Genomic DNA, 144,179 nt, shown 5'->3' with positions numbered 1-144,179 from the left:
TCCGGAGATCCCTCATGCATTGGTGTTGCATGCAGGGCTTGGTATTGGGATGGGTGGGTTGTGATGGTAAGGTGTGTGGGAAAGGGTGGAGGGATGGTAGTGAGGGTAAGGGTAGGGATATGTGATGGCATGCAGGTAGGGGGGTGATAGTAATAGTGATTTGATTTACCAGAGACCAGTCCTCTTCCTACTCCTGCCAGGCCCTCAGGATGCATCATTGCCAAGACTTGCTCCTCCCATGTTGTTAGTTGTGGGGGAGGAGGTGGGGGTCCACTGGCAGTCCTCTGTACAGCTATTTGGTGTCTTGCTGCTGTGGAACGCACCTTCCCCCCGTAGGTCATTCCACCTCTTCCTGATGTCATCCCTTGTTCTGGGACGCTGCCTCACTGCGTTGACCCTGTCAACGATTCTCCATAGCTCCATCTTCCTTGCAATGTATGTCTGCTGCACCTGTGATCCGAATAGCTGTGGCTCTACCCGGATGATTTCCTCCACCATGACCCTTAGCTCCTTCTCTGAGAACCTGGGGTGTTGTTGTGGTGCCATGGGTGTAGTGTGAGTGGTGTGGGTGAGGGTGTGTGGGGTGATGTTTTGAGGTGTGTGATGTAAGGTGCGTGGATGCTGTATAGCTGATGGTGGTGTGTGGCTGTGGTCTTGTCTGTGGTCTTGCTATCTCTCTTGTGGCAATTGTTTTTAATCATAAAGGGTTGTGGGTAATGCAGGTGTGTGTTTTATAGTGGTGTGTGTGTGGCTGTGGTGTGTGTATGTGTGTCACGTGTGTAGTTTCAGTTGTCCAGTGTGGTGGTGTTTTGTTAGGTTGTGTGTATTTTGAGCGCAGTGGTATGTACTGCCAATGGTTTAGCGCCATTGAATGTCCGCCGTGGTGATTCGTGGGTCATAATGCTGTGGACGTTGTTCTGTTGGCGTAACGGTGTGGGTTTTGCTACCACCAGTTTATCACTGATCTTTGGGCTTAGAAAACAGTGCAACTAGTGCAAATCACAATAGTTGGAAATGGGCCTAGGGGGAACACAAACCATATACTAAGAAAGTGGAATGCGAAAGTCAGTTTCCCACCTAGGCAAGTGTAGTGTGTAGACGGGCACTGGGAGATTTAGAAAACACCAAAGGTAAGTAATAGAATCCACCCCAGAGCCCAGGAAAGCAGGAGTAAATCACAGTAGGTTTCCTAGAACACACAAGAACGTGATAGATTTTGCAGGAACCAGAAGAGACTGCAAGACACCAATGATGGATTCCTGGACCTGAACATCTGTGGAAGAAGGGGGCCAAGTCCAAAGAGCACTGAAGAGTCCAGGGAGAAAAGGAGCCCCTGCTGAGCTGGATAGAAGTGCAAAAGAAAAACCATCAGTGAGGAACAACAGTCAGTATTGCTCCCAAGAAGACAGATGCGGGTTCCTGGTTGTTGCAGAAGAAGTCCCACGCCGGATGGATAAATGCAGTCCGGTTTGTGTTGCTGGATTCCACCAGCAAGCCTTGGCACACGCAAAGCACACGGTTAGAGGAAAATAGCACTGCCTGGGACCAGGAGGGACCTGGTGGACTCTACCCAGGAGGGGGAGTCAGAGAGGGCTCTCAGCAACTCAGAGAGCTCTCAGAAGACCAGGCAGCATGGACAGGAGTCCCACATCATGGGGATAAGGAAGGTGCAAAAGGAGGTCCACGCAGCACTACACAAGGGGATCCCACGCTGCCGGAGAACCATTCAGGAAGCTGTGCATCACAGAAAGGAGTGCTGGGGGCTGGAGCTGCAAGCTGCATGAAGAACTTTGTGGAAGGATGCCAACAAGCTTTCGCAACTGCAAAACATGCACTGCGCAGGGATACTGTCTTGCGTGGGGAAGGCAAGCTCTTACTTCCACCCAAGTTGACAGTTGGACATCAGGACTGTCGGGACCACTTCAGTACACCCCCTGTGTTGCTCGATCCATGCACTTCATCAGGAGAGGGGACCCACGCCACCGGTTGTCACTGCAGAAGGGAGCCTCACTTCAAGGGAGATTCCTTCGTTCTTCTGGTACAGACTGAAGACAGGCAGTCCTCGGAGGATGCACGACCTGAAAACAGTTGCAGTTGCTGGCAGGAGCTGAAGATACAATGTTGTAGAAGTCTTCTTTGCTTCTTTGTTGCAGTTGTAGAGTTCAGTAAGAAGGGGAAGTATAGGATGCAGAGGATTCCTGCTGGAGTCTTGGAATCTGAATCTGAAGAACCACCCAAGAGAGAGACCCTAAGTAGCCCTGAAGGGGGGATTGGTCAGCTAAACATGTAGGCAACTATCAGAGGAGGGCTCTGATGTCAGCTGCTGGCACTGGCCACTCAGATACTCCCAGAGTGCTCTGCCAACTTGGAATCCAAGAGGGCAAAACCCAGGGACCCTCTGTAGGAGCTCTGAGCACCACACTCGGGTGGCGTTGGACAGGGGAGTGGTCACTCCCCTTTCCTTTGTCCAGTTTCGTGCCAGAGCAGGGACTGGGGGTCCCTGAACCGGTGTAGACTGGATTATGCAAGGAAGGCACCATCTGTGCCCTTCAAAGCATTTCCAGAGGCTCTGGGAGGCTACCCCTCCCATGCCTGTAACACCTATTTCCAAAGGGAGAGGGTGTAACACCCCTCTCCCGAAGGAAATCCTTTGTTCTGCCTTCCTGGGATTGAGCTGCTCAAGCAACAGGAGGGCAGAAACCTGTCTGTGAGGTGGCAGCAGCTGGGGCTGCCTGGAAAACCTCAGAAGGCTCTAATGGCAGTACTGGAGGTCCTCAAAGGAGCCCCCGCAGTGCATGGAATCATACAACCAATGCTTGCAAAAGCATTGGGGTATGATTCCAACATGTTTTATACCAAACATGGCCATATTCTGAGTTACCATTGTAGAGCTGGACATAGGTAGTATGGCAGAGTATTTGTGTACTTTTCGTATGCAATGTATGTGTGTACTTTTTATATGGCAGGGCAAGTGTGTACTTGTATGCCACTGTACATGTGTACTTTTCATATGGCAGTGTATGTGTGTAGTTTCTGTATGACAGTATATGTGTGTACTTTTAGCTTGGCAGTGTCTACGTGTATTTTTCAAATGGCAGTATATATGTGTACTTTTCTTAAGGCAGTTTATGTGGGTGCTTTTTGTATGGCAGTGTATCTGTGTGTGTTTTGTATGGCGGTCTATATGTGTACTTTTCGTATGCCAGTGTATGTGTGTACTTTTCGTAGGGTAGTGTATGTGTGTGCTTTTCGTATGGCAGTGTATATGTGTACTTTTTGTTTGGCAGTGTATGGGTGTGCTTTTTGTATGGCAGTGTATGTGTGTTCTTTTTGTATGGGAGTGTATGTGTGTAATTTTTGTTTGGCAGTGTATGAGTGTACATTTCATGTGGCGGTGTATGTGTGTACTTTGTTTTTGGCAGTGTATGTGTGTACTTTTTGTTTCGCTGTGTATGTGTGCACTTTGTGTATGGCAGTGTATGTGTGTATGTTAGAAATGGGGTTTTTGGTTGACTGTCTGTTTGCAGTGTGTCCCCCTTGGTAGCTTGGCACAACCAGTCAGGCTTATCTCAGAGTCAATGTGTAAAGTATTTGTACAAACACACACAGTAACACAGTGGAAACACCACAAAAGCACCGAACACCAGTTTAGAAAAATAGCCAATATTTATCTAAGTAAAACAAGACCAAAATGAAAAAATATCCAACATACACAAGCAAAGTTATGAATTTTCAAAGATTAAACTTCAGTATAGCACTTACAAACACAAATGCTTCAATTTAGTGCTATCATGGCATCATTCCCAACAATCCGATGCCACGGAGTCGCATGGACCCCCAGGTACAGTACCTTTAATAATGAGGAAACTAGCCGGTGCACGGAGTCGGAGATGTGAGGCGTTGCGGGGATTGTGTGGCGTCAGTTCCTTACTGCAGAGCAGGGGAGACAATGCAGCGTGGGAGCAAAGTGTTGCTTCTTTACACTCCGGTGGGGTCGATGGTTCTGATGGGTCAAGATGCAATGGGATGACCTCTCATGGTCGCGGTCACACCATGGGGCTGCAGACGCCGGGGGGAGTCGAGTCTCACGAACCTTGATGACAAGGCACTCTGGACTCACAAAGTCATGGGATGTCAGCAAGGCTGCAGTGGCGTCAAGCCTGTGGAGTCAGTCACAGTCAGAGTCAGTACTCCTCTTCCAGCTCTCCAGCTGTTCTCCTTTGCAGAGGTTCCTCTTGATCCAGAAGTGTTCTAAAAATATGGGGTTTGGGTCCACTACTTATACTCATTTCTGCCTTTGAAGTAGGCAAACTTCAAAGGAAAGTCTCTGCTGTTCCCAAGATCCGCCTTTGCCAGGCCTGGCCTCAGACACACACCAGGCCCCAAACTCCATATCTCTATCTGCTCCCAATTGGAAACTGCACTTCAAATACTTTTAAAGGCAGCCCAATGTTAACCTATGGGAGAGATGTTCCTTTCAGTAGTGAAAACTGAATTTGGCAGTACCTCACTATCAAGACATGAAAAACACACCCTGCCCCTGGGGCTACCCAGGGACTACCTTAGGGGTAACTTACATGTAGTAAAAGGGAAGGTTTGGGCCTGGCAAGTGGGTTCACTTGCCAGGTCGAATTGGCAGTGCAAGACTGCACACACAGACACTGCAGTGGGAGGTCTGAGATACATTTACGAGGCTACTCATGTGGGTGGCACAATTAGTGCTGCAGGCCCATAAGAAGCATTTGATTTACAGGCCCTGTGCACCTCTGGATCACTTTACTAGGGACGTACTATTAAATCAAATATACCAATCCTAGATAAAACAAACAGCAATACAATTTAGTACTGGTTGGTAGTGAAGAAGTGCCTAGAGCCCTAAAGCCAACACAAACTGGTCAGAAAAAGTAGGAGGAAGGAGGCAAACAGTTTGGGGATGACCCTGCAAAAACGGCCAGGTCCAACAGTGTAATGTTTGTATGGCAGTGTATGTGTGTACTTTTAGTATGGCAGTGTATGTGTGTGTACTTTCTGTTTGGCAGTGTACTTGTGGACTTTTCGAATGGCTGTATATGTGTGTACATTTTGTATGGCAGTGTATGTGTGTATTTTTTGTATGACTGTGTATGTGAGTACTTTCTGTTTGGTCGTGTATGTGTGTACTTTTCCTGTGGCACTGTATATGTGTATACTTTTTCTATGGCAGGGTATGTGTGTACATTTTGCTTGGCAGTGTATGCTGTATTTTTCATATGGCAGAGTGTGTGTGTCCTTTTTGTATGGTAGTCTATATGCGTACTTTTCATATGGCAGTGTATGTGTGTACTTTTTGTATGGCAGTGTATGTGTGTACTTTTTGCTTGGTAGTGTATGCATGTACTTTTCATGTGGCAGTTTATGTGTGGATGTTTCGTATGCCATTGTATATGTGTACTTTACGTATGACAGTGTATGTGCGTACTTTTCATATGACAATGTACATGTGTACTTTTTGAATGGCCGTGGTTATGTGTATTTTTCATATGGCAGTGTATGTGTGTGTACTTTTCATATGGCAGTGTATGTGTGTACTTTCTGTTTGGCAGTGTATGCGTTTACTTTTAGTATGGCAGTGTATGTGTGTACTTTTTGTATGGCAGTGTATGTATGTACTTTCTGTTTGGCAGTGTATATATGTGCTTTTCATATGGCAGTGTATGTGTGTACTTTTTGTATGGCAGTGTATGTGTGTACTTTTCGGATGGCATTTCGTAAGGAGCAACTCACACTGTAGGAGGCTGGCCCTCTATGTAGTGTGCAAAGCTAGGCATACTGTGCAAGGGATCCAGGCAACCACACGTTGGTTTACAGAAGTAAAAACTAGAACACCTAATGCTGTAATTTTTAAGGTGGCTTGTCGAGCAGTCAGCCCAGTCTTGGAGAAGTGTAAAGCATGTGTTGTACTCACAGCATCGATCTTGCAACTCACACACTTAAAAAAATAACTTGAGACCAATTTATGAAAATACTTTTAGATTTTTATGTAAGTTCTAAGACCAAGATTATCAAAATTGATTAAGTACTTTTTGAGATATGAATTTTTTAAGTTTAATTAAAAAAGCCTTTTTGTGTGTAATTATTCACCATTGGAATCAATGGAAGATCAACATTAAAAATACATATAAAATCGTACAGTTGGTTTACCAAGTTCTTCTTTTGCAGGTTGGGCGAGGTTGTTGGTGGGCACACTGTGCCAGCTGGAGAAGTTTGGGGGCTCCTGGTCCCAGCTGGAGTAGCGATGAAAGGTCTCTGGAGTTGGTGCATGGCCACTGAAGGGGAATACTTGGAAAAGCCCTTGGAGTGTCAGGTTTTCAAGGGGAGGGGGACCCTTAGGGCACAGCAGGATCTTCGCTGCAGGGCACAGGGCGACCGTGTGCAGAGCAAATCGGTGAGCCAGCAGCTGTGCGCAAGAATGCCCTCTGAAGCAAGAGGTTCAAGGGTTGTTTGCAGGACAACGGGGGTACTCTGGCGGGAGGTACAGGCTGTTCCTAAAGTCCCTTAACTGGGGATTCCACCTGGTTGTTTTTCAGCCCCGGGCAGGCTGGTTTTCTTAGTCTCCGATGTTAGCTGACCAATACCCAGGGTATTGGTACAGTTTGACCACCGGAGTGTGCAGTGCCACCAAGCTTGGCACACTTGCAGGATTTGTCCTCACTGTCCTTGATGCGTTGTCTGGTCCGGATGTGACTTCAGTTTCAGGAGTTAGTGGCTGGTCAGTGAAGTGACCCTCACTGGCTATCTGGTTTCTTGCTGTTGTAGAGTGGTATCTCCACTCTGGGGGGAGTTCTACGGCAATTTATGAAGCCTGGAGGTCTTCTGGGATTCTTTAGAGTTTCTCCAGTTGTCCAGCAGCTTCTCAGTGGCGATTGTAGGGTCCTGGGTGTAAAAAATGTACACACAATTAAACTGGAGTATTTCACATGACTGTGTAAATAAGAGCCGTGTATTCCAGAGAGCTGTAGTTTAATTTAAAAAATCTTTCATTGTAACACTTTCTCTAAGTTTTTTGAGCAGTTATTTCAGATTCACTCATGTTTTTAGGGTCGAGCGCAAGCGCTCCGTCCCTGGTGTCATCTCTCAGTGGGCTTTTAACTACGCCCATGTCAAGCCCATCTATTTGGTTGGTTTGTGGGCTTGCCTTTTAAAATGAGTTGATTTCATTAGTGGAAAGCATGTATACATAATGCCTCTTCCAGTGTTTAGCCCCCTGCGAGTGCACCGGCCAACTACTGAAAACATACAAGGCTCCATGTTTTCCCTATGGTTTCTGCACTACTTTTTCTCTTTATTTCATAGGCAGCGCGATCTCGCAGGGCAGAAGGCTAGTGCTTTGCATGACATAGACCCTGTTACATAAATATTTGCACTTTTGCCGGTTATGTGGGTAATTGCACTTTTGACGATCGATTTCACTGTGAGCGGACTTCTGTTTCCTTTTGTGTGTTTGCTTTGCGCTCATGATGGTGGTCAGTTCATTTATGTGAAATTGTTTTACTTTTCAGTTTATGTGGCAAGAAAAGTCCAGTTAAGAGTTTACAACGCTAACAGCTTTAACTCGAATAAAAGTGAGACCATTGCACTGCAAATATTTGTGAAATAGATTCAATCCGAGTCCCATTGTTTTATAAGGTCCTAGTCTGCTGAGTAAAAACTAAATGAATGAAGATGTTTACCTTTAGATGAGGATGGTGCCCCTCAGGAAGGACCAAACAAAATGAGTTTAACTAGTGTAATAATCGAACAATTATATAGCCCAACAGAACAGTAAATAAGCAGTATATACAAATATTTACAGCAAGTACACTGTCCCATTAAATGTCCGTGGACCAGTGGTCCCAAAAAGCATGGGCGAAGCCCACACATGACACCTGCCTCAAAACGGAGAGAACACTGCAGGGGCAGCAGGTCGGTAAAAAAAACAGGCACCTCATGGAGGAGGGGAGGGGGGCACCTCAGCCGGATGATGGGACGACGCCACTGCTACTCGAGGGGGCTCCATGCCCACTGCTTGGTCCTGGGGAGTGCAAGACCACAGTCTCTCAAGTGGGTGGTTTGCCCACTGCTTGGTCCTGGGGAGTGCAAAGCCACAGTCTCTCAAGTGGGTGGTTTGCCCACTGCCTGTTCCTGGAGAGTGCAAGGCCACAGTCTCTAGCGGGTGGTTTGCCCACTCCTTGCTCCTGGGGAGTACAAAGCCACAGTCTCTCAAGTGGATGGTTTGCCCACTGCTTGCTCCTGGGGAGTGCAAAGCCACAGTCTCTCAAGTGGGTGGTTTGCCCACTGCTTGCTCCTGGGGGGGTACAAAGCCACAGTCTCTCAAGTGGGTGGTTTGGACACTGCTTGGTCCTGGGGAGTACAAAGTCACAGTCTCAAGTGGGTGGTTTGCCCACTGATGGCTCCTGGGGAGTACAAAGCCACAGTCTCCCAAGTGGGTGACGTTCCACTGGTTCTGGAGGGGGCTGTGTGCCCAGAGTGCTTTATCCTGCCAAGGACTGTGTTAGTGGTTGCTTTTCTCCACTGGTTCTGGTGGGGGCTTTGTGCCCAGAGTGCTTCATCCTGCCAATGACTGTGCTAGTGGATGCTTTTCTCCACTGGTTCTGGAGGGGGCTTGGTGCCCAGAGTGCTTCATCCTGCCAAAGTATGTGTTAGTGGATGCTTTTCTCCACTGGTTCTGGAGGGGGCTTGGTGCCCAGAGTGCTTCATCCTGCCAAGGTCTGTGCTAGTGGATGCTTTTCCCCACGGGTTCTGGAGGGGGCTTTGTGCCCAGAGTGGTTCATCCTGCCAAGGACTGTGCTAGTGGATGCTTTTCTCCACTGGTTCTGGAGGGGGTTTTGTGCCCAGAGTGGTTCATCCTGCCAAGGACTGAGGTAGGGGATGTCTTTCTCCACTGGTTCTGGAGGGGGACTGATACCCAGAGTGCTTCATCCTGCCAAGGACTGTGCTAGTTGTTGCTTTTCTCCACTGTTCTGGAGGGGGCTTGGTGCCTAGAGTGCCTCATTCTGCCAAGGACTGTGCTAGTGGATGCTTTTCTACACTGGTTCTGGAGGGGGCTTTGTGCCCAGAGTGCTTCATCCTGCCAAAGACTGTGTTAGTGGATGCTTTTCTCCACTGGTTCTGGAGGGGGTTTGGTGTCCAGTGATGCTGCACCTGGGGTGTGGCAGTTCCCATTCCCTCACCTGGGTGTCTGAGCCACGGGATTTTCAGGGAGCAGGTGTCGTAGTTTGGACTCTTGCTCTAGGCAAGACTGCTGGTTTAAGGACAACAGTACTTATGTTGGTAGGCGACTATGCCTGTCCTACAACAAGTCGCAACTGTCGTCCCAACCTTACCGGCTCACTAGCAAAACCTCACCAAAAACCCAAATAGTAAAAGATGATTTGTGGCAGCCTTTACACATGGACTCGAGAGTAAGACATCTCAGGGAGTGTTGTGGTTAAATGGAGATTGCCCCTTTCTCACAGATATGTCATGTCTCATCCAAACACAAGCAATAACGAAGATGCAGTAAAGTTTCAATTGTTTTTATTTAACACAACTGCAATTTGCGATAAGTTGCATGGGCTGCAATGGTTAGGATATTGAACAGTGCAAGAAACAGAATTATAAAGACAAGAGTGTAGGAAGGTAGCCTCTTCCTAGCCTTGTTACCCCCACTTTTGGCCTGTTTGTGAGTATATGTCAGGGTGTTTTTACTGTCTCACTGGGATCCTGCTAGCCAGGGCCCCAGTGCTCATAGTGGAAACCCTATTTTGTCAGTGTGTTTGATATGTGTAACTGGGATCCTGCTAGCCAATACCCCAGTGCTCATAAGTTTGTGGCCTATATGTGTTCCCTGTGTGGTGCCTAACTGTATCACTGAAGCTCTGCTAACCAGAACCTCAGTGTTTATGCTCTTTCTGCTTTTAAAATTGTCACTGCAGGCTAGTGACTAATTTTACCAATTCTGATTGGCACACTGGAACACCCTTATAATTCCCTAGCATGTGGTACCTAGGTACCCAGGGTATTGGGGTTCCAGGAGATCCCTATGGGCTGCAGCATTTCTTTTGCCACCCATAGGGAGCTTAGACAATTCTTACACTGGACTGCCACTGCGGCCTGAGTGAAATATCGTACACGTTATTTCACAGCCATTTTACACTGCACTTAAGTAACTTATAAGGCACCTATATGTCTAACCTCAATTGGTGAAGGTTTGGTGCAAAGTTACTAAGTGTGAGGGCACCCTGGCACTAGCCAAGGTGCCCCCACATTGTTCAGGCAATTTCCCTGGACTTTGTGAGTACGGGGACACCATTACACGCGTGCACTACATATAGGTCAATACCTACGTGTAGCATCACAATGGTAACTCCAGACATGGCCATGTAACATGTCTAGGATCATGGAATTGTCCCCTTAATACTATTCTGGTATTGGGGGGGCAATCCCATGCATCCCCAGGGCTCTAGCACAGAACCCGGGGAACTGCCAAACTAACTATCTGGGGTTTTCCTGGCAGCTACAGCTGCTGCCAACCCTCAGACAGGTTGCTGCCCCCCTGGGGCCTGGGCAGCCCAGTCCCAGGAACGCAGAACAAAGGATTTCCTCTGAGAGAGGGTGTTACACCCTCTCCCTTTGGAAATAGGTGTTAAGGGCCTGAGAGGAGTAGCCTCTCCCGGCCTCTGGAAATGCTTTGAAGGGCACAGATGGTGCCCTCCTTGCATACGCCAGTCTACATCAGTTCAGGGATCCCCCCCAGCCCTGCTCTGGTGCGAAACTGGACAAAGGAAAGGGGAGTGACCACTCCCCTGACCAGCACCTCCCCAGGAGAAGTGCCAAGAGCTCTTGCAGTGTGTCCCAGACCTCTGCCATCTTGGATGCAGAGGTGTGAGGGCACAATGGAGACCTCTGAGTGGCCAGTGCCAGCAGGTGACGTCAGAGACCCCTCCTGATAGGTGCTTACCTCTCTCTGTAGCCAATCCTCCTTTGAGGGCTATTTAGGGTCTCTCCTGTGAGTTTTTCTTCAGATAACGAATTCAAGAGCTCACCAGAGTTCCTCTGCATCTCCGTCTTTGACTTTTGCCAAGGATCGACCGCTGCCTGCTCCAGGACACCTGCAGAATTGCAACAAAGTAGCAAGAAGACTACCAGTGACATTGTAGCACCTAATCCTGCCGGCTTTCTCGACTGCTTCCTGGTGGTGCATGCTCTGAGGGCTGTCTGCCTTCACCCTGCTCGGGAAATCCTGAAGAAATCTCCTGTGGGTTGACGGAGTCTTCCCCCTGCTACCGCAGGCACCAAACTTCTGCTTCACCGGTCCTCTGGTTCCACCCTCAGCTCGACGAGCGTGGTCCCTGGAACACAGGAGCTGGATCCAAGTAACCCCCACAGTCCAGTGGTCCTTCTGTCCAAGTTTGGTGGAGGTAAGTCCTTGCCTCCCCACGCCAGACAGTAATCCTGTGTACTGCGTGAACTGCAGTTGCTAGGGCTTCTGTGCACAGCACAGCCCAGGTCCCCAGCACTCCGTCCTGCATTGCCCAACTCGCTGAGTTGACCTTCGGCTTCGTGGGACCCGCTTTTGTGTTGCTGAGTCGACCCTCGTGCTCAGATTTCTTGAACGCCTGTTCAAGTGCTTCTGCTGGTGCTGCCTGCTTCTGCATGGGCTCCCTGTGTTGCTGGGCGCCCCCTCTGTCTCCTCTTCCAAGTGGCGACCTCCTGGTCCTTCCAGGGCCCGGGCAGCACCCTTTATCCTCAACCACGACTCTTGCAGCTACCAAGGCTTGTTTGCGGTCTGTCTGCGTGGAAACAACTCTGCATCCTCCAGCACGCCGTTGGACATCTTCTGACCAAAGGAGAAGTTCCTGCCACCTTTCGTCGTAGCAGAATCTTTGGCTTCTTCTACCTGGAGGCAGCCATTTTGCACCTTCATCCGGGGTTTAGTGGGCTCCTGCCCCCCTCTGGACACTTTTGTGACTCTTGGACTTGGTCCCCTTCCTTTACAGGCCCTCAGGTCCAGGAATCCGTCTTCGGTGCTTTGCAGTAAATTGTTGCCTTTGCAGAATCCCCTATCTCGACTTTACTGTCTTTGATGGGCACAGATGCTTCCCATCTCTGCATAAGCCAGTTTACACCAGTTCAGGGATCCCCCAGCCCTGCTCTGGCGCGAAACTGGACAAAGGAAAGGGGAGTGACCACTCCCCTGACCTGCACCTCCCAGGGGAGGTGCCCAGAGCTACTCCAGTGTGTCCCAGACCTCTGCCATCTTGGAAACAGAGGTGTCTGTGGCCCACAGGACTGCTCTGAGTGGCCAGTGCCAGCAGGTGACGTCGGAGGCTCCTTCTGATAGGCTCTTACCTCTCTTGGTAGCCAATCCCCCTTCCTGGGTAGCCACCCCTCCTTTTCTGGCTATTTAGGGTCTCTGCTTTGGGGATCTCACCAGATAACGAATGCAAGAGCTCACCAGAGTTCCTCTGCATCTCCCTCTTCACCTTCTGCCAAAGGATCGACCACTGACTGCTCAAGACACCTGCCAAAGTGCAACAAAGTATAAAGACGATTACTAGCAACCTTGTATCGCTTCATCCTGCCGGCTTTCTTGACTGTTTCCAGGTGGTGCATGCTCTGGGGGTAGCCTGCCTCCTCTCTGCACCAGGAGCTCTGAAGAAATCTCCATTGGGTCGACGGAATCTTCCCCCTGCAACCGCAGGCAACAAAAGACTGCATCACCGGTCCTCTGGGTCCCCTCTCAGCACAACGAGGGTGGTCCCTGGAACTCAGCAACTCTGTCCAATTGACTCCCACAGTACAGTGACTCTTCAGTCCAAGTTTGGTGGAGGTAAGTCCTTGCCTCCCAAGCTAGACTGCATTGCTGGGTACCGCATGATTTGCAGCTGCTCCGGCTCCTGTGCACTCTTCCAGGATTTCCTTCGTGCACAACCAAGCCTGGGTCCCAGACACTCTAACCTGCAGTGCACATCCTTCTGAGTTGTCCTCCGGCGTCGCGGGACTCCCTTTTGTGACTTCGGGTGGACTCCGGTTCACTTTTCTTCTAAGTGCCTGTTCAGGTACTTCTACGGGTGCTGCCTGCTTCTGTGAGGGCTCCCTACGTTGCTGGGTGCCCCCTCTGTCTCCTCATCCAAGTGGCGACATCGTGGTCCCTCCTGGGCCATAGCAGCACCCAAAAACCTCTACCGCGACCCTTGCAGATAGCAAGGCTTGTTTGCGGTCTTTCTGCATGGGAACACCTCTGCAAGCTTCATCGCGACGTGGGACATCCATCCTCCAAAGGAGAAGTTCCTAGTCCTCTTCTTTCTTGCAGAACTCCAAGCTTCTTCCAACAGGTGGCAGCTTCCTTGCACCCTCAGCTGGCATTTCCTGGGCTCTTGCCCACTCTCGACACTGTCGCGACTATTGGACTTGGTCCCCTTGTCTTATAGGTACTCAGGTCCAGATATCCACTGTTGTTGCATTGCTGGTGTTTGTTCTTCCTGCAGAATCCCACTATCACTACTTCTGTGCTCTCTGGGGGTAGTAGGTGCATTTTACTTCTACTTTTCAGGGTCTTGGGGTGGGCTATTTTTCTAACCCTCACTGTTTTTTTACAGGCCCAGTGACCCTCTACAAGCTCACATAGGTTTGGGGTCCATTCGTGGTTCACATTCCACTTTAGGAGCATATGGTTTGTGTTGCCCCTATGCCTATGTGCTCCTGTTGCAACCTATTGTAAATCTACACTGTTTGCATTACTTTTCTTGCTATTACTTACCTAATTGTGGTTTGTGTACATATATCTTGTGTATATAACTTATCCTCATACTGAGGGTACTCACTGAGATACTTTTGGCATATTGGCATAAAACTAAAGTACATTTATTTTTAGTAACTGTGTATTGTTTTCTGAAATCTCAGGGCCAAAAAGACTTAATCTCATTAGGAAACTCCTTGTGTGTTGAAACTTGACTCACCGCCTGCCGAAATCGACTGCGAAGCCTGCATTGCAACCGAGAAATTGTCGCACAACCGACCAGAACAAAGCAGCCCTGACTTCCCAACTGGAAATTCAATGCAGCGTCTGCCTTACAATGGAAAATGTGACACATTACCTACCGGATCGACGCAGCGCTGTGCCTTCTTCCAGCACGTCAAGGATTTTCCCATCATCGTCCCTGGGCATCAAAATATCCGCGCACCACAGTGAGGAACCAAGACTGCACACCGAAAAATGACATATACCCTTTGCAGGATGGAAAGAAACAACACATCATCTGTGTCTCACCGGAAAATTCAACACAACATCCTATTTTTCCATGCATCTACTCCTCTGTGGTCTCCGTGCATCGTTATTTTTTAAGCATACCAGGTACTATGTGTAACAAGGAGACAACTGTTGATTTCTAAGGATTAAGGCCCTCATTCCAACCCTGGCGGTCTCTGACCGCCAGGGCGGAGGGCAGCGGAAGCACCGCCAACAGGCTGGCAGTGCTTCCAGGGCTATTCTGACCGCGGCGGTAAAGCCCCGGTCAGAAAAGGGGAACCGGCGGTTTCCCGCCGGTTTTCCCCTGGCCCAGGGAATCCTCAAGCAGCGCCGCCATGGGGATTCCGACCCCCTTCCCGCCAGCCTGTTTCTGGCGGTTTTCACCGCCAGAACCAGGATGGCAGGAACGGGTGTCGTGGGGCCCCTGGGGGCCCCTGCACTGCCCATGCCACTGGCATGGGCAGTGCAGGGGCCCCCTAACAGGGCCCCACAAAGATTTTCACTGTCTGCTTAGCAGACAGTGAAAATTGCGACGGGTGCCACTGCACCCTTCGCACCCCTGCAACACCGCCGGCTCCATTCAGAGCCGGCTACATTGTTGCAGGGGCTTTCCCGCTGGGCCGGCGGGCGCTCTTTTGGAGGGCGTCTGCCGGCCCAGCAGGAAAGTTGGAATGGCCGCCGCGGTCTTTTGACCGCGGGGCGGTCATTCGGCGGGGGAACTTTGGCGGGCGGCATCCGCCGCCCCCCAAAGTTGGAATGACCCCCTAAGACTCTTTTAAAACTTTTAAAAGTGATATACCAACTTGTGCTTATTGGATCTTGGTTGTTTTGACCTTATTTTATTTTATTGATATAAATATTATCTATTTTTCTAAATTTGTGTGGTGTATTTGTATGGTGTTTTCACTGTGTTACATAATGATTTATTGCACAAATACTTTATACTTTGCCTTCCTAATTAAGCCTGACTGCTAAGTGCCAAGCTACCAGAGGGTGGGCACAGGATAATTTGGATTGTGTGTGACTTACCCTGACTAGGATTGTGGTCCCTTCTTGGACAAGGGTGTATACCTCTGGAGACCCCATTTGTAACACCAACCAATTTTGGAATAGCAGATTTAAGAAACACAATTATATAAGAACCTTCTACTCCTTCTGAAATACTCTATATGCCTAGATCATTACGCCTATTTTGATTTTCTAGATTTATGGTTTTATTTTTTGAGAAGAATGATTTTGCCATGGAGTCAACCTACATCTTGTGCATCATTAATGCGTTGTTCAACTTCTAACACTCTAGACTGCAGACTACATAATTTCTCTTCAGTTCATTGTAAATTTGTTTGAACTATGAAAGGTTTTAGATTATTGATTTCCTCCATAACGTCCTCCAAAGTGAGCAGAGGTGTTGATTTAAATTGAGAGACTGGGGCTTTTCTTCTGTCTTCACCTGGACTTTCTTCGCAAGTATGAGCAGCTGAAGCCTGAAATGTGAAGGGTTTAGGGATGGATGTTGCAGATGAATCCATCTTCAGTGGTGTGGATTTAAACACAATGGAAGAACCACAATGTGGGCTGTGAGGAAATGTTTTAATGTGAAGTAGTGTTTTGCTACTATGCTTTTTAGATGTAGATCTTCCCATCCAAGTCTAAAAAGGCTACAAAATGACAACAACCTTCTCAAGATACCAATGAAGTTAAACGGGGTGCATGACTAGTCATTGTAAATATATAAAGCAGCCTCTACCCCATAATGGAGGAAATAGATTGAAGAGAAAAAACAAAGAAGTCCTGTTAGAAATTGGGGTCTCTAGTTGGCAGGGTATGCACCCTATCCAAGTAGGGACCACAATCTTAGTTAGGGTAAGGCAGATACACAACCTAAATTAACCTGTGCTCACCCCCTGGTGACTTGACACAGAGCGGGTAGGCTTAACTTAGAAGGTGGGGGTGGCTTAGAGCATCAAGATGGTGATCGCACTTTAAGAGTGCTCCAGACCCCTCCATCATCCGCCGCCATTCACGCTACATGGGGACCTCTCGAACCGATACAAAAGGTTTTGTCCTGATGTGAGGAGAGCCGTGGGCCGAGCAGACGGCCTCGCAGGAACCCCCCCTGGCCGTGGGGCCCAGCTTCAGCGGGACCCGGACAGCGGGCGAAACAAGATGGCAGACTCTCACTAGACCCCAGCTGGCGCTGGGCGGCGCAGCCCTGAGACCCTGTACTTGCGGGTCAGACTCTGAAGCTGTGGGACCCTGTCATCGGTCCAGCTCCCCAAGCTGGGCCGACTTCGGATGCAGTCCGGAGCAGCGGCAAAAGTGTCCCATCCTGCCTGGAGGAGGCCAAGTCACACATGAGGCCCTGAAGGCATAAGCCTGGCCTCAGGCCGCAACAAAGGCCCGCAACATAAGACTAGGCCTGTGTCCTCCATACGGGCCTTTCCTGGGTCGGAGGCATTGAGAGAGACAAAGCACCTGAGGCGGGGACCCCCACAAACATCGGCCAAAGGTGAATTGCTTGCTGGGGACCCTGGAACACATGCAGACAGCGCTGGGGCTGTGGGGCCTCCAGGTCCAGTGGTAGAGGATACACCAAACCCACGGTCTGAGGGGATTCTTGGGGAGAACTGCAGGGCTTGCCTACTGGTCCTCACTCACTGGCGATCCGCTCCCCAGCTATTGTTAGCAGCACCGCCTTAATGGCCCATCCACCACAGGACTGAACCCCACGGAGGCCCCGACGGGGCTCTATGAAACACACTGCACCTGCCACTAATCTTCCCGGCACCACGGGGAAGGACAAGTAGACAAAGCCATCTTCCTCCCAAACCTGCATCTACAAGTTTACGACTCCGGTGGGAGCCCAGGGGGGAGACGCCTCAGGGGCCCCTGCCCAGGCAAAAGAGAACAATGGGGACACCAACAAGATACGATGAGCCATACAGTTCCCCCAGACAGTTGTTGAAAACAAAATTGAAGGGGTGAGGGTAGACATGGCGCTGCTGCGACAGGACCTTAAAAATGTCCTTGCACAACTCACTGAGGCAGAAACACGCATATTTACAGTGGAAAATGAGGTTTACAACCTGAAGACTAAAGTGTCCTGCATCCTCGCCCCCACCCACGAACCGCAACAGCATGTAGATGATGCAGAAAAACGTTCACAGCGGAATAACCTTCACTTTGTGGGATTCCCGGAGACGACCGAAGGCCCTGGCGAGTTTCTGAAGGCGTGGCTTAAATAATGGATGCCCCCTGACAGACTGTCCCCATGGTCCGCCATCGAGCGCGCACACAGGGCTGTCTCTGCTAGGCTCCCACCTGGGGCACCACAGAGGGGATTCATTGCTCGCTTCCTCAACAACTGAGATTGGGACGCCAGCCAGCCCGAGGGGGCCCAAAGTGGCCGGGCTTCCCCGTAGCCATCATGGATGTACTGACTGGCGCTCGCTCGGCGGAAAGAGGGACCCCAACGCATCCCCCCGGAGTGGTTGCTCCTCTGTGGCCCATTCCCAGGCCACCTCTGGCAAGGCTCACTCGGAGCACTAATATCAAAATGTGAAGATTTTGGTCTTTCCAGACTATGCTCGGGAGGTCCAGATCAAACGGCACTCCTACGAACAGGTCAAACAAAAACTGAGGGTGCTGCATCTGAAATACATGTTCCTCTTCCCGGCTCGCCTTAAGGTATTGCATGCTGGTAAGACACACTTTTTTGATATGCCAGAGGTGGCCTGGGAATGGGCCACAGAGGAGCAACCACTCCGGGGGGATGCGTTGGGGTCCCTCTTTCCCCAGAGCGAGCGCCAGTCAGTACATCCATGATGGCTACGGGGAAGCCCGGCCACTTTGGGCCCCCTCGGGCTGGCTCCCATCACAGAAGGCACTGGTCCCGGAGGGCTGCAGGATCCCTCGGGGTGGGACCTCCCTCACCCCTGTGGCAGAGGGACACCTCTCATGAATCAGCATCTCGGGGGCGGATGCCTCCGGAAGACAGCGAAAGACTGAGCCAAAACCCACCTATTTGGCAATATAACTTGCAAGATGACAACGGGCTCTGCATGGGTCCATCAGTAATGTGCACATGAGATCCGACCCACTGGAGGGGTCCACCACTCCACGCCAACAGAGACTCACCTTACCCTTCTTTTGGTTTTGTTGGGGGGGCGGTTTCAGGGCGACAGATGCTTCTTCAAGTTGGGAGGGGAAGTATAAGGAAGGGGGAGTTGGGAGGGATTTACCAATGTATGACTGAATTGTTATAATATTGTTTGGTCTTGTACCCTTTATGCCTTGATGTCACAAGTGGGAAGATATTCTCAGGTTTGTCGGGCACTACGCACACGCAGGATCCACCATCGCAATGGTCCACCCAGGTAAATGTTTTGTGTCCTCAGCACCACGAGTGGCGGAGGGAAGCACCTCTCTCCTCAACGCGACATGGCACCCACTAATGTAATCTCATGGAACGTCAATGAACTCCTTGACAAAATTAAAAGGACAGCTGTACTGTGCCATGCGCAGCACCTCCGCCCCTCAGTCCTATTTCTCCAGGAGACACATTTGATGGGGTCCTAATGCCCGTTCCTGGCCCGATATGGTTTTGACCGAGTATATCATTCGGGGTACACGAAGGGAGCCAGAGGGGTGGCGATGCTCTTACACCGTGACTACCCCTTGAGCTGCAGCATACATGGTTGGACCCACAGGGGAGGTTCGTAGCCCTGAGGGGTAGGGTAGACGGCCATAATATCAATCTACTCAGTATATTTGCCCCCCCTATGGAACTCAACAAGTTTCTCCACACTCTTACCATGCTATTAACCCAGGTGCCCATTGGCCTTACTGTCATAGGTGGAGATATGAATGCAGTCTTAGACCCGACCCTTGACATCACGGGCGTTCTCTATCCCTTAATAGTTGGATGGCGGGTACTGGCTTTTGTGACACATGGGGGACATGCCACCTGCACTGTCGGCAATACACCCACACCTCAGCTGCACGTCATGCACACGCCCCCATAGACATGATTCTCACCCCGCTACTGACTTTTCCCTGGTCACCCAGGTCCAGATACTCGCCAGTGGCCTCTCCAACCACACTCCAATCTCTTTGACCATTGGCCACCCTGATCAGAGCCGAAGGCCCATGTGGCGTATGAGTGCCTGGTTTTTACAAGACAAGGCCTACTGTACTGACCTCCATAATGAGATCGAACACTACTTCCGAGATACCGAGGGGACGGTTCAATCTAGTGTCACACTCTGGGCTGCGGGCAAAGCCACAATTTGGGGACACTCCAAGGGCCTTTTGTGGCAGCAGGAACAGGAGAGACAGGCCCACGTCACGTCTCTTGAGGCCTGGGCACTCTATTTGGAACGCAAAGTGCTAGGGAGAGTGTGGGAGGAACACCAGCGTGCCCTAGAGATGGCGAGACATGAAATCAGATCCCACTCCCTAGGCGAGGCAAAGCAGATCTGGCAGGCATCCCAGGCCCGGATCTATGGCTGGGGAGACAAAAACACCAAACTACTTTATTGGTTGGAAGCTAGACTGAGGGCGGGACGAATAATCCCAGAAATAATAGATGACCTGGGGACAGCCTATATGGCCCTACAGGACATGGCGGACAGGTTTGCACAGTATTATGCCGTCCTATAAACGGCAGCGCCCAGGCCCATTAATGAACACCAAATGCCACTGCTAAATGAAATAGATATGTGGACCCTTCCGGCCCCAGTAAGAAAAGGGCCTTGATGACCCCATAATTCTAGAGGAAATCGAGGAAGCCATCACAAAACTGAGACCAGGGAAAACTCCCAGCCTGGACGGGTACCCTGGTGAATATTATTCTGAATTCTGGGACATTTTATTGCCTCAGCACCATAGTCTCCACACAGAGGCACTGGAGAGGGGAGCCTTCCCCCATGACTTGGACCAGGCAACGATAGTGGTACTTCTGAAGTCCCAGTCCCCCTCTGCGTCCTGTATCGACTACCGACCGATATCGCTAATCAACAGCAAAATCAAGATTTTCGCGAACATACTGGCCACTCGCCTCTAGACAGTTTTAGGACACCTGATCCATCCCGACCAATATGGCTTCATGCCCGCCCACAGCACCAGACACTGCCTGTGGAGGCTACACATTGCCCTGGCACACAGACATATGCTCCAGTCCCCAATGGCCCTCATTCTCATCGACTTTCAAAAAGCATTCCAAACGGTGGACGTGGGTTACCTGGACTTCGTCCTTCGTAAGGCAGGCTTGGTAAGCCCTTTTCGGCGCATTGGTCTGACTCATACCAGACGCTGACAGCCCATGTTCTAGTGAATGGGAAGCTCTTGGGAGTCTTTCCAGTCGGGAAGGGCACAAGGCAGGGCTGCCCCTTGTCCTCTCTCCTCTTCTCTCTAGCCATAGAGCCACTCCACAGATGGCCCACAGAGATGCCTTCATAGAGGGCTGGCACTGGGTGGGAGGGGGGAAGGACCGCATCCCGCTTTGCATCGATTATGTCTTGCTCTATCTATACCAGCCAGAGTTGAGTGTACCCAGATGTCTCCAACTGCGGCACATATTCAGAGAAGCCTCAAGCCTTAAGATGAATTCTAAGAAATCTCTCCTGGTCCCGCTTTCGGAGTCTTGAGCCAACTGGCAAATGACCTTTCCCATCTGATGCCTAAGCTTTACCTACCTCGGCATGAAAGTAGCACTCAACCCGACTATGACTTGGGCCCTTAACCTCACCCCTCTTAACCAGAGGGTGAAAGCTGAACTGGGACAGTGACAGGTGCTGCCGCTAAATGTAATGGGTCTCATTGCACTATATAAAATGCTTACCCTGCCCCGACTCCTTTACATCCTTCAAAACCTTCCCCTCTGGCTCCCTCACCACCGGTTTCGGGAGATGGACACTATGGCATGCTCCTTTGGGTGGCGCAGTGGCCGGCGGTGTTTATCATGGGAGACATGCCAATGCGGCATGTACGATGGTGGTCTAGCCATGTCCAGTTTATACTGTTACTACTTGGCCACCTGTGTCCACACCATTAACAACTGGCACACTGGAGGCAGGAACGATCCAGCCTATTGCCTTGACCTGTTCAAAATGGGGTTCTCACATCTTATGAACATGCTCTATGGAAGCCCCATTCCCAAGACCATGCCCGAAATCACTAGCCAGGTCTTATATGACTGGCAGGCAGCACAAAGTCTGACGGGTTGGTGGGGTCTGATCTCACAGCACACCCCCTTGTGGTATAGACAATGGTTACGGGAGGTTGCAACCCTAGAGGGCTTTCAAGATGGGATGCCATAGGTATAACAATGGAGGGAAACATCTGGGAATGCACACACATGATGTCCTTTCAACAGCTCGAAGAAACATATACACTTCCCAAGACACAGTTCCACAAATACCTACAACTGAGAGATGCACTGAGAACACATATTGGTAATGACATCCCCATACCTGAATTTAGCTCTATGGAAGTCAAAGTGATCATGGGAGCACTGGGAAATGGAGGACTATAACAGGTCTACTGCTCTCTTGCATTGCATGCCTCCCCACCCCTCCAACCCCTGCAGACCCGATGGGAATCCTGGATTGGTCCACTATATGACGAAGACTAGTGAGATGCAATGATGGCGCTGTGAGTCCTTACAATCTCAGCCAGACTGCTCCTGGTGCAGATGTATTACTTACACTGTGCCTACTTGACCCCGGCTAGGCTTTTCTTGGCAGGGATCAGGCCGGACCCTCGATGTAATAGGTGCACCTATTCACCAGTGGACTTCTTTCATGTAGCGTGGCCCTGCCCCAAGATTCAACTATATTGGACACAAATCCTGCACATACTCTCCATACTGTTGGACCTCCCCCTGGTTCCCTCCCCTAAGATGGCCCTGCTAGGGGTGATGGAGGACATTGGAAACTCACGAGCGACTCAAACACTTGTGGGTACAGCCCTATTAATTGCAAAAAGAAACATTGCTGGGCACTGGGCGTCCAAGACCTACCCCTTGGTGCAATTATGGATTTGTGCACCCAAATGGAAAGACCCGTCTACCAGGCAAGGGGATGTGAGGGTAAATATGATAAGATTTGGCACGTATGGCTGGGTCCTTCCTGAACGCAATCAATAGCTTGTTTCCTATATTACCTGGACATGTTCATCCATGTAGCTGCACCTCATTGTGATATTGAGGCACTGGGGCCTGTCTTCCTTTCTATGACACGTTGTTATGAATATAAATCAATAAAAGTTGGTTATCAAGAAAAACTTAGGAGGCAATGTGTAAAGTATTTGTGCAGCATTTACTCATAGCAATACAGTGAAAAGACACCACAAAAAGACTCAGTACTGCTCTCAGAAAAATAGTTATTTATCTGCTTAAATTAAGACTAAACCGATACAAAAAAAAATCCAATAAATTATTCATATGCGCAAGTAACTGAAAATAAGCCTCCCAAGCGATGAATGGTGTATCCCTTGAGCAGATGGGGACTCCCCTTTGCCTGGTCAGAGCGGGAAGTCTTTGTGATACCAGAATCCTTACAGTAATGAAGTAGAGGATTTCCCCTCCTTTTGAGCATCAAGTTCTTTAGTAGAATGGTGCAGGAATGAAAAATTTGCTAGCATTCGCGCAATAATTTTCAATTCTATTAAGGACACGGAGGCGAGGATTATGCTTCTCTCTCTTTACTACTCAACATTTCAGCAGCCAATCAAAACACGAAAAAAACATAAACTACATTTCCCAATAGTCATTGCACAAAATGTCCACCAATCAACAGCTCCTTACCGCCATCCACACCCAGCTAGCGCCATTTTTGGTGACGCTAGGCCAAGCTTAGAGCCAGCTTGTGCCATTCCATAAATATGGCACCCGGCTGGCGCTCAGGAATGGCGCAAGCCGGTGCTACACTTTTTGGTGCAAAATTGCGTTAATGCAGTTTTGCACCAAAAAGTTTCAATATGCCCCTTAGTCTTTTAACATTGGATTCACTGTCCTGTCACTTTCCAAGATATTGGTTAGGCCGCTGTTCATCTGCCTCCAGGTACTGTCACATTACAAGGTGAGACGTTTACTTCACTGTTGGTAATGTTGGTTGCTTGTTGCGCAGAAATGACATTAGGGTCATCGGTGGCATTTTCATGTACGTTTGGTTGAACCAACATGGTTCTCACAGTTCAGTCATCAGAGCGAACAGGACCCACATCTCTGGCAAGAGGTTTACCTTTTAGGTATACATACAGGCACACTAGAATTCTTCAAGAGTACAACATATGTACTTCCTACTCCTTGACATCATAGCTCCCCTGCCTCTGGCCTTTTCCCTGGATGGTGCACTCACATCTTCTTTCCAGTGCTTGCAGATCCTCTCTCCCCCATTAGGTGGTAACTAGGTGTCCAGCTCTCTCCTCTGCATGTTGTATTTGTGTTTTCTCACAGATCAGCTGTGCAATTCTGTTGTGTATTTGATATGGTACAGCAATACCCCCTTGTTATGCAGCACTACATTGATTTATCCTCCGTAATCTGGATCAATAACTCCTCCTAGCACTGATAGTCTTTTAATGGCTAGACTGGACCATTGGGCAATCTTGCCATAATGTTCCAGCTGGTACTTTCAATCATTCCTAAGGGTATCTCTGCTGTCTTCCACATTTCTGTTTGGAAAAGAAGTGCACATACAGTGGCGTGAGTGCGCACTAATAGAATATGATATGCAGGAATACTATTGTAATGACATATGAATAGTGTTTTTGCTTCTTTATTTCAATGTTATAGTCATGATATGTAGTCGGCCTTGAGAAAGTCCAGTTTTGGACAAAACATGTGTTGTCTGAATCACCTGTATTCTGTACGGCTGAATCATCTGTATTCTATATGGTGGCAAGAGATTAATTAAAGAAATCACTCACAACCTCCTATGAGTTTTGAGATTCTGGAGAAGTAAATAAGTACTATTCTTCACTGCTGAAAAAAATATGTTAACAAGCCATAATACTATATGTCTCTACATGTATGACAGTGCTGCAATATTTATGTTTGATGGATTCTAGCAGTGGGTGCCATATTTAGTATGGTACCCTGCTTACAGACATTGTGGCAACAGATGTCTGTTTTGTATGAACACCAATATTTGATCAATCAGGACAATACTTAACATGTGGGGATGTGCAACATTATTACCAGAGTTACCTTGTTCTTTTTTGTATGACTGTTTTATAATGCAATAAACAAGACTACAAGTCTCAGAATTCAAGGAAAAATCCCAGAAAGGATCTGAACGTCACACAGTGACCTGGGAAGCCTGGCAGGGTTCGGAGGGCACAGGAGGAGTGCACATGAGCCTGAAAAGCAGTAAGACACTATACAGTACTAAACCACACATGTGCTCCTGTCCTATGTTCTATGCATGCAGACAGAAGGCACAGGAGAGAAGGGCACAGGAGGGAGGGTGCAGCAGGAAGGGGCACATGAGGCAGGGCACAGGTGGGGCACTGGTGGGAGGAGCACAGAGGAAGAGGACACAGGAACCTCACATGAAGAAAAACACTGTACAGTGCCAGTGCAGAATCTAATTTTAAAATCCAAATAATGGAATGCGCCAATGACTACGACCCGGAGTGGTGTAGTCTTGATATGGACTTTGGTGCTCCCCGACGTTAGCCATCAGTTTGGTAAAGCAATATATGAAGCTCAGTAGTAGGTGATAAACATCATAAGTACAGGGATCTGTTTGCAACTGTAAGTAAAATCCGGCATAGATTTGCATTCTAAGGTGCGGAATAGGGTCTCTGTACTTAGAAGCCCTTTAAAAGTACGTGTGGATTTCTAACAAAGACAGCCATACATTCTACATGTATACAAAGTTCTCAAAATGTGCACCAATAAGGAATAAGCAAGAAGAAACAGTTAATTAGAGTATACATTCAAGGTTTCTCCCAAGGTACTAATACATTGGATGTGCTAGCATTCTCATATTCTCTCTGGTACATTGTATAACGTTAGCCTGGGACAGACAAAAGTGTCCTTAATGAAGTACAGTGATAGAAAATCTCTGTGAGCATTCTCCTGTAAGTTGTGTGATTCTTACAACTCTTTATTTAGAATGAGGAGACAGCAATAGTCATCACGTGGTGTGTTGTGACATTGATGCTGAGATGTTTGCATCTGTGGCGTGAGGAGGTGGTGACTTGCTGAGGGTGTTGGTGAGCTGTTCCACGGTGCGCCGGCTGCATTTGCTGTGTGAGGAGCAGGGTGTGCGGAGGTGGACGGTAGGTGTGATGATAGAGAAATTAATGCAGTGGTGGTCCGTCCAGTGTAGCGTCGAGGTGTTGTTGACAGTGATGTTGTTGCTGGCAGAAAAAATGGGGTTGAGTGCATGTCCAGCGGTGTGTGTAGGCAAGGTGACCAGTTGCCTGAGGCAGATTGTGGCAAGGTTCTTGAGCAGGGAAGCAGTGTTGTGGTTGTTGCGGATGTCGGTTTGATAGTTGAGGTCGCCGAGGAGAAGGTAGTACATGGAAACGAGTGCGTGGGGCGCTATAATGTCTACAATGGAGTCGCTGAAGGCTGGGTGGGGCCGGGTGGTCTGTAGATGAGGGTACCACAGAAGGTGGACTTAGGTGTGACATGGATCTAGAAATGGAAGTGCGCCTCTGTGTTGGTTGTCAGGTGGAGGATGATTTTGTGTGCCCATGTCCAGTCTGCTGCATAGTCGCAAGGGCCAGTCTTTGCGGAGCAGTTTGTAGTCGCTGCGGATGACGATATCTGTAGGCATAAGGGCTCTAAAGTAGGATTCACTGTTACATGAGGGATAACTCCTCCCATTAAATAGACATCTATCAGCGATCCAAACATAGAATAAGAAATGGCAACTGCCAAGCTTACAAAAAGAATTTGCAGTGTTGCTGCGCCATGTTAAATCATATCAAGGAAACCATACAAACAGATGTTAGTCCCCAAAATATTATATTGTCTCTACCCTATCTTGAAAAGCCACTGGGATTTTTATTCTGCATCAGCAGGAGGCCTATAGGAAATATCATTCTCTGACCGTTACCCTAACTCTCTAATCGTGCTTCCACTTTTCATCAATAGTCAAGGTGAACAGAATCCCTTTGCTGTATCGACTTGTCTCAAGGGGGTTTGTCAATGTCCGTCAGGGAATTATCAGTGTCAAACCAGATCTTGGCAAAGTAAGTCCTGTCTGCACCAGAATACTTCAGTTTGATCGTTCTTTCCCCTTTTGGGTCCTTTAATGCTGATGAAGTCCAGCTATTAAACTGCAATGTCAGTCAGATCACCCTGCTCTTGTTCCTCTAGCTCACTGTCCTCCCTAATTGTCTCTGGTCTCTTCTTTCTTATCAAAAGTTTTTCCTGGGTGACTGGAGTCTTTGGCCAACTGTCTTCGGCCAGACCTCAGCCCTTGGAAGTATTCAATATCTTTGGCTTTGATGAGGCTGAATTGCTGTCTGAGGTCAGGCTCCCTTGCCTCGCGTCTGCCTCTGTTACAAGTGAGGTCTGCTGTGACACATTAGCTTCAGCCCTTGTGAATTCTCAACCCAGGGGTCAGTATTACAGCAGTTGTTGGAATGACAACAGCACTTTCATCATTCTCTTGTCCCAAATGATGCACAATCGGGAGAGACTGTGAACCTTCAGTCTGATCTTCCTCTTCTGATGCTTCAGACATGTCAAACATGGGGTGACTCAAGGAATTAGTGCAGTAGTGGCTCCACTTCTTCCTCTTCATGCCTTGCCCTCTTGGTATGGAAGGTGTTATACAGTTGGGGAGACCAGTTTTTTTTACAGCGGTGTGTGTAAACAGGATTTCCAGCTCTCCTACAAACAGGACTTGCAGACATGTTTCTTGACATAGATAAAATTATCAGAGTTCTCGACATGCCCTGGAGACCCTCAGATAGCTGGAGTAGCGACGTCAACCTGTTGAGAGATAAAGCGCATCACATCAGAGAGTCTCTTGCAGTACTCGAGGACTAGGTCATCACATATGATATACACAAGGGCAGCTGCCAGAACAGAAGGAATTTGCATACCTTTCCTCATTAGCACCTCGTGCGGGGTCAATCCGGTTCTCTTGCGGGGGATACTTCAAATGCACATGAACAGCAAGAGAAGGGCGTCAAGCCATTACAGTGACGTGGAGGCACAGGCTTTGGCCAGATTGGCTTTGATCATTCTGTTTAGTCTCTGTACAACCCCTGATGCCCTGATGCTTCTGGCCTGTAGCTACAGTGGAATCTTTGGTCAATCCCTAGTACTGAACACAGTAACTGCATGATTTCGCTTTTGAAATGGGTTCCTTCATCCGATTCAAGTTGAACTGGCATTCCAAATCGCGGTATCAATTCCAGCAACAATAGTTTGGCAACTGCTAGGCTGTCACATCGGTGGAAAATGCCTCGACCCATCATGAGAATAGACACACAATGATGACGATACACCTCCATTGATTACATCAGGGCATCTCCGCAAAGTCAATTTGGAGACAATTGAAGGGACCATCAGACTTTCCAATGTGGTTCATGGTCACCGCAACTTTCTTACTTATGTTCTGCATTAGCAGATCATGCAGGGCTGACACAAACTCTCTGCCCCATTGCCTTAAAATAAGGATTATACTAATGCAATTGGATTGTGGATACCATTCCGTCTTTACCTACATGAATTGGAACATGCATATGCCGCACCATTGCAGTCAGGAGGGAATCAAGAAGAACTGGTTTGCTTTCACTAGACATCCAGATGTCACTTGCAACTTTCACACATCTCATCCTTTCCCACTTGACCTTCTCTGGTTTGAGGGCAGTATGCTGCAATTCCTTCAGCTCACTGAAAGTGTGTATAGTAACATATTGGAAATTGTCTCTCCTTCTGTTACATTTTTCTTCCAGGTGGAAGGTGCTGCAATTTTGGGCAATGTCATCTGCACAATGATTACCTCTGGTGACAAAATCATTCCTTCTGTTGTGTGCAGCCACTTCACCACAGCAATCCCCCTAGGCATTTGCAAAGCATCCAATGGATTTGAAACAGTGCCGGCTGATCTCAAAAACCCGTGCTGTAACCACAACCGGCCTAAATCATGCACAACTCCAAACATATACTGGCTGTCAGTGTAAATCATGACTCATGAGCCTTCCGAGGTACAGAAGGCTCGAATGAGGGCAGACAGCTCAGCACCTTGTGCGAACGTTACATGGCACAAGTTAGATGCCTCTACAACTCCACTCAGCATACATATTACATAGGCGGCTTTCAAAAACCACCCATCGACAACTCATTAACACTGATAGAGTTGTGGTCAAAATCACCAACATCATCTCCCTCAGGGGTGGGCATCAGAGAAGTAGGTTTTAGTATGTTAGACCTCCAGATGGAAATGTTCTTTGCTGCTAAAATTGTTCTCTCATAGTGGGTTAGGTGACTATTTGTCAAGTGCTGCATTGTTGGGTGGGTCAGGAGAATTTCGATAGAGTGGGGTACCATGACAATTTGGGGTAACCCATCACTATTCCCTCAGTCTGCTGAATGCTAACTGCTGAAAACCTCTTTGAGGCAACCAGGCAATCCTGCTGCCACTGACTCAAGAGTAGCTGAACAATAGCTGATTGGGCGCTTGATCTCCCCATGAGCTTGTGTTAGTTCAGACAGAACACACCCATCTCTTTCCTGACAAAACAGCAAAAAATCTTTCTTATATTCTTGCATTTCAAGAGCAGGTGTGCTGCAAAGCATGTTTTTGTGCTCCTGGAAGGCTTCCATGCAAAGATCATCCTTTGGTACCGTGTCACTGATATCAGTGTGCATCAGCCTAATTAAAGGCTTTGCCACAAAGTAAAAGTTCAGAATCCATTGTCGACAGTAGCCAACTGTGCCCAAGGACAACCTCATCTCTCTCTGAGTAGTTGGGAACTTCATTTTAAGTACTGTCTCTATGCGTTCATGGGACATTTGCCATGCTCCTTTCTATATTTGATGTCTCAGATACATAACTTCTCTCTGACAATACTGGAATTTCTTTTGTCCCGTTCTCAGCCAAATGGTTGACACAGGTGAAGAAAGAATAGGAGGTAGATCACAGCATGGAGAGGGCTGCATTTTTAAAGTCCTGATGAGACCCTTTTACCTTTTTCAGGGGTCGTAACGTCGTTGACCAGTTATTGTAACAGACAAATAAATAGTTGTTGTTTTCACATCCCCATGAGACTTATCAAAAGATTCTTGGAGTTGTCTGAACAAAAGCCTCATGCATTTTTTTGATTTCATGTATGTTATTCAAGTTGAGGTTTTGACGCTGGGGACACATTGCACTTTTTCTTTTTTAAATTATTGTGTTTTACGTAAGATACCTATGTGAACCATTGTTTCTTGATATAACTTTCTAAAAGTGTCATTTCCAAAATAATAATTTAAAAACTGACTTTACTATTAAAGAAGATTTTAAATTATAATTAAAATGTGTGGAAGGAATATTTTTCTAGCTGTTCCCAAACTGCAATGAAACAATACAGAATAAATAATGCAAACATTAAAAATCAAATTCTGAAAATGCTGGAGCAGATGTCTTCTGATGTTCACCATCAAAGTTTGTCTCACAGTATTAATTATGAAAGTGAAGTGGAACCCATTTTGGATGACTCTAGTTGTGGGATAGCACAAGATGGGGGTAAGGATAACTTCCCAGCCAGTGGAAGTGTATTGCCTATATTCCTGTGGGTGGGAGGTGGAGACCCAAATAACAAAGTGCAGAGGATGTAGGCTCAGCTACTTTTAGCAATTCTGTGAGCTTTGCTAGCAAGCGGTGCTGGTACGTTTTCCCTTAGCGCTGCTATTTGGCAGATGGTAGGGGTGAAGTGTGGAACTGTAGATTCTGTTGTTCAAGGTGACAAAGCTTCTAGGCCAGTTCTGCCCTTTGTCAGCCCCTAATTGGACCTGGAGCTGTATTTCATGTGGAATTCTGCCGTGGTAGAACGTTCAGAGATACCTTATCATTGTGCTTGTAGCTACATCACAGCACCTTCAACAGATTACCCCTCTGGATACTTATGGTTTGTGCCATTCAAAGAATCAGTGGACTGCTATACATCAGGAGTCAGGCGGTCCAGAAATAACAACCAAAACGTCCTGCATGATTACTTCAATTTTCTATGGATCAGGTATCAGAGGCCCTAATTCTCCACTGTTTTGTTCCTGTTCCATTCAACTTCTCCAACAATAGCCATTGTTTAATGTCAGACTAAAACCTAACTTGCTTCCCAACTCTCACAAGATGTTGTCTCTGAAGCGAAGCTGTTCTGCCTTGAGAGAGTAATTGAATATGTTTCAAAATGCGAAGGTAAAATGGCATTGGTTAGTGCCATGCCTTCTAGCCACAGGGCTTAACTTCTAAGGAATAGTTAAATTAAAATGAGATGTGCAGAATGTTTTGTAAGACTGTCTGCTGCAAATAGTTTTCTCTTCAACTTCATGCAAATTGTTTTTACTTCACACATGAAACAATGCTGTAGTGTAATTGTGACGGGCTGGATTACGATTGCCCGCACACATCCCTGACTTGTGCTGACTCTGCCCCTGGTGCTCGTAGTCTGACCCGCCTCCCGTCCCGTGATTGGTGGGATGGTCATGAATGGCGGGCCACTGAGAGGTCAAAACTGCCACTGGCAGCACTTGCGGATGTCGGCGGTTCGGAAGACACAAACGAACAACCACGGAAGGAGGAGGAAGAAACTCGACCACGAGAGGAGAAGGAAAACGCTCATCAGCAGGACGAAGGAGAGGGAGAGTGGTGGCGCCTCGAGGCACGAGAAACAGCGACTCTTGTCTTCGACTCGGGAAGACCACCGGAGGCATCTGACGGGTTCAGTTGAGACAGGCAACCGGGAGGACGGAACGCTACCGCCCGCCACGCTTCTGGAGAAGCGTGGCAACTCCAGGTGCGTGGGATCACATACCTGTGAGAAAACAAGAGAGAGAGAGTGTGAGAGACCTGTATGTAAGGGGGGGGGGGGAAGAAGGGGATAACGGAAAAGGGAACAAACGGACACTGAAAAGGAGGAGGGGGGGAAACAAGACACCCCACCAATTGAGCACCATAAAGCACTTTTAGTAGACTATTGCACTTTAAAGGCACTGCGCACCAAAGGCAAAGGCACCTAAGAAAAGGAAAAGAGGCACTGAGCAATATAATAAGACCAAGCGGACCATTCCAGGACAGCGCATAGAAAAGACCGAAAACAGAAGAAAGACAGATAAAGATAAACCCTGTTGAGAGAGAGAAAGACAGGAAGGAAACAGAATAAAAAGACCTGAACTAAGGCAACCTGACCACTTACCTTATTTCCTCTGTTCTCTCCACATGTACTTCCCGGGGACACCTGTACGCCAAGAAAACAAAGAAAGAGACGAGTGAAGAATATACCACAACTGAAACAGCCATTCCACCCACCGCCCAAGAAGAAAGATCTTAAACATACCTGTACCTTAACTCACCAATTACCACCTTAATCCAATAAAACACTGGTACACCGGAACAGCGCGTTCTGAGTATTCCTTCCACGCAGGCCCCGGTCACAGTAATATATTTCAATGTATGGTTTCAGTTTCTGCTCTAAGTTTATTTAGGAACATGTTTTATATCAATAGGTTTTATGTATTTCCAACATAAGCTTTGAAATTCAAAACTTCTGTTGTCTGAAAATGCAGCATTGTTTGCTTGAATGTCTAATTTCTAGTCGGGTTTCACAGACGTGTTTAACCGTTCAATTCGAGGAGTAGAAGCGCTGCGGTGTGGCTGCGGTCTAGAAGTGATCGGATGTCGTCGGTGGTGGGGAGAAGAGCTGCCACCGTACTGCGGTTGCTGCGGAACCCGGACTGGGCGTCGTCCAGCGAGTGCACACGAAGGGGTCATTCGTTCACTTATATTGACAGGAACTCCTGGCCGCTGTGGGTACTCAGTGCCTTTGAACTCCCCCCTTTGACTTTTGTTCCGTCTGGGGGGAGTAGTGTTTCGGGGTTCGGCCGGCTGTGTTTTGGGGTGCTCTTGCCTCGGGTGATGCTCAGAATAGGAGGCAGTGCTAGTGAAGAGCATGTGGCAGAAGGGCAGGAGCTGGGGAACCTGGTGCGAGTCTCGGCGCTGGCTCAACGTCGCATGATCCGGTGCAAACCAGTTAACTTGGCGCTATTGAAAACTGCAGAAAAAGTGTAATTTACAGGAGAGTAGATCTGTCTGCGCATGCGCCGAGGTCAAGTCACTAGTGTGTTTTTATTGATTTTTTAGAGATTTGCGCATGCGCAGAGTGAGGACGCTTTGCCCCCCCCTCCCCGCACACATACAGCCTAAGAAAATTGTCAGCGCATGCGCAGCTTTATAGCGAATCTGCTCTACGCATGCGCGCGGTGACTGCGGGTGCGCCGGACGAAGGGTTGACTCCGCGCATGCGCAGGGTCAGGAAGGCGAGCCACCTGCACAGCTGACACCTGACCCGGGATTTGCTTCAGTGGTGAAGAGCAGGGAGTGAGCTCCGTGTCCGAGTGAGTACAGGCCTTGTCTTTGTGTTTTATGGGGTTTCAGGTACACTGCTTAGTCTTGGATTAGACACATTTTGTACTGAGTCAGTGCTTATCTCGAACCTGTTAAATAGAAAAAATAAACAGGAGGGAGAGGCGGGGGGTGAAGCTGTGCATGGGGTCCTGGAGGGTGGGGGGCTCAGGGGATGGTCGGGGGGGGGGGGGGTACAGAGGTGAAGCTGTGCATGGGGTCCTGGAGGGTGGGGGGCTCAGGGGGTGGTCTGGGGAGGGGGGTGCAGAGGTGAAGCTGTGTACGGGGTCCTGGAGGGTGGGGGGCTCAGGGGATGGTCTGGGGAGGGGGGTGCAGAGGTGAAGCTGTGCATGGGGCCTGGAGGGTGGGGGGCTCAGGGGATGGTCGGGGGGGGGGGGTACAGAGGTGAAGCTGTGCATGGGGTCCTGGAGGGTGGGGGGCTCGGGGATGGTCTGGGGAGGGGGGTGCAGAGGTGAAGCTGTGCATGGGGGCCTGGAGGGTGGGGGGCTCAGGGGGTGGTCTGGGGAGGGGGGTGCAGAGGTGAAGCTGTGCATGGGGTCCTGGAGGGTGGGGGGCTCAGGGGATGGTCGGGGAGGGGGGTGCAGAGGTGAAGCTGTGCATGGGGTCCTGGAGGGTGGGGGGCTCAGGGGATGGTCTGGGGAGGGGGGTGCAGAGGTGAAGCTGTGCATGGGGTCCTGGAGGGTGGGGGGCTCATGGGGTGGTCTGGGGAGGGGGGTGCAGAGGTGAAGCTGTGTACGGGGTCCTGGAGGGTGGGGGGCTCGGGGATGGTCTGGGGAGGGGGTTCAGAGGTGAAGCTGTGCTTGGGGGCCTGGAGGGTGGGGGGCTCGGGGATGGTCTGGGGAGGGGGGTGCAGAGGTGAAGCTGTGCATGGGGTCGTGGAGGGTGGGGGGCTCGGGGATGGTCTGGGGAGGGGGGTGCAGAGGTGAAGCTGTGCATGGGGTCGTGGAGGGTGGGGGGCTCGGGGATGGTCTGGGGAGGGGTGGTGCAGAGGTGAAGCTGTGTACGGGGTCCTGGAGGGTGGGGGCTCAGGGGATGGTCTGGGGAGCAGGCAGGGGTGGTGCAGAGGTGAAGCTGTGTACGGGGTCCTGGAGGGTGGGAGGCTCAGGGGATGGTCTGGGGAGGGGGGTGCAGAGGTGAAGCTGTGCATGGGGGCCTGGAGGGTGGGGGGCTCAGGGGGTGGTCTGGGGAGGGGGGTGCAGAGGTGAAGCTGTGCATGGGGGCCTGGAGGGTGGGGGGCTCAGGGGATGGTCTGGGGAGGGGGTTGCAGAGGTGAAGCTGTGCATGGGGTCCTGGAGGGTGGGGGGCTCAGGGGATGGTCTGGGGAGGGGGGTGCAGAGGTGAAGCTGTGCATGGGGTCCTGGAGGGTGGGAGGCTCAGGGGATGGTCTGGGGAGGGGGGTGCAGAGGTGAAGCTGTGCATGGGGGCCTGGAGGGTGGGGGGCTCAGGGGGTGGTCTGGGGAGGGGGGTGCAGAGGTGAAGCTGTGCATGGGGGCCTGGAGGGTGGGGGGCTCAGGGGATGGTCTGGGGAGGGGGTTGCAGAGGTGAAGCTGTGCATGGGGTCCTGGAGGGTGGGGGGCTCAGGGGATGGTCTGGGGAGGGGGGTGCAGAGGTGAAGCTGTGCATGGGGGCCTGGAGGGTGGGGGGCTCAGGGGATGGTCTGGGGAGGGGGGTGCAGAGGTGAAGCTGTGCATGGGGTCCTGGAGGGTGGGAGGCTCAGGGGATGGTCTGGGGAGGGGGGTGCAGAGGTGAAGCTGTGCATGGGGGCCTGGAGGGTGGGGGGCTCAGGGGGTGGTCTGGGGAGGGGGGTGCAGAGGTGAAGCTGTGTACGGGGTCCTGGAGGGTGGGGGGCTCAGGGGATGGTCTGGGGAGGGGGGTGCAGAGGTGAAGCTGTGCATGGGGGCCTGGAGGGTGGGGGGCTCGGGGATGGTCTGGGGAGGGGGTTCAGAGGTAAAGCTGTGCATGGCGTCCTGGAGGGTGGGGGGCTCGGGGATGGTCTGGGGAGGGGGGTGCAGAGGTGAAGCTGTGCATGGGGTCCTGGAGGGTGGGGGCTCAGGGGATGGTCTGGGGAGGGGGGTGCAGAGGTGAAGCTGTGCATGAGGTCCTGGAGGGTGGGGGCTCAGGGGATGGTCTGGGGAGGGGGGTGCAGAGGTGAAGCTGCATGGGGGCCTGGAGGGTGGGGGGCTCAGGGGATGGTCGGGGGGGGGGTACAGAGGTGAAGCTGTGCATGGGGGCCTGGAGGGTGGGGGGCTCAGGGGATGGTCTGGGGAGGGGGGTGCAGAGGTGAAGCTGTATATGGGGTCCTGGAGGGTGGGGGGCTCAGGGGATGGTCGGGGGGGGGGGTACAGAGGTGAAGCTGTGCATGGGGGCCTGGAGGGTGGGGGGCTCAGGGGATGGTCTGGGGAGGGGGGTGCAGAGGTGAAGCTGTGCATGGGGGCCTGGAGGGTGGGGGGCTCGGGGATGGTCTGGGGAGGGGGGTGCAGAGGTATAGCTGTGTACGGGGTCCTGGAGGGTGGGGGGCTCAGGGGATGGTCTGGGGAGGGGGGTGCAGAGGTGAAGCTGTGCATGGGGTCCTGGAGGGTGGGGGGCTCAGGGGATGGTCTGGGGAGGGGGGTGCAGAGGTGAAGCTGTGCATGGGGTCCTGGAGGGTGGGGGGCTCAGGGGATGGTCTGCGGAGGGGGGTGCAGAGGTGAAGCTGTGCATGGGGTCCTGGAGGGTGGGGGGCTCAGGGGATGGTCGGGGGGGGGTACAGAGGTGAAGCTGTGCATGGGGTCCTGGAGGGTGGGGGGCTCAGGGGATGGTCTGGGGATGGGGGTGCAGAGGTGAAGCTGTGTACGGGGTCCTGGAGGGTGGGGGGCTCAGGGGATGGTCTGGGGAGGGGGTTGCAGAGGTGAAGCTGTGCATGGGGTCCTGGAGGGTGGGGGGCTCAGGGGGTGGTCTGGGGAGCAGTGGGGGGTGGTGCACAGGTGAAGCTGCATGGGGTCCTGGGGGTGGGGGGCTCATGGGGTGGTCTGGGGAGCAGTGGGGAGTGGTGCAGAGGTGAAGCTGTGCATGGGGTCCTGGAGGGTGGGGGGCTCAGGGGATGGTCTGGGGAGGGGGGTGCAGAGGTGAAGCTGTGTACGGGGTCCTGGAGGGTGGGGGGCTCAGGGGATGGTCTGGGGAGGGGGGTGCAGAGGTGAAGCTGTGCATGGGGTCCTGGAGGGTGGCGGGCTCAGGGGGTGGCCTGGAGAGGGGGGTGCAGAGGTGAAGCTGTGCATGGGGTCCTGGAGGGTGGGGGGCTCAGGGGATGGTCTGGGGAGGGTGGTGCAGAGGTGAAGCTGTGCATGGGGTCCTGGAGGGTGGGGGGCTCAGGGGATGGTCTGCGGAGGGGGGTGCAGAGGTGAAGCTGTGCATGGGGTCCTGGAGGGTGGGGGGCTCAAGGGATGGTCGGGGGGGGGGTACAGAGGTGAAGCTGTGCATGGGGGCCTGGAGGGTGGGGGGCTCGGGGATGGTCTGGGGAGGGGGGTGCAGAGGTGAAGCTGTGTACGGGGTCCTGGAGGGTGGGGGGCTCAGGGGATGGTCTGGGGAGGGGGTTGCAGAGTTGAAGCTGTGCATGGGGTCCTGGAGGGTGGGGGGCTCAGGGGATGGTCGGGGGGGGTACAGAGGTGAAGCTGTGCATAGGGGCCTGGAGGGTGGGGGGCTCGGGGATGGTCTCGGGAGGGGGGTGCAGAGGTGAAGCTGTGCATGGGGTCCTGGAGGGTGGGGGGCTCAGGGGGTGGCCTGGAGAGGGGGGTGCAGAGGTGAAGCTGTGCATGGGGTCCTGGAGGGTGGGGGGCTCAGGGGGTGGCCTGGAGAGGGGGGTGCAGAGTTGAAGCTGTGCATGGGGTCCTGGAGGGTGGGGGGCTCAGGGGATGGTCGGGGGGGGTACAGAGGTGAAGCTGTGCATGGGGGCCTGGAGGGTGGGGGGCTCGGGGATGGTCTGGGGAGGGGGGGTGCAGAGGTGAAGCTGTGCATGGGGTCCTGGAGGGTGGGAGGCTCAGGGGATGGTCTGGGGAGGGGGGTGCAGAGGTGAAGCTGTGCATGGGGTCCTGGGTGTAGTGGGGGGCAGGATGAGATCTGGGGAGCAGTGGGGCGTGGGCGATGCAGTGGTAAAGCTGTGCATGGGGGCCTGGAGGGTAGGGGGCTCAGGGGGTGGTCTGGGGAGGGGGGTGCAGAGGTGAAGCTGTGTACGGGGTCCTGGAGGGTGGGGGGCTCAGGGGATGGTCTGGGGAGCAGTGGGGCGGGGGGTGCAGAGGCAAAGCTGTGCATGGGGGCCTGGAGGGTGGGGGGCTCGGGGATGGTCTGGGGAGGGGGGTGCAGAGGTGAAGCTGTGTACGGGGTCCTGGAGGGTGGGGGGCTCAGGGGATGGTCTGGGGAGCAGGCAGGGGTGGTGCAGAGGTGAAGCTGTGTACGGGGTCCTGGAGGGTGGGGGGCTCAGGGGATGGTCTGGGGAGGGGGGTGCAGAGGTGAAGCTGTGCATGGGGGCCTGGAGGGTGGGGGGCTCGGGGATGGTCTGGGGAGGGGGGTGCAGAGGTGAAGCTGTGCATGGGGGCCTGGAGGGTGGGGGGCTCAGGGGGTGGTCTGGGGAGCAGTGGGGCGGGGGTGCAGAGGTAAAGCTGTGCATGGGGGCCTGGAGGGTGGGGGGCTCGGGGATGGTCTGGGGAGGGGGGTGCAGAGGTGAAGCTGTGTACGGGGTCCTGGAGGGTGGGGGGCTCAGGTGATGGTCTGGGGAGCAGGCAGGGGTGGTGCAGAGGTGAAGCTGTGTACGGGGTCCTGGAGGGTGGGGGGCTCAGGGGATGGTCTGGGGAGGGGGGTGCAGAGGTGAAGCTGTGCATGGGGGCCTGGAGGGTGGGGGGCTCGGGGATGGTCTGGGGAGGGGGGTGCAGAGGTGAAGCTGTGCATGGGGGCCTGGAGGGTGGGGGGCTCGGGGATGGTCTGGGGAGGGGGGTGCAGAGGTGAAGCTGCATGGGGTCCTGGAGGGTGGGGGGCTCAGGGGATGGTCGGGGGGGGGGTACAGAGGTGAAGCTGTGCATGGGGTCCTGGAGGGTGGGGGGCTCAGGGGATGGTCTGGGGAGGGGGGTGCAGAGGTGAAGCTGTGTACGGGGTCCTGGAGGGTGGGGGGCTCAGGGGATGGTCTGGGGAGGGGGGTGCAGAGGTGAAGCTGTGCATGGGGTCCTGGAGGGTAGGGGGCTCAGGGGGTGGTCTGGGGAGCAGTGGGGGGTGGTGCACAGGTGAAGCTGCATGGGGTCCTGGGGGTGGGGGGCTCAGGGGGTGGTCTGGGGAGCAGTGGGGAGTGGTGCAGAGATGAAGCTGTGCATGGGGTCCTGGAGGGTGGGGGGCTCAGGGGATGGTCTGGGGAGGGGGTTGCAGAGGTGAAGCTGTGCATGGGGTCCTGGAGGGTGGGGGGCTCAGGGGATGGTCTGGGGAGGGGGGTGCAGAGGTGAAGCTGTGCATGGGGTCCTGGAGGGTGGGGGGCTCAGGGGATGGTCGGGGGGGTACAGAGGTGAAGCTGTGCATGGGGTCCTGGATGGTGGGGGCTCAGGGGATGGTCTGGGGAGGGTGGTGCAGAGGTGAAGCTGTGCATGGGGTCCTGGAGGGTGGGGGGCTCAGGGGATGGTCTGGGGAGGGGGGTACAGAGGTGAAGCTGTGCATGGGGTCCTGGAGGGTAGGGGGGCTCAGGGGATGGTCTGGGGAGGGTGGTGAAGAGGTGAAGCTGTGCATGGGGTCCTGGGGTGGTGGGGGGCAGGAGGAGATCTAGGGAGCAGGCGGGGTGTTGAAGAGGTGAAGTTCTCTGTGGGGTCCTCGGAGGCTCATGAGGAGCTGCCAGAGCTACAAAAGAGTCTCTACTGGTGGCTGGAAGGCTGCAGCTTCAGGAGTGTGTTTAGCGACAGACAGTTGGAAGTCCAGCCACCTGCCACTAAACAGCTGGGGCCATGTCATGACTATATGCCCTCTATGTTTTTATTGCTTCTGTGAAGCCTTTTCCAAAGTTCTGATGTACTGTTAGATCTGTGAACAGAGGCTCAGAAAGGGTATGAGTTGCCCATAATCACACAGTTTCTTAAATCAAAGCTCTTCAACCACTCATCCGGGGTAGAAAGTGCCAGGATTTTGTAAGGTGAACTGTCTTGACCTATGTGATATGAAAGCATAGGATTTAATGAGAAGCCCTGAGGGACTGCACTGTTCAATGAAAACATGTCTGAGGTCCAGCAAACCTCAAAAACCTGAAAGGACCTATTACTAAGAATGGATTGGAACCAGGTAAGGGCACCCCGTGCCCTTTTTGTTTTTCATCCTGTTAAAATATTTTTTTCATTATACAGAAGAACAAAAAATGGTCTTTCAAAGCTACTGAAATATTAGTTGAAATATTTGTAAAGTTGACTTATATGAATTTTGTGTGTTAGAAAGAAGACAGTGACTTTTGACCTCTGTCTCTGAACACAGCAAATGTGACAAGAATAAGATTTAAAGGCATCTTAATTGCTAATTCAGTTTCTGACTGAACAGAACACCTGTTGTTTGTCCACTGCCAGAAGGGGCGAGTAGGATCTAAAACAGCTCCATCTCTCCAGCAGATTTTTCTAGCCCTGCCTAAGGTAACTAAAGCATACTGTTACGATGCCACTTACACATCTAGGTTTGGTAGGAAGCGGTTTATTGAAGAGCCACCAACCGAACAGGCCAAAAGTCTCCAGGTCTCCACCAACTGCCACAGAACATTATCTCCGAGTTCCCATCACATTCTGAAGAGCCTAGCAACTGGCAGAGTTCTTAGTGGAACACCAAGGACTCTGTCAGCTTATTGCAAAGTAAGACATAACACATCCCTCTTAACCCATACTATTACAACAACAGGAACTTGGAATAAACAGAAAAAAATAAGAAAAGCAAATGCTAAGGTTTCAACTAGGTATCACAGAGAAATTGCAAAGCTCAAAAGTTTAAGTCACATAGTCCTTCATCCATCGTGGCTTGCAACGAGCTCTAGATTTTCTCTAAAACCCAGTTGGAACCTTGGACTTGTCATAAAACTTGTTGGACCCATGCATGGACCCATTAAGTCCATTAGAAGTTGAAATATCAGATTGATGCATTGTCGCATTGGGTCCATTTCGCAATTGATGCATTGTCCCATCGGGTCTATTAGGCCATTGAGGTGAATTCAGTTTCTTCCATTTCACAATCCGGGACATGCTCCACACATCATTGTTGTCCAAGACCACCACATTCTTTCTTATTTCTTTGATGCAGAAAGGGCCCATGAATCCTGATCTCCCTTTCCTCCCAAAACCAGATTCTTCACCAACACCATATCACCCACTACCCATTGAACTTCAGAAACACCGTTTTTAGAATCATATCTAGATTAATATTTTTGCTGATAGATTCTTCTACGTTCATACTCCTTGTTCAGCTTTTCACTCAATTGTTCTGACTGCAACCACATCCCCCTCATCCATGCTGGATTCATTTTGGTACACCGAACTCTGCCCTTTAAATACTCAAAAGGGAAAATCGCAGTGACAGTATTAGGAGTATTACGATGTGCCCACCACATCTCTCTAAGTAGGCCAGACAATGGTGTCCTTGTTTCTACAGCTTCCTGAACACAAAACTTCACCAGCCTATTCATCCTTTCAGCAAGGCCATTAGCTTGGGTAAGTACAGGGCCGTCCTCGTATGAACCACAGCTAACGACTTCAAAAAGTCCAGCATCTCTTGAGATGTCAATTGCACTCCATTGCCAGTCACCAAATGACTAGGTATACCCTCACGAGAAAACTCCTCTGTTAGGAATTCAATTACAGTCTTGGTGTCCAATGAACCCACACACTTTGTCACTACCCATTTCGAGGTATAATCAACTAGAAGCATAACATAATGTTCATTGGCAGGTAACAAATGGAACGGGCCCATAAAATCTAGTCCCAACTTCATCCAGGGTTTTTCTGGAACCTCAACAGGAGAAAGTGGAGCCTTGACCACAGATTTGCACTTATCGCTGCACGCAAAGGACACACAGTCCTTCACCACACCCTCCACATCACAATCCAGGCCTGGCCACCAGTACAACTCTCGCAACCTTGGCTTGGTTAAATTCTGGCCCATGTGACCTTCATGAGCCAAATTGACCGTCTTTTCTCTCACGCCTACTGGAGGGATAGACTTGGATCCTCTGAATAACTCATCCTTGCTTCAGCAAAGTTTGTCACGCACAGTCCAAAATCTCTTCAAAGAATCAGGGACATCTTTAAAATCTGGCCATCCCTTTACAATAAACTCCACAAGGATCCTCCTGTCGGCATCCTGCTCTTTCGCACACCTCCACTCCTCCTCAGAAATGGCCAACTGATCATACCAACAACATCTTCCCCTTCATCTTCACAATCAATGGAAGCACGTGATAAAAAGTCCGCCACACTATTTCTCGTGCCAGGTATATATTCCACTCAAAAATTATACTCCATCAAACCTTCTACCCACCTTTTTATTCTGGATGTTAAATCTTCACCTTTCCTTGAAGAAAAAATCTGAATGATGGGCTTATGATCTGTTCTCACAACAAAAGGCAAGCCCCACAAGTAGAACTTGAAGTGCCTGATTGCCCATGAGCAGGCAAGAGCTTCTCTTTCAATAACAGAATAGTTATGTTCTGCACCTTTAAGAGAGCGAGAAGCAAAAGCAATTACCTTCTCCTCATCCTTCACCTTCTGGGTCAAAACAGCTCCTAACCCACTAATGCTCGCATCCGTGTACAATATGGTCTTAGCAAACACATCAAAATGTCCCAGAGTGGGCATTTTGCCAATACTGTCTTTAATAAAGACAAATGCAGATTTGCATTCACAAGTCCAATTTAATTCAATTCCTTTCTTTAAAAGAGATCTCAGGGGTTGAACCATGCTAGAGAAGTTAGCAATGAATTTAGAGTAATACTCAGCCAGGTCTAAAAAGGATCTGACACCATCCTTGTCCCTTGGTTTGGGTGCTTGGATAATAGAATCAACTAGTTCTAATTTGGGCTTGATATCCTCACCTGAAATGGTATGGCCTAGATAGGTCACAGCTGTAACTCGCAATTTGCACTTTTCTTTCTTCACAGTCAACCCTGACAAAGCCAATTTGTTCAACACTTCCCTTAAGATCCAGTCACGGTCACCCAATGTCTTCCCATGCACCAATATGTCATCCCCCTAATACTCTCTTCATTATACGTTGGAAACAAGCAGCTGCTGAGGCTAGTCCAAATGGCATTCTAGAAAACTGGTACACTCCCAACAGCGTCACAAACGAAGTTAGATGTCTGGAACGGGGATGAAGAACAACCTGGTGGTAAGCTGATGACAGATCTAAAACACTAAAAAATGTTGAACCTCCTAACCCAGATAGCTCTTCCGAAATATTTGGCAAGGGTTGGCGATCCACCCATATGTGTCTGTTGAGGTCTCTAAGGTCCACACACATACAAATTTGTTTCCCACCCTCCTTGAGTGCTAAAACTATTGGGGCCAACCATTCCGAAGATTCAATTTCTTCAATTACTTTCAATTCCAGCATTCGATTGAGCTCTTTTCTAAGGGGTTCCAACATCAGTTTAGGAACTTTCTTTACTTTGTGTACAGAAGGAACAGCATTACCTTTGAGAATAATCTTGTGCTCAAAGTTATTCAAACACCCCAGTTTATCAGTAAAAACCTGGGGGAAATTCCTCAAAAATATCCAGATTAGCATCACAATCACTCACTACCAAGACCTGACAGGTGGAGTTGGGATCCAACTTGATGCCCATGTCCCGCTGATGTCGCCAACCCAAAAGATTATCTCCTCGCTTTGCTACATAAACCTTGCCTACAGTTGTCCTGTCTTGAAACTGGATCTTCATAACTTTATATCCCACTATATCAATTTTGGTCCCACCATAGCTCACTGGGTTAATGTCAGGCTCCACTAAAGGGCCATACTCATTGCCAAATACCATTTCCCAATTTTTATCACGCATCATGGTGTAGGAAGATCCTGAGTCCGCTAACACCTTGACAACCTTGTTGTCTAATTTAACAGCACACTCAGGCATAACAATCGGTCCCTCATCCACCACCTTAACATTGCCCACAATCCGGTTATCGTCTGACTTCACACAGAACACCATTTTGTTTACACCCTCCGTAACAGAATCAACATTCCATTTCTTGTTACCCTTGCAAACTCTGGCATAATGGCCCCTTTTTCCACACTTCCTACATATAGGCCCTCATTCCAACCCTGGCGGATTGCATCCGCCAGGGTGGAGGGCCGCGAATGCACCGCCAACAGGCTGGCGGTGCATTCATGGGCATTCCGACCGCGGCGGTAACGCCGCGGTCAGAAACGGGAAACCAGCGGTCTCCCGCCGGTTTCCCGCTGCCCATGGGAATCCTCCATGGCGGCGCAGCAAGCTGCGCCACCATGGGGATTCCGACCCCCTTCCCGCCAGCCTGGCTCTGGCGGTATACACCGCCAGAACCTGGCTGGTGGGAACGGGTGTCGTGGGGCCCTTGGGGGCCCCTGCAGGGGCCCACATTGCTTTTCAGTGTCTGCATAGCAGACACTGAAAAGCGCGACGGGTGCCACTGCACCCGTCGCACACCTTCCACTCCGCCGGCTCCATTCGGAGCCGGCATCCTCATGGAAGGTGGTTTCCCGCTGGGCGGGCGGGCGGCCTTATGGCAGTCGCCCGCCCAGCGGGAAACTCAGAATACCCGCGGCGGTCTCTTGACCGCGCAGCGGTATTCTGGAGGGGGAACTTTGGCGGGCGGCCTCTGCCGCCCGCCAAAGTTGGAATGACCCCCATAGTGTTTTTGGCATAGCAGTTTGGACTATTTGCAGTATGTCCTGGGTTGGCTACTTGTGAATATTTCATGCTTACCCATAGATTGAAAAAATTCCTTGGGAGGCCTTACTTGTGTGAGCCGCAGTTTTAGGTACTTTTTCTTGTTGGCGAGGTTGGTTGTTTAGGCTGGCACATAGTTCATTCAAACAAGAAGCGTGTCCAGTTATATTTTGCATCATATTTATTTGTTAAAACGCACCATTTTTGCCTTGATTTTCAAGTTATAGTTGTGAGAGAAAATCAATGGAACGTTTCTGAGATACATGCAGCAGTTTATTTCACAGTGTTACAGGATGTTGTTATTTACATCTGTTGTATTATTTTTCAGGTAAAACCTGAAGAGAATAAGGGGGTCATTCCAAGTCTGGCGGGCGGCGGAGGCCGCCCGCCAGACTTCCCCCCTCCGAAATACCACTCCGCGGTCGAAAGACCGCGGAGGGTATTCTAAGTTTTCCCCTGGGCTGGCGGGCGGCCGCCAAAAGGCCGCCCGCCAGCCCAGGGGAAAACGACCTTCCCACGATGACGCCGGCTCGTAATCGAGCCGGCGGAGTGGGAAGGTGCGACGGGTGCTGTTGCATCCGTCGCGTATTTCACTGTCTGCAAGGCAGACAGTGAAATACATTTTGGGGCCCTCTTACGGGGGCCCCTGCAGTGCCCATGCCGTTGGCATGGGCACTGCAGGGGCCCCCAGGGGCCCCACGACAATCCCTACTGCCATCCTGTTCCTGGCAGCCGAGACAGGATGGCGGTAGGGATTGTCAGAATCCCCTCGGCGGCGCAGCGAGCTGCGCCGCCTTGGAGGATTCTAGGGGGCAGTGGAAAACCGGCGGGAGACCGCCGGTTTTCCCTTTCTGACCGCGGCCAAAGCGCCGCGGTCAGAATGCCCCGCGGGGCACCGCCAGGCTGTCGGCGGTGCTGCCGCCTACAGCGGCCCTGGCGGTGTTACACCGCCAGGGTCGTAATGAGGGCCTAAGTGTTGTTGAAGTATGATGTGTTAAAGTAATTAGCTGAAGCACAATCACTTTTTAATATTCTTTATAAGTCTGATCTTGCAAAACCAGGGGGGTGCCAGGCACTGTTCTGGTGGGAGTAGATTATTCTGATTGGTGTCAAAACTAGTGCATGAAACTCTGGCGTGAACTTGTGTTTTGGGCTATTGAACTTTAAACTAAGCTATTCCAGACTCAAAGGTCATTTTCAAAGTGATGAGAGAAATCAGACCTTTACCTAATTCTGTAGGCTTCCTAACATCTTGGCATCTCTGAAAGGATGAAGTGAATGATGGAGAGTCAGTAGAATGCGATTAACACTACTTCAGGTTTATTGAAGCACCAGCATAGAATCTCAGAATTTCTTTGTGGGCCACTTGGTCTCTGTCCATGTCTGACAAATGTATATATTTATTGACAGATTATATATGGCACCCTCATATCCGTATTATGTTCCTAGTAGACATGGTGACTTGTGGGACCTCAGTCCAGCGATGTATAAGGGGTAATAGCACAGAATACCTTTTGCCTGGCGACGTGGCTTTGAAATTTGCTGTATGCCATTGGGGACAGTGGATGTTTTTTGGAGATACTTTAAAATATGCCGGACAGTTTTTTTCTACTTGATATTTTGGTGTTTTTCTGAGACAAAATAAGTTACAGTGCTTAAGATGATGTGCAATAAGATGATCATCTCTTCTCCCCGTGGTGGATATCTGGTGTTGGTGCCATTTATCTCTCATTGAGCTGAAAGGGCACCTAGACCCTGTATCTGTTTCACAGTATATTGGACAGCAGCTGTCGCTCTCCAGTGTAGCAAAGTTACTTTTTTTTAATGTAGGCGCTTCCTTGCTTGTATTCCTATAATTGCCACTACTTAGAATGTTGCCGGTTTGTGATTGCCTAATATCCCCATCTTGCCATGGCTCCTGAGATACAACTTTTAACTTTATGTCTATTAGCCACCAGATCATTTAAACTCTACAGTAGTTTCCTGCTTGCCAAGAGTCACCAAACAGAAATGGCTTTGGTTTGTTGGATGCCGGTTACTAGAGTTGCTCACTGGTTGAATTTAGTTCGTATTGAGATCCATGTGCAAAATGAAGACCTTGGTTGATCACTTGTACCCCTGTTGAATCAACCTTTCACTTTTTTAATTCTATAAAATTAAACCTGTTGGCTCGTGTAATCCTGTCTTACCAGCATGTACAAATAATTTAGTAAGCAGCATGTGTACTGCAGTTCAGATCATCTTCTATATTAGAAAGTGTGGTAGTCCAATGGTTTATGTACTTACAGCAGCTCTGTGTAAGTTCTGGGCTCAGTGGGTCTGCATCATGATGGGTAAACTCAGTATTTACAAGATTGTGTGATTAATTTCCATATTTTCATTTCCATCCTTTCTCAGTCATCTCTGGGTCCCCACACTAGGTTAGTGGAGAATCCAAAAAAGTAACTGCTCCCACCATTCAGTGTCTTTTTAAGTTTTCTCATGGCTAAAACTTGTGATTTACAGCTGGGAGTAGTTTGTGTTTTGAATGCCTTGTTTATATTAATATTCCAATAGGTCTGCTAGGCCTGAACACTGCACCCTCCGTGGGCTAAATATGTAGTTACACTGCATTACTTTCTGCCATTCTGTTTTGATGTGGTAATGCCCTCTAGGGACTGACTGTATGGCTACATGACCATGCTTCTTCTAAATGCTATTTTTGTTGTGGTGCCCTCTAGGGCTGTTTTCAGCATTACAGTCTAATGCCAAAGGTTTATTGGGCTTACATGATGATTGTATATGTTTTATTAATCTCTCCTTATTGTAGTTATGACCATCATTCAGACCAACGGAACATCCTCATTACTCTATAGCTGTTTGAGCACTCTTGATATGTTTGGGTGACCCTTTTAGTTTATTTCTCTTGTTACACCTCTGTGACTGTCTTGTGACTTTTTTGGGGGAATAGTGTTAGCCAGCCAGCAACTCTGATTGGCGGGGGGGTGAAAGGACTATTCTATTGGAATTAGCATTTTTTTTCTGCAGATAGAGGCAGAAGGCAAAATGAAGTGCTTTAGTTATATACAGGGCAACTAGAAATATATGGCAGGAAAGGACCAAATTATGATGCAGGGTTGGGCAATTTATGTGGCAAGAAAAGTCCAAATAGGCATTTACAATGTCCATAGCTCTGACTCTCACAAATGCGAGACCTATTGCATTGCAAATGCTTGCTTGCACTTTGTACCCCAGTCCCTGCTCTATGGGGAACAGGGACTCTGAGCTAGGCAGCATTGGCTCTCTAGTGGCTGCACAGGGATAGTGCAGTCATGAAGGGAGCATTTAATACCAGTATGCATTGCAGGCCTCGAGAAATCTACATCCATGCTTGTTGCGGCGAGTCAAATTTTTTCAGGACAAGCTATTTTTAGGGTTGACTCGCCTGTTCTGGCGAGCTGACAAATGACAGCTGTTCTGTTCACTCGCAAAGTGAACAAGCAATAAAGATGCTTTTAAATCTTGTTTTTATCTTGTCACATTTGCTCTGCATTCAGAGATAGAGGTCAAAAGTAATTTTGTCTTGCAACATTTAATTTTCTTTTTCTGACTGTGAAGTTATAGGTTTTTCCAAAGCGGACTGTGAAAATCGTGCTGTGCAAAGAGTGTGAACTGATAGGCTGTAAGATGTCAGGCTATTTTTTCTAACACAGCATTGAAATAGCTGTTAAGTGAATTGTACTTACATTTCAAAAAGTATTTTAGTAGTTATGAAAGCATTTTTATAATTCTGTGTGGTAAAGAAAATATTTTTATAGAATGAAAACAGATCAGTACACTTTACTTGATGATGAGCGCATGATAAATATTTTTGCTGAAACCCAATTTCCAAATATGGTTTATGTGCTACTTAGTTTTATCAGTAAAACTGCATGTTAGTGGGAAAGCTTGTGGACAATGTGCTGTCTTTAAATGACAGTGCACTACCACATCTTGCTTTAGTAATATATTTATTAAAAGTTAGTTTTTAAACATGAACTGAGAAATATTCCTGCCCCCGGTGACAATGCTATTAGTGAACTGAGAGGCAAATCAGGGGTCACGTGTACCCTATAAGTGGTCTTGTTGCTTGATTGTTGTTATCCTTATAGCAAACGTTTAGTCGATTAAATCAAGAAGTAGTTTTTTGTTCAGTTGAAATGCTAAACGTGCATAGTTGAAGGTGCTCTTGTATGTGATAATGAAGAAAAAGGCATCTCCATAAAATATTTGCTTAGGCTCACACGATTTGACACTAGCTTATGGATCAAGTGCATTACAGTTAGGTTGAGTAAATTATTCATGTTACTAGACCTGCTGGTCTAGCAACATTTTTGTGATTTTTCGAGGCCTGCGTGGCACATGGCCTGCATGCCAGAAAAGCAGAAAGACTAGTGGCCCAACCAGGCCTTCTACCCACAGTCTGTAACATTATACTGTAGTTAGTCTGTCTGAACCATGTGGGTGCCTTTATTCACTGCACGGCCTGTGCTGAATGCAACAGGTATTCAGATTCAGTGTCAGGATACTTCAATTCGATTTCTTCAGAAGCAGAAGATAACTCCTCAGTCCCGACCCGAGCCACTCACAACGAATATTAATCCTTTGTGCTGAGTACCCCGGAGGGGGAAAGGGGAATGGGATGGTAGAGAGACTGCCACAGAGATGATGAACGCCAGTACTCAGTCTGCCTCTTCACATCTAAGATTGGATACAGCACCTGCAAGAGTCACAGTCGCAATTACTAGGGACATACAACATCAGTTTTTTACTTTTTACTCTCAACACTTAATTCTCTTTAATTCTATTATTTCTTCACTCACCCTGAGTTCTCTGTAGCCTTGCTTCTCTCTATAAATGATAGCTCTTCTTAAAAAAATGCTTATTACTGATTCTGGAAGAACTTCTCAACCTTTGTTAGAGATTGGTTTTATGTTGAGATATATATATATATATATATATATATATATATATATATATATATATATATATAGTTGGTGATAATGCGCTCTTCAAATCAGCTGATGTTATTTAATTTCTCCTGTCTTATTGTGACTTCTGTCAATACTTGTATTTGTAAATGCTTGTTTAAGTTCGTTTCTCCTTTCTTACTTCGACATTTGTTGATAACTTGTATTTGTAAATGCTTGTTTATTACAGTTAGTTTCTCCTTTTTTACTTCGACATCTGTCGATAACTTGTAGTTGTAAATGCTTGTTTATTTAAGTTCGTTTCTCTTTTAAACTCTATTTTGGTTTATTACCATTGAATTTGTAAATGCTTATTTGTTAACAGTTCGTTTCTCCTTTAAACTTGGCCTTTGTTCATAACCTTGACATTTGTAGATACTTGCTCTTTTAAAGTTCATTTTTTCTTTGACTTTTATATCTTAAACAAGAACCTTGTAAACATAAGGTTAATTCATACATTAACTCTGTAGCCTTGCCGACTTCCACGGGAACGGTCTACTATCAAACTCTTCGAATAAACCTTGACAATATTTATCTGTTTTCTGTAATATAATCTTGAAATGTAATTTTACCTCACAGGAGTTTCTGTTCTGAAGCGCGCTCTCTCTCCACACAGCTGATTCCTGTCAGACCTCAGTTGTAGTGAAAGGCTTCCAGCTGGAGAGCTCGTAACCATCAACCAACCGATTGCAAGACTAGAACTGTAACTAACCTTCAGGACTCACAGCGGCCATCTTGGATCTTCTCTTCTTGATTCTTCCTTTGAAATAAGCGCAAGATTACTCTGCAAACCTTCTTCCAGTTTGGGCTTTGCTGTCTCCACTGAGGATATCTCTTTGCTTTTCTCATGCACTTCTTTGATTTGACTTGGCAAGTTTGTGTGGTCATGACAGTACTCCCCCTCAAGGAACAGTTCTCCAATTTAGGTTTGCTTGGGTAGGTTCTATGAAAGTTTCTCACTAATCTTGAAGCATGTACATACTCGTGCGGCTCCCAGGATCGTTCCTCTGGACCATAACCTTTCCAATCAATTAGATAATAAAGCTGGCCATTACGGATTTTGGAATCTAAGATTTGATTGACCTCGTACTCTTCTGCAGAGCTAATCTGGATAGGAATTGGAGGGGAGTTTTGACGTAAATTTGGAGGACTGTTCTTTAACAAGGAGACATGGAAAACAGGATGTATCTTTAGATGAGCTGGCAACTGCAATTTAACTGCCACTGGATTGATCATCTTGTCAACTTTGAATGGGCCTATAAATCGTGGCTGAAATTTGCGATTTCCTTTGAGACGTAAATGACGAGTGGATAACCAAACTTTGTCTCCTTTCGAATAAATGGGGCTCTCTCTTCTTTTTCTATCAACCTGAGTCTTATATGAGTCTTTTGCTTGAATTATGTTTTTTCTAGCCCTAACTAACGTGGTCTGCAAATCCCTTACCATCTCTTCTACTGCAGGCACTGAATCATCTTCTTTACCCAACATTACATTAGGATGTCCACCATGGTTCAGATAAAAGGGGGTGAACCCAGTGGTGGAATGAACAGCATTATTGTAAGCAAATTCAGCTGCCCACATTAACTCGGGCCATTCCTTCTCTTTATCGAATAAATTGAGTCTTAAATACTGTTCTAACTCTTGATTCACTCTCTCTGTTTGCCCATCTGTTTCAGGATGGTAACTGGTAGAGTAACGAGAATCAATTCCTAATCTTTTCCTAAAGGCCTTCCAAAAGCGAGAAACAAATTGGGACCCCCTGTCTGAAACTAGAAGTTTTGGGATACCATGGGCGCGTACTATGTGTTGTGTAAACAACTGTGCAACCTGTGGGGCTCGAGGGATTTCTTTCAAAGGAATGAAATGCGCCATTTTAGTGAAAGTGTCTACAAAAACTAGGATAGTGTTAAAACCTTGGCTACTAGGGAGGTCCACTATAAGATCCATAGTAACAGTATGCCAGGCATGGGGTGCAGTGGGCAAAGGTCTTAACAGACCTTGTGAAGCTGTTCTATTTGATTTCCCTCTTTGACATTTGTCACAAGTTGACACATAGGCCCTCATTACGACCCTAGCGGTTTGTAACCGCCAGGGCCGCTGGACGCGGAGGCACCGCAGACAGGCCGGCAGTGCCCCGCAGGGCATTCTGACCGCGGCGGTTTGGCCGCGGTCAGAAGGGGGAAACTGGCGGTCTCCCGCCAGTTTCCCGCTGCCCACAAGAATCCTCCAAGGCGGCGCAGCTTGCTGCGCCGCCGAGGGGATTCTGACACCCCCTACCGCCATCCTGTTCCTGGCGGTTCGCCCGCCAGGAACAGGATGGCGGTAGGGGGTGTCGCGGGGCCCCCGTAAGAGGGGCCCCGCTTTGTATTTCACTGTCTGCATTGCAGACAGTGAAACACGCGACGGGTGCCACTGCACCCGTCGCACCTTCCCACTCCGCCGGCTCGATTACGAGCCGGCGTCCTCGTGGGAAGGTAGTTTTCTCCTGGGCTGGCGGGCGGCCTTTTGGCGGCCGCCCGCCAGCCCAGGGGAAAACTCTGAATACCTGCTGCGGTCTTACGACCGCGGTGCGGTATTCTGGAGGTGGGACTTTGGCGGGCGGCCTCCGCCGCCCGTCAAAGTCAGAATGAGGGCCATATTGTCTTATCTGAGTTTTCATTTTTGGCCACCAAAATTCTCGTTGTATTAGATTTTGAGTCTTTTGAATTCCTTTGTGTCCAGCCAATTGATCGTCATGATAAGCCTGAAGAATTGTTTCTTGCAGCTCCACAGTCGGAACATACAGTGCACCTTTAAAGTATGGCAAACCTTTTTTGATTTCTCTTCCTTGGCCTTCTTTGGACCACTTCAGCATTCCTTCGAATGTTAAGTTTTCTTGAATTTCGTTGGTTAAATTTTCATACAATATGGCAGACATGAAATTCTCTTGTGGAATAATCAATTCTTTTTCTGGAAGCTCTTTAACTGCACCGGTATCAATTCGAGATAGAGCATCTGCCTTCCCATTTACTTTTGCTGGTCTGAAAGTGATAACAAAATCAAAGTCTGCAAAATAAAGGGACCAACGCAGTTGTCTAGCTGTTAGAGTTCGAGCTGATTTTAAAAACTGTAAATTTCGGTGGTCCGTGTAAACGGTCACTTTATGCTTAGCTCCCAAAATGGAATGCCTCCACTCACGAAAAGTTGCTTTGACTGCCAATAGCTCCTTATCCGCAATTGAATAATTTATCTCTGGTGGTGTTTATTTTCGAGAGAAATAGGCCACTGGATGTAATTGACCTGTATCTTTATGACGCTGGGAAAGGATACCTCCTATGGCAACATCTGAAGCATCTGCCTCCACATAATATGGCTCACCTGGATTGGGGTGGAGCAAGATTGGAGCTGAGACGAAGGAATTCTTCAAAAATTAAAAGCATTTTCAGCTTCTTTTGTCCACTCAAACTTCACTCCTTTCTTCAACAATCGAGTAATGGGTGTAACTGTTTGAGAAAAATTGAATATGAATCTTCGATAAAAATTAGCGAACCCCAAGAAACTCTGGATCTCTTTGACATTGCAAGGAGAAGGTCAATGTTGCACTGTCTTTATCTTGGCAGGATCCATACTAACTCCTTCTGGTGACAAAATGAATCCTAAGAACTCAACTCGTTCCACATGAAATGCACACTTGTCCAATTTTACATAGAGATGGTTTTCTTGCAACCTTGTGAGGATGGATCGAACATGGGAAATGTGCTCCTGTAGATTGTCGGAAAAGATTAAAATGTCATCTATATAAACCACGGCAATCCGGTCGAGGAATTCTCGTAATATATCATTAACGAAATGCTGGAAGGCAGCGGGAGCATTGCATAACCCATAAGGCATCACTTGATATTCAAATAATCCGTATCGAGTCCGAAAAGCGGTTTTCCATTCATCCCCTTAAGCCACTCGAATCAAATGATATGCTCCTCGCAGGTCCAATTTGGTGTAGATTCTAGCATTCTTTACTTGATCTAATAAAACTGACACTAAAGGCAGTGGGTATCGATTCTTGATGGTAACCTGATTGAGGGCTCGATAATCAATGCAAGATCGAAGACTCCCATCCTTCTTTGGTATGAAGAATAGTGGGGATGACACTGGAGATTCAGAAGGACGAATAAAACCATTAGCAAGATATTGATCCAAATACTCCTTTAAATGTTGATTCTCTGCTTCGGTCAATGTGTATATTCTGCTACATGGCAATATCGCACCTGTCTCCAGTTCAATTTTGCAGTCGTAGGGTCGATGTGGTGGCAATTTCTCAGCCTCCTTTTCATCAAAAACTGCGACTAAATCCTCCTATTCTTTTGGGATTTCTGCTGTCTTTAGTGCACAGATCATTGAAGAGTGTGATGATAAACAGGCCGCTTGGGACTTGGTGGACACTTCCACTCCATCATGAAAGCAATTCTCTTTGCAGTAAGAGGAATTCATCTTGATCGTTCTTTTGCTCCAATCAATTTGTGGATTATGTTCTGTAAGCCAGGGCAGACCCAAAATGAGTTGAAATTGTGGAGCATCTATCAAATTAAAGATTATCTGCTCCTGATGTCCACCAAAACCTTGAATCTGAATTGGTTCGGTCTCATGGGAAATGGGTCCTGAAGAAAGATTGGTTCCATCCACAGCTCTTACTACTTCCAAAGTAGATTTCTTGATAAATCGAATACCCATTTTACGAGCGTATTTGATATCACAGAAGTTGCCCGTAGCTCCAGAGTCTATCATAACTGAGATCCCTTGAATTTCCTTCTCAAGGGTCTTAACTGATACTGTTTGTACCAAATGTGGCGCTGCGGTTTGTAAGGTATTCGCCACTCGTTGATCTAAAGGGGTTGTCTTGGGTTCTGCTTTCATCAGGGCAACTCCCTCTACTGATGAAGCTGGCCTTTTCCCGACTGAAGAGCTTTGAGTTTCTTGGGACAGTTTTTAACAAAATGCCCAGAAGCACCGCAATATAAACATAGTTGATTCACTCTTCTTTTCTCTTTTTCTTCCTTAGATAAAGGACCTCGGATGGAACCAATTTGCATTGGTTCTTCTATCGTTATCCCTTCTCCGGCTCTCGTATGATCATTTCTTATACGATCAATTCTCAGGGGAAATGGTCGATACTCTCTTCTCTTTTCTGCTCTTCGTTCAGTTAACCGGTGGTCAATCTGTAACACAAGATCAATTAACTCCGAAATTTCGGTGGGTCTATTTGGAACTTGTGCTAAGGCATCTTTCAATTCATCTCTCAGTCCACGATAAAATATGGCGGCTCTTTTTGACTCCGGCCAGGCAGTCTCTACAATGAGTTTATTGAAATGAGCCAGATAAGCTACTAGATCTTTATTACCTTGCCTGATTTCCAGTAGTTCATTGTCAGTGGCTTGAGCTGCAGTTCGCTGATCAAATATTCTTAAGAACTCTTCCTTGAAATTTTGGAAATTATATAAAACAGGATCATTTCTGGAAATTATTGGCATGGACCATGCGGCCGCATCTCCTGTCAGATAAGACAATATAAATGCCACTTTGGACTGGTCTTCGGAAAAAATGACTGGTCTACATAAAAAATGCAATGAGCATTGGGTCAGAAAAATCTGCGCCTTATTTGGATCCCCACCGAAGCGCTCGGGTTGAGCCAAAGGAATAATAGGGGAAACCGCATGAATTACTTGAGTGGATATACCTGCAGACTGTGAAGGGCTAGGGATTTGTGAAAACACAGATTCATTTGATTTAGCGGTGTTCCCCGACTCATTTATTCGCTGTTTTATTTGGACTGTTTCTTCTATGGTGTTATTTAATTGTTTCTGTAACCCTTCCAAAATGGTGGCTAATGCTTTTATATCAATTCCTTCTGCCATTCTGCTCAGGAGGAAATCTGTTTTTTCCCTAAAATTAGGGTGATGGCACTTCAATCTGTCAGGATACTTCAATTCGATTTCCTCAGAAGCAGAAGATAACTCCTCAGTCCCGACCGAGCCACTCACAACGAATATTAATCCTTCGTGCTGAGTACCCCGGAGGGGGAAAGGGGAATGGGATGGTAGAGAGACTGCCACAGAGATGATGAACACCAGTACTCAGTCTGCCTCTTCACATCTAAGATTGGATACAGCACCTGCAATAGTCACAGTCGCAATTACTAGGGACATACAACATCAGTTTTTTACTTTCTACTCTCAACACTTAATTCTCTTTAATTCTATTATTTCTTCACTCACCCTGAGTTCTCTGTAGCCTTGCTTCTCTCTATAAATGATAGCGCTTCTTAAATAAATGCTTATTACTGATTCTGGAAGAACTTCTCAACCTTTGTTAGAGATTGGTTTTATGTTGCTATATATATATATATATAGTTGGTGATAATGCGTTCTTCAAATCAGCTGATGTTATTTAATTTCTCCTGTCTTATTGTGACTTCTGTCAATACTTGTATTTGTAAATGCTTGTTTATTTAAGTTTGTTTCTCCTTTCTTACTTCGACATTTGTTGATAACTTGTATTTGTAAATGCTTGTTTATTACAGTTAGTTTCTCCTTTCTTACTTCGACATCTGTCGATAACTTGTAGTTGTAAATGCTTGTTTATTTAAGTTCGTTTCTCTTTTAAACTCTATTTTGGTTTATTACCATTGAATTTGTAAATGCTTATTTGTTAACAGTTCGTTTCTCCTTTAAACTTGGCCTTTGTTTATAACCTTGACATTTGTAGATACTTGCTCTTTTAAAGTTTGTTTTTTCTTTGACTTTTATATCTTAAACAAGAACCTTGTAAACATAAGGTTAATTCATACATTAACTCTGTAGCCTTGCCGACTTCCACGGGAACGGTCTACTATCAAACTCTTCGAATAAACCTTGACAATATTTATCAGTTTTCTGTAATATAATCTTCAAATGTAATTTTACCTCACAGGAGTTTCTGTTCAGAAGCGCGCTCTCTCTCCACACAGCTGATTCCTGTCAGACCTCAGTTGAAGTGCAAGGCTTCCAGCCGGAGAGCTCGTAACCTAGCAACCAATCGATTGCAAGACTAGAACTGTAACTAACCTTCAGGACTCACAGCGGCCATCTTGGATCTTCTCTTCTTGATTCTTCCTTTGAAATAAGCGCAAGATTACTCTGCAAACCTTCTTCCAGTTTGGGCTTTGCTGTTTCCACTGAGGATATCTCTTTGCTTTTCTCATGCACTTCTTTGATTTGACAAGTTTGTGTGGTCATGACATTCAGTAGGCACTAGGCTGTGATTGCACCACCTGGCAGCAGCTCCACGAAGACAATGCCGTGACCGCGGGACCACGCCATGGCAATATTTATTGCACAGTAAGTAACACATGCTGAACAAAGACAAGTCCTTGTGCAGCTGGGTTTGACCTGTGCACTATAAAAGGCTAATATGCCTGCTGATTCTAACCAGAACAAGATAGATATTTTCTTTGAACTCTCTCTCTTTCAGGGGTCATGCTGGCCAGAAAGCCTGGGCAGGTGTAGGAAAGTACCATCTTGCCTGGCATGTTACCCCCATATTTCACTGTATATATGTTGTTTTAGTTGTATGTGTCACTGGGACCCTGCCAGCCAGGGCCCCAGTGCTCATAAGTGTGCCCTGTATGTGATATCTGTGTTATGACTAACTGTCTCACTGAGGCTCTGCTAATCAGAACCTTAGTGGTTATGCTCTCTCATTTCTTTCCAAATTGTCACTAACAGGCTAGTGACCAATTTCACCAATTTACATTGGCATACTGGAACACCCTTATAATTCCCTAGTATATGGTACTAAGGTACCCAGGGTATTGGGGGTTCCAGGAGATCCCTATGGGCTACAGCATTTCTTTTGCCACCCATAGGGAGCTCTGACAATTCTTACACAGGCCTGCCACTGCAGCCTGAGTGAAATAACGTCCACGTTATTTCACAGCCATTTCCCACTGCACTTAAGTAACTTATAAGTCACCTATATGTCTAACCTTTACCTAGTAAAGGCTGGGTGCTAAGTTACTTAGTGTGTGGGCACCCTGGCACTAGCCAAGGTGCCCCCACATTGTTCAGGGCTAATTCCCTGGACTTTGTGAGTGCGGGGACACCATTACACACGTGCACTACATATAGGTCACTACCTATATGTAGCTTCACAATGGTAACTCCGAATATGGCCATGTAACATGTCTATGCTCATGGAATTGCCCCCTCAATGCCATCCTGGCATTGTTGGCACAATCCCATGATCCCACGGGTCTCTAGCACAGACCCGGGTACTGCCAAACTGCCTTTTCTGGGGTTTCACTGCAGCTGCTGCTGCCAACCCCTCAGACAGGTTTCTGCCCTCCTGGGGTCCAGCCAGGCTTGGTCCAGGAAGGCAGAACAAAGGACTTCCTGAGAGAGAGGGTGTTACACCCTCTCCCTTTTTGAAAAAGGTGTTAAGGCAGGGGAGGAGTAGCCTCCCCCAGCCTCTGGAAATGCTTTCATGGGCACAGATGGTGCCCATTTTTGCATAAGCCAGTCTACACCAGTTCAGGGACCCCTCAGCCCTGCTCTGGCGCGAAACTGGACAAAGGAAAGGGTAGTGACCACTCCCCTGACCTGCACCTCCCCTGGGAGGTGCCCAGAGCTCCTCCAGTGTGCTCCAGACCTCTGCCATCTTGGAAACAGAGGTGCTGCTGGCACACTGGACTGCTCTGAGTGGCCAGGGCCAGCAGGTGATGTCAGAGACTCCTTCTGATAGGCTCCTTCAGGTGTTGCTAGCCTATCCTCTCTCCTAAGTAGCCAAACCCTCTTTTCTGGCTATTTAGGGTCTCTGCTTTGGGGAATTCCTTAGATAACGAATGCAAGAGCTCATCAGAGTTCCTCTGCATCTCTCTCTTCACCTTCTGCCAAGGAATCGACTGCTGACTGCGCTGGAAGCCTGCAAAACTGCAACAAAGTAGCAAAGACGACTACTGCAACCTTGTAACGCTGATCCTGCCGCCTTCTCGACTGTTTTCCTGGTGGTGCATGCTGTGGGGGTAGTCTGCCTCCTCTCTGCACTAGAAGCTCCGAAGAAATCTCCTGTGGGTCGACGGAATCTTCCCCCTGCAACCGCAGGCACCAAAGAACTGTATCACCGGTCCTCTGGGTCTCCTCTCAGCACGACGAGCGAGGTCCCTTGAACTCAGCAACTCTGTCCAAGTGACTCCCACAGTCCAGTGACTCTTCAGTCCAAGTTTGGTGGAGGTAAGTCCTTGCCTCCCCACGCTTGACTGCATTGCTGGGAACCGCGTGTTTTGCACCTACTCCGGCCTCTGTGCACTTCCGGCGGAAATCCTTAGTGCACAGCCAAGCCTGGGTCCACGGCACTCGAACCTGCATTGCACGACCTCCTGAGTTGTCCTCCGGTGGCGTGGGACTCCCTTGTGCAACTTTGGGTGAGCACCGTTTCACTCCACTTCGTAGTGCCTGTTCCGGCACTTCTGCGGGTGCTGCTTGCTTCTGAGAGGGCTCCTTGTCTTGCTGGACGCCCCCTCTGTCCCCTCACACAATTGGTGACATCCTGGTCCCTCCTGGGCCACAGCAGCATCCAAAAACCCTAACCACGAGCTTTGCAGCTAGCAAGGCTTGTTTGCGGTCTTTCTGCAGGAAAACACTTCTGCACGACTCTCCACGGCGTGGGACATCCATCCTCCAAAGGGGAAGTTTCTAGCCCTTGTCGTTCTTGCAGAATCCTCAGCTTCTACTGTCCAGTAGCAGCTTCTTTGCACCCACAGCTGGCATTTCCTGGGCATCTGCCCACTTCTGACTTGATTGTGACTTTTGGACTTGGTCCCCTTGCTCCACAGGTACTCTCGTCTGGAAATCCATCGTTGTTGCATTGCTGGTTTTGGTCTTTCCTGCAGAATTCCCCTATCACGACTTCTGTGCTCTTTGGGGAACTTTAGTGCACTTTGCACTCACTTTTCAGGGTCTTGGGGTGGGTTATTTTTCTAACCCTCACTGTTTTCTTACAGTCCCAGCGACCCTCTACAAGGTCACATAGGTTTGGGGTCCATTCGTGGTTCGCATTCCACTTTTGGAGTATATGGTTTGTGTTGCCCCTATCCTTATGTGCCCCCATTGCATCCTATTGTAACTATACATTGTTTGCACTGTTTTCTATTGCTATACTGCATATTTTTGGTATTGTGTACATATATCTTGTGTATATTTGCTATCCTCATACTGAGGATACCCACTGAGATACTTTGGCATATTGTCCTAAAAATAAAGTACCTTTATTTTTAGTATATCTGTGTATTGTGTTTTCTTATGATATTGTGCAAGTGACACTAGTGGTACTGTAGGAGCTTTGCATGTCTCCTAGTTCAGCCTAAGCTGCTCTGCTAAGCTACCATTTTCTATCAGCCTACACTAATAAGGGATACCTGGGCCTGGTGCGAGGTGTAAGTACCCCTTGGTACTCACTACAAGCCAGTCCAGCCTCCTACAGCAGGCTAAACAAAAAAACAGTAAGCAAGCAAATCAGATATTCTATAACTTTAGACACTGTTGGACTGTCCTGGAAGCTTAATGAGGGAGTCCCTTGAATAGAGTGGTCCCTGGGACCGAGCCCACTTGGCCCATGCCTTAGAAATTCTCTGGTCCTGTGCAGTTATCATTTCTGCTGTGGGGCCACTTCAATCCCAAGTGTTGTGGGTGCACAGTGGCTACTCTTTCTCTCCATTGATGTGCTGGCGGGGGTGGTGGGTTACTGCCTGTACCCCATGTAGTGCTGTGGAGTTCCTGGCTAGTCATCCTCAATTAATCAGTCTTTTGTAAAGCACATCACTATCACCCTTAGGGGTATCTGGGCATTGAGGTTTCTGTTTCTGCTTCGAAAAGCCAGGTCTTGAGTTGCTTTCTGAAGTCTGCTAGGGAGGGTGCCGTTCGGAGGTGGAGAGGGAGGTCATTCCAGGCTTTGGCTGCAATGTAGGAAAACGTGCAGCCCCTGCTGTGGGTGTAATGTATGTGGGGGACATCTGCGAGGGCGAGTGAAGTGATGCGCGGGTGTCTCAAGGGAAGATGGAAGTTCAGCCGGTGGTTGATGTAGGACAGTCCTAGTTTGAGCATCTTGAACTGGCATCTCTTTGGAACAGGGAGCCAGTAGTTTCCCAAGGTGAGGAGTGATTTAGATATGTTTGGGAGGTTCAAGATGAGTCTGACTGCTGCATTCTGTATTTTCTGGTGTCTTATGAGGAGCTAGGAGGGGATACCAGTGTAGAGCAAGTTGCCACAGTCGAGGCGGCTGGTGACAAGGGCTTGTGCGACAGTCTTTCTGGTGTTTGCTGGGACCCATCTGAAGATCATGCAGAGCTTGAGGAGGGTGTGAAAACAGGAGAATGCGACTGCGTTGACTTGTTGTTTCATGGTCAGTTGTTTGGCCAAGATTATGCAGAGGTTGCGAGCGTGGTATGTTGGTGTGGGAGTGGGTCTGAGTTTTACCGGCCACCAGCTGTGGTCCCAAGTGGAGGTGTTCTTTCCAAAGGTCAGTCCCTTGGATTTGTCAGAGTTCAGTTTGAGGCAGCTGTCTCTCAGCCAGTTGGCTATGTTGGTCATGGAATTGCAGAAGTTTGAGTACTTAGGCTGGGTATGTGAGCAGGGAGATTTTTCTGGTGGTTCCTGAGGTCACTGGGGTCGGCTGAGAGCTTCTTTAGGAGGAGTCTTATGTGTGCATGCTTCCATCCATCTGGGAAGGCGGCTGTGGCCATGGAAACGTTGAGGAAGTTGGCGAGTTCAGTGCTGATTATGTTGGATCCAAGGTTGAAGAGATGGTGGGGGCAGGGGTCGGTGGGTGCTTCCAAGTAGATGGAGGACTTGATGGTAGCAGTGGTCGGGACATCGAATTGGGACCAGGTGGTTATGCCTTGCCTGGGGTTCGCTTGTTGGATGAGGTGATTGAGGCTGAATGAAGCAGGTTGAGGGTTAAAGTTGTTGACTGTGCCGTGCTGTGGGTACCATTTATGTAATTAGGGCTTCAGTGCCCTCTTGTATGCATTCTCTATTGTGTGAGGATGCTGGCAGCCTCGTGCATTCTTCTCCATTAAGTGGTTCTGTGGGACAGTGGCTGTCATTTTCCCTGCAGTGGCGTTGTGGGGCACTGTTTGCCCTTCTCCGTGTAGTAGTGCTGTGGGCACAATGCTCTAGTGCTGTGGGGCACTGGCTGTCCTTTCCCTTGCACTTGTCTTGTGGGACACTAGCTGCCCTCTTTCCTGTAGTATTTCTTTGGGGCACTGGTTGCCCTGCTCTCAGTACTGCTGTGGGTAGCCTGGTCTTCCCTTTGATATACACTGGCGCTGTGGGGCATGGACTTCCATTCTCTCTGCAGTGTTGTGGGTTGCCTGGTCTGCCCTATCTGCAGTGGTGCTGTAGAGCACTTGCTTCACGTCTTGGAATATTATTTATTTCGCCACCAGTGGTGCTGTGGGCATGGTACCCAGGGAGGTGGGGACTCTCACGCAGTGTGTAAGCACATTGCTGTCTCTATAAGCAGCTGGCGTCTCCCCTTTACTGCTGGGACGCAGTGTCCGCAGGGACAGTAAAACTAGAGTCTGCAGAGTGAGAGACGGAACAAGCGTAGGAGGGTCTAAGGTAGAGCTGAGAGGAGAGGAAAAAGCAGTTTGGGAGGGGAGGCTGTGACATGCAGGGAACGCTTGAGGATATAGAGTTAGAATAATGAGAAAGAGGTTAATTGATGAGAGCCTTGTGGTGATGAGGATGAGCTGGGGCAAAAGTCAAAGACCAGGGCATCTCTTTGGGGGGGGAATGGGTGGGGGTTGCTGGCAGTAAAGGGAAGTGTAAGAAGAATAAGGGTGTGAAGTCATGACAAAAGATGAAAGCAGAGGTAGAGCAGGGAGACGTGGCTGGGACTGGGTTCTGCTGGGGTGAAGGAATAGTGAGAGAAGGGGAAAACTATAAGTGAAAAGCTAAATGAGAACAGAGAGAGGCTGGTCTGAGGTTGCTTGAGATGAAGGAAGAATGAGGGCAGAGGGGACAGCAAATTATGAAAGTTGGAAGAAGATGGTAGTGGGGAGAGTGGCTCTGGGTTCATAACAGACGACAAGAGGCCTTAACCTGCATTGGACCAGCAGACCATTTCCTACTGGAAGGGCCCTGGACCGTACTGCTGTCCTATGCTGGAGTGAGTCTTGGCTTACAAAGTGCTGTCAAGATACTAGACCCATGAATGGTGTCAAAGTGTACTACTGCTGCCATCTCCTGATATATTTGATTCAGACACTTTTTGGCTCTGAAGACCTCCGTAGGATCTGGGCAAACCTGCCAAGCCAATCTGATGAAGGTGCATTGTGGTAAAGATTCAGGGTTTTCCCACTAGGAGCTTGTTGCCAGCAGCAAATCCTTTTCAGCAGTACCTAACAGAGACAGTATCTGGCTTTGTGGAACTCTGTTCGGCTGCAGCCTGCAGCTTTGCCCCACTGGAGAAATCTGGCCATCAAAACAGTAACAAAGTCGGAATGTAGAAATCTTCACTGGGGACAGCTGCTAAAGGTATCCAACCAATTTGTGGACTTCCCTGGGTGCAAAATTCAAACAACATCAGAGGAGTAAGTATGTGCCTCTCAAATGATTGGCACTGACGCTGTCACATCTCTCCGTCCCTCATCCTCTGTAGCAATAGACAGTGCATGAGCTGTCTTTAGCAAAACAATGTAGTAAACTGCACAGTATACCAAACTGTCACACCTTCTCCATCTTCCTCAAGCAACAAACACATCTTAACAAGGGCAACACAGTGAAGCACACACTGGCACACAAAAGCGCAGCCCAACACTCTAACACACCCCCTATACCCAGTCACACTAGGTGGCCAAACCAACATGGCCAAGTGTCAGGCCAAAAAAAACACCTAATCTGCACCCAACACTAGGGCAGCCACCAGTAGAAGCATAAAAAAAATGGATTGAAATAACACAATAATAAAACACTAGATCAGACATTCAGTACAGCCGTTGACACTAGACCAAGGGCCTGATTTAGATCTAAATGGACGGGTTACTCCGTCACAGCTGTGACCAATATCCTGTCCACCGCATTAGGAGTCCCATTATATGCTATTTTGGCGTACGGGATATCCATCACTGTTGTGACGGAGTAACCCGTCCACCGAGACCTAAATCACGCCCTAAGTAAGTCCATAAAGAGGTAACCTGCTATAACAGAGAGATACGTTAAACCCTACTATTCAGACACAACACTGACTGAGTCTGTTATGCACAAAGTGAACAAAACACACCTAAAAACAATCACAAACCTACTTTGTCTCCTGTACCACATGCCTGTCAAATCTTCCAATTTGAACAGGAAGACTACTGGTACTGGAGCACTCTCAGACAAAACCTAGTCTAACGCCTAAAGCACCATGGGGATACTATACTTATCCACATTTTTACTCCATGGTGTACTTCCTCTTGCAACCCCTGGTGACATAGTACTTCTCTTCTCCCACATCTCTCATATAGGGTACTCCCTCATGCAAGTTTTCACGTCAGTGTACTACACTTCCCCAATCTTTGCACAATGCGGGGTACTCCCACATTCAACTTTTCCCAACTGGGTGCTATTGTCCCACATTTTGCATACCGTTGATGGGGTACTGACCTTTACCCTGTTACACACAGAAGTATGATACACTTGTATCTCTTGCAACGACGTACTGTTCTTCTCTCCAGCTGCATCATTTGTACGTGCACAACCAACCGCATATTTACACAACAGCACACAGATGGTATTACACTCTCTTCCCCAAACTGCTAACTAGTCCTTATGTAGTTGAATGTAAATGCTCACAGTGCTCCCCCAAATACCTTACACCTGGATTATTTAAACTTCCCGCCCTGCTTTGCAACACTGAGTATTCAGCACAACTCCCCAACCCTTAACTTAAACAGCAAAACTCAGTTCACGTAGAAAGATACTAACCAAGACACATGCCTTACCAATAAAATATACATGGCACAGGTAAATATGCATGAATCACCAACCACACTGTTCCAGTGGAAAAAATTAATATTTCTCAAGAAAAATACAAACTACGTGAATGCCAGTAGCACTGATAATTATCTGTCATATTGTAATGTCAATCAGGCAATGTTTTCACTTACCACGGCTTCACAACACAGTATACTCTAAAAAGAACACAGCCTAATTCCTGGCCCTAATCTTTATGAAGATAGTCCTATTTCACATTTTTGTAAATTAAGCAGGAGGCATTGTGTAGTCTCTCTTCAACATTTCCAGTCTTGCTCCAATCACACATGAGCTTACTACTCTCCTTCACGATGTTCAAGTCGACGTAGTTTTCACTTTCAGTCTGACACATAGGTCTAGAATCCAAAACTTTGGCAAACCTCTCACAAGCATGTAGCGGTGCTATGCTCAAAGCACCACAGCTTTTTTCTCCAGCATTGACTGACTCACCCAGGAGAGGAAAATCAGCATTTACCTTGTGTTGTGCATTCTCGCTAGACCTTTGCCCAACATTTTAACCAAAGTGCTAGCCTCAACACCGTGTCTGGTCACCCGGCCCTGGATGACATAAAATAAGTGGAAAATAAAATATACACAATTCACTAGTAAATGTATTATTGGTTGAATACCTTGGTTAATTTCAGATAAATGCCTAATGTAAGGGAGAATTCCTGCATCTGCACAGCACAGTCATTATAACAGGGTCTCCATAACATTGTCCTTAAGCTTAGAACTAGTTACAGGGATACATGGCCTTGGATTGTTACTGCCCTTAACTGGTGGTTCCTGCTCAGCAGCCTGAGCTGACACCACTAGCTGATTTGAGGATAAGCTTACCAAAAGCCTAAAAGATTTAAAATAATGGTGCCATCTTCTCTCTATCTAGGTGATATCTCTACATCTAAGTAGGCAACATTTTTAGAGAGAAATGTCAGTAATTTAGAATCTTGCAGACATTTGCAATTCCAGTTCTTTTGAAATCTACAGCTCTGACAAGGGCAAAATTACTGTGTTACAGTTACCACAGAGAGGCAGAATATCTGCACTAAACAAGATCCTCATGGAGGTCATTATGACCCTGGCAGTCTTCTGATCACCGGGGGAAAGGTGATGGTTTCACCACTAACAGGCTGGCGGTGAAGACCGCCACTTTAGGAGTGTGGCGGGTTGGCCTCTGCCAACCTGCAACATCACCACTCATACCAGCAGGTCGGTTGGACCTGCCGGGCTGGAGATAAGCATCTCCGACCCGGTGGTCCACAGATGACTGCAGCAGTTTTAGGTACCGCCTTTCCACCAGGGGTTCCGCGGCAGTAGCACTGCCACGTAAACCCTGGCGGAAAGGCTACCAGTGACAGGGAATTTCTTCCCTGTCACTAGTAGACGACTTTCCCGTTCTCCTATCCCCCCCAGGCAAGCACTATACCACCATCTCCCTTCAGGTACAGCACCCCCTCTCTTCCCAAATCCCTCCCTGCATACATGCACACGCACACAGATACCCACACTCTCCATGCATACATTCACACGCATCCATACTCTCATTCACCTCAGCAGTCATACACGCATCCAAACATGCATGCACACACCCATCCAAACATGCATGCACACACTCCTACTAACACCCATACACACACCCATACATACACGCATGCACACACTCATACGTACACGGATTTACACACGTGGAGAAACGCCCACTCACACACGCACACAAAACACCCCTCCTCCCCTGTCGGATGATCAACTTATCTAGTCCGGGGAGGAGGTCGTCTGGCAGGGAACGGGCACTTCCACTTCCGGCAGTGCCCCCGCCATCCAGCCACGCCATATTATTGCACATAATACAGCAGGCGGTGTCCTTCTGGCAGAGTGGGCGGGTCCAGTGGTGGAACGTCCCATGCGCCTCTGCCCGCTAACACGATTACTGCTGAATTTCCGCCCAGTGTGTGGCGGAAATCCAGCAGTACCCGTAGTATGGTGGGCGGAAGACCGCCAGCACTGGCAGTCTTCTGGCGCCCACGGCTTTGCCGGTCTTCAAAGAAGACCGCCAAAGTCAAAATGAGGGCCTATATGTATACCAGACATGTTGAATAAGCTGAGGGAGGCAAATTACTTATTTTCATAGAACTTATTTAACCCCACCACAGCTGCACTGAATGCAGCATAGCCCTGGCCCATCCTGCCCCAGATGTCAAAAAGAGGTTGGTTTACTCCACATGATTGGACTCTGTAGAATTATCGACCCTTTCTGTTAAGGTATGGTAAATACATGCAGAACAGATTGAAACAGCCTGATATATCAAAGTCCTAAAATGGCACCACTACTAAATCTCCTAGAAGATGAGGGCGACACAAGAGTCCTGAAGGTCCTGCAGGGATTGCGGTTGGCTCTGGGTAAGAGGGATAGTGCCAAAAACCAGAGCCAATTGATGCTGCCCAGCATCTCAAAGCAGTAGTATTCCACTCCCACTTCTTTAGGTCAGAGGCTGTCCCCCAGAAACACCACAAAATCTGGCCAAAATGGATAGCGCACCGAGAAGGAACAATATGAGATTTTAAAAATATATGGTACTTGATGTAGGGGTGGGCGGTGAACTTCGCTGCGCTGGCGGAATTTTGCCACTCTGTGATCCAAGCGGAGTGCACACTTTGCAGAAAAACTCACAGTTTACTGGTGCCACTGCCCACCTAGAACTTCAAGACCCCGGGAACACAGTGGTACACATCCAATAAGCGGCCGGGATGTTTGCGGTCGGTAGCACTTGAGAAGCAAGTAATATGACCTATGCCAACCTTTGTCCGCATTCACTGCCGGGAGGAGGTGGCTCACTCGCAGCCAATCAGAGCTAAAACATCCCCAGCAACTGGCAAGCAGTACAATAAAAAGAATTCTAGCTTTCGCAATAATAATTTTCAATTCTATTATGGACACAGAGGTGAGGTTTATGCTTCTCTTTCTTTACTATAATTTCTACAGCAGCCAGTCAGATTAACATGAACGAAAAAACTACAACCCCCATGAACTCTAGTTTGTATATCACATGGTCCAATCACCAGTAACACAGCCCCTCGAGAGCTACTGCCACCATCTTTGCTTCCTCTTTCTTCGAACTCAGCGTCCCACAATGCCATCCGGAAGAAGACCTTTGGAACTGCCAAACGATTAAGAGCCGTAGCGATGCTTTAAGGTTGCTTTTGCTCTTTACCTAAAGAAAGGAACCAGAGCCGTAAAAACTGCACATATAGCATGTTTAAGTGTAGTCAAAACTGGTGGGAATGAATAGTTCATACATTGTAAATATCGAAAAACAATATACTTATACCTTACTCAGTAACCCCAGGGTGGGATAATCCTCGCCTTGCTGTCCTTAATAGAATTGAAACTTCTTATTGCGAGAGCTAGAAAATGTTTTGTTCTATGTCAGTACCGGAGGCTCTGATTATACTTGTTCAAAGCTGTGCCACCACCACTGACGCCACATCCACAACCGGCCTGTAATAGAATGACTTAAAAGTGGCTTCCGAGAACCAGTCCACTGCTTTCATTATGTCCTCTAATCAAGATCCTAAAGCGAAGGACTTTGGCACCATAGCGCCACTTGCAGAATGAGCTCCAAACACGGGGACATCAATGTCTGCTTCTGAGAGCAGCCATTGCATCAGTCTAGCCAAGGTGGCTGATGTTACTGGCCCAAAAGGCTTTCGGAGAGTGATGAGTAACTGTCCAGCTGGATCTACACGAAACTCACTGGTAGCCGCTTAATAGGCCTTGATACACTGCACCACACAGTTTTTTGTCATTTGGGAAAGACGGATAAGAAACTAACTTATTGTTGTTTTTTGTCCTTTGGGGTATTGAAAAACGTACCCTCTCTGAGGAAAATTTTCTACTCCTAATATCCAGGGCTCGGACATCTGAGACCCTTTTGCAAGAGATCGGGCATAACAGCATAATTAATTTGGCTGATAATTGCTTGCAAGATAAATATTTATTATCAGGCCATGAATTAAAACACTGTAGCACTTTGTTTATGTCCCACAAGGCCCAATATCTAGCCTGGGGAGGTTTACAAAAAACAGACATCTCTCATCTCATCAGTTTACACACCATAGGATCCTCACCAACAGGCTTACCATTAACCTGGACATGACCTACCGAAATGGCGGATCTGTAGTTTTTACCAGACTTGTAAGCCAGCCCGAATTCCGCCAAGGAGGACAGAAAATTAATTATAAGGCAGACATCCTCCAGAAGGCGATCCGTACCCCTTTTGCTACACCAAAATACCTATCTTTGCCAAGCAGAAGCATATCATTTGTGGGTATTAGGTGCCCATGCATGGTCTATATAGGCAGAAACCTGTAGAGAAATGCCTGGCAAGTTCCATCTTTTCCTGAAACCCTCGAGGCTAATAACCTCAATTGATCAGACATGATCGAGGGATGTGGAAAGCCCGTTGGGACCAGCAGAGGATTCTGTCTTGATGGTATCAGAAGAGGAACATTGCAAGACATCTCCAATGCCATGGGAAACCAAGGCTAAGCCCTCCAGAACGATGTTACCAGGATAAGCTTGGCTCTCTGACGATGCGCCTGAGCTAGCATCTGGGAATCATGCTGAATGAGGGAAATGCATAACCCAGGTGAGGAGACCAGTGCTGCAAAAATGCGTCCGTCACCAGGGCCTCTGGGTCCGGACGCCAACTGAAAAACAGGGGAAGATGGCGATTGAGCTAAGAGGCAAAAAGGTCCACCAAGCAGGGGCCCCATCTGCAATTGAGGTGGGAGAAAAACCTTAGATGCAAACTCTGATGAATAAAATCTCAGAGGTGATGAAAGTACCAATACGCCACCAAATTCTTCGACCCCAGCAGATACTCTACTATGATCGAAATTTGATGTTGATGGCAAAAATGCTAAAAGACCTTGGCAATTCCCACCAACATATGGACTTCATACCTCCCAATCTGTTGACATACCGAACTGCTGAGATATTGTCCATCCGCAGTAAAACGCAACAGTCCATCTTGGACCGTGATAAGCTCTTGACAGCAAAGGATCCCGCTAGAAGTTCCAGGCAATTGATGTGGAGCTGAATTTCCTGTTCTGACCAGCGACCCCCTGTGGAAAGGGACCTACATCAGCCTTCCCAGCCCCACCTGCTGGCATCCGATTCCAGGATTATGTCTGGGGCACTGCTAGAGATTTTCCTGCCATTCCAGGCATCTACGTGGTACAACCACCAATTCATCTCCAACCTGGCTTCTGACGAAAGCTGAATCTGTTCCGAATACTTCAACCCCTTACGAAGGTGTTGAATCTTGATACATTGAAGGGCCTGGGATATGAAGGGGGCCAGGAAATATGGCCTGGATGGAGGAGGCCAGTAGACCCACAATCCGAGCTGGTGACCTCAATGATATTGTCTGGCTTTGCAGTGCAGACCTCAATTCCTTGTTTATAGACTGGATCGTCTGAGATGGAAGGATCAACTGGGACAACACTGACTCTATCAGAAATCCTGAAAATTCCATACGTTCGGAGGGGACCAGACACAACTTTGGTTGATTGATGATGAAGCCTAGATTCTGCAGAAATTGTCCAAGGCAAATGCAGGGATACTGTCTGAGGATCCTGGGCCATGGTGATGATGACATCATCGAGGTAAATGATTAACCTGACACTTTGGCATGAAGAGTTTCTACAACCGGCCTCATCAGCTTGGTGAAGCACCATGGGGCTGAAGAGAGGGCAAAAGAAAGGACCTTGTACTCATAACATTGACCGAGCCAAATCAATTGAAGAAAACATCTGTGGGGTGCAAAGATTGGAACCAAGAGGTAAGCGTCTTTTAGGTCCAGCCGCACCATCCAGTCACTCCCCTGCAGCAGATCTCAGAGGAGGTGAATACCCTCCATTTTGAAATGCCTGTATATGAATTGAACTGTTTAGATTGAGCACCAGACGTGCCCCACCTCCTCTTTTGCTGACCAAGATTATGGTGCTGATATATCCCCTGGTATGTGGGGTGGAAAGGCATATGGTGTCTTTTTGAAGTAGAGAGGAGCTCTCCTTTGAAATAAGTTCCAGATCTTGTAGGGAAAAATACAGCTTTGAGACACGAATATTTGCACCGGGGAGCTGTATAACTCCATTTTATACCTCATAACAGAACCGAGGACCCATGAGTCTTGAGTCAGGAACTTCCAGATGTGAATGAATAATCTGATCCTGCCCCCCAAAATCACTTCTGACAATGGTAAAATTCTCACGTGAATATCCTGCCTCTTGGTTGCCTCTCTGTTGACCCCTGACTTAGCCTGTGGGGAAGCTTTGGTGACCCCCACGAGCTCAGGTGGAGTAGAAGTTCTGATCTGCATACTTGTCTTGCCAGCGTCCACGGGAACGATAAATCTGTCTTGCTTGTAGCCCTGATACACACCTCAGCCTGACGAACGGGCCCTGTATCATCCGGCCCTTCTAAAAAGGTTGGTTTGAAATACCTTTTTCAGTGAGGGGTGTGCCTTGTCCAAGATATTGTAGCTCGCAGCACACTTGGCTAGTTCTTTTACAAAGGGCCCACCAAAGAGTAGACCTTGCGCCCCTGGAACCGCCTCAGAGGAGGCGAGGTCGTTAAGCTTAGTGTCGATGCGCATCAAAATAGAGTGCCGTCTTTCAGTAGAAATTGCCACGTGGCATTACCCAACTGGCAGACGGCGTGCTGTGCCTATCCAAAAAGTATGTCTGGATCTACTACCACTCCGGATTCCTTGTACTGCAACCCCAGCTCCAGGGCATTACCCAACTGGCAGACGGCGTGCTGTGCCCATCCAAAAAAAAGTATGTCTGGATCTACTACCACTCCGGATTCCTTGTACTGCAACCCCAGCTCCAGTATCTTTGTAATGGGGCCTGAAAGTCCTTGTTTAGGGTCTTTGGCCCAATTCTTCATAAAGTTCACCATGGTGGGATCCACCTCAGGCATATCAAATACCTTGCCCTCCAGTTCTGGTCTGGGGCACTCAGACCTGAGCCTCTCCCTGGGTTCCTTATTGTAGGAGGCTGGACTGGCTTGTAGTGAGTACCAAGGGGTACTTACACCTTGCACCAGGCCCAGGTATCCCTTATTAGTGTATAGGGTGTCTAGCAGCTTAGGCTGATAGATAATGGTAGCTTAGCAGAGCAGCTTAGGCTGAACTAGGAGACGTGTGAAGCTACTACAGTACCACAAATGATTATGCACAATATCATAAAAAAACACAATACACAGTTATACTAAAAATAAAGGTACTTTATTTTTATGACAATATGCCAAAAGTATCTCAGTGAGTACCCTCAGTATGAGGATAAGAAATATACACAAGATATATGTACACAATACCAAAAATATGCAGTATAGTCTTAGAAAACAGTGCAAACAGTGTAAAATTACAATAGGATGCAATGTAGGCACATAGGGATAGGGGCAACACAAACCATATACTCCAAAAGTGGAATGTGAATCACGAATGGACCCCAAACCTATGTGACCTTGTAGAGGGTCGCTGGGACTATTAGAAAATAGCAAGGGTTAGAAAAATACCCCACCCCAAGACCCTGAAAAGTGAGTGCAAAGTGCACTAAAGTTCCCCTAAAGACACAGAAGTCGTGATAGAGGGAAAATGCAAGGAAAACACAAATCAGCAATGCAACAACGATGGATTCCTGACTGAGGGTACCTGTGGAACAAGGGGACCAAGTCCAAAAGTCACAAGCATGTCGGAGATGGGCAGATGCCCAAGAAATGCCAGCTGTTGGTGCAAAGAAGCTCTTACTAGGCTGAAGAACTGTGAATACTGCAGGAACGACAAGGGCTAGAGACTTCCCCTTTGGAGGATGGATCCCCCACGCCTTGGAGAGTCATGCAGAAGTGTTTTCCCGCTGGATGGACGCTAACAAGCCTTGCTAGCTGCAAATCGTGCGGTTAGCGTTTTTGGATGCTGCTGTGGCCCAGGATGGACCAGGACGGTGCAAATTAGACCAGGAGGTAGAGGGGACGTCGAGCAAGACAAGGAGCCCTCACAGCAGCAGGTAGCACCCGGAGAAGTGCCAGAAACAGGCACTACGAGGATGCGTGAAACGGTGCTTGCCTGAAGTCACACAAAGGAGTCCCACGTCGCCGGAGAACAACTTAGGAAGTCGTGCAATGCAGGTTAGAGTGCCGGGGACCCCAGCTTCCGGGTGCACAAAGGATTTCCGCCGGAAGTGCACGGGAGCTGGAGAAGTTGCAAAAGTCGCGAAAACCAACAATGCAGTCTGGCGTGGGGAGGCAAGGACTTACCTCCACCAAACTTGGACTGAAGAGTCCCTGGACCGTGGGGGTCACTTGGACAGTCTTGCTGCATTCGTGGGACCTCGCTCGTCGTCGTGAGAGGAGACCCAAGGGACCGTGATGCAGCTTTTTGGTGCCTGCGTTGGCAGGGGGAAGATTCCGTCGACCCACAGGAGATTTCTTCGCAGCTTCTGATGCAGAGAGGAGGCCGACTACCCCCACAGGATGCACACCAAGAAAAACAGTCGAGAAGGCAGCAGGAGCGGCGTTACAATGTTGCATTAGTCGTCTTAGCTACTTTGTTGCAGTTTTGCAGGCTTCCAGTGCGGTCAGCAGTCGATTTCTTGGCAGAAGGTGAAGAGGGAGATGCAGAGGAACTCTGATGAGCTCTTGCATTCGTTATCTGAGGAATCCCCAAAGAAAGAGACCCTAAATAGCCAGAAAAGAGGGTTTGGCTACTTAGGACAAAGGATAGGCTAGCAACACCTGAAGGAGCCTATCAGAAGGAGTCTCTGACATCAGCAGAGGGCACTGGCCACTCAGAGCAGTCCAGTGTGCCTGCAGCACCTCTGTTTCCAAGATGGCAGAGGTCTGGAGCACACTGGAGGAGCTCTGGGCATCTCCCAGGGGAGGTGCAGGTCAGGGGAGTGGTCACTCCACTTTCCTTTGTCCAGTTTCGCGCCCAGGCAAGGCTGAGGGGTCCCTGAACCGGTGTAAACTGGCTTATGCAGAATTGGGCACCTCTGTGCCCAACAAAGCATTTCCAGAGGCTGGGGGAGGCTACTCCTCCCCTGCCTTCACACCATTTTCCAAAGGGAGAGGGTGTAACACCCCCTCTCTGAGGAAGTCCTTTGTTCTGACATCCTGGGCCAGGCCTGGCTGGACCCCAGGAGGGCAGAAGCCTGTCTGTGGGGTTGGCAGCAGCAGCAGCTGCAGTGTAACCCCAGAAAAGGCAGTTTGGCAGTACCAGGGTCTGTGCTACAGACCACTGGGAGCATGGAATTGTGCCAACTATGCCAGGATGGTATAGAGGGGGCAATTCCATGATCTTAGACATGTTACATGGCCATATTCGGAGTTACCATTGTGAAGCTACACATAGGTAGTGACCTATGTGTAGTGCACGCATGTAATGGTGTCCCCGCACTCACAAAGTCGGGGAATTTGCCCTGAACAATGTGGGGGCACCTTGGCTAGTGCCAGGGTGCCCACACACTAAGTAACTTTGCACCTAACCTTTACCAGGTAAAGGTTAGACATATAGGTGACTTATAAGTTACTTAAGTGCAGTGAAAATTGCTGTGAAATAATGTGTGCATTATTTCACCCAGGCTGCAGTGGCAGGCCTGTGTAAGAATTGTCAGAGCTCCCTATGGGTGGCAAAAGAAATGCTGCAGCCCATAGGGATCTCCTGGAACCCCAATACCCTGGGTACCTTAGTACCATATACTAGGGAATTATAAGGGTGTTCCAGTAAGCCAATGTGAATTGGTAAAATTGGTCACTAGCCTGTTAAAAGTAATGAGAGAGCATAACCACTGAGGTTCTGGTTAGCAGAGCCTCAGTGAGACAGTTAGGCACTACACAGGGAACACATACATGCACACCTATGAGCACTGGGGCCCTGTGTGACAGGGTCCCAGTGACACATACATATAGGCCACAAGCTTATGAGCACTGGGGTCCTGACCAGCAGGGTCCCGACCAGCAGGGTCCCAGTGACACATAACAAACATACTGAAAACATAGTGTTTTCACTGAGCACTGGGGCGTAGCCATCAGGATCCCAGTGAGACAGTGAAAACAGTGACAAACATCCTGACATACACTCACAAACAGGCCAAAAGTGGGGGTAACAAGGCTAGAAAGAGGCTACTTTCTCACACTTATCGAAACACTGTCTGAGGTGGGATTGGACATAACTAGCCACCTCAGGGAGAGGCGTCCAATTGGTGCATCAAGGGTGTACAATTTCAGCTGGGTCGAATGTTAAGACCTTAAGTGGAATCGGTCCAGGGTCCAGTCCGCGTTCTGGATGCTTTCTTTTGCTGGGTCCAGGCATCTCATCCTGGTCACTATCTGAGGGATCCTGAGAGGAATAGGAACCCGCAAGTTCGGAATAATGGAGAGAGTCATCTGAAGAGAGTACTTGAGAGTGGGAATTGCTATACCCATGATCCTCCAGGACTGCTGCTGATAACTGCTCAACAGCCTCAGAATGTGCCCATTTCTTTGCCTTTGGCTTTCCTTTGGAAGGCTTAGGCGTCTGGGACTAAGGCCCTGCGGAGAGAGCGATAGGAGGAAGCCAACCTTGCTGACGCGCGAAACCTTTAAGATGGGAAGTCAGGGAGCCAATGGCTTTGGCCAAAGCCTTATTAATTGAGAGCTGAAAGTTATCATCTAACACCGCCACAAGATTCTCCTCAATTCACCAGCCTCCTCTTCATAGGGGTCGTCATGAGCCATAATGACTTTAGGGAGTGCGGCACACACTCACACACTCACAATGGTAAACAGCCAGGCAACTGTACAGAAGAGGGAGTGCGACCCCAGCAGGCGCAAACAGTCTGTTAGAGAGTGGAGGAAGGTGCCTGCAAAACACTACAGGCAGAGCCTATGCAAGAACTATACAACCCTGGGCACACTCTGATGCCTCAGGGCATGGGGAGCGAAATAGCACACACTGGAGATTCAGTTTGTTGAGAATAATTCCCAAAAACAGTAGAGCTCACCCCTAAACGCTAGAAAACGCCTTCACCGTGTTCAAAAGCCGTGCGGCAGGAAGCACGCTTGCACGTGTGTGCTGGGAGTCCCGAATGACTAGATAGGGTATCGCGGCCGACCCAAGATGGCGGCCGCTCTCCGCTCCCACTCCACAAGTAAGAAGGCTTGCGACGGAGCACAGGGGTGTGTAATTTAATTAAATATCTACTTGTCCATGGTACGGGTTGCTTCTTAAATCTAAATGTCCGGTACTTTTTCCTTTGGTGCCAGGTAGTGCAGCGACAAATTATGGCAGCAATCTCAGTATGTAAAACCTATGATAATAGCCTCTCTGATTATGCCAGGGCTACTACCATAGTAGGGGGCCTAAATATTTGCAATTTTAATCCCCACTGTAGCAATTTCCTTATTTTGCCACCTTTCCACAGATCTGCTTACTGGGGCTGGAGGAAGCAGTAAGCAATTCAATCCAGGACTGGCATGCCTTTGAGTCTGCAAACCTACTAACTTGCATGTTTTAAGGATTTTCACCAGCTCTTCTCTAATCTTTTCCCTTAACAAGAAAGGTTGGAAATTTACTTTAAACATTCACTCCTGAAAAAGGCAGAAGTAGATGTTCTTCCAGGGTTGGGGAAAAAAGTGGTTGGAGGGAAAGTGAACTTGTAAACACTCAGTAGATTTTCACATGAGCAAATTTACACACAACATATTTGCTCATGATAAAATACAGTTAACAAATATTTTCTAGGAGTACGATTTCCTGGTTTACTTCTGTAAATTCTTGTGAACTCATGAAAGCCACTAATTTAAAAACCTATATCATGGGTGCACTTTTGTGACTTTCTTTGAGAATAGGGTCCCTAATTAGGTCTGGTGTTAGCAAAAACATTTTGTTTTTATTACACTTCTATTTTTCTCTCTGTCTATCGGCTGGATTTACTGTGAGTGATTGCATTCTGCTCTTACACAGGGAGCATATTGGCACACAAAGTAGTTTTGTTCAGTGATGAAACGAAACTGGATGGTGCTCCCCTGCAAAGAACATAGAGGGCCGCCCTCCAGGCTCGCTCAGGGCAGGTGCTGTGCTGTGGGCCTTTGTTACTCCCCTGGTGGCAATGTGTGCTTTTTTGAGACCAGAAACATTTGTGTTTGTTACAATGGTGAGGGCCTGGCAGCTCCCACAACAATAACATGTTACAAAAGCCATGTCAAAACAAGGCAAGCATTGACGAAACCAAAAAATGTGGGATCGGTTGGCTTTGCCAGTGCTTGTTTATTTTCATGCTTCCCATAATCTTGTTGAAAATAGTTACACTGATTTTCCATTAGGAATGTTTTTTGGGAAATACTAGCATGCATCAACACATTTTACTAAATGGCACCTAAAATTTCATAGTAGTGAAACCTTTTTTTATTTCCTACTTGCTCTTTTTTTATTTTTTTTTGTTACATTTTATTTTGAAAGCAAAGAATCCTCACTCTTGCTTATAAGCTTCTGCAAACATTTGATTCTAATCTGAGAGCATTCTGGGAGCATTATACTTAGTCCCATAGTGTTAAACTTTTCAAACGTGTGTATGCTTTTTTTTTTTTTTTTTTACTGGAACCACTGTCAGTAGTGCAGTGTGACCTTAAAGCGTTTATTTACAGCACTCTCCCTACTAATGAAGGCTTTTAATTAATGAGCCAATAATATAAGTTCGAACATCATTAACATTTGGACACACGTTAGCTCAACTGCAGACAGTTCCCTTCTCTGTAAACTGGCAGCCAAAGGGTTTGTGCTGTAGGGGGTTGGGCCTACTTGTTCCAAGGACAAAATAAACATGTAAACTTGTTGCCCTTGGCCCCAAACAATATGTACGGCGATAGGAATTCCACATCCCTGTGGGCAGTCGCAGCCTCTGAGGCCGAAGCACTCCAGTGCAAAGAAGTAATGCGTCAGAACTTCAGTAGAATAGGAGCGGGATAGCCACTCCAAGGGTGCGCGTGTTTCAACACCAGTACTGATCGTACAGACAGCGTGTGCAAGCGGAGCCCGTCTTCTACAGTCAACAGCCTGAAAAAAATGTTATTCTCACAAGATAGCACAATGTTGTTATACAAGTGAAAAAATAAGATGTGACCTAACTAGCTGCTGAGCAGCAAATAAAGAGGAAGCAAAGATGGTGGTAGTGGCTATTGAGGCGCTGTGTTATCGGTGATTGGACCATGCGATATGCGAACTTCGGTTCATGGGGTTTGTAGTTTTTGTGTTCATGTTAATCTGATTGGCTACTGTAAAAATTATGGTAAAGAAAGAGAAGTGTAATCGGAGTCTCCGGTCCTGACATAGAATCCAGTCCCTCATTCTCACAGGAAAAAGTGGCTGTGAGCAGGCGGAGTACATCCGTAGAAATCCTACTTTCTACTTTGAAGAGGTGTAACAGGGAGCCGTCCGCCAAGAAATGGTGCTGCCCGCTCTTCAGTGGATTTTAATTGTGTACACCCTGACCGTCAGGACTGTGGTGCAACTGGAGTGTCTGTACTTCAGACGTAGGCGGAGGTACATGAAAGTATGTCTTTTAAGATTTATCCAAGAGCAGCACTTCCCCTCTTTTTGCAGCCAAAAGGTGCAGCTACAGCCAGGAGATTAGAAGAACTGCAGGCACTTTTGAAAGTTGCTCTGGAGGTTTCAGGTCACACAGCAGCTGGATTTATTTCACATCACATTAGGAAGCTCATCACTGTAGTTTACAAAAAGTACAAACATTTACCCGGCACGTTTACGCTGGGTAAATGGAAAAAGGTCATAGGAAAAGGTGAAAAGACACTGCCTAGAAATCAGCTGTGTAGTTTGTTGACCTTTTCTTGTGGAACTAATGTTTTCATTTTTTTTCCGATATGCCGGACACATGTGAGCCTTCCAGGTCCTCACTTGTACAATACCGCCTATAGTCTCTCTGAAGCGATCAGCACTTTGTCTGCCTTTTTCCCAACCTAATTGTGCAGTTCAAATGGAACAAAATATGTAATTATAAAACAACAAATACATTGCAAAAGTATAATTATTTGCTGAAAATATCATAGGCCGGGAGATGGAGAGTAATAATGATCTGTATGAGGATGAGATACTAAAAACTAAAAAAAAAAAGCTATATTTCAAAGTCAATATAATCTGAGAATTTCACGGCTATGTTGCTTGTAAGTTGCATGCGGATGTAGAGGTTATGGACAAAACAAAGTTTACTAAGTCAGTTTTGGCTAATTTGAGCCTCAAAACGTATTCAGTGGTTGCAATTGAAGCGATAAATGTTTATAAATGTTCGTCCAAATAGACATAAATTACATGATAATATACAGAAGACAAATGTACCCATCTGTGATAAATATGCTACTTGTGCCACCTGTGAGTTTAACTTGAGGAACTGGTGGACTGAAATGAAAGACTGAGCATGGAGCTTCACCTGCCGAATACCCAGGGCGTGCGCCCAGGAGTCTTTCTAGACCTGTGTTCCATGTATCTATCTTGGTGCATAGCTTAAATTTAATGATTTTAAATGTGACCATACAGTAAGGCTAATGTAATGGCTTTGTGAATCAGACACACTGCACTTATTATTATTGATCTTCCTTCATTCGCCCTTTTAGGCGCTCTCATTTTCCTTCTTCCACTTCTCATACTCACGCCCCCTATCACTCGCCCTCGTCTTTCCACTGTGCCTCATGCTCTCCTCACCACTCCCTGTCCTCTTGGAGCAGTCGAGTCAAAGATTTAGTGCGCTGCAGCGGGTACAAATACCATTGTGTCTAAAGACAGACATACGGGTAGAGTGACAAAAATATACACCTTCCCACTGTTTTTATACCTAATTAGACAAAGCAGCTTTGGTTACACCAACCAGTTTAAGCAATTGCGTGCAAGTCAAAGGGGCTTCTCTTGAAAACCTTTCACCCATAGCCCTGCTTTGGAATGTGTTATCTCCTCCAGATGCTTCCCAAAAGGGAGTTACAGGAAACTAGGCAGACAAGACCTTGAAGCAGAGCAGTCCCAGGCACCCTCAGAAAAACTACTGGCAGAGCACTTTTCAATACATATTTCAAAACAATATGAAGGCATTTTACAAATGGAGTCACTAATGGCAAACAACCGCTGCAGTCATGAAAATGTATTTCAATTACATTTTCACAATCTGCCCTTTTAGCATTAGTCCGAACGTTTTGCAGAATTATAGTGTGAGGAATCTGACAAATCTATTTTCATGAAATCTTGTATCTGCTGTTCTTGGGCCAACAAAGCATTGGTGTGGTGTACAGAAGCAGCGGACAGTCAGTAAGCATCTAAACATAAGGTACAAATCATGGACAATTAATACAAAGGCAGCATCCCATCAACAAACTAGCTATTACAAAAATGTCTACTGTTATTTTCCAACCCCAAGCTATTTTATGTAACCTTTGAATGGCGGCATTCACACTAGGGGCATTATCCGGTATATAAATGCAACAATAACTTCCTATGATGCAACAGACCCTACCTTTCTCGGCAAAAATGATGTCTAGCACCATATGGTGTTGAAGATCCATTAATCTATTGGCCTGCATTTCTACTATGATGTTCTCAAGGGCCCCAGCTGTTTCATTGATGACTGCTTCCACCACTCTCATCAGTCTCCAGATAGTCTTACTGTTGACAGCAGGACCCCAAAGGCGGACAGTACTCATTAAGACATCCCCGAGTATCTCTGAGGCTGTATCGGCCTGTTTTATTGTCACTTCTCTCTTCCCTAATGTATGTGTCTTATGATGGTTAGGCGGAGCTATATAAACAGGTGGTAATAAAAATTCCAAATAGCAAGTACTCGACCATCCTGCTAGCAAACAACAATAGGCCCTGTTCCCACAAACTATTAGTTTTAGAAGTAGAGAAAAACTGACGAGTTGCTGTTTCATTCACCTTCATGGGTGTATTACATCTACTTTTTCCCACCCATTCCAGGTAAAACACAGCAGTGCTATTGCACTAGTAACTATTACACTACCTTGAATCATGTTCTGATATTACAAATTAACTATTATAGATGCCATATTCCTCTTGCTCCAAGTCATTACTCCTTCTTTCATTATCCACCCCACATGTACTGTTTAATTCTGACATATAGCTGAGATATCCTGGTATGCTTTTTGAGGAATCCTGTCTCAAAGCTATCAGTGCTACAGCTCCCATTTGAGTAGCAATCCAACATGATCCATTAAAAGAAAATGGGAGAGTAGTAAATGGCATTCCTCTCTCCATTGTGGGTGGTAATAGAGAGCATATCCAACAATTTGTTTTGTTAACTATTTGATGCAGGTTATATAGTGTTCTTACAAAGGAATTGTTAGCATACTTCTCTCTGTGTTTCTGTTTGTGAGGTGACAATGTGTGGAACTGATGCTCGGGAGATGAAGTTGTTGAGGGAACCATCTTGTGCACAGGATATGCCCTTTCCAACCAAAAAAACAATCAAGACAAAAATATACACATCGGAAAGACAATCATAATCATCAAAATTTTTCTCTTTCTACTCAGCGGTGGATTGTCTCAGCGTGGACATAACCTTTGTTCTTCAGGAACCATATCAGAGGGTAATTTTCCAAAGGGGCGTAGAGGTATGTTAGTAACTTTACCCATCCCTATTCAACTATAAAACTACCGCCTTGTGTCTTTATTCTACTAAACCCATAAGTCCCCAGTGTCTTTTACTTGGAAGCCTCACTGACAAACATATGTACAGGTCCGGGCACTGGAAGTGTTGAACACTGGCATGGTTTGCAGTCCCTCCAGGAACTGTTTCTTCTTTTTACAGTTTATTTCCCAGTTTTCTTTCTGGGACGCAAATTATACCGGGGCTCAGAATCAGTGTCAAATAGTTCAGGAGGGGGAAGTGATCCAGAAATGTGTTCTTCCAAAGGCGCTATCTGGTCAAGTATTACTACCTCCCTGTCCCCAAAAGGCACTTAATGAGCTATCTGTCTTGTGATCAGGTGTGTTGTCTGTCACTCACTGTTCATATGGCAAAGGCAAGGGACACTTCTTGATGTGTGAGGCATGTATCCAGTGCCTGCCTCCCTCGCACTGCAAATCTGTCTGTGTAGCAAGCAAAACTTGAAGTGGGCTCTTCCAGCATGGCTCAATGCTGGGCTTTTGCTGAAAGTTTCATACAAACACCCAATTTCCAAGCTCCACAGTGTGACTGGGACACTCAAGGCGCTTTGGAAGTGCCTCCTTCACCTGCGCATGAATCAAACACAAGTCTTTAGTTAATTGGGCACAGTAATCAATGAACAAAGGATAATCAATATCAGAAAACTTATGTGGTCTTGGTACACCCCATATATTGGCAGGCCTCCCCATCACAATCTCAAATGGGGATAAACCCATTTTTTAGTGTGTGGTGTTCCGAATTGACAAACGTGCAATAGGTAGGCCATCTGAGTTTTGTCTGTGCACATATCTTAGCTAACAGATACTTCAGTATACCATTATAGCATTCCACCAATCCTGCTGCCCGGGGATGGTAGACAGAATGAAATGTTTGCTTTATCTGTGAACCTTTACACACCACATCCATCATCTGTCCAGTAAAATGAGGTCCGTTATAATTCCAAAGAATTTGAGGTAGACCATATCTTGGAAAGAAGTTTTTGAGTAACATTTTGACAGTACTGAGAGATGTGTTATCACGCAGAGGGTAGGCCTCCACCCACCTACTGAAGGCACAGATCACAACCAATACATATTTGAGTTTATTCACTCTCTCCATGCCAATTAAGTCCATCTGCAGGACCTCAAAGCGCAGATCTGGTGGTGCAAAGTGACCAGGGGGAGTGGGAGTTACTTTCCCAACATGATGGACCTTCTTAAGAGATTGGTGGGCGTCCGCAGCCGTCCGCCAAACTCTTTGGGTCGGAAAACCACCACTTTGGTTTTCCACCTGCCTGCCCTATTACAAGTTTCCTGCTGGGCCAGTGGCCAGAAAGATAATTGCCACCCGCTGGCCCAGCGGGAAACAGGCCACAACATTGTGGCCTGCTCATACTCGAGCAGGCAGCAATGTTGCAGTGCGTCAGATGCAACAGCACCCGTAGTGCGATGGGGCTGTCCATGGGGGACCCCCTAACACCCTGGTTCCACCAGTCTTTTCATGGCGGGGCTACCACCATGCAAACGCCAGCGGAGAGGGGACTCATGTTCCCCTGGCGGATTATGACCAGTGGCACTGCCAGGCTGTTGACCAGCGGCAACCTGGTGGTGCCGGCTGTCTGACCGTTACTGCTCTGCCACGGTCGTAATATGGCGGTAGGACCGCCATTTTGGCGGCAGTCCGACCACCACTGCCACACTCGTAATAAGGGCCTATGTGTTAAGCATATTATACACCTCTCGACATGAGACTCAGCGGCTCTTGGAATGTTATCATTGTGCCAGACATGGTCTAATGTTCCCACAATACCTTTAGCGCTATTGTGAGCTGGGATGTGAGCAGAAGAAGCAATAGCATTAACATATGCATCAGGGAACATCCACCTATGTTTTTCAGACCTGTCTACCCAACAACTTTCCTCATCTAACCTAACAAATGACATCCATGCTTGTAATTCTTCATCAGTGGCAGTGTTCTGTATCTCCTTTACACATTCTACCGTCTGATCAACCATAGTTGAGTCTGGGAGCCACCTAGAAGTGCCTACCACATACATTAAACCCACTTCTGATCTAGCAGTGTTCTTAGCAGTCACATCCGCAAATGCATTACCCTGTCCTACCACATCCACTATTTTCTTATGTGCATTACACTTCACTACTGCTAACTTGTTGGATAAAGTTAATGCATTCAATAGTTTTACAATTAAGCCACCATGTTGTATTTTTGTCCCATGAGAGGTCATAAATCCTCTCTCTTTCCATAGCTTGCCAAATTAATGAACCACACCAAATGCATATTGGCTGTCAGTATATCTATTTACTATCAATCCTTTGCTCAGTTCGCAAGCTCTAGTCAATACTATCAGTTCTGCAGCTTTGGCCTGAGTTATGGGGTATTTTACAAGACTCCACTACAGTTTTTAATGCTCTAATAGCATATGCAGCTGTGGTGGTACTATCAGGTAGTTTAAAAAAAGACTCATCTACGTATAGTTCTCCCTGGGAAGTCCACAAGGTCTACCCGTCCCTTCGTCTCCTCATCAGTCGTTATTATGCAGTCATGAACAACATCAGTTGAATCTTCAGGAAAGGGTAGCACAGTGGCTGGATTGAGAGTACTACATCTTTTTAATGTGATATTAGGAGCAAACAGGGTCAGCTCGTACCCTGTCAGCTGTGCATTAGTTAGTTGCTGTGTTTGTGTTTTATTAAGCAAGACATCAACTGCATGCAGTACTATTACTATTAATTTGTGACACAGCACACAACTTTCAGATTGTTTAACTGCGGCTGCTGCTTCTGCCACAGCACGTAAACATTTAGGCAAAGCTTTTGCTACAGTGTCCAAGGCAGAGGAAAAATAGGCACATGGTCTATTGCGGCCCCCAGGGGGGTGTGTTAATAATGCCAAACTGCAACCTTTTCTTTCATGCACAAACAAAACAAATTCCTTCTTATAATCAGGACTGCCCAAAGCTGGAGCATTACACAAAGCGGACTTTAATGCCTCAAAAGCTTTTTGGCGCTGATTATCCCATGGCAAAGGCATGCAAACATCTTTAAGCGTGAGAGCAAGCAATGGCTTAGCAAGTAGTGATAGTCATCGTTATAGTAAGTCCTGTACCTCTGAGTATGGTCAAAATAGTTTTGTCTACTCCTTCCTGATGCTCCATTTGGAGTCCGATCAAAATCCTGTCAGTTTTGGCCACCCGTTCCTCGGCTCTGTGACATTCCTGTACCCCTCCCTGTACCATTGGCCTGTCCTTGCAAACTTGGACATTCATTCTTCCAGTGCCCCTTCTGTAAACAGTAGGCGCATTGATTCTGACCTAAGTCTCCGTGCTCTTGCTGCGCAGGTGCTGGATTGACCCTACAAGCACCCCTTCCACGTCCTCTTCCCCTCTGGACCTGAGGAGGGCGATCCCGATCGGGGAATGCTTGTTGCATCAATGCTTTCGTCTTCAAATCCTTCATTCTTTTATCCTGCCTTTCCTTTCTCTACTTATGAAAATTCTCATAGTACGTAACCATGTCTAGCAGGTCTGTTGGGGTCTTAGTGGGCCAGGTACTTTCAGTTGTCTTTATAGAATCTGTAAATTATTCACAAATTTGTCAGCAGACATCCTCTGTCCTGTTTGTGTGTTAAGGTCCTGGCCACTATGATCCTTAAACACTGTCTCAAAACGAGTAAAAAAGGTCAGACACTTCCTCATCGGTCTTCTGCTTAAATGCCGTAATCTTATCCCAGTCAACACTTTGTCAGGGTATTATTTGCTGCAAATGAGCGATAATGAGATTGGGCAAGTCGCGTATAATTCGTTCAGGGAGCTATCCTGGTAATTGAGCCCTATCTCTAGCTTCATAATGCACCCACACATGCGTATATCGACGTAAGTTGTCTACCCTTTGAATAGCATTCCATACGTTGTAAGGCAAGTGTCCCATATCAGTGTGTTTTAGGGTCATCACACATAACGTAGCAGCAGATGGTAACCCTTCATAAAATTCTGCTGGATTCTTCCTATAATCAGGGAAGTCTTTCTTTACTGCCAATAGCTCCAATCGAGCCCAAGGGGTGTGAAGAAACTGCAGCTGGGGTTGTGATGCTGCTGCCCCTGCCAGAGGCAGCAAAGGGTGAATTTCTCTCATGGGCAGTTGGTGGGATAGTATAGGTGATTGTCCACGTGTCTAAGAATCATAAATCCCTCTCTGTTCTACAACAGCATTTTGAAAGGTATCTTTGGAGGCTTTAATAGTTTGTTGTTGGTCAAATGATTGTATCTGAGCATAATATAATATTCTACCTGAGTTTTGTTTGGATAGGGCAGACTATATACATCAAAAAGGTCCTTCTTTCTGTACCCCATATATTCCAGAATCCTATTTTTATCAAATGTGTTGTATCTAACAAATTGGATAAATTAATTTTAAGGGGATTTGTGCCACTTCATCAATCCATTTCTGTGCTTTCTTGTACAAATTGTCCAGAGGAGTGGAAACTGAACATGTCCTAGGTCGAAAGGAGCCGTCTTGTGACCCTTTGCTCCATCTTACAATTCCCTTACTTTTCCTGTGTAGGGAGGGAGTGGATACTGGGGGGGCATTGGGGGTATTACTTGTAAAACTGGGCCCAAAAGGACTGGCATGTGCTGATACCGGTCTCCTAGGGGGTGGAGTATATGGCATTAATGGGGGGGTTATTTTGGGGAATCAGAGGGGGAGGCAGGACTGAGGCCTGTACTACGACTGGGACAGGGGCAGCTTGTTGTCCCTGGTGCGGTCCCTGCTGAGGTGGCGGATGAGGATGTGCTGGCGTTGCAGGGACTGGGCAGTAGGCGCATATTGAGGAGGATTTTTTAACAGACCTTCCGAATGTTCGTCCTCCCCTCCTCCTGTGATCTAGTAGAATGCATTTTATTACAAAACATTCTAAATTCCCTGTCCATGTGATCAACCTCTTCTGTTCTTTTCTCCTGATCGGATTCCCTAGCTTTCTGCCACAAAGTTTTCCTCTTTTCTCTCTCATGGTCTTTTAATTCTTTAATTGCTAATTGACTAGAATGTTCCTCTCGCATCTGATAACTGTCCCACATGGCTTGCCTAACTCTCTTCTTGAAAAACATGTCCTGTAAGTAGAGAAGTTTATCAGGATCAAATGAGCCATCTAATGGCCACTGTGGTTCCCTATTTCCATCTGTATATTTGTTCTATAATTTACTCATAATGTTGGTCACGTCCCATATTTTTGTTTACCATAATCCGTTCCAGACTCCTTTCCTCCGGGACGGGTTTAGACTCATCCAGGCGTGGAGACCGAAAACAACAACCAAGAAAAATGCATTTCTTGAGTTTACTCATCGTTCCTCCTAAAAGCGGAGTGAATCACTAGAGCAGCTCTAACCAGTATACCAATCAGGCCTGTTCCTTAATCAATCATTTATCCATGAATACAATAAAACATTTCTTTCAGTTCAGAACAACCTCACCCATTTTACCTGCGAAGGTCCGGGTCTCTGCATTCAGGCAAACCTGTCTTCTGGATCAATCACCGTGTTGGAGCCTCAGCTGGGGGAGTTCCAATTGCAGAGGGACAGCTGTCTGGTACTTTGGATGGCAGCTGTGAGAAACACGTCTCCTGTGCAGGGGCCCACACGATCTGTGGACTCCAGTCGCTTCGCCTCTGCCACAGTGTCAACGCCTGTCGAACTCCCCACGTCGAGGCTCCATATGGGCCACTATTTGAGAATAAGGCTCCCCTGTCTCCCGTCTCCCCACAGTTGCAAGATAAGAGTGAGTCTATAAAAAGAATGCAAAGAGCCGGAGCAGTTCCTCAGGCTACTTGGAGCCTTTTACGGCGGGGCCTGGGATGACGTGACGGCGCTCTTTAATCCCGCAAGGGACAGTTGGAATCCTGAGCAACTGTGGAGACTGGCCTGGGTCTCGCTCTGACTTGTCAGGAGCATGACAAATTGATAAAGTGGTAAACCACAATAAAGGAACGAGCTGTAAGATGCTAAGCGTGCTGGTGCAGAGAACACCAGATGGAACAGCTCTAGCTTTCTCAGGATGGGTGTCGGCCAATGTTTAAGAAACTCATCGCTGACACCGGGATCGCCCGTAAGCTAACCCAACCTGTGTAAATAATAAACTTGCGACATATTATACCCACAAAATGTTGTCCTAGCATTTATTATGTTGCATGCATGATATTGTGATAAATGCCAATTGCACACCCACTAAGGGACTAGGGGTAGCAGCGCTATGCAAAGAGCCGGAGCAGTCGAGTCAAAGATTTAATGCGCTGCAGCGGGTACAAATACCCATGTGTCTAAAGACAGACACACGGACAGAGTGACACAAATATACATCTTCACACTGTTTTTATACCTAATCGTACAAAGAAGCTTCAGTTAGACAAACCATTTTGAACCGGTTTAAGCAGTTGCGTGCAAGTGGAAGGGGTCTCTTCTGATAACCTTTCACCCATAGTCCTGCTTTGGAATGTGTTATCTCTGCCAGATGCTTCCCAAAAGGGAGTTAGAGGAAACGAGACGGACAAGACCGTGAAGCAAAGCGGTCTCAGGTGCCCTCTGAAGAACTACTGGCAGAGCACTTTTCAACACGTATTTCAAAACAACATGAAAGCATTTTACCCATGGAGGCACTGATGCTAAACAGCTGCTGCAGTCACAAAGGGTATTTCAGTTACATCTTCACAATTTTCTCTCCTTTTCAAGTCTCTTTCTCTCTCTCCCCTTATCTAAATATATTATCTTTATTCCTATTCTATGTTTCTTTCGATTTTTGCCTCAAGCGCAATACATTTCTTACATTATGTGTCCACGCCCTCAGTCTCTTCTTTTCTCTCTCTCTCATTCCTGCTCTCTGTCGTCCTTTCTGTCTCTCTTCACTCTTTTCCCCATCCACTCTCCTTTCTTTGCAGTTAGAATACTCCTCGTGTTACTCGCCTCTTACATAAATCATGCGGTTGTTGTCAGCCTGTCCAGAAGTACCACACGTTTTGAAGATGTCTAACGTACTAATCGCACCAAACGGTGGGTGCACTGGGCCCTACTGTCCTTAGGCTACGCACGCTTTATATCTGCCTCCATCACTTCCGCTGTATATCAGGTTTTTCGGTCTACATTCCCGTTCCAATATGGCGACACGTGGCGGCGAGTTCCGGGTGGTCCTTTCTCTACTCTCTACATTCCCGTTCCAATATGGCGACACGTGGCGGCGAGTTCCGGGTAGTCCTTTCTCTACTCTCATTCCCTCCTCGGAGGTATAACATCAGTATGGCCCAGTCCCTGCGGGTGGAGTCAGACGCCGGCCTCGGCCTCGGCCTCCGGACGGAGCAGCGACCTGGTGTGCACCGAGTCATTCACAGCAGGTTCTTCAGTGTCATTCTATCCGTGCAAGTTCAGTATGCTCCGGGGCTGCTGACTATATGCACTGTTTATCAGCGCACGGCAGCGTGTAAGATTTCGACACTTGTGATAATTACTATCTCCTCCCCTGGTAACTCCAGTGTAGGAGACAACGTGCCGCTCACAGGTGCTCTGGCCTCTACATGAAGCTCTGTGACCCCTCGTGAGTCTCGGCTGGGCTTGTGTCCACGTCTTGGTGGGTACATCGGGGCCTTCCTCTTCTCAGCGCAGGAATCTCCTCACTTTATTTCACCTTACTGATTTTAAACCTTTCTCTAGACTTATCATGGTCTGGTTCAGATATATGGAAAATCCAACACTATACTCCCTGACTTACCGGAGTCTTCATGAACTGGATCCGCGCAGATAATAAGGCGACTGCTCCTTGTGCAGTGCAACACCTGATATACATTCGCACAATATATTCATTTCTGCTATCTTAGGTACATTTCTTACCTTTTAATCATTCATCTCTCTGCGCACTCTAATTTTGTTAGCACCTGCAAACAGTCCCCTCGTCCTCACGTTTCTCACAGAGGTGTGTGTCTATTTGTCCAGGGTTTTCTTTTTGTTTTGGAGCATGACGCATACGATATGCACACTGGTGAATATGTACGCATGACATAATTCTTGGCTTCCACGCCAATGTGGCAGATAGCCCACATGTGTAATCACCACACTTGTCTTCGGGTTCTTGGGATATTGATGTGTAATAGTATTTTCAAATCATAATATTTTAACTTTTAGACTGGTGAAACCTAGTTAGCTGATGAACTCCATGTCTCTTAATTGTACTTACAGCCTTGAAAAAGTCCAGTATTGACGAAACACGTGTCGGCTGTGGATGTATTTGAACTTTTATTTGGCTCGGCTTGGTGACACTTTTCTTGTCAACAAATTTGCTGATATCCATCTGTTTGGACAGTCATCTGACTTATCATGGAGAAATAAAGACAAGTAATATGGAAACTGTGATGCGCCGTGGTTTTTCTGTTTTCGTCTAAACAACTGTTGACCTTCTTGGTTCAGTTACTACACCCTGTGGCTGGGTGGCTTACCACTTTGGCACTCCTTTGATTACTTTTTTGGACATTCTCAATTTGTTTTTGTAAATAATACTTAGCGTACACTGTGGAAGTGTGCACCACGCTTACACAGCCACTGTTTATGTTTCTTAATGTATAATCTTTGGGACCATTGCCGCCTGTTCACAGGGTAAAGCCTGAACCAGTACGTCATACCGCAAACAGGGGAGGGAGTTGTCACTTTTGAGGGGCACCTTTAAAGGGCTTAAGCAACCCCCAGATAATCTATGCCAGGTGCAACAAGGGTCAAAGTTCAAGTCTGTTGTGGGGATTAAGGTGGCTCCGTTTGGAGGTTTGCAGTTTCTTGAGGTCGACTATTATAATCTGCCTCGCCTGTGTTATTAAAACAGCCTGATTTCTTTTACACAAAAGACCATAAATCAAAACGTGTTGAATGCTGTAGCATTACTACGGGTGGGAGGGATCTCTCTGAGTTTTTATGTAACTCAGTGGAATTCCGTGGAGTTAAATTCCACAAGTTGGTGCCCACCAATCTTGAAGGGCGGGCACTGTTCTACAAGAGGCCAAAGTAAACTTTACTCCATAAGGAGAGGATGGCAGACATGAACATTTCAGTTCACTATATTAAGGTCACTTTTGGAGAATTGCACCTACTAGTGCTGATTGGTGACTGTATGTTGTTTTTCATTCACTGTGGACATGATTCCTATAATGAAAATGACAAAAAAAACATAGAAGCACTCATAGCCCATAAAGCATTTCATGCTTAATGAGGACTTCTCTTGTGACTAAACACAATGACCACGTCCTGCCGTTTTACCATTGCCTGCCATTAACTTAATTAAACATTTTTAATAGTAAATTTATTTCTGCTACAGTAAAAAAGCCAAATCTTTTCTGTGATTTATGGGAAAAAATCACTTATAGTACATTATAATTTGCGGAAGGGCTATCAAAGTTATATCATTTGACGGTACTAGTTGTTTATAAAGAAAACCTATAATATGATGAGCAGTTCCTTTTAGAGGCGTTTCTAAACAATGAATGTTTTTCACAGGTCTGTTACAATTAATGCTTTACCACTTCAGTAGGCCAGTGTATCCACATCACTAGTCTGTATTGTTACGGCATTGACATTTATTAAATATCTATAGTTAGATATTTATTGATCCATTCTCAAGTGATACATATTTCCGTAAAATGATCATAGGATGTTGTGTGTAATGTTCATATTCTGAATAGACTGGTGCAATTCCCACACAAGAACATTTTGTGTATTTTGAGAGCACTTACTGTTGGTAATACTTTGTCACTACTCAAATTGACTACACAGAAGATAGGTTCTAAATTTTTAATGATATGTGTAGTAATTGGAAGAATTTATCCAGTTCATACTCAATATCTGGTATAGCAATGCTTGCTCAAAAAACCTAATTGTAAATTGTCCGATTGAGCTCTACATTTTTAACAATTCTTTTTCAGAAGCTTATCTATCATTTTTGCTTAGGTAACAAAAAACATCATCACGAAAAAGTAAACAGCGATTTAAAAAAAAGACATCACATAAAAGCAAAGCAGTCAGCAAAGGGCTGCATTCGGAAGGGTATTGGGTGTGACCCGAGTAATAACAATTGCACATCTTTGTGTCGCAGTGAGTACACTATCAGGTAAGGGAAATAATCAGAATCGCCTTGAATCCCGTTGGTGAGACCGTCCATACATACAGTCAAGCATGGTATACAGTCCAAGCACCAGCGTAGTCTACAATACAGTTGGTCAGGACTGCCCTGTTGGTTCCAGCGAAAGTAGGTAGTCTGAGTCGTTCCCAGATATCTTTGTGCCTCGCAGTAGGAGGCTGCAGTGTAGCATATGTTTCACTTGTACAATCACAATAAATCATGCTTTTCAACCATGCACCAATGGATGAACGAAGCCAACTACCGCAGTGCAATGCAATGCAGTCTCCCTTTTTGCCAACAGTAGTGCTATTGCAGTAAACCTGTGGATCCCCTTTGGAGCATCTCTCACATATCCCAGCAGTGCCAGAAAAGGATCAGGAGTAAGTGTAACCATTATCATCAAAGACAGTTTGAAGAATACCATGCCCCAATACACCACTATATGTATACATATCCATGTTAAATGTGCAACGGCCGCCTTGTCTACATGGCTCTTAGGGCATTGAGATGTTCTTGCTGGGTCTAGCTTAGCCAAACCACTTGGTGTCTATGATTAGGAGAGACCAATTTCATCGGAGTACAACAATAATACCACAGTTTGTCAGGTAAAGGGCGGCATCTCTCACTAGCATCATGGCCACGTAACCGTAGTAAGGACTAGAGACCAGTTGCCCCGCCTCCCCCCTCAAAGGGGAAAGTTGTTGGGGCAGTGGGTAGGAGGATATTTCCAGCACACTGTAGAGATGAAATGGTCCATGTGTGGCATTCACGAAGTGTGTATCATCACCATGAGCGAGGACATATCCATCTGGGAAAAGGTCCTCAAATGTACATACATCATGATGTGATACAGTACGTTGGACCAGTGTTTCTTGGGTTATTGAAAGCCATGGATTATTAGCCAGAGGAAGAGCAAATGAGTATAGTAGTCCTCCCCGCAGGGGCAAGCAGAGACTCCGCCTTGCCTAACTTGTATTTGAGAGGGTCTGGATGTCAGCATCCAGTGTGATGCCCTTTGGGAATATGGCCTATAGAGGCACATCTCCTGCTTGAGTTCTTTCAGGCTTGCTTTAAGGAAGATCTGCATCCAGGTGATACCAGTGGTATGCAAATTGACATTGAGCTGCAAGATAGTATAAGTGAAAGTCTGGCACCCCGAACTTGCCACCATCATACAGAAGCAAACCTGCTCGACTTGGCTCGATCCCTGGCCAGCCAGGGCTCGATCCCTGGCTGGCAGCTGGCCCATATGAGCCTCAATAAAAGGCTTCTCATAGTAGCAAAGAAATTGTTGCTGGCCTGCCATAGGGAGAGGGAAGCTTTCCTTCTATTTGAGTGGACAGCTTGTCCCTGTTGTGAGAAGGTAGCCTCTTTCTAGCCTTGTTACCCCCACTTTTGGCCTGTTTGTGAGTGTATGTCAGGGTGTTTGTCACTGTTTTCACTGTCTCACTGGGATCCTGATAGCCAGGCCTCAGTGCTCATAGTGAAAACACTATGTTTTCAGTATGTTTGTTATGTGTCACTGGGATCCTGCTGGTCAGGACCCCAGTGCTCATAGGTTTGTGGCCTATATGTATGTGTCACTGGGACCCTGTCACACAGGGCCCCAGTGCTCATAGGTGTGCATGTATATGTTCCCTGTGTGGTGCCTAACTGTCTCACTGAGGCTCTGCTAACCAGAACCTCAGTGGTTATGCTCTCTCATTTCTTTCCAAATTGTCACTGACAGGCTAGTGACCATTTTTACCAATTTACATTGGCTTACTGGAACACCCTTATAATCCCCTAGTATATGGTACTGAGGTACCCAGGGTATTGGGGGTTCCAGGAGATCCCTATGGGCTGCAGCATTTCTTTTGCCACCCATAGGGAGCTCTGACAATTCTTACACAGGCCTGCCACTGCAGCCTGAGTGAAATAACGTCCACGTTATTTCACAGCCATTTTACACTGCACTTAAGTAACTTATAAGTCACCTATATGTCTAACCTTTACCTGGTAAAGGTTAGGTGCAAAGTTACTTAGTGTGAGGGCACCCTGACACTAGCCAAGGTGCCCCCACATTGTTCAGAGCCAATTCACTGAACTTTGTGAGTGCGGGGACACCATTACACGCGTGCACTACATATCGGTCACTACCTATATGTAGCTTCACCATGGTAACTCCGAATATGGCCATGTAACATGTCTATGATCATGGAATTGCCCCCTCTATGCCATCCTGGCATTGTTGGTACAATTCCATGATCCCAGTGGTCTGTAGCACAGACCCTGGTACTGCCAGACTGCCCTTCCTGGGGTTTCTCTGCAGCTGCTGCTGCTGCCAACCCCTCAGACAGGCATCTGCCCTCCTGGGGTCCAGCCAGGCCTGGCCCAGGATGGCAGAACAAAGAACTTCCTCTGAGAGAGGGTGTGACACCCTCTCCCTTTGGAAAATGGTGTGAAGGCAGGGGAGGAGTAGCCTCCCCCAGCCTCTGGAAATGCTTTGTTGGGCACAGAGGTGCCCAATTCTGCATAAGCCAGTCTACACCGGTTCAGGGACCCCTTAGCCCCTGCTCTGGCGCGAAACTGGACAAAGGAAAGGGGAGTGACCACTCCCCTGACCTGCACCTCCCCTGGGAGGTGTCCAGAGCTCCTCCAGTGTGCTCCAGACCTCTGCCATCTTGGAAACAGAGGTGCTGCTGGCATACTGGACTGCTCTGAGTGGCCAGTGCCACCAGGTGACGTCAGAGACTCCTTGTGATAGGCTCCTTCAGGTGTTAGTAGCCTTTCCTCTCTCCTAGGTAGCCAAACCCTCTTTTCTGGCTATTTAGGGTCTCTGTCTCTGGGGAAACTTTAGATAACGAATGCATGAGCTCAGCCGAGTTCCTCTGCATCTCCCTCTTCACCTTCTGATAAGGAATCGACCGCTGACCGCGCTGGAAGCCTGCAAACCTGCAACATAGTAGCAAAGACGACTACTGCAACTCTGTAACGCTGATCCTGCCGCCTTCTCGACTGTTTTCCTGCTTGTGCATGCTGTGGGGGTAGTCTGCCTCCTCTCTGCACCAGAAGCTCCGAAGAAATCTCCCGTGGGTCGACGGAATCTTCCCCCTGCAACCGCAGGCACCAAAAAGCTGCATTTCCGGTCCCTTGGGTCTCCTCTCAGCACGACGAGCGAGGTCCCTCGAATCCAGCGACACCGTCCAAGTGACCCCCACAGTCCAGTGACTCTTCAGCCCAAGTTTGGTGGAGGTAAGTCCTTGCCTCACCTCGCTGGGCTGCATTGCTGGGAACCGCGACTTTGCAAGCTTCTCCGGCCCCTGTGCACTTCCGGCGGAAATCCTTCGTGCACAGCCAAGCCTGGGTCCACGGCACTCTAACCTGCATTGCACGACTTTCTAAGTTGGTCTCCGGCGACGTGGGACTCCTTTGTGCAACTTCGGCGAGCACCGTTTCACGCATCCTCGTAGTGCCTGTTTCTGGCACTTCTCCGGGTGCTACCTGCTTCAGTGAGGGCTCCTTGTCTTGCTCGACGTCCCCTCTCTCTGCAGGTCCAATTTGCGACCTCCTGGTCCCTCCTGGGCCCCAGCAGCGTCCAAAAACGCCAAACGCACGATTTGCGGGTAGCAAGGCTTGTTGGCGTCCATCCGGCGGGAAAACACTTCTGCACGACTCTCCAAGGCGTGGGGGATCCATCCTCCAAAGGGGAAGTCTCTAGCCCTTGTCGTTCCTGCAGTATTCACAGTTCTTCAGCCTAGTAAGAGCTTCTTTGCACCAACCGCTGGCATTTCTTGGGCATCTGCCCATCTCCGAGCTGCTTGTGACTTTTGGACTTGGTCCCCTTGTTCCACAGGTACCTTCAGACAGGAATCCATCGTTGTTGCATTGCTGATTTGTGTTTTCCTTGCATTCTCCCTCTAACACGACTATTTTGTCCTTAGGGGAACTTTGGTGCACTTTGCACTCACTTTTCAGGGTCTTGGGGAGGGTTATTTTTCTAACTCTCACTATTTTCTAATAGTCCCAGCGACCCTCTACAAGGTCACATAGGTTTGGGGTCCATTCGTGGCTCACATTCCACTTTTGGAGTATATGGTTTGTGTTGCCCCTATCCCTATGTTTCCCCATTGCATCCTATTGTAACTATACATTGTTTGCACTGTTTTCTAAGACTATACTGCATATTTTTGCTATTGTGTATATATATCTTGTGTATATTTCCTATCCTCTTACTGAGGGTACACTCTAAGATACTTTGGCATATTGTCATAAAAATAAAGTACCTTTATTTTTAGTATAACTGTGTATTGTGTTTTCTTATGATATTGTGCATATGACACTAAGTGGTACTGTAGTAGCTTCACACGTCTCCTAGTTCAGCCTGAGCTGCTTTGCTAAGCTACCATTATCTATCAGCCTAAGCTGCTAGACACCCTATACACTAATAAGGGATAACTGGGCCTGGTGCAAGGTGCAAGTACCCCTTGGTACTCACTACAAGCCAGTCCAGCCTCCTACACCTGTCCAGACCATAATTCAGTGGGATCACTTGCTCCTTCTTGCAATGCACTATAATGCCCACATATTTTGTAGACCAGTTGCACCAAGTCAGGGGGTGTTCACTTGATTAAGGTGAAGTAACATCAGTGAGAGGGAATGATTCAGCTTTGGCCCAGTTAGTGTAGACCTGAAAATACACCAAACCGGATGATGTCCTGAATAATATGTACTTGGTTGTTAGAAGGATGGTGAATAAACAACACAATATCATCCTCATGCAGTGAGTGGAAAGTGTGCAACTCAATGCAAGTGTTTCTCTTGCAAATGGGGGACCAGAGGATCCATAGCTATAATAAAAAGAGGACAGTGACAGAGGGCTGTCCTGTCAGGTCCCCCAGGTAATTGTAAACGGATTTGAAAGGCAGCGACTTTAAGCGGGCCACTGGGCTGGAATAGCATAATAAGTGATATGAACCCACGGGGCATTACTAACGTATACAATGTTTCCTGAGGGAAGGGCCGTTCTAAAGAGTTGAATGCTTTCTCATCATCAATCAATCAGTTTTTGTAAAGCACGGCTATTCACCCTTGAGGGTCTCAAGGCGTTGGGGAGGGGGGGCCACATCTGAAGAATTGGATCTGAATAGCCACGTCTTGAGGTTCTTCCTGAAGATGGTGAGCGATGAGCTATGTCTGAGGTGCATGGGGGAGGTTGTTGCTTCCATCAGGGCCACAGTTGCTTGCACTTCTGATTATATCCTAGTTATAATGTAAAGCTAGGGTGTAAGTTCAGGGCCATCGATCTGTGGAGCCAAAGCCAGTTTGCATTGGTGAGATAATCTTGTCCAATAACAATGACAACCACAGTGCAAGGATCTTCACCAGTATGTTATTGTCAAAATTTAGAAGCAATGGTGGGCGATAGGAGGTACTGAGGTGCAGGTCCTTACCATGGTTCAGTAACAAAGTAATCACTGCCTCTTGCAGTGATGATTGGAGGACCCTGGTCTCGAGAGCCTCGGCATACATCTCAAGGAGATGTGGTGCGAGAAGATGTTTATGAGCTTTGTAAAAGACAGATGTGAGCGAGTCTAAGCCGGGGGCCTTGGATACTTCCCCAGATATGCCCATTTCCCACCCATCCATATCGCAAAATTTGTCTAATAATGTTGCACAGCGATGCAAGTGGTGCCCATGCTGCCATTGGGAAGCTAACCGATCAATATGCTGCAGCTTGGCTTTTGTGCATGCTAACTGATTACACATAACCTGCAGCACTTAGGCACGTTTGGAAATACACACCCCACGAATATATGCCTTGAAGGCATCCCACAGCGTAGCCTACTGGACAACAAAACCAGCATTGAGCGCAAAGTACTCGACAATGGAGTCCTGAAGCTCAGTGCGAAACACCTCATCAAGTAGAGCATTGCTCAGGAAGCAACACCAGTGTTCCAGCATCCTGCCCCTAACACATTATTTAGAGGATCATTTGTACCAGAGAGTGATCTGATAATTATCTGATAATGTACGTGAGAGATTCTGTACATTTACCAGCCAAGATGCAGCAGTTGTAGAGAGTATCCAATAATCTGTGTAAGTCCATACCTGTAGTGCGGAATAGAAGGTGTACCCAGGAGCATTAGCATGTTTCAAGCGCCACACATCTTGCAAACCATGTATGTTGCTGATATCACAAATGACTTGAAGAGACTGAGGTTTGCATTTTAGGGCCATACCAGTGAAATCTAATGTTGGCCCAACAATCGTATTAAGGTCTCCCTCTGAGAAGGAGAAGGTTGGCATCAACCCATCCCAGTTGGGACGAGAGGTCTTGGGAAATGAAAGGGGTGTCTACATGCGAAACATATACATTAATTAGTAGGAGACAGAGACCCACCATAGTACCTTTGACATATATCCCATTGTCATCAATAAAACTGGCAGTGTGGTAGAAGGGGATACTCTTGTGAATGAGGATGCAGACTCCTAGGGAGTATGTACTGTAGCCAAAAAAGTACCTGTGTGGACCCCAGGAAGATGCAAATGTAGGAGAATTCCGAGGTGGGGGATGTCTCCTGGAGTAAGGCTATTCTTATGCCATGTTGAGTAAGATATGACAACACCTGTTTGCCTTTGCATGCGTTATTTAGTCCTTTTAATTGTTCCAGGACAGGAAAGTGAGGTCCGCTAAGTGCACCTGTCCTATTAGTTGTGCCGTCATCTAGAGATACGTAGACATGAATGCTCATGTGTGATAATGGCATGTGCCCTTGCTAGACAAGCTATGGTGGCCAACATAAAAGACCATGCCAATATCTGACGCCCCTTCCCCACCCACACTAGGCAGGAAACCACTCAGCGAACCCCATAACTAACAAACAAACAAACATGTACTCGAATTGTATCTGATGTGGTGTACACCTCGGGAGGTGGGCAAAGTTACGGCAAGTAAGGCCCAGTAGGCGGATGATACATGTTCAATAAAACATAACAGGCTCCATGAGGTGAACCATAGCAATACTAATCTGGGAAGCGGGGGTATGAGAGATTCTGCAGGGTAAGTTCAGAAGCAAACAAGGAACGACAGTTATGGTATGCGCAGGGAGTGCGACATGAAGAGCAGTCAGTCAGATGGAACGAGGTCTACACTCATCAATGAATGCAGATCAAGAGGAGATCATTCTGGTGTGTATCTTCAAGGCAGTGATTGTTCTTTGCTAGGTTGTTTGCAAAAGGCTGCAACATTGGCCAGGGCCTAAAAAAAGTGAGCCTTCCTGTTAACCTCAACTCAGAGGTGGGCCGGGTAGAGCATGCCATATTTCAATCCATGTTGAAGTAGCAAGTTCTGCACATCTGTAAATTTGTGTCCCCTTCCTGCACTACCATTGTAAAATCCTGGAACAAGGAGATTGAAGAGCCTTGGAATTGTAGCGGCTTCGATCTCATGGCAGGTGAAGTGCTGTGTCTTGATCCTTTATAGTTAAGTAGTCGGGCAGTGGTAGAGCGTGATAGGACGTGGTGGAGCCTCAGGAATGTGGCACGGGCTAAGAGACTGACGGGCCCTTTCAACCACAGATGTGGAAGTGAAACTTTGGCGATCAGAGGTCAGCAAGCAAGTGTTTTTAGAAACTGGTCTGGGTGGCCCATATCTGTGGATTCCGCAATGCCCATAATGCAGATATTGATTCACCAGGACTATGCATTTAGGTCTTCATTTTGAACAGCCACTGCTTTTCGAAGTCTTTCCAGCTTTTCCAGTCGCTTAGAAACAGTCGTGGCACCGTCTCCCAGGCCTGATGGATGTTCTTTCAGACCATCTATCCATATGCCCTGTTGAATTAAACGTTTGCCCGTACAGTCAAGCCTGTTCGCTGGAGTGTCAAAGCAAGCATCAATGTAGCAGCCTGCACAAAGCTCTGCCATTATGGCTTCTGTACCAGTCATCTATCTGCCCTCTTCCGCATCCCAATGAGGGTCCAACCATCCTGTCACCTTAGGCTTCTCAGAGGGGAGCTTGCACTGTTCGGGATCACCCCTCACCATGATTGGCAGTCTGTATGGTGCAGGCTTCTCTGCTGGTGGGAGGGGGACTGTATCGGTATCCAGAGGGGGTCACAGGGAGGTGCACTGTTGGGATCCCTCTCAGGCCATCCACGCCAGGTATTGCTAGCAGAAGCGTATTTAACAACACACAGAAAGCATCTGTCCCCGCCAAAGCAGGGTAACAGCCAGTCCTCTCAATGGTCAGATTTTTCCAAGAAGCAGTGAGTGCAGGGGGCCCAGGTGTTGTACGCGTCCGATAATGCTTGAGAGATGTGTAGGAGGCAGGGCAGTGATGTCAGCTGCTCAGTTGATGTGATCACGGTTTGCTGAAAGGAGATTGCCAGTCTCACTGTATATGTCGCCACAGGCTCCTCGGGGCTAATATGCCTGCAGCAAATGCTCACTGTATCGGACATGCTGTCGCCATATCCCACTGTGCGGGTGCTCGCCTCATAAGCCTTACACCAGAGTGAGGACAAGGCGGGATAGTGGTTTCTCCCTGGGACAGCACCAAGGATCCACGCAGCTCATGTCTAGGCCTGCTCGCAAGGAATCTGTGGCACCTGTGTGCCCCGCTAGGTCTCGTGGCAAGATTTTGGCTCCCTCCAACGGTTTGCTGCCTAATTTGATGCAGCAATGAGGAGGTCTTTATTTAGATGGAGCGGGGGTGTATTACCCTGCGAGGCTCAGTAGCCTTAGGCTTATCTGCAGCCCCTGTTGCCTCAGGCCCTCTGGGGTGAGTGCCAGGCCTATGCCCACTTGTCTGTGATCGCCGTGCTCCCATCCGCTTGTCTTTTGCAAACAGCTTCAAACCATCCCACTTTTACCAGGAATGCATAGCTCACGGTGCTGATGAATGCAGATTTAAATTTTGGCCAGAAGTCAGCTAATGGAGGCTGTATGAGCTGGAGCTTCACTGCCAGGCGTGATAAAAGGCCTCTTTTTGACATGGTTATCCATCCCCCACTGTTTGCCTGGTATGTGATGTAACCTAGAAGTTGTTAGTGCCCAGGGCTCCTGCTAACCAGGTGCCTTGGGCCAGATCTCGTTCCCAAAACTGTTGTGATGCATTGGCACAACTGGCAATACCTTTAGCTGCCACCATAAGTCCCTAGTAAATGGTACTTAGGTACCCAGGGCAGGAGGAGCTAAGGGTAGGTCCTTGAAGGCAGCATCACAGATTGTGCTACCCTCTACAGCAGTGTATTCATGTGCACTAGCACTGCCATTGCGGGTAGAGGGTCCTGATGCAACCCTAAAATTCAAACTCGACATGGCACACTGCCTGTGTGCCTTATCCACTACATACTGCAGGCAATATAGGTAAGTCACTCCTCTGGAAGGCCTTCCAGGCATAAGGCAGAGTGCACTATACTGTATGTGAGGGCATAGGTACATGAGCAGTATGCCCCTACTATGTCCTTGCCAAACCTGGGGTATAGTGAGTGAGCAGAGAAGCTATTTGAAATGCATGTGCTGGACACTGGTCAGTATGAGTTTCACAGCTTCATGATGACCACTCTCAACCCTGAGTTGTTTGGTATTACACAACTCAGAATGATAACCAGTGTTGGATTTATTATAAAATGTACACAGGGGTCACCTTATAGGTGCCCCCTGCAAAAGCTAACTACCCTGGCATGGTTGCTGGCTGTTCACATCCAGCCTGCCACCTCCAGAAACAAGTCTGCATCCCTGGGATGAGGGCCTCTGCCCTTTGTGATTCAGAACAAACCCCTTCCTGGGTGGAAGTGCCAACTTCACCTACCTCAGGAATGTGCACCTTCCTGCCGGCGAGCTTCAAAGGGCCTACTGCCTTTGAAACTCAACATCAAGGCCTGCTGCTAGCAGCAGATGGCCACCCCCATTGTAAACTCCCACGTTTGGCAGAAGCAACGGCAGGCAACTCAAACAAAGGTCAGGACTGGTGGCCCTACCTAGCTTGCACCACCCCTAAGGTGTTGCATTCGAGGTGGACTCTCCATTTCATTTTTCTCCATCTTGGATGGAAGCAAAATAGCCAGTCAGGTGTAGGGAGGTGACCTCTGCTCACAGGAAGTGGTCACTTAGTGGGTGTATTCATCCTGACGTAGATGAGCCATTTGTCAGTACTAGGATCCCCTAAAACGCCCACTAAATACAGTACTTAGTGAGCCTCCCTAGACCAAGAAATCAGATTGTATGGACAAAAGAAGACCAGCACCAAGAAGAACCAAGGCACGAGAACTGGACCTGCTGCACCAAAGAAAAGGCACAGAACCCTGCTTGCTGCACCCAGGACCCTACGGTCACCACCGAGGAGCTGCTGGACAACTGGATAAACTCTAAAGAACCCCCGAGGCCCTCCAGGCACATAGCCAGAGAACTCCCTCCAGAGTGGAGGTACCACTCTAATTCCACAAGAAACTATCAAGCCAAAGAGGTCCATTTCACTGACCGGATGCTAACTCCGAAACCAGACGCCGCAACCGGAGCAGACTTCATGCCAGTGTGCCAAGTTTGGTGGCACTGCACCCTCCAGCAGCTGAACCACACCAATACCCTGGGTATTGGTCACATGACTTCGGGCATCCCAAAAAACAGCCCACCCAGGACTGTGAAAGGACCAGGAGGAAGCTCCAGTTGAGGGACTTCAGAAATAACCTGGACCTCCCACCAGAGTGCCCCCGTTGTCTTGCAGTCGCCCTTGAACCGAGTCATCTCCTACTTCTGAAGGCATCCTTGCACACGCCTCTTAGATCACCGATTCGCTCTTCCCCTGGCCACCCTGTGCCCAGCACCAAAAAAACAGCTGTGCTCTAATGGTCCCCCAACCCTTTCGACTCCGACAATCCAAAGGGATCCCCAAGATTCACCTTTAAACTTACTTGTGCAGTGCTTTTCAAAGTGGTCTCTTGCAGTGGCTTTGCACAAGCTCCAGAAACCTTTTCCCGCTGCTCCCACCAACTGGGAGCCACCTGAACTTATCCAGTTGGCACAGTGTGCCCACCAACTGTAGGAGGCTAGCTCTCAATGTAGTGTGCAAAGCTAGGCTCACTGTGCAGGGTATCTAGGCAATCACATGTTGGTTTTCAGAGGTAAAAACTAGGTCACCTAATGCTCTAATTGTTAAGTTATCTTGGTTGAGCAGGTAGGCCAATCTTGGAGAAGTGCAAAGCATTTGTTGTACTTAGAGTATCAATCATGCAACTGACACATTCGAAGGAATAACTTAAGACCAATTTATAAAAATACTTCTGTTAGACCTGGCATCCTTGATGTGGTCTCCCCTGTGTTTTTCCTCTGTTTCCCATGTTTTGACTGTGTGCTGAACTCTGTTTTTGCTGTTTTTGGTAAAGTGCAAGTGATCCCAATGTAAAGTGTAAATGTAATGGGCTTTTCCATGATTGGCATATTTATTTTGCTAGTAAGCGCCTAGATGTGCCCTGGGCCTGTACATCAAATGCTAATAGTGGGCCTGCAGCACTGGTGGTGCCACCCACATGGGTAGCCCTATAAACATGGTTCAGACCTGCCACTGCAGTGTCTGTGCAGTTTTAAACTGCCAATCGACCTGGCAAGCGTACCCACTAGCTATGCCCAAATCTTCCCTTTTCTTACATGCGAGTGTTTTGCTTTACTTTCGACTGAGCCAAGATATGCACACAGAAAGGAGTCGAAAAGATTCTCTGGAATGCACTTCCTAATCTGAAGAAGACATTTATTATAGCTTTTTGCAAGGTTTTTGAAGGAAGGTTTGATTAGTAAAAAGTGTACTTCCAAAATGTGCAACCACAACGTGAGACTATGTATAAAAAGTCTCCAATCTATAAGCAGCAAATCTATACAAGCAAGGATACAAACACTTATATATATATAAAAATATATTCATATGCAATGCAAAGCAAATGATTAATAAAAATTCATCACCGTAGTAGGGCCCACCAAATGCTTCATCTTTCTCATGCCAGCAAGAAGAACGACTCCTGTTCAACTGCGAGAATCAGATTTTCCACGCCCACGGGACAGGTCAGGCAGCCTGACTGAAGTCTTGGAATTCATCGCTACTGAATAGAGTCATCTTTTTATATCTTTGAATAATTACGAGATAACTTTCTAGAAAGCCCTCCCTCTTAGAGGGAAATCATTTAAAAAAATGCTGGTTACTGTGGGTCAGAGTTGGGGAAAAAAACAAGCGTCGAAGGTTAGCCAAGTGCTCAAGGCTTGCTTTTCCCAAGGCTGCACCAGAGAAAAACACAAAATAATCGCTTCCTTATCATGATAGTGTTTGGTGGGAGAAAAACACAAGTTTAGTTTACCATGTGGAAAAACACAGCTCATCTGCAATGTCTCAACTGCAATGTTTAACACCACGATAAAGCCAATAGGCAGCTAAACTGAATACAAAATGTCTAATGCCACGTTAAAGCCAATAGGCAGCTAAACCAGGTGCAAAGCAGTGTGACACTGTGGAATCGCATTTTACAGTTCTTAGGCATGCTATGCCTAGTGCCCCCTGTGATACACAATGACAATCTCTGCACAGGCCTATCATTAAGTAAAGAGGCCTACAAATGTAATTCGCTACTGCTAGGAACGCATTATGTTAAAAGGCTTGCTTTCTGAACAGCCATCATGAAATATCATTGTCATTGCATGCTAGCTGAAGCAATCTCCCTTCTGGAAAGTACCAGTCTGAGTACGTGATGTTCTCAAGTTCTGTCACAAGATGGACCATGTGATATTAGGCACGTAGGCCACCTTGTGTAAAATCCTTTTCTATGCTTTCTGTTACTATATATGGTATGATAGGAAAAACTACCTCAGCCATAATGGAGAAGTAGTCATACGTCAATCATACGTCAAAGCCAAAGAACCAATAAGATGTTGAATTATGTTTGTGGTTTAATACTATAAAAGATTGTGTATTACTTCCTTGTATTAGGCTGTTCGTGTACACTAGGACAGAGCATCCTCCATGTACATGTCTTTCTATTTCTATCTCTAATAAATCCTTTATGTTTATATAGAAGAGCTGGCTAACGGTCGTTTGTATCTGGATGGGTGTTAAATAATTAGGCTTCTACATTTGGTGGAAGAATTGCGGTCTCGTTCAGCAAATAGCTTCCTTCAGCCCGGCTCCTGTTTCGGTTGGGGCGACAGCTGACCCATTGGACAGGGCCCCTCCTGCGACGGAGGCTGGAGCTGTCGTGAGTATCTATTGCTGCTTCTTGGTCCTGCTGGAGCTGTTTGCTCTACTGTATTTTCGGTGTAAATATTGCGAAACAGGGAGGTAACTGGGGTGTTTCGTTAATATGTTTCCTGCATAGAGTGGTTATGCATTTATGGTTAATATTTCTATTTGTCGTACCCCTTAGCCAGCTCTTTATAATGACATTATTTTTTCTCTGTCTCCGGTGGCATGCCAAGGGCATTTCTTCCTCTGTTGTCCTCTGTTGCGGGCTCCGATAATGCACCTCGTGAAAACATTCAGATAGTTAACTATAGCCGTCCGCCGGCTGCTAGCATTCTGTGTTAATTTGGTCCTTCCATTGTATTACACCATTTTCTTCCTCCCTGCGCTGCAGCTGTATACTTACAATAGCTTCCTGTATTTCATGTAGCTTGTTACTGTTAAAAAAAAGAAGTCCAAGGAATAGAGGCAACTAGCGGTGTTGCTTCAGAACACAGCGCGAGCCGCTGTTTGAAGTCCCCAGCCGGAGAGGCTGGGGCGGATAACTCTGGCCAGAGAGGGTGTTGTAGGCGCCAAGCCAACCCCAGGTTAAAAGGGCGTTGCCCAGATGTGGAATGGTAGTGGTCCGTTCTAGGGTCTATGTGCCCATTTAAGAGGAACTGGCAGGTGTTGTCAGCGTCCTTGTGTGTATAGGAGTGATAGTGGTTCATTCCAGTAACTGGATGATAGTTGTTCATTCCAGTGGAGCAGGCAGGCTCCGTTTGTCGTGTTAAACAATTGTTATGTTATCTGTTTCCTGTGATATTGCAGCTCTTTGAACAATGCTTATGGCATATTGAACTATTGGCTACTCATGTGAAATGGTGTAAACTATAGATGCTGGTTTGATTACGTGTGTGTGTGAAAGTGGTTTTTGAGCTATAAATACGTGTGTGTGTGAAAGTGGTTTTTGAGCTATAAATACGTGTGTGCGAAAGTGGTTTTTGATTCATGAAGGAAGGGTTCACCACAAGGTGGTGTACTGTGATTTAATTTGACTGCATGCATTTGCGATTTAGGATAAGAATTTTTAGAAAAGTTAAGACTAGGTGGGTGGACTCCTGGGCGACATAATATAGATTTTTATGACAATTGACTGATTTAATCTGCAAACATCACACAGTACAAACACCGCCCTGCACTCACTACATATTTGATACAAGGGGTGGGAGTAGGATCCCCCCACAGGGCTAGTTGTACTGTGACCCTTGTCTATGGTTCTGCCGTCACATGTGGTTGCCTGACTTGTTCACCGCTATTGCATTATCTGTGTGTCACTGGCCAAGGATCTGGTCCAGTTTCCAATATCATACAGCCGCACCCTGCCCCAGGGCAGGAAAGCAAGGGTGTGATAGATTATATCTTTCCCTCCTGACTATTCTGTCATCTCTTGATTCGCCCCAAAGGATGCCAGTGTGGACGCCGTCACTAGCACCTTGGGTACTGTCTGATTTCAAACTTTGTGTGAGCTAAGGTGGACATGGCTGGCTGAAATTGTGGCATGAATGCAGACCGGCTTGCTTCCTGCTTTTACTAATAAATAATTGCGTCTGGCAGACAGAGGCTGCGTGCGTGAATGTACCCATTGTTATCCCTTCTGTGTCATGGGGTATGAGCGGTGTAAAAAAAATACACCGACATCCTACTGTTTTCTGGAGCGATTGTAATTGTCTTTGTGTTATGTAACAAACGGCTAGGGTAAGACAGTCACGAGGAACCCTCTTAGTAAAGGCAAACTAGAGACACATCAACATAGCCCCAAGGACAGTCCAGCGTACCAAATAGAGGCGAAAGAAGGCCTATAGGCACTACTGTACTTAGACTTTGACTTTGCAAGGAAACTGACAGTAGTGTTTCTGTGGCTTTGCGGACATGTGTGGTGCTTTACAATGCCGCCTACATACTAGTAGCATATGGGATGTCCCTTGAATGTGGGGTTGTCCTGTATGTGGAGGATAAAAAAAAATGAACTGAAGAATGGTTTCCTCCACATGGTGGGGGGGCTGATAAGGGCAGGGGAGATTGGAGGACGAAAAAAAAAAAAATAGAGATAATAGGGGCTTGTCAAGCTCTCTTCCTGTGGCGAGTGCACAGTCACAGGAACAAAACATCGATTGTGTTTGAAGACATTTGGGAAATACACTACAGCCTGAGGGCACCACAACAGGGACCAAACACTCTGAGCTGCCTCTTCAACAGCAGGCAGAGACGGAACGTGAAAGCCGCACCCTGGCATGGCGTTTGATGGATGAGGAAGTGAAAAATAAAAGCAAAATGTAAGAGACCTTGTGAAAGAATTAGACAGTTATTCCATAGCCAGGGTAAAGAGGAAGTGGCTAACGCAATTAGAAAACATGAACAGAAGTACGAACAGATATCAAATGAAATGGAAAGGTGTATTGGCAAGGGGCGAGAGGGATCACACAATTTACTATGGGATATGTCCACGTATGCACATCACACACTCCATAACATCAAGATGTGGAAGGAGGTGCTCAGCAATACAAACACACAGCTGGAGATCACAGGACACAGTTTCTCGACGTACATAAAAATGTACAGAGTTAAACAGAATAATAGCCATGGGAAGGGCTGCTTTGGAAGGACCTGGATACATTGTTTAGCATTATTGTACCATGAGATTTGTGGGAGGATTGTAAGAAGGCGATACACTGGCCTGAAATATGTGACCACTACTCCAATTACTACACTATCATTTGGCGCTAGACTGAGTATGGAAAAGGTTTGCAAGTAGACAAGGGATGGCTGTAACATACTTACACACTGTAGAAAATTTAAGTTTAATTGTTAAGTTATCACACGTAATAAGACACAAAATTCAGACTTTATTACTTGTTAATGGCTTTAAAAGCACTGCAAAGAGCATTGTACAGCGAAAATAAAAGCGTCAAGATAACTCCAGTGATTTAATGCACCTGCTGGGGAGGAAGGAGAGTTTTGGACAGTGGCATGTTTGACTGAAAGGTAGTGAATAAAAGGTAGGTAATGAAAAGAACAGTATTTTATGTGGATGGCACAGTGGGTTACTGCTTTTGTCACAGAGATTCTTTAGTTACTGTACAGTTCATAATAGTAATCTAGCACAGTGAGCTATGAACTGCAATTAAGGAGCTGCATGCCAACTGCATAGCACAAATTAGAAAGCTGTTTTTTCCCAGTCTTTCATTTTCCTTATGCTGCTCAAAAGAAAAAAAAAAATGGGGTTGCCTATGTAGAAATACATTCTTATTATTAAAGACAACGCTAACGACTGTGTAGTGTTCTGAATGCCGAATTTGTGCTTATCACGACCAAGCACTCTTAGAAAAATGCCTACCAGTGTGGATGCCATGTGAATCCTACACCTTGTACTCCCCTGTAAAGTGCTCCAACACCTACACTGGTATGAGAGATGCTATAATAAAAATTAATTACATGTGGCAAAAAGGATAGGGAGAGAAGAGAGAGAGGCACTTATGGTTTACTTCCTTTCCCCACCACATATTTATGTATAAAAGCTTTCTTAGCTCTTATTTACCTAAAAATATTAACAGAAATAGCCCCGGAGATAATTTAAATGAAGGATTCACCTTTCCTAAATAAAACAAAAAATTGAAAAGTTAGTCGCCGAGATGTAGCACCAACATTTCCAATAAAATGTTTAGATTTTTGCATATTTTTTTAATATAAAAGAATTATTTCATGTTTGAAATTTAAATTGTGCAAATTGCTTGTGGGTACCTGGCTTCCAGTAATGTTTCACTGGTGGTCCCCAGGAGTAAAAAGGTTAGGAACCACAGGTGTACAACAAATAAGAACTTTCTTATGTAGGGATTACATTTAAAAATATTTGACCCATGCAAAGGTTGCCAAAATTCTTAGTGAACAAATTTAGTCTTGAGGGAACAGAGGATTCATTTGCAGCAGTTAACAATATGTTGTCAGGAGTGTGGAATTTTATAAAATGTCTAATTGTCCATGGGACAGTTTGTGTCATCAGTCTACTTGTCCTGTAAAAACACATGCATATTTTCCTCCTGCTAAAATGGTGTTTACAAATATTGTCTAGGAGTTTGATTTCCTGGTCTGCCTCATTAAATGCTAGCTCATGCATAAAAGCTGTAAATCTGCACTAATGCAGGAACGGATACCATGGGTGCACTTTTTGATTTTCTTTAAGAATTCTGCCATAAACTGGTTATCACAGACCTTTTGTTATTTGAATTCTGTGTCTCTGTTTATTGACGGGCTTCAGTGGTAGTGACACCATTCTGCTCTTCCATACGAAGAATATTGGCACAAAGTAGTTTTGGCACAAAGTAGTTTTGTTCATGCCAGGAACTACTGTGGCAATGTGTAACTTTGATGAAAAGGTTACATTGATTTTTCCTGTTATGAATATAAATTTTGGAAATACCACCATGCATCCGCACATTTTACTAAATGATGCTTCAAAGAAATGACACCTAGAATATCATGGTAGTTTAGCAGAATGTTTCTTTCCTAGTTACATTGTTTGGGAAGATATTTTGAAAGCAGGGAATAGCAAATTTTGCTTTCAAGTTTCTGCAGATATTTGCATCTGATGAGAGAGCATTCTGGAAGAATTGTGCTGGGCATTTGTTTACGGTAATTCCATACCCCTGGTTGTGTATTTCTTCATAGCTCTATAGAGTACATACTAATAATTTAGTCATGTTCAATGACAGAAGAGATATATAAATTAACAGAAGAGTTAAAATGGTATGAATTGTAAATAATATAAGGAAATAATAGATATATAAAAATGTGGGTTGTTGTTGGGGTGTAGAGTGAGTTAATTATGTGATAACAAACTTCTACTAAGGTGTATTGATATTTAAAATAAACACATTAGTGCATTAATAATGATTACACATGACGTGTTAGTGACTGATCGATTTCACTTAATAAGAGTCTAAAAGAAAATAACACAAGTGGATGTTTAAACATCTGCAGTACATGTAGTATGTTGAAGTCATGTGAGTGCAACCAGGGTGTCAAAAGGGCAATGAATGGGTAAAAATGCAGCACATTTGTCACAAATGTGTTTTATTTTTATTGTATTTTATTTTATGCATTTATCTGCAAGGTCCCGTCCCAGTATTAAATTGTGGCAGTTAAGATTACCTTCCCCATTTCTGAAAACCACAGACTCTGGGCATGGCTCCAAGGGCAAAGCCACGGATTGTTGCGATATGTTACCATGACGGACCAAGTAGAATTGTAAAATAAATGTACAGCTGAATGTTAGTTAATTTTAAAGTTTATAGGATTTTTTTATATACACCCTGGACGCAGGATGTATGTATCTACGTATATATATGTGCATATAATTGGCGGCAGGAGGAGTATTTTTCTATCCATGTTTTTTCCTAGGTTTCAGAACATGGACGAGAAGATGTGGTTTCTGTATCCGTGTGTCTATGTTACGGTTTATGTTTTCATAATTAATGGGAGTCTTCCGTGGTACATCTTAATGTGCGCAGTGACATGGATTGCCTTCATGTGTTGGTAGATTGCAACTAAATATTCTCCAAACTGGTTTTGGGTATTGAAAATACCTATATTAGGATAGAGTTATTACTACCTTAGGATGTGCTATGTAGTACTGCAATATAGCTATGAATGCTATACTTCTGATGATGAGGATGCCAAATATAAATAAATAAAATAAATATAATATCTTAAAGGAATATCAGCATTTCAGAACATCACACTTGTACGAGAAAGGGGAAGTGACTTCTGATGGCGGTCATGTCTGCAAAGTCCCAACACTTCCAGCATTGATGCAGATATTCAGGGTGTTGAAATAGAATAATAGGATACAATGCTATGTTAAAAAATATACTGGCTGTATACCAGTGTAACATGTGTTTTCTCCTGACCTTTGGATCACCATTTGTTTGGAGAAATAGTTTGTGTGAATATTCCACTGTTACTGAGTGTAATTGTTATTTATTTTTTGAGTGTTGATTTCAGTTTAAGAGTGTGCTAGTTACCCCATAAACCAGTCAGATATGTCCCTTTATAAGATTTTGTGCATCTGCTGAGCGGTTCTAGATTGATGCACTACCGCTTGCTTCATTGGTCAAGAAAGGCACCCTTGACAAAGTTGTCAAAGTGAGCACCGACTGAGATACTGTTTTACTGGCCTATGAACATGTCTGGTGCTGAGAAGTTATTATCTGATAAGACATTTTGACAGCAGTTTGCCTTACCTTCAGCATTAGGTGCTGCAGGCTCTTCCTGGCTGGACAACACTACCTGGACATGATCTCCAACAGGGAGATTGGGCTTGGGTCACCTGAAAAGTAGGAGGGACTGACCTCCTGGATCCACAGCTATTACACCGAGAAGGTACACCACCGGAACACGACTGCATCCTGGAGACTGGGTGTGGGTAAAGGCCACACCAGACGTCACTGCCTTCAACCACAGTGGAAGGGACCACACCAAGTCCTGTTGACAACAGCCACAGCAGTCAAGTGTGAGGGCATCACATCCTGGGTCCATACCTCACACACCAAGAAGGCCGCTGGACCAAAGGACGACCAGTCGCCAACAAAGTTGCCGATGAGAGTAATGCCACCTTCACCACAGCGGTACAACCTTCGTTCAACAAGGGCCACCAGCCAACACTGACGGAACTGCTCGTGCTACACTCCCACAGGAGTCGGAGAGTGTAAGCTGGTTCCCCAGTACACCAGAGCATTGTTCTTGGACTGCTCGTGCTGCAACCCCTCAGGAGTCGGAGAGTCAAGCAAGGCCACTTAAGTATTAAAGACTTCCGGATATAAACGAACAGAATACTAAACGTCTGCTAGAAAAATTTGCGCCAAGAGGTACAGATCCCAGTCCTACGGAAGCGGCTGGTCACTAGGATCAGTGCGGCTTGTAGCCCCATTGGGAGGTGCCTCTTCCAATTAGGAATATAGCAAAAATAGGACAAAAGGGCCATCCCTCGGGTCAGTGGACTATCGCACCCAACTCCCTTAGAACTGGACATTAGGATTCATCCCTTTATACTCTGCATAACTACAAGTGTCAAATAGCATTCAACGTCGCCCCGAAAATATACAGAAGGAATAGACTACTCGTGTGGCACTCCTACAGGAATAAGGAAGTACCAAAGGTTACATACCAATAGAACTGGTTTCAAGTGCTAGCCACATCCGCCCACACCCTATAAGGCGACATGGATTTCAGTTTACAACGTAAGAAAAAGGAGCAGAAGAAGTGGCCCGTGGTGGTCACAGCATTACTCACCCCGGGTAGCAGCTATAGTACTAACAACAATCCTGATAGTATATAAAGACGACATACATATTCCATGGCTCGACCAGGAACACTACATCCCCAAAAGTGACCAAGGTGAAGTAGCAACCGGTGCTGAGAACAACAATATCTCAAAACAACATGAGAGGGTGGAGGATAAAACAAAATGGGTGAAATATACAAAATGGAAAGAAGATGGAGAAGATTATAAGGACAATACATTTGTGCAAATGGTATCAATGTACAAAGAACTAGCAAATGTGTCTGATTGTTATATATGTACCCACCTACCGACCACTAGCCAGGAGAAAAGAAATTACACTTAAATGCCCCTCACAGAATTCGTGGCATGTAACATATTAGATAATATGTTAGGGGGAAATTTAACAGGAATGGGAACAGGGAAAAGAAAAAAGGAGAGAATAAGGGAAAATATAAACAAAGGAGAAATGAGGAGAAAAAGGGATGACTATGGTTTGGAAGATGAACCTTATGTAGGTGATATGAAAGGAAAATTGGTAGAAAGAGTGTAAAATAAATTGAAGGGAGAAGATAGGAGGAGAAGAAGGAAGTGTAGGAGATTCGATCCGAAGAAAGAAGAAGAGAATTTATTGAATGCATTTACAACAGAAAGAGGGAAGTGTTACACTGAAAGGGATCATGGCTCAGAACAACGAATACCATGCCTGGCCATAGATACAGAAATAAAGGCACCATGGTGTTTCAAATGCTCAAGAGGTAACGCAGACACTAGCAAAAACGGAATTGATGTGGGACATAGTATTTGCAATACAATATTGAGCCTGGACTACAAAAGAAATGACACAACAGGCTTGTCCATAGGCCTGACACCTCCCAAAGGAATATTTATTATATGTGGGACATCTGCATTTTTTAAAATTGCCAGCAGGTTGGCAAGGTACCTGCTACCTATCATTCGTGCTACCAAAAATGGCACATAGAACAGAATTACAGAAGGGGGAAAAGAGAACACTTGGCGGGGTGCGCAGGAAGAGGACACCAACGTGGGGAATATGAGAAAGGAAATAGAGGATATAAAAAAGAAGGAGCTGGGAAAGTGGCAGATGGGACAGACGTCTTAAGAATGCTGGATCGAATAGCAGCATGGTTCAGGGGTTGGGGTACCTGGTTGGTAGAGGTACTAGCGATAGGGATCGTGGCACTGATAACGATATGTGTGCTCATACCAGTTTGTCCATCCTTCCTGGCGCTACTCTTGAAAAAAAAAAACTGTCACCAGAAACACACACATTATCAAAGAAAAAGATATAAGGATGACAACAGGGACGAGCAAAAGGTATAAATGAGAGCAATACACCATGACCCTTAGATTTGTCATTGAGTATCAGAGGGCGGAATGTGGAATCGCATTTTACAGTTCTTAGGCATGCTATGCCTAGTGGCCCCTGTGATACACAATGACAATCTCTGCACAGGCCTATCATTAAGTAAAGAGGCCTACAAATGTAATTCGCTACTGCTAGGAACGCATTATGTTGCAAGGCTTGCTCTCTGAACAGCCATCATGAAATATCATTGTCATTGCATGCTAGCTGAAGCAATCTCCCTTCTGGAAAGTACCAGTCTGAGTACGTGATGTTCTCAAGTTCTGTCACAAGATGGACCATGTGATATTAGGCACGTAGGCCACCTTGTGTAAAATCCTTTTCTATGCTTTCTGTTACTATATATGGTATGATAGGAAAAACTACCTCAGCCATAATGGAGAAGTAGTCATACGTCAATCATACGTCAAAGCCAAAGAACCAATAAGATGTTGAATTATGTTTGTGGTTTAATACTATAAAAGATTGTGTATTACTTCCTTGTATTAGGCTGTTCGTGTACACTAGGACAGAGCATCCTCCATGTACATGTCTTTCTATTTCTATCTCTAATAAATCCTTTATGTTTATCTAGAAGAGCTGGCTAACGGTCGTTTGTATCTGGATGGGTGTTAAATAATTAGGCTTCTACAACACGACATCAGTGGTCAATACTCAAAACAATACAGTAAGGCACCCCTAAGGTAGGCCCTAGGTAGCCCCATGGGCAGGGTGCAGTATATGTTGAAGTTGGGACATGTTCTGGTGTGTTTTACATGTTCTAACAATGAAATACTGCCACATTCGGTTTTCACTTCCTATCTCTCTCATAGGTTAACAAAGGGAATGGAATGCCTTTACATATCTTTTAAGTGCAGTTTCCCTTTGGGAGCAGATCGAAATTTGGAACTTGATGTCTCTGAAAACACAATTGTCAGTTTGAAAATGCCACTTTTGGAAAGTGGGCATTTTCTTGCTTAAACCATTCTTTGACTGCCTGCTTGTGTATTCCCTGTCTGGGTCAGACTGACAGTTGGGCTGTTTGTGAATCCCCTCTAGACAGAGACACAAATGGAGCTGGGGTGTAGCCTGCATATCCTGATGGACCGTCTGAGCTAGAGTGGAGGGAGGAGTGGTCCTTACACCTGAATGGGCTGTGCCTGCCCTCACACAGTGCAGTCTCCAACCCCCTGGTGTGAGTCCGGATCCAGGCCTGGGTAAGGCAGGATCTTGTGAACAACAGAGTCTTTCCTTTGAAGTTTGCCTACTTCAAAGGCAGAAAGGGGATAAGTAAAACCCCATATCTTTAAATTATTTCTGGAACCAAGAGGAACCTCTGCCAAGGAGAAGAGCTGAAGAGCTGGAAGAGGAGTACTGCCCCTTTGCCTGTTACTGTGTTTTTCTGGGATGGCTGCAGTTGCTGCTTATACCCGAGAGAGGACAAAGACCTTTACGTTGTGGTATATTCTTCCTTGTTAACATTCTTCAAGGGCTTGGACTGAGCTTGCCTCCTGTTTTGAAGTCTCAGGGCCATCAAAGACTTCCTCTGCCAACACCTGGACTCTCTGCTGAGACTCCTGCCAGGTGGTGCCCCATCCAGTCCTAGGGCCCTTAAGAGGTGAAGTCGGCAGAACAAGGACTGGAATCCACGCACAGAACATAGTGCGGGGAAAATTTAGTCGCACCACCTGCAATGCAGCTGAAAAACGATGCGCCACCCGCTTTGCGGCTAAAATCGATGTGCCGCCTGTATCGCGGCTGGGAGATCGACGCATCACGGCTGGAGAAATGCACAACACCTGCTTGCAGCTGCTGATAACCTCGTAACCCCAAGCAGCGCGGTTTTCCAACACTGTGCGACTGGATTTCTCGCGAATCATCGCCGGGCGTCAAAAATCAATGCAGGCCTTCCTGGATCCGAGGTGCCCTGTCCGGAAAATGATGCATCGCCGACCAGATTGGAGCAGAAATGACACACGGTCTCGCTTGCGAGTGAGAAATCGACCTGACTTTTTCATTGCATGCTCGCCCGTGCAACTTTATTTTTTACGCAAACCAGATACTTTGTGTAACGTTTCCATTGTTTTCTATGGAGTAAGATTCTTTTTAATAAAAAAAAAAAAACACATATTGACTTGTCTATGTTAGATTTTTGTCGTTTTGGTCTTGTTTGATTTAGATAAATATTGCCTATTTTTCTAAAGTGGTGTGGTGTCCATTTTGTAGTGTTTTCACTGTATTAATGTGTGTGTTGGTACAAATACTTTACACATTGCCTTTGAGATAAGCCTGACTGCTTGTGCCAAGCTACCAAGGGGGTGAGCAGGGGTTATCTTAAGTGTCTATCTCCATTGCCCTGACTAGAGTGAGGGTCTCTGCTTGGACAGAGTTATGGATTTTTGAAGTTTAATAGAAATAGTCTTTTTGTGAGTGATTACGCACATAGGAATCATTGGAAAGTCACCTTTAAAAATACATATAAAATCACACAGTTTCTTTACAGAGTTCTACTTTTGCAGGTTGGTGGAGGTCGTCAATGGGCACATTGTGCTAGCTGGAGAAGCTCGGGCAGCTCCCGATTGCGGCAGGAGCAGCGGTGAAAAGTCTCAGGAGCTAGTCCAGGGCCACTGTGGGGGACCACGTGGAAAAGGTCTGGTCAGGTACGTTTAGAGGTGGTTCCTTGGGGTCCCCTTGGCGTGTCAAGGTCGCAAGGGAACGTGGGGGAACGTTATGGCACAGCAGGTTCTTCGTTGCAGGAAAGCTTGGTGCAGAGCTAATCAGTAAGCCAAGAGCTGTGCGCAAAGATGCCCTTTGGATCGGGTGGTAAGTCACTTCAAGGGTCGTGTGCTGGACAACAGGGGCACTGTGGTGGGAGGTCCATGGTGTCCATGAAGGCCCCCGACAGGGGCTTCCTTTTCGTCCTTTTGCAGCCCCGGGTGGGCTGGTTTTCCTAGTGTCTGACATCAGCTGACCAGTACCCATGGTCTTGGCACGGTTCAACCACTGAAGGGCGCAGTGCCATTAAACTTAGCACACATGCAGGGTTTGTCCTGCGACTTCCTGTTCGGTAGTTAGCGGCCTGTTAGTGAAGTGACCCTCACTGCATTGCTGGTTTCTTCTTTGCTGCAGAGTGGTACCTCCACTTTTCAGGGTGTTCTTCGGTGATTGGCGAACCCTGGAGGTCCTCTGGGGTTCTTGAAGTCAGTCCAGTTGCCCAGCAGCAGTGATTGTCTGGTCCTGGGTGCAGCAGGCAGGGTTTGACTCCTTTTCTTTGTGCAGCAGGTCCACAGTTCTCGTGCCTTGGATCTTCCTGGTGCCGGTCTTCTTTGTGTCCTTCGAATATGGTTACCTGGTCTAAGGGTGCCCACTTAATACTGAATTTAGTGGGCGTTTTAGGGGGAACCTGGTAGTGTCCAATGGGACACCTACCTTTGGGTGGCTACATCCACTACAGTGACCACTTCCCTTGGGAAGGGTTACTTCCCTATTCCTGATTGGCTATTTTCTTTCCATCTAAGATGGAGGAAAATGAAATGAAGTGTCCACCTCTCAGGCAACACATCGGGGTGGTGCATGCCAGGTGGGGCCACTCCTCCTACCCTTTGTGTAGTTTCCAGCCTTTGCTTCAGCCAAAAGTGGGGGCTTGCAAAGGGGTTACCATCTACTGCTAGCAGCAGGCCTGGCGTTCGAGTTTCAAAGGTGGTAATCCCCTTGAAGCTCGCAGCCAGGGCAGTGCAGATTCCTGAAGGGAGGGGTGTTAGCACCTCACCCAGGAAGAGCATTTCTTTACAAACCAGAGAGACTGACCTCTCCCCCAAACTTTGTAGTCCTCACCCCAGGGATGTAGACTTGTCTGGAGGTGGCAGGCTGTATGTGACCAGCCAACAACCATGCCAGGGTAGTTAGCTTTAGCGGGGAGCACCTATAAGGTGACCCCTGGGTATATTTAAGGATAAATCCAATACTGGAACCAGTTTGGATTTATCATTCTGAGTTATTTGATATCAGACAACTTAGGGTTCAGAATGGCCATCATGTAGCTGGAAAACGCGTGTTTGAGTAGTGTCCAGCACATGTATTAAATGGCTATTCTGTTCACTCACTATGTCCCAGGTTTGGCAGCTGTGCTCTCACATATAATATGGTGCACCCTGCCTTAGGGCTGGAAGGCCTGCCTGAGTTGTGTCTTACCCATAGTATGTGTAAGGTATTGTGGGCAGGGCACACAGGCAGTGTGCCATGACAAGTTTGTGTTTTAGGTTTTCACCAGTACACCAAGCCTGCAATGGCAGTGCTGGGTGCTTCTGGATGCATGGCCCTAGAGGGTGGCACACTCAGTGCTGCTAACCTCAGCGGCCTACCCATAGGAGCCCATGCATTGGGTACTAAGTACCTTTTATTAGGGACTTATAGTGGTAGCTAAAGGTGTATCCAACTGTGCCAATGTATCACAACAGTTTTACGGAAAGAGCTCTGGCCGGGAAACCTGTTTAGCGGTTTCTAGACTACATCCTACAACAGGCAAAAAGTAGGGGCTAACCATGTCAAAAAGAGGCTTTGCTCACACCGACGGCTTTGACCAACCTGCAAAAGAAGAACTTGGTAAACCTTCTGTCTGATTTTATATGCATTTTTAAAGGTTATCCTCCATTGATTCGTGTGGTGCGTAATTATGCAGAAAAAAGACTGTTTTTATTAAACTTCAAAAATTAATTTCTCAAAAAGAACTTAACCACGTTTGATGATCTTAAAATGTTCATAAAAATCCGAAGTAGGAAGTGGTCTTAAGTTATTCTTTGAGTGTGTGGTTCCACGTTGATACTGTGAGTACAACAAATGCTTTGCACTTCTCCAGGATTGGCCTAACTGCTCGACCAAGCTACCATAGAAATTAGAGCATTAGGTGGTTTCATTTTTACTCCCCGTAAACCAACATGTGGTTGCCTGGACCCTCTTCACATTGTGCCTAGATTTGCACACTATATAGAGGGCCAGCCTCATACACCAGGCAGCCATCTTGATCTCTGGTATGGCCGTGCCCAAGAGCACTACATTTTAATATAGTTATCCTTTTGTATGCAGTGTAATGTTTGTCGATGTCTGTTTAATATGGGTGTATGTTTGTTTTCATTAATGTTGGCTATTGGATTGTCTACCGGACCTTGTTGGCGATATAGCTCATGAATCAGGGATTTTTAAGCTAAGCGAGTCTAAGGGGTTCCTCCTCCTTGAGCATCGGGGCACTAACTGACCCAGGTACCCCTGCGGTCAAATCCTAGCAACATATAGGCCTGTAGATGATCTGCTGGATGTTCCGAAAGGAGGTCGGACCATGGAGTGTTCAGTAGTTCCTCTAAGGGGACAGTGAATGTCAATGATGGTTGGACAATACTGATACATTTGATTTTTATTCAACTGCACCAGAGTGTTCTTAATCCCATAGCTTCTACGCGAAATGCAGTATCTAAAATTGATGCCACTATGGATAATGACCGACATGCTTGAACCAATGCTATGTTCGTATACTGAAAATTCAATAAAAGGAGTTAAAAATAACATTGGCCATTATTATATCTAAAAATAGGATTTTATTTAGACAATATTTATAAGTAAATTGTAAACTGAAATCATTCCTATTAAATACAGCCAAATAGTCATGTAAATGTGATGCCACTTAACATCACTTTATCAATACATTATCAGAATACTGAACCAATAAAATATTTCCAGTACGTGTTGATATTCTTATTTCCGTATAGTCCCTCTTTTTCACCATCCCAGAAGCAAATTAGCGCGAGAGGAGGGAAATATTGGGCCCATGATTTAAGATATAATTGATTGTTCAATAACTTCTTTTAAAATGCCTGGCATTCAAAATTCATTGGGCCAGAAAATGCTGACATCACACCTGCCACATGTTTGTAAACAAACATACTTTCAAACTGCACTTGACATGCCCATGGTTACAGCCTGTTCCTCGCCCATCGGTTATGAAGATCCATGCATGAGGGTTTCTATCATAGTGTGAGGATAAAGATGGTGGGACATTAGGTGCTGACACCCAGCTTTGATGTTCTGAGCTCGTGGTGCGCATGTGAAGTACCATATGCATTGGTTTGATTGTGGGGTATGGGATTGTAGGCGATTTGATTGAACCACTTGCATTTCAAAAACCTGTATACCTATTGTTGAAAAAAAATGTTTTTTTTTTTTTGCTGATACCTACTTAACAATTGCTCATTATCCTACTGATTTCTTTTAGAGGATGCAATGACGCCTGTGCCTGAACAGATGCTTGTACTTTGTTTAAAAATACATCATTTGGCTTGCTATACAATTTGTGTTTTTCAGTCGGAAGCATACCATGGTTGGTAAACAATAAAGATGGACTGTTGAGCCATTCTAGGCTGGGGTTTGCATGTAATTAGACTGCCTGCAGAAATAGTATGACTTTGTGGCTAAGTAAGTCTGAGGGTCATAGAAGTTTTATATTAGCACTTAGATCTGCATAACAAATAAGGTAAAAATACTGCTATGTTTGACAACTTCTTTCCTTCGTAGAGTTTCTGGATTTTGTGAACTCAGTAAGTAATATGTCTGGGAAACTTTTCTCAGTGTATTCCAGTAGTTTTTAACTACTTGATTTTGGCAGCCAAAAAAGTAGTACTTTGCCTGGGAAAATATTTCAGCTCTGCTGAAAAGTTCTGGTTTTGCCCCCTTTAAAACTCCTTTTAAAAAAATTGGAAATGCTTGAAGTCTGTAAGTGCTGCTCATATAAAGCAGTGGATGGGAGTACATGCAGCCTGGAAGGTTTTTTTTTGGCTGTCTAGTTGTATAACACACAGATCACTGAGTACTTAGAACATTGGCTTTCTTAGTGTACCGATACGTATGATTATCTAGAAAATCATAAGCAGTAAAGCATTGTAATTAGTAATAGTCTGATTGCTAGTTCAGGTCGGAGTGCATTCAGGCATGATCCATCATGAACTAGCAAGAGATTCCAACTAAAACATGTTTCTAATGCTTATTTTTTAAAGCATATCTTAATGGACTGTGTTAATACATTTATCAAATACATTGGGGAGGCTATGCAGTAGACTTAAAATAAGTATTATTGTTGCTTAATGGAATCATTATCCTTATAGTTGAATCTGTATGTTTAAAATTCCTCTGATTGATAGAAAGTAATGGTTAGAGGTTATATTGGTCTGCCTAGCCCCTGAATAGGCACTGTGGACCTCCAGTAGTCCACGAACCACAGAGTAAGAACCGCTGCCCGATACAAATGATTCCTTGGCAAATTCAGTATTCTGTCTACTTTAAGAACAGTCTACCTTCCTAGATTGTCTGTATTAAAAAAACAGTGTTTTAGCAGAAATATGCTATTATGTAGAATCCAAGGCCCAAAACGAAGAACTAAGTAAATCTCTGAATGTAGAGCACTAGCCCAGTGTCACAGACAGCAGTGACAGGCCTAGAACAAACCATAAGCACTGTGTACCCAAAAAATTAACAAGGGGTGCGGTTGCACGCTAGTGTTGGAAGACTTTCCAAGTTCTTTCCAATGCATGAGGGGACATGAAAGCAAACACATCTTTTACTCATTGTAATGGTTTCCTGTATGATAAAGTGCAGCCCAATGCTTGGTGACCCTTGTCGAGTTTCATGCTGTTTTCTTCAGAAGGGCAGGTCTTGGTGAGTGGTTGGTCATGTGCTGCTGCAGGCATGGACTGTACTCGTGAGGTTATCTTCTGGTTTCCCCTTTGGTCAAGGGTGCTCCTGGCAAAATGTAATCTAAGTGACTGATATTGTTCCGTGGAGTACCCACAACATGCATTACCTCAAATACACTGTTTATCCTGCAACATCAGTGCAGAAAACAAACAGTAATAAAAGCAAAAGTCTCTAAAAGCACTTGATAAAAACTGTGCAGATGAATTTGCACAGCTTAAATCAAACATCTAAAGAATGATAACCACTGATTTTATACTGTCAACCCCCCCCCTGCAGTTTAAATCAAATAGAAACTGAAAACAGGAAAGTTTAAGTTTATTACAGAGTTTCTTTCACCCTGTTATAAATGTGCATTATAAGTCTTTCCGGATAAAATTAGATCTTAATTATATTTTCCTTATTATTGATTTGCTTTTTTTTGTTACAGGTTTAAAGAAATGCTTTATGAAAGGAAGATGGAAAAGGAATAAGGCTATTTTTTTAAAGCAAAAGTCGGCAAAGTTGGACATTGAAAATTCATCCCATGAAGACCCGTTAAAAAAATCAATGATATCTTAATCTACACACTCGAGTAGCGTGAAAACAAATACTTGACTCAAAAAGACTAACCTGAGACACAATGGAATAGAGAACTTGCTAAATATACTACAGCTCTCCAAGCAATTTTTACAATATTTTAAAGGGAGCACATGGAGTCAGCATAGAAGAAAGACGAGTATTATGTTTTCAGTGTGACAAGGATTTGAATACAAAGCTCGCACAATGGGAAGACTTTATAAATGTTCTGAATGTGCTAAAACATTTAGGAGCACACGCCGTCTAAAGATACACAAGGTAGCACACACAAGACTCGGAACAAGTAAATGTAAGAAATGTGGGCAGACATTCAGTCAAAAGAGTCTTGACACTGGGAAGAAGTTATATGAATGTCCTAAATGTCAAAATGCATTGCATGCAAAAAGATACCTCCCGGTAAATCAGGCAGGCCATGCTGAGGAATACACATTTGTTACAAAGGGAAACTTGAAGGCACATCAGAATGTCCATACAAAAGTAGAGCTAATTCGACAAAAAAGCGGCCACATTGGGCAAAAGCCATATGAATGCACAGGATGTGACAAGGTATTTGTTGCAAAGGCAACCCTAATACGACATCTGAAAATCCACACTGGAGAGAAGCCTTATAAATGTACTGAATGTGACAAGGCATTCATTAGAAAAGACCTGTTAAAGCAACATCAGAAATTACACACTGGAGAGAAACCCTTTCGTTGTACTGAATGTGACAAGGCATTTGTTGCAAAGGCAAGCCTAATGCAACATCTGAAAATTCACACTGGAGAGAAACCATATAAATGTACAGAATGTGACAAGGCATTTATTAGAAAAGAGCTGTTTAAGCAACATCAGACGTTCCACACTGGAGAGAAACCCTTTCATTGTGGTCAATGTGACAAGGAATTCGTTACAAAGGGTCAACTAATGCAACATCTGGTAATGCACACTGGAGAGAAAGCTTATAAATGTGCAGAATGTGACAAGGCATTCATTAGAAAGGGAGAGCTAACACGACATCATGCAGTCCACACTGGGAGGAAACAATATAAATGTACTGAATGTAACAAGGCATTCTTTACAAAGGGAGAGCTAAATCAGCATTATGCGGTTCACAACGAAGAGCGACATTATGAATGTTTTGAATGTGACAAGGCATTTGTTTCAAAAGCGCTGTTAAAGCAACATCAGAAATTCCACACTGGAAATAAACCATATGGTTGTAGTGAATGTGACAAGACATTTGTTACAAATGGACAACTAATACGGCATCAGAGAGTCCACACTGGAGAGAAACCATATGAATGCACTGAATGTGACAAAGCGTTCAATACAAGGGGATGCCTAAAACGACATGAAAGAGTCCACACTGGGGAGAAGCCATATAAATGCACTGAATGTGACAAGGCGTATATCACAAAGGGAGCCCTAATACTACATCAGAGATTCCACACTGGAGAGAAACCATATGAATGCACTGAATGTGACAAGGCGTTCATTACAAAAACAAATCTCTTGCAACATCAGAAAATACACACTGGAGAGAAAGCATATGGTTGTAGTGAATGTGATAAGGCATTTTTTACAAAAAACTATCTCTTGCTGCATCAGAAAATCCACACTGGCGAGAAACCATTTGAATGTACTGAATGTGAGAAGGCATATTTTACAAAACAGCAGTTAAAGCAACATCAGAAATTCCATACTGGAGAGAAACCATATGGTTGTAGTGAATGTGAGAAGTCATTTGTTACAAAAGTGCAGTTAAGGCAACATCAGAAAACTCACACTGGAGAAAAACCCTATGATTGCACTGACTGTGGCAAGGCATTCGCAGTAAAGCACACACTTATACTACATCAGAAAACCCACACCGGGAAGAAACCATATGGTTGTAGTGAATGTGAGAAGGCATTCATTACAAAACGGCAGTTAAGGCAACATCAGGAAACCCACACTGGGAAGAAACTATATAAATGCAATGAATGTGATAAGGCATTTTTTGCAAAGACAAGCCTAACGCGACATCAGAAAGCCCACACTGGAGAAACACCATATAAATGTACTGAATGTGACAAGGCATACACTCTAAAGCACCAGCTAACACTACATCAGAAAATCCATACCGGGAAGAAACCCTATGGTTGTAGTGAGTGTGACAAAGCATTCTTTAGAAAACCGACCCTAATGATGCATCAGAAAACCCACACTGGAGAGAAACCGTATGAATGCACGGAATGTGACAAGGCATACAATAGAAAACACCACTTGATTGAACATCAGAAAACACACACAGGGGAGAGACCATATCAATGCACTGAATGTGACAAGACATTTATGAGAAAGGCACACCTAATGCAACATCAGAAAGTCCACACTGGAGAGAAACCATATGAGTGCACTGAATGTGACAAGGCATTCACTCTAAAGCATTTGCTAGTAAAACATCTGAAAATCCACACTGGAGAGATATGGTTGAAGTGAATGTGAGAAGGTGGTTTGTCAAAGGGCTGCCTAATGCGACATCAGAAAGTCCACACTGGGAAGAAACCATATGAATGCACTGAATGTGACAACGCATTTGTTGCAAAGAACATCTTAATGCGCCATCTGAAAGTCCGGATGTACTAAATAGGACAAGGCTTTCACTTCAAAGCACCTATTAGTACTACATCGGAAAATCCATACCAGGAAGTAACCATATGCTTGTATTCAGTGTGACAAGGCACTCATTAGAAGAAGAAAAAAAACACTTCCTGCAACATCAGAGAGCCCTCATATGATAGAAGCCATATGAATTCACACCGGTGCGAAATTATATCAATGTACTCAAACTGACAAGGCATTTTGTTGGAAAGTGAGGACTATTTTCATACTGGTAGGTTCACAATGGGTGGAAACCATACCACTGATCAGAATGAGACAAGGCATTAAAAGAGAGATCCAAAGTGCCATTGAAAATCCAAGTCGGGGGGAAACCATTTCAGTGTACTGAATGTAAAAAAGTTATTCTTTCACAAAAAGGAAGATTGCTCTCTCATTTGAAATTTTCCACCAGGCTTGAATATGACAGTGAGTACATTACAAAGACTGGGTTACTATATCATTTGAAATCTGACACTGGTGAGAAGCCAAATAAACTTACTGAATGTGAAAAGACATTCATTACAAACTCATCCCCAAAGAAACATTTAACTCTCCATATGGAGAGGGAACCACATGAACATGCTGACTGTGACAAGCTGATTAGTAGAAAAGATAAGCTAATGCAATAGGACGCCAACACTGGGAGGGAGAAACCATATGAATGTCCCAAATGTGATAAATATTTCACTGCAAAAGGAAACTTACTGGTACATCTGATTGTCTGCACTGCAGAGAAATCTTATGAACGTTATTGAATGTGACAAGGCTCAGAGAGTCCACACTGGGCAGAAACATTCATTTTTTGATTTTGACAGGACATTCATTAGAAAGGAATAGAAAATGGAACATAAAAGTTCACACTCAACAGAAACCATTAGAATGAGCAGAATGTGAGAAAGCATTTACTACACACTACACTCGAGTGGTTCACCTCATAGCACACAATGGATGAATAGTAGGGTGACCAAATTTTTGAAAAACTAAAACTGGGATATACCACAAACATATCAGTAAACTAACAGTTTTTCAGTGACCAAAGAGCACAGAGTGGCTTCATTAACAGCACTCATTAGCATAGATATCACAGAAATGAGGGTACATTGGAAAGTTAATGCAACCTTTACTCTCGTGTACACTTAAGTACAATGCTATCTGATAGAGCCTTCTAACTAATTCTGAATTGTGACACAGAAAAACGTACTTATTTGACACTGAAACCAAAACATACTAAATTTCCCAAATTTGATGAAAAAACAAGACTTTCTCAAGGTCATCTTGTCACCCAAGTGAGTAGTAAAAAGACTAACCTTTCTTATGGAGCATTTATTTGTTCTTCTGTACTTGATACTGAGCTAAGTAAATTCTAACTGCCACAGTAAGGTGTTTGCTTTGGTGGGGCGTGACTTGCCATGGTGTAGAACACATGGCGTTACACTCCTGAAAAACGAGCCGGAAACCCTGCTCAATATAACCTGTCTCCCCCCGAATCTCAACCGAATGAGGGTGAGGGGACAGCCACGCTGATTGCCTGAACCCTGAGGAAGCCCAGGTTAGTGGATGTGGGTGGTTCCCCCAGAGATCGGAGGTGAAGATGGAGTGGAAAAACGAAAATAGCGGCCACCCCTCTCTGAGCAAGAGAGTACTGGGACTGTTGCGTCAGGAGCCGCCACAGTGAAGACATGCAGAGCATGGCTGCGGAGCGGTGGCAGACCAGGCACACCATCAGGGAGTGCCACCTGGCAGCAGCTGTGAGTCTGTCTGGTACTGCTGGAGAGGCTGCACTCACCAGCACTTCAGACCAGGAAGGAGTCATGGCTCCAAAAGTAGAGGCCCAGAGAGGCCCTGAAATAATGTAACTTGATGAGCAGACATCCTCCCACCCACACCTCTCTCTCTCTCTCCCTCCCTTTTCTTCCTCTGCCTCGATAGCTCTCTGCATCTGTATCCTGAGACCCATTGGGAGAGAGGTAATAGATTGGAGACAATTGGGCTTTAAATCCTTGGGCTTAGGAGGGCTCCTGACCCGGCGAACCGAAGGATTGACCTTCCAATTTGCCTTTCGACTCTGGATTCCAGATACTGGAGATGCTCTGCAGCAGCCACCCCCTTACTCTGCGGAGAAACAGGGCCTTGGCCTAAAGGAGATGGGGCGGGGAGAAACACGGAGAGCTGTATCATCCACAACAGGGACTGGGACAGACATTAAGCCCCACCAGTGGCTGGGGGCAGACTTGAATATGGGACAAGCTGCAGCTTGAGGGTAGATGCCTGAATACCTGGTGACCAGTGTGCCAGGTACGTGAGAGTGAAAGAGAAGTTGAGGAAGGCCCTCATGGCTAGACCGAACAACAGGGCTCCGGTGTAGCTGAGTGAAGTGGACAGCCCAATAATGGGAGAAAAGCCAGGATCATCATTGTCAGCTCGCACTGCAACATTACTGACGGCAATCCAGGAGACCAAAGTGTCGTTAAAACCGAAATCATGACAGTGGCCAATAAGGTGGCGATTCTTAGAGGCGATCAGAGGAAACTTTCAACACCAGTAACGGACTCAGAAACACAGTTGCAGACAGTCCATCTGATAGATTAAGACCTCACACAAAAAAGCAAAAATATGGTATAGGAGATGAAGACACTTAAAGGCCGCCTCGAGGATGCAGAGGGGAGGTCACAGGCACCGGGCGGGGGTGCGACATGGCAGGACTGCTATTGTGCAGTGGAACTAAGCTGCAGTAAACTTGGGCATGCACCTGTGTATTAGAACTGGGCCAGACAGCAGCACCTCTTGCAAGCGTTGCACTGTTGAACTAGCTAATGTTACGTTTGGTTTGGGTTAAAACGTACTATGAACTGCAGTGGTGGTCTGTTTTAGGGCCACGTGCAGTAAGGTGGTAGGTATAGTGGGGGGGGGGGTTACAAAGGGTATTTATGACACACTCATCGGAGATGAGACTCGGCCAACAGCCATAGCCATACACAACAGGGAGTAGGGTGTGGGCATGGGAAGGAACTCAGGAAAGATGCCTCCAAGACAACACAACCTTTCTGAGGTGGAACGTCAGTGGTCTCTGTAATAAAACCAAGAGAGGCCTGGTCACTAAAGTGCTCTCCAGATATAAAGCGGACATGCTCTTCCTCCAGGAGACACACCTGATAGATGGCCAGCATGGCTGCTTGGGAATAGGGAGCTTTAAAGTGGCCTGTCTGAAAGGAGGGGTGTGGTACTACTGTTTGAAAAAAAAAGTCTGGCATTCCCTACTACACTCACATGGTCCAACTCACTGGGCTGCTACACAGAAGTACAGGGGCAATGGAAGGAGGAAACAATCACTAGTGAAAGTATACATCCCCCCAGAGCTACAGTTATTTATACTCCAAACCCTAGGACGTTTATTGACAGAAATGCCACAGGCCCTCACAATACTGGGTGGTGACTTCAATTTAGTCCTAGACATACACATGGATTGGATCAGTGCCAGGACAGAGGGTGAGGCAATGATGGGGAAAGTGGCAGGGTTTACGCAGGTGTTAGAATTGGGAGACATCAGGAGTACACTGCACGGACAGGAGAGAGGATTCTCACTTCATTTGAGTGACCATGATGTGCTGTCCAGGCTTGCCTCTTTACCTATGCTACTTGAGACAGTGCATATATTCTCAAAGGCCAAATACCTAGCAAGGGGGATCGCAGGCCATTGGTGGATGGCCACATGGCATCTCTCGAATGCCAAGGAGGTGAAAGGTCTGAATGAAGCCACACAACACTGCTTCAAAGAAAGCACAGTGTCAGTGCAGAGCGCACATGCACACACTATGGGAGGCATACAAAGTCACAATTAGAGGCACCATTATCTCTGGTGAGTTGGGGGATAGGAGGATTATCTCTGGTGAGTTGGGGGATAGGAGGGAACGACATAAACACCTACACATCTATAAACAAAACTTGTCATGGTTGGAGGCAGTGTATAGCAAGACTCTGATGCCTCAACTAAAGTGACCCATTGACTCTACATAGGAAGAATACAGGTGGGTAGCGAGATGAGGTGAAAACCTCCTACCTTACCAGACAGAAGAGCATATATGAAGTGAGAAATAATGCTGGAAAGCTACTAGCATGATTGGGGAGACAGGAGCAGGAGGGGATGCACATCAGGGAGACCATAATAGAGAATGGGGACAAAGTGAGAGGTAGTAGAGAGATTACTGGTGTCTTTTTGGACTACATGACAGATTTGTATAAGTCCAAATTAACTGTACCTGCAGCAGAAGTAGCAGAATTTACAAGGGACTGTCCCATAAAGTGAATAGGCTAAATGCAGGCTCAGGAGCTGGTCTTCGTTTTAACCAAGTCAGAAGTTGCCCTGGTGCTCACACACATACAGGTAGGGAAGCACCATACCCACTTGGGCTCCCCGTGGACTTTTTCAATAAAGTGGTTTGGGGAGTGGTCCAGCCACTGCATACAATGTCTGAGGAAGCTTACAGAACTGGAGAACTGCCCATAGACCTTCGCACAGCCACCATAGTGCTCATCCCGAAGTCGGGGTATCGGGATCAGTGCATTTCATACAAGCTTATATCCCTGCTAAATGTGGACCTTCAAGTCCTGGCAAAAATATTTGCAAATAGACTGTGCACGGTGGTAACCAATCGATTCACTAGGATGAAATGGGATTTATGCTCTATAGCTCAACCAGTCTAAATCTGAGGTGACTTCACACTATCCTTACCACTGCCGGATGGCCGCTGGGACCATGGGCCATTATATCGATGGATGCCAATAAGGCCTTCAGTTCGGTTGAATTACCTTTTTATAATTTCAGTGCTGGAAAGGATGGGATTTTGGACCAGGTACATCCATTGGGTGCAGCTGCTTTATACAAGAACAACAGCCAGAGTGAAGCTTGATGGGCACATGTCCCTGGAATTCTACATACAGAGGGGAACAAGGCAAGGGTGCCCCCCTATCGCCAATGGTCTTCGCCTTGGTGGTGGAAGCTTTGGCAGAATGGGTGAGTGGCTGCTCAGGTACTGGCCTGGGCAGGAGACAGAAGCTGGGAAGCCCATATATCAATATATGCGGCTGATATCCTACTATGACTAGCCAATACCGATCAGTAGCTGCCCGGGCTGCAAGATATATTCTGGATGTTTGGAAGGTACTCTGGCATTACCATTAATTGGGGGAAGTTGCTGTTATACCCAATGGAGGGATGGAAGCAGGACAGGGAACTGCTGCTTCCATGGATCTCAAGGGAGGCTAAGTCCTGTTTCAAGGCAAACCTGAAACCACTGACTGTCTCCCTGGAGAGGAATGTGAAACACTATTGCATGCTGCTGCTTTCCATTGTTGCGTAGCCATTTTAGTTATAGCTTCATGCACGTTATCTTAGCACACTAGGCCTGCAGCTGTGCATTTTAACCTAGATATATTTTTTTCAGCTTCATTTATTATTTTAACAATAGCCACATTTGCGGTCTTGCTTTATTTCTTTCTATCTAGCTGTTCTTTGCCTAGGCCAGCAATGCGTTCTCAAACAAGACATTTCTTTCTCTCTCTGCTTTTCACAAGGCTGCTGTAAGATAGGTTGCTGGTAAACGTGGTAACGCTTTGGCTCTGGTATTCATAGAAACATACACATCCTTACGTAGGGACATTTTCTTAGTACATCAGCTGTTTTATTATAAAAACACTTCTCTGTCCCATACACGTTAGAGAGAGATTCCAGCCAGATGACCGCAACTGTATGCTGATTGCTGAACGCTTCGCTACAGCTACTTATGCAGACCTCAGGCCTCTTGCTCAGGTATGAGGGATGATGTCTTCCCAGGGGAACCTGAAGAGCAGAACTAGAGCTTAACATGCTGTGCTCTAATATAGCAAAGGTAGTGTCGCGTGGGCTCTCATTATCCTAAATGAGACTACTGGATTTCTAGGCAGCAGGATCGATAACGGTGTGGGGGACTGAGTCTGACCCACGTGTAAGGAACTCTGTCACCCTAAATCCGGTTGTTGCTCCGGCTAACTAGCAGTGCCTCATTTCTCCCACGGGGAAGAAATGATTGGGCAGCCGAGCGCATGACATCTTTGGAACTTCTCAGGGAAGTCGTGGTCACTCAGATCCAAACCAACTCTCTCATTCACAATATGGTCTCATATACAAATGACAAAGACAGTATAAGTTTTATATAATGTTTTAATAAAACGACTGTATTTTAGATATTAAGGCGTGAGCCGCAATAACCAGAACAATACAACATAGTAGGATTGATATAGTAACCAGGAGAGTAAAACATAGAAATAAAGCTATCATAATTCCTAACCGTTTCTACTCTCCCTCTGCTTGTTCTATTTAGAGCACAGCATGTTAAGCTTTCAGCTTGCCTTTCTGTATCACTAGGGAGACGGACACACTCATACCTAAGCAAAGGCCTGTGATCTGGTTCAGCATCTGCAACGAGGCAGTCAGTGTCTAGTTGTGGTTCCCTGGTCGGAATCTCCCTCTCGCATGTATTGGGACAAGGAAGTGATTTTATAACTAACGTCATCGTGATTACAAAATGTACCTACGCAGGAATGGCAAGTCTAGACTCCTACCACGTCTATCGGCAATGTACCAGACTGTATCCTTGACTAAAGCACAGAGTGAATATGTTATGAAGAACTCCAGTGCTGAAGTAGGCAAAACAGTGTGATATGAATAAAAAACAACACCGTAGAACTGGCTATTCTGTAAAATAACAGTACGAAGCCTAATAGAAAGCATTTAGAGTAAAGTGCACAGAGGCTCTAAACTGTTAGCAAATGAATAAAATATATTTAGGGCAAAGTGCACAGAGGCCTAAGGCCTGAAGCTAATGCGCAAAATATACGTAAAACTGACCACACTACACCCTCCCCTTGTCGGTAGCAAGTGGTTCCAACAACATAAAAAAAAAAACATGACCTAAATTTAAACCCAACATTTCGACAAGATGAGAAGACAACAAAGTCATAAATTTAGGAAACATGTGACGATAGAGCGAATTGCAATATAGTGTCAATTTAGTCGGGAGAGAGAGAAAAAAATCCAATTGTCAGACAGAAGCAATAGAACGTAGAAGCTCCTCCACTTCGAGATAGGTCAATATCGGAAGATCCACGCCACAAAGTACCATGGAGCAGGTGTGTTCCAAAGCCCCAAAACCATTCAGGGCGGCACCCCGTGTAGTGCCAAGGAAAGAGACAAAACCATCTTCCTCCAGGAAGGGAATCTCATAATCCGCTTCACGAAGCAAACGCAACCGTAGTGCACAAGTCTGGGAATGAGCCCTAATCGGGAACATCAACAGATCAAGATCAACCACTGGAGAGCGCTGCAGTGAGAGACAGAAAGCCAGTGCATGTTCAAACGAGCACCAAAGGCATCGAAACACGGGTTGCACACAATCCAAAACCGGTCGGAACGACAAAGACCAGTCACACTCCAGATGAGCCAGGAGTGTTGCTCCAAAACGCTGCATCATGCGTTCACGACACAGCTGTGCTGACGGGAGCAGCAATACAGGATCTCGTTGCGGCAGGACAGCCATTGCGAAAAAATAGCAACAACAGCAAAACTCCAGCCAATAAAGCCAAAGTAATCGGGAAACCCCCAAAAATGCTTCCGAAAATAGAGTGTATAGCCGAAGGTATCAAACCGAATATGGAAGAGAAGGTGTGAACGAAACCAACACCAACGACTTTGAAAAAATGAGCAATACCAGCAGTGCTGGATGCATTAAATATACGTCCCACAAGTTCACCGAAGTGACTCGGAAAGTTAGTATTCAAAAGGGACTGTATCTCTGCCGATGACCTTGCCACTTGAAGTGCGTAGGTCTCGCTAGCAGATGTAAGGGCCACATGCTTTTGAAACAATAAAGCTTTCAGCCGACTCAACTTGTCGAAATCAACCTTGGAAGTAGCAATATGAGGCCAGATGTCCGCTACCTCCCTAAATTCAGTAGGGGGAAACAACACATTCCCGCAGCACGTAACGGCCTTGTTGACGACAAAGACGTAAACTATTCCGGCACGCATGCCACAGCAGCGTTCGCTGTTAAGAACAATGTAACTGCCGTTAGAAAGCACCTGGAAAGTGTTTTTAATTACCGGGACTGGAACTCCCTTCAGATAACAAGCTAAGTTAGCAATCGAAGCATTACACGCTCCGTGCAAGGACAGCTGTTTACAAACCATGGAATGGCTAACAGAAGCTTCGCATTCGCTACCGCTAAGAAAAACTTCCCGCAAACCATTAACACATCTGTACTGAAAAGGAAGCTCCCACACCTCGTGTATGTAACTGTCACCCAATAGTTCATATCTACCCACCGGAATGTGCTTCAAACAAGAAGTAAATTGCAGAGTGGAGATAGGCAAATTAATAACCCCATGAATCAACCACTCAGCTGACGGAATCTCAGCCACCGTAAAAGGCAGTTTCTCCAACTTTTCAATATTTAACATAACATACGTTGCTTCCTTCTTAGCCATCAATTGTTGTTGACGAGTTAATTTAAAGGAGTTAAAGATCTCTCTGGCACGAATGTGCTGCCATGGAACGCGACCCGCCTTCAAGGTCTGAAGAGTCCAACCCAGCTGCATGATAGATCGTGTCTGACTCTGCCCATGATATAAAGAAGACATGTCTGATTTTATAATGTCAATAGCAGAAGAGACAATGCTGTCAATCGTGTAAACACGGTCAGAAAGGGTATGCATGCCATTATCAACAACAGACAAAGTCTGCAGCAGATTTTCTTGATCAATCTGTCTTAACCGGGCTGCAGCCTCCTGCTGGGAAAGTTTCCAAAACTCATTATACACTTCGTATAAGAACCTTTTTCTCCGGGGCACCTTGGGACCTGATAAGAAATCTTGTAAATCAGTACCATTAGACAGTAACTTGAGGTGTGATTTAACTGCACCCAGCGTGGAGTACTTCAACCATTGTTGACAAAGTTTCCCCACACTGTATGTAGTTATTATATCAGCATGTTCTGGTGAAATGTAACGAGGGTCTGCCCTACTAGTCCTGAACCCCCCAGAAGAGGTAACAAAACGTTGATGACACTGATTAGTGTCTACAGGCCACAATAACCACCCGCCCGGATGTAACGATGAAGCGTTAAGCGTACCATTCTGGACCCAATGCGTAAATTCACTAAAAGTAGCATTCACATAGTGCTGCCAGTTATTTAATTTAGAAGGGACAGGTATACTAGGCAAAGTCAATTCTCTAATCGACGCCAAGCCCAAACAACTAGTCTGTTGTACTGTGTCATTGAGGAAAATAATTTGCACAGGGATAATGCATGCTCGAAATAATGTATCTCTGCCTTGCATTTGCCAATTTTTCGTACCCCAAACACTTTTCAAGTCAACAGTCTTCAACCAGTATTCATATCCTTCGACCGAAAGTTTAGAAACAAAAGAATTAGAATACAGTAATTTAGTATCGGTCAACAAAATTTGCTTATTAGAATACGGTGTCACTTTAAAATAGTAAGACTTAGCATTTCGCTGATCATGCCCAGAAAAATATGCAAATTTATCATTATACGTTTTCGAACTCCCTTGTGGAGGAGTCGAGCAATGTTCCCATTGTACATAATTAAAGATGGACTTAGGGCTACTCGCTTTGTGAATAAAGTGGTGTCCATAATAGGTGTAGCAAAACATATCACCATGATTATCTCTAAATTGGTAAGCATCTTCATCGTCATAGACAGTATAATATTGCAAATCTTTTAGCATAGCATCTACTGTCTTCACATCCCAATCATCAGAAACAATGCCTGGAATAACAATATCATTCATTGATAACTTAAGAACATACAGTATTTGAATCAATTCAGTGGGACCATATATATCAAACATTACTTTATCCCACACAATTCCATCTGGAATTGGTATTGCAGAAATGTTCACATTGGATAAGTCTCTTCGAACCATATGAGACGAAAAATGTGGTCTCAACACAGTCTCCACGTGCTCAATGTCTGATCAATCAGGAAGAAAATGACCATGTATTACCAGAAAAAAGGTAACCACAAATCCCAACCATAAAAAAATAGTCAGTACAGCCATAAAAAGCCACAAATAGTTCCAAGGAACAACAAATTATGTACGTTTAAGCCAACTTAGTAGCTTACGTGGACCTCGGATTGAAGACAGCGAAGACGAAGAGCTGGATACAGCCGCATCTGTGTCGTTGAAGCAGCCAGAGGCAGTTCTTGCAAAAGGTGCAACAGTGAACAAGGAAGATGATGGAGGTTCTCTCCTAGGTACGCTATAAATCACATGTTCAGAAACATCAGTAGAACGTACAGCAACTTGAGAAAAAGAATCGATATCAATCGTTGACTGTGGAACAATCGCAAGATCATCTTCCACCCTCCCCAAGCTCGGAGAGGAAACAGGGTCGGTGCTAATCACCTGCAGCGGGACTTCTTCCCCAGTAGTGAGAGGGATGCCGGAACTACTGGGTGTCCCTCTTGGTCTGCTGTGCAGAATCGGCCACATGTTGTAACTTGACATTATCAATGGAAACAAACCGATTTCCTTTTGCCCCTTGCAGCGGCGGCAAAATCACAGTTCTCGTGCTGCTCACCCCCAACACCGGGACAGGTGCTCGATAAGAAGGACCAAATTCTTTCTTTACTGCGACCTTTTCACGCACTAGATCCCCAATCCTGGGTATCCAACCAGTAGGTGTTACTGGCTCATCCTTAATGCCAGAGGAGGCAGCACTCGCAGAAGAGTTATCTTCACGAAATTGTTGTAAATCCTGCAAAACAGTGACACGATCATTTATGTCAAAGGGCGTATCTGCCGCCTCCACACCAGGACCATCTAGATCAGGAACATACATTCGTGTTCCGAACAGGCACTCATATGAAGTACGACCCCCCAGTGACCTTCTAGGCAAGTTATTAAGTGCTCTCTGTACTCCATACAGGTGGGCTAGCCAACTACGACCCGTACCTATAACCCTGGCTGTTAAGGATTGCTTTAAATCACGATTTAAACGCTCCACGACAGAATTTCCCTCTGGATAAAATGGAGACGAGAATTGGAGTTGGACCCCCAACAAAGCCATGGTGTCCCTGAATGCCTTAGAGGCAAAAGCAGGGCCCTGGTCCGAATGAAAAGCCGCAACTGCAAATGTATCGACAAAGATACGCAAATCTTTAATAACAGTCCGAGCGTCAGCCGAGCGCTGTGGCCAGACCCACACAAATCTGGAGCACGAATCTACAGCAACCAATATGTATTTGTATGCACTATCTGGTGTCAGTGGACCACAATGGTCCAAGTACACACACTGTAATGGTCTATTTGATATCAGAAGAGGAGTCTGCTGCGGGCGTCTAGCCGACGATGCTTTAATTTGTTGACAGACGTCACAACAAAGGACATACTGCTTTGTCTCCTTATAGAGACCAGGCCACCAATAACGGGCCTGTAAAAGTGAAATCGTGGCAGCCACACCAGCATGCGCAGATGCCACCCCTTCATGCGCTGCAGAAATTAATCGAGGTCTCTCAATCTTATTCGGTAACTCACGTACACCAACGCCTGGAATATTAACAACAGCATTTAGTGCACCACTCAAGCAGTAACTATATTTAGAAGGGAATCCTTTAGGAAATGGCGTGCCATCAGCCGTAGCTTTTATGGCAGCCGAAATCTCTATGTCTGGTTTTGAACTCGAACGAGTTACCGCGGCTACAGTGGCGATAGCCACTGCCGACTTTGCAGCCTCATCAGCCAAAGTATTCCCAGCAACGTGTATTCCAACGCGCTGGTGTCCAAGTGTATGTACAACATGGACTTTAGGAAGCGTCTCTTTCAGACCCGCAACCTTACCCCACAACAATTTATGTCTAATGGTGTTGCCTTTAGAATCTCTGAACCCATTCATTTTCCAATAATGCAGATATTCATTGAAGGATTGCACACAGTAGTAGGAGTCACAGACCAGCAAGGTCAATATCGCCGGCTCTGCATGCTCCAACGCTAACAAAAGAGCTTTGAGCTCAGCCAGCTGCGCCGTGCAATCTCCCAAGGTTTTAGTATAAGTATGTCGGGGGCAGAAGACTTCCCCCTCCATAGTCCCGCTCACCACCGCACATGCAGCAGAATACTGTTGTTTAGTCCCAACCGCCGGTTGCGCAGAGCCATCGGTATACATGACCACTTCATATTGGTCAATAGGCAATGTGCCAGCAGGACCCGGGTACTCTATTTCATATTGAAGAAATTCTTGAGTCTGCAGCTTAGGGTCAAATATGTAATCCACATCAGTGGCCGTCAAAGACGTAGCCCATTGTATCCACCGCGGGTGTAAAGCTTTCGAATTAGGAACACTCGCTTTTGTAACAGCCTCTAAGGCCGGAATTGGGGAAACGACAATAATGCGTTGGCCCTGGGCTAGCGGTCTTTCTTTGATCACAGCCATCTGTACTGCAGTGAGAATTTTCTCAGTCTGTGCAAAACGTTGTTCTGCAGCAGAATACAAGTGGGACTTGTATGCTATCGGGACTGTCTCCCCTTCATTAAAGGTGACATACGTAAATCCAACAGCCCCAGGAATCACCCTGATGACCAAATGAGTTTTATTGTCCTGTGTGTGTAAATGTTTAACCGCTAAGAGATCATTCTGCAGCTCTCGCAGTATGTGTGTATGCTCAATCGTCCAAAATCTACTTGAAAAATTCGGGCGAATCAGTTCATATAAGGGTTTTATACGTGTAGCATAATCAGGAATGTAAGTTCTGCCAAAATTCAGAAACCCCAACAAAGACTGGAGCTTCCGAACCGTATTAGGAGGCTGCAGTAAAGCACATTTCTCCAAAAAATGTGGCGCCAGGCTCTTGCCCTCACTCGATAACTCATATCCCAGGAAAATAACACTGAGGAAGGCAATCTTCGATTTCCTTAAATTAAACTTATAACCAATATCAGCAAAACCCACAACAATGCCCGATACGCGACTGAGATGTTGTAGAATCTCATTGCCCGTCAAATAAATGTCATCAACATATGATAACGCCTCCGGGTCCAACTCGTGCAGAAGTTCAGTCACACGAGCCGAAAACAGTCCTGGGCTATTCTTATACCCCTGAGGTAAACAACAAAACTTTTTCTGAGAGCCAAACGCACTGAAACTGGTATAGTCCCGACTTTCGGGTGCTATATTCTGGCAGAAAAATCCATTCGAGATATCCAAGGTTGTTTTGTATTTTTTACGCACTATATTATTCATAAGCGCAGCGCTATGTGAATTCTGTATTGCATATGTGCGTGTATGACTATTCAAATGTCTGTAATCCACCACTATCCTATAGGAATGGTCCGGTTTAGCAACCGGAAATAAGGGATTATTCATCGGCGAGACACAAGGCTCAATCACACCTTGGTACTCCAATTGTGTAAGAATTTTCCGAACCGATGCCCTTGCTTCAAATTTAATAGGATATTGCGGCTGTGGCTGAGGTTCTCCTTTAATGGGAATGACATGATAAGGTGATTGTTTATCCCTCCCCACATTATTTCTATATAGGGCGGGGGCTTGTGCTAGAGCCCATGATTTACCATATGACTCCGCTAGTTCTCTCGGAACAAGTGGTGAAAAGGAAGGCGCAATAACCTCCTCCCCAACCGGACAGTCGCAAACAAAGTCAGGTGGCCAATCTTGTTCGGCCAACAGGACATCATATGATTTCACCACATGGTCCCAAAAGATGGCGTGTACAACGCGGTCAATGTCCCCTTCTAATCGTAGAGTCACAAGATATACTTGATCAGGATCAGAGACTCGCATATCTGCCGTCTCGACTTGTATGAAGTCATCAGTTGCTTTCGCCTCCAGATGCTCTAGAAGACTCCGGCGAACTATTGTGACCTCTGCCGCGCTGTCTAACAGCGCTAACGCCCATGTCTTGTTCTGTCTAACTGAGACTGCTGCCACTTTCTTCTTTTTAAATTGCTGTTTTTGTTGCAGCGGTTTCTCTTCTTGTTTAATAGAAACCTCCGCTGAGCGTTGTGAATCCTGTCTCGGTTTCACGTACTCCGTCCTCCGCTCTGACCGCCCACCTCTCTCACTTCTTTTCTCCGAGGAGTCCTGAAAGGAACGAGATTGGCGCGTATCAGTATATTGATATCTATCAGGCGTCTTCAAAGTATCCCTATTCCTGAGATTATACTTATTTTGTGGGGTCTCCGGTTGCGGAGACTGCCCACCATCTTTCTTAGGTGTTTTCTGTTTCTTATCCCAGCGTTTTTTCGCACCCTCAGGTTGCTGTTGCTTAGAATTATCCTTATTATTTTTACCCTGCAATTGTGGCTTCTGCGGTCGAGCCCCTAGGCTATCACGACCAATACTAGAATATGTTTCAGCTATTATTCTCGGAAGTTCCCGCTCCTGATTAATCTGCGGAACGTCCCGAAGACGCATTTGCACTGCTAGTGCTACAGCCTCCCCCTTGAGATTACTCAAAATAATAGAAGAAACCGCGTCAAAATTACCCATCAATTGCATGCCTAAATCTAAGGCAGGGGCAGCCCCATATTCATCCTGAATTTGTTTAAGCACCTCCGGCAAATTAGCCAAAGTCGGTGTACCGTGTGCTGTGGTATAGAGTGCGGCAAACACCGTGCCCCAAGTATTACAAAGATCCACCGTAGGAACCATCCCATACGGCAAACACATCGTCAAAATTCTATGCTTATCCTGAGGTCCCGTATGGGGAAATACTGCTTCCAGCGTATTAATTTTTTGCGCCAGCCAAAATGGAGTCTCCTCACGTTTAGCCGGTACTTTGCCCATTACAGAGTGTACAGTGGCCGGATTGATTCCCGGCACCACCGCATGTGGGTGAGCTGGAGCAGCACGTGCTGCATTAGTATTTAATGTCTGCATCACAAACTGAACTAATCGTCTGTACGTTGCAGTTAATTCCACATATAAACGACGCACCTCAGCCACTGCCACATTTGCCACTCCAGGATATGGTGTATATGTAGCCAATAAAGGCCAGGTCGGACCATCATTACTCAACGGACCTAACCTTACTGGTGTTACTGAATGTGGGAGGGCGCCATCAAGCCAATTATGCGTACAAGTGGCGGACTTCAGCTGTAATTAAGTTTGCTGCAGCAGGGTGACGTGTATAAGAGCCAATACAGGCCAGGTAGGACCATCATTACTTAGAGGACCTAACCTAACCTGTAAAATTGTGTGGGGTAGGGAGCCATCAAGCCAATTATTATGTTCTTGATAAGATAGAGGTATTTCTAGATATGCATATGCTCTGTATTGTGCAGGTGTGTTTGCAGGTGTATAGTGATGAAATGTATTTGTGTTCTCATCACCTGCTGGAAATGTGACCCAAGAATAAAAAATTCTGTTCTGTTGGCTGGGTGAGTTTCAGCAACAAATGTGACTGGACCCCTCTGGGCCGTTAGGCCATGTGCCAATAAATGTGCAGTAAGGGGTAGTCGCATATTAACTGCAATTGCTACCTGTTGAGGATACGCCATGATAAATGGTTAATTTTGTTCAGAGATAAGCACACTAAATGGGGATTATCCTTTTAGAGTTCAAGCTTGAACAACCTAAGTGTTAGTTAGGTACTCCCTACTTAGCTGAGGAGGAAATCCTTAATACCACGGACGTCTCTGTATACAGTACTGAGGTGTCTCTGTATGTAGTGAGACAGAGATACTCAGGAGGACCCGGAAATTAGAGCCTGACCAAACGTTGGCAGCGCCATGTCACGTAGGCTCTCATTATTCTAATGAGACTACTGGATTTGAGCGGCAGCATCGCCTGAGTGTGGGAGGCTGAGTCTAACCCACTACAAGTGACACCTGTTGGCCCAATCCGGGTTTTGCTCCGGCTAACTAGCAGTGCCTCATCTCCATCCAAGAGCAGGGATGATTGGGCAGCCGAGCGCATGACACAATTGACTTCTCAGGGAAATCATGGTAAATCAGATAGCATCAGTTTCTCTCATTTACATTAGTCTCATGTATACAAGGGCAGTCAGAGGCAGTATATGTTTAAGTAAGGTTTTAATGCAGCAACTGCATCTTAGATAATAAAGCATGTACTGCACTAACCAGGACAATGAAGAATGACAGGATTAAAATTGTGAAGAGTGAAGCATAAAGAATAATGCTACCATATTGTCACTGGAGTCACTACTATAATTCTTCTTGTAGTGTGGTCAGTTTTACGTATATTTTGCGCATTAGCTTCAGGCCTTAGGCCTCTGTGCACTTTGCCCTAAATATATTTTATTAATTTGCTAACAGCTTAGAGCCTCTGTGCACTTTACTCTAAATGCTTTCTATTAGGCTTCGTACTGTTATTTTACAGAATAGCCAGTTCTACGGTGTTGTTTTTTATTCATATCACACTGTTTTGCCTACTTCAGCACTGGAGTTCTTCATAACATATTCACTCTGTGCTTTAGTCAAGGATACAGTCTGGTACATTGCCGATAGACGTGGTAGGAGTCTAGACTTGCCATTCCTGCGTAGGTACATTTTGTGATCACGATGACATGTTAGTTATAAAATCACTTCCTTGTCCCAATACATGCGAGAGGGAGATTCCGACCAGGGAACCACAACTAGACGCGGACTGCCTCGTTGCAGATGCTGAACCAGATCACAGGCCTTTGCTCAGGTATGAGTGTGTCCGTCTCCCTAGTGATACAGAAAGGCAAGCTGAAAGCTTAACATGCTGTGCTCTAAATAGAACAAGCAGAGGGAGAGTAGAAACGGTTAGGAATTATGATAGCTTTATTTCTATGTTTTACTCTCCTGGATACTATATCAATCCTACTATGTTGTATTGTTCTGGTTATTGCGGCTCACGCCTTAATATCTAAAATACAGTCGTTTTATTAAAACATTATATAAAACTTATACTGTCTTTGTCATTTGTATATGAGACCATATTGTGAATGAGAGAGTTGGTTTGGATCTGAGTGTCCACGACTTCCCTGAGAAGTTCCAAAGATGTCATGCGCTCGGCTGCCCAATCATTTCTTCCCCTTGGGAGAAATGAGGCACTGCTAGTTAGCCGGAGCAACAACCGGATTTAGGGTGACAGAGTTCCTTACACGTGGGTCAGACTCAGTCCCCCACAACGTTATCGATCCTGCTGCCTAGAACTCCAGTAGTCTCATTTAGGATAATGAGAGCCCACGCGACATGGCGCCGCCAACGTTTGGTCTGGCTCTAATGTTTGGGTCCGACTGACTCTCTCGGTCTCGTATATATTTTGACTCCTCGGTTCCGTATACGGAGACGTCCGTGGGGCTGAGGGTTTCCGCCACCACAGGCAATACTTAGACAATTAGTACAGTTTGTAATGCAAACATTAAATACAAACTCAACATGTGCTGCTCCGGCGCAACCACATGTAGAGCCGCAAGGCATTAATCCTGCAACTATACATTCGATCATGGGTATAGTGCCCTCTAAACAAGAAGAAATTCCATTTTGGTTAGCTCAAAAAATAAACGCACTGGAAGCAATAGTTTCCCATACGGGACCTCAGGATAAACATAGAATATTATCTATGTGCTTGCCATTTTTGATGGTCCCCACAATAGATAACTGTAATACAGTGGGCACGATATTTGACACACTCTATACTACAGCACACAGTACACCGACAGTTGCCAACTTACCGAAAGTGTTGAAACAAATTCAAGACGAATATGGGGCTGCCCCGGCCCTGGACTTGGGGATGCAACTAGTGGGCAACTTTGCCACAGTATCCTCAATAATATTAAGTAACCTTAAAGGGGAAGCAGCCGCACTAGCGCTGCGCATGCGGGTCACGTCATGTTCCTCCACAGCATCAAGAACGGGAGCTACCAAAGATTAGCGTGGAGACCTACTCTAGCATTACTCGAGATAGTCTGGGGGCCAGACCAACAAAACCACAATTTCAGGGTAAATCTAATAAAGATTCTACCAAGCAAGCTCCTGAGGGTACTAAGAAACGCTAGGATAAAAAATAACAAACACCTAAAAAAGAAAGGGGAGAATCTGCACATACGGAGACCCAACAAAATAGATATAATCTCAGAAATAGAGATAATATAAAAATGCCGGACAGATACCAGTATACTTATACACGCCAATCTCGTTCCTTTCAGGACTCACTGTAAAAAAACACAGTGAGAGAGGTGGGCGGTCAGAGCGAAGAACCAAGTACGTGAAACAGAGACAGGAATCACAACGCTCAACAGAAGTTTCTGTTAAAAAAAGAAGAGAAACTCCCCCAACAAAATCCTCAGTTCAAAAAGAAAAAGGTCGCAGCAGTTGCAGTTCGACATGCCACTCAAGAAGAGGGCTGCATTGAAGAATAAGAAGTGGCCATTAGCGCTTTCAGACAGCGCGGCAGAGGTCACAATAGTTTGCCAGAATCTCCTGGAGCTAATGGAGGTGAAAGCAACTGATGACTTCCTACAAGTAGAGACTGCGGACATGCGTGTCTCCACGCCTGATAGGGTATACAAAGTAACGTTACAGTTAGTAGGAGACATTGAGCGCACAATCGGCGCAATCTTTTGAGACCACATCTTAAACGTATATGATATTCTGTTGGCCAAAAGGGATTGGCCACCTGAATTTGTCAGTACCTGCCCATGTGGGGAAGATGTTATCAAACCACCTTTTTCACACATGTTCCTGAGGAGCTCGCAGAATCCAATGCCATTGATTGGGCATTGGCACAGGCACCCGCGTTATATCGCAACCACATAGGGTAGGATAAAGACTCCCCCTATCATGTAATTCCTATTAAAAATCAACATCAACCACAACCCCAGTATCCAATAAAACATGATGCAAAAGCACCCGTGAGGGAAATCCTCACACGAATGGAGGGCCAGGGCGTAATCGAAGACATGCACATACGCTATACAAAACACACATAGCACAGCACTCATGAATAACATAGTGCGTAAAAAATACAAAACAACACCGAACATTTCCAATGGTTTCTTCTGTCAAAATATAGCACCTGAGAGTAGAGATGTAACAAGTTTCAGTGCACTAGGCTTCTAGAATAAATTCTGTCGTTTACCTCAGGGGTACAAGAACAGTCCAGGACTGTTTGCAGCTCGTGTGACTTCAATATTGCACAACATTGACCCTGAAGCATTGTCCTATGTAGATATTTATCTCACGGATGATGAATTGCTGCAGCATTTTAGCCCGCGTTTTTGTGGGATTTGCCGAGTACGGCTACAAATTCAGTTTAAAAAAAAAACAGAAATAGCCTTCTTTAGCTTCCTGTTCTTGGAATATGAGCTATCAAGTAAAGGAAGGAGTCTAGCGCCACAATTCTTGGGGAAAAATGCACACAGTTACAACCTCTAAATACAATTAAAAAACTTTAATTCCTATTGGGTTTTCTAAATTATGGCAGAACTTACATTCCTGATTATGCATTACGCATAAAACCTTAATATGACTTAATATGTCCTGACTTTTCAAATAAATTTTGGACAGTGGAACACAGATGCATTCTCAGAGCTTTGCAAACAGACATGCTTGCAGCACAACACCTACACACAAGGGACAATAAAAAACATCTGGTCATCAGAGTAATTGCTGGTGCCATTGGTTTCGCCTATGTAACTTTCAATGAGGCTGAGGCAGTCCCGATTTGCGTGTAAATCACATTTGTATTCAGCAGCAGAACAACGCTTTGCGCCCACTGAGAAAATTCTTACTGCTGTTCAGATGGCCGTCGTTACAGAAAGACCACTAGCCCAAGGCAAACGCATTATTGTCGTCTCTCCAATCCAAACCCTTGAGGCTGTTACCAAAGCAAGCGTCCCAAACGCTAAAGCATTACATCCACGTTGGATTCAATGTTCACTGTCTTTGCCAGCCACTGATGTTGACTACATTTTTGACCCAAAGTTCCAAACTCAAGAATTTCTGCAGTGCAACTAGAATACCCAGTTTCAGCAAATACACTGCCTATTGATCAATATCAAAGAGTCATGTGCACCGATGGCTCAGCACAACCTGCAATTGGCACAAAACATCAATACTCGCAAACCCTAGGGGACTGCGCAGGACAACTAGCAGAGCTAAAGGCTTTGGTGATGGCACTGTAACATACAGATCCTGCACAGCTAGCACACATTGTCTGTTATTCATACTATTGTATCCAGTCCTTCAATGAATACCTACATTACTGGCACCAGAATGGGTTCAGAGATTCTAAAGGCAACTCCATAAAACACAGACTTCTGTGGGGGAAAGTAGCGGATCTGAAGGAAGCGCTACCAAATGTCCATGTTGTACATACACTTGGACACCAGTGCGTTGGAATACACTGGCTGATGAAGCAGCCAAATCAGCAGTAGCTACGGCCTCTGTTGCTGCAGTAACCCATTCTAAAACAAAACAGGGCGATGACATATGGGCTATCGTGAAAGCCACGGCTGAATGCACGCCCTATCCAAAAGCATTTCCTGCTAAATATTCCTACGAATGGGAGACTGCTTAGATGCTGAAGTAAAATACCAGGCGTGGGGGTTCAAGTAATTCCCAACAAAGACATAAGTGCAGAGTTGATTAAATTAGCCCATGAGTGAGTAGAATCTGCCCATGCTGGTGTGGGGGCTACAATATTATTATGAGAGCCTATGCAACACCA

The 144,179-nt window shown here is 46.5% G+C and overlaps 1 protein-coding gene across 2 annotated transcripts; it reads left to right on the top strand.

Annotated features, from left to right (window-relative positions):
- Positions 1-32,785: 32,785 nt before the first annotated feature.
- Positions 32,786-126,274, top strand: LOC138295272 (zinc finger protein 850-like). 2 transcript variants are annotated; one of them, XM_069233464.1, is made up of 3 exons: positions 32,786-32,837; positions 115,030-115,170; positions 120,675-125,025. In XM_069233464.1, the coding sequence occupies exon 3, from the start codon at positions 121,010-121,012 to the stop codon at positions 123,284-123,286; it is 2,277 nt and encodes a 758-aa protein (XP_069089565.1). In that variant the 5' UTR covers positions 32,786-32,837; positions 115,030-115,170; positions 120,675-121,009; the 3' UTR covers positions 123,287-125,025. The 2 variants fall into 2 exon arrangements, with proteins under 2 accessions (XP_069089565.1, XP_069089564.1); XM_069233463.1 differs by lacking the exon at positions 115,030-115,170 and having other exon boundaries at positions 120,675-126,274.
- Positions 126,275-144,179: the final 17,905 nt, after the last annotated feature.

This window comes from Pleurodeles waltl, chromosome 5 (genome assembly GCF_031143425.1).
Source record: "Pleurodeles waltl isolate 20211129_DDA chromosome 5, aPleWal1.hap1.20221129, whole genome shotgun sequence".
NCBI classification, from domain to species: Eukaryota; Metazoa; Chordata; class Amphibia; order Caudata; family Salamandridae; genus Pleurodeles; species Pleurodeles waltl.
The sequence above is the reverse complement of the archived record's forward strand: the minus strand, read 5'-3'. Positions and strand labels throughout refer to the sequence as shown.

Excerpts from the sequence above, each read along its gene's own strand:
- LOC138295272 (XM_069233463.1), top strand. The coding sequence starts at position 121,010 with ATGGGAAGACTTTATAAATGTTCTGAATGTGCTAAAACATTTAGGAGC.